This window comes from Eleutherodactylus coqui, chromosome 7, assembly GCF_035609145.1.
Source record: "Eleutherodactylus coqui strain aEleCoq1 chromosome 7, aEleCoq1.hap1, whole genome shotgun sequence".
Lineage (NCBI taxonomy): Eukaryota > Metazoa > Chordata > Amphibia > Anura > Eleutherodactylidae > Eleutherodactylus > Eleutherodactylus coqui.
Genome location: NC_089843.1, coordinates 168,178,850 through 168,318,404, shown reverse-complemented (window position 1 = coordinate 168,318,404; position 139,555 = coordinate 168,178,850). Strand labels below are relative to the sequence as shown.

Genomic DNA, 139,555 nt, shown 5'->3' with positions numbered 1-139,555 from the left:
TGACCTTTTAGTCCCTTCTTCCAGGTCGCGGCTGGCAGGACACGAATGTTTACTATGGACTTGATGTCCGCTGTTTCTACCTCAGTCCTTCGGGTAGATCAGGACAGTCCCTTCTGCCAGGTACGCAGCTGGCAGGACACGTATGTTCACTTATTAGAAGACCTTTTTATGGAGAGAGAGGAGACCACGGCTCACCTCTATACGCGGCTTTTGTAATCTTATAACAAATTACAGCTAGGAAAATGAGTGCGGCAGTCAAAGTACAACAAAAAGCTATCAGTTCAATGCTTGCAGCAGACAGCATGGCAATATACACATGTGGGTTCTTCCGTCTAGCACGGTTACCAAGAACACCGTAAATAACAGGCAGAAGTATCCTATAAACATGCAGCAACAAACTGTTCTGTCGACACGTGACTTTTGAAGACAGGGGAGCTCAGATCTAGGGCGGTAAGTCAAAGGCTTTAGAGATGAGCGAGCGTGCTCGGATAAGCACTACTCACTCGAGTAATTGGCTTTATCCGAGTATCGCTGTGCTCGGGGCTAAAGATTCGGGTGCCGCTGCGGCTGACAGATGAGTCGCAGCGGGGAGCAGGGGAGAGCGGGCGGGAGAGAAGGAGAGAAAGATCTTACCTCCGTTCCTCTCCGCTCTCCCCTGCAGCTCCCCGCTCCGTGCCGGCACCCGAATCTTTAGCCCCGAGCACAGCGATACTCGGATAAAACCAATTACTCGAGCGAGTAGTGCTTATCCGAGTACGCTCGCTCATCTCTAAAAGGCTTACCTTACACCGGTGTTTTGTAGATCTGGGGTCCCGTGGCCTCTGGTCCAGGTGGTCGGCAGGCAGGGTCGTCAGATATCGGCTGCAGTTAAGGAGTTAGATTCTGGCCCCACGTTGGGCGCCAAGTAATGTGGGGGGTCAAACTCAGACCGTTGAGCTGATGCTGTCTGCTTCCAAATTAGTCTTTAGGGGTGAGTACTCAGACGACACAAATGGACAGCCACATGCAAGATGGGATTGCCATGAGTGAAGTGAAAGTTTATTCAAAGTTACAGATGATATAGGAAAGGTTTGCTGACGCATTGATTTGATTACTGCGCATGCCCCAGGCATGCCCAAGGCTACATAACATCTGCAGATTTTAATTGACAATACACATCTTTCAAAGAAGTCTCCTACATGAGCAATACATCAATGTCCGGTGACAACTGTATCAAAACAAAATGTTCCTGGACGCTTCTTACTAGAAGGGAGTGAGCTTTCTCAAGGGAAAGAAGGCATGGGAGAGAGAAAGCTGATAAGACATATGTGAACATATTCAAGGTCATTATTATAATTGGGATCTAACGTCTTTCTAGGTAAAAGGTGAAATTTAATACAGATACATGTATTAAAGCAAAACAAGCAAAGAGATACAAAATGGAGTCGCTGTAGTCTATTATTAAAGCGTCGGCCCTTACACGTATAAGCTTAAACCTTTAGCAGAAGAAGACGCAAATTATAAACACATAAGTATTCTGTGAAATACACTTATCAATTTAAAGGCATAAACGTGAATTAACCCCTCACACTATCTTCCGCTGTAGCACAGCGGAAGATAGCGTGAAAACGCTTCCCTGCCCACCGCCGCCGCGGTGAGCATGTCACATGATGCGGCGGAGGTGGGCGGGGAAGCACCATGCGGGAGCGAGAACGCCAGATCCGCAGGTAAGTATAGGGCAGTGGTGGCGAACCTATGGCATGCGTGCCAGAGGCGGCACGCAGAGCCCTCCCTGCTGGCACGCGTCGCCATCGGCCGCTCACCATCTTAGTGAATGCCTGCAGGGGCCGCGGCTCCCCTGCTAACATTCACTTAGCGCTGCTATCTGTGCTGATCCCGGAGCACACTGTGAGTCAGTGTGCAACCAGGACGCTCCTCCCCCGTCCCCCGACATCTCCTACTTTGGTTTCGCAAGAGCAGGGGGAGTAGGCATCCAACAGAAGCACACTGCCTTCAGTATGCACCTGGGATCAGGCAGGAGAGGAGCGGCGCTCCCCCGAGGAGGAGGGGTAAGTATGTGGGGCAGGGGGCGGGTATTCTGACTGCTGGGAGAATCGACGGCAGGGAGGGGGAGACATTCTGACTGCTGGGAGTATCGCTGTGGGGGGGATGGGAGACATTCTGACTGCTGGGAGTATCGCTGGGGGGGATGGGAGACATTCTGACTGCTGGGAGTATCGCTGGGGGGGATGGGAGGCATTCTGACTGCTGGGAGAATCGCTGGGGGGGATGTGAGACTTTCTGACTGCTGGGAGAATCGCTGGGAGGGATGGGAGACATTCTGACTGGGAGAATCGCTGGGGGGGGGGGATGGGAGACATTCTGACTGCTGGGAGTATCGCTGGGGGGGATGGGAGACATTCTGACTGGGAGAATCACTGCGGGGGATGGGAGACATTCTGACTGCTGGGAGTATCGCTGGGGGGGATGGGAGACATTCTGACTGGGAGAATCGCTGGGAGGTGGATGGGGGGCATTCTGACTGCTGGGAGAATCGCTGGGGGGATGGGAGACATTCTGACTGCTGGGAGAATCGCTGGGGGGGATGGGAGACATTCTGACTGCTGGAAGAATCGCTGGGGGGGGGGGTGGGAGACATTCTGACTGCTGGGAGTATCGCTGGGGGGGATGGGAGACATTCTGACTGCTGGGAGAATCGCTGGGGGGATGGGAGACATTCTGACTGCTGGGAGTATCGCTGCGGGGGATGGGAGACATTCTGACTTCTGGGAGTATCGCTGGGGGGGATGGGAGACATTCTGACTGGGAGAATCGCTGGGGGGGGATGGGAGGCATTCTGACTGCTGGGAGAATCGCTGAGGGGGATGTGAGACATTCTGACTGCTGGGAGAATCGCTGGGGGGATGGGAGACATTCTGACCGCTGGGAGAATTGCTGGGGGGGATGGGAGACATTCTGACTGTTTGGAGAATCGCTGGGGGGGATGGGAGACATTCTGACTGCTGGGAGTATCGCTGGGGGGGATGGGAGACATTATGACTGCTGGGAGTATCGCTGGGGGGGATGGGAGACATTATGACTGCTGGGAGTATCGCTGCGGGGGATGGGAGACATTCTGACTTCTGGGAGTATCGCTGGGGGGGATGGGAGACATTCTGACTGGGAGAATCGCTGGGGGGGGGGATGGGAGGCATTCTGACTGCTGGGAGAATCGCTGAGGGGGATGTGAGACATTCTGACTGCTGGGAGAATCGCTGGGGGGGACGGGAGACATTCTGACTGCTGGGAGTATCGCTGGGGGGGAGGCATTCTGACTGCTGGGAGTATCGCTGGGGGGGGATGGGAGACATTCTGACTGCTGGGAGAATCGCTGGGGGGGATGGGAGACATTCTGACTGCTGGGAGAATCGCTGGGGGGGGATGGGAGACATTCTGACTGCTGGGAGTATCGCTGGGGGAGGATGGGAGACATTCTGACTGCTGGGAGTATCGCTGGGGGGGGATGGGAGACATTCTGACTGCTGGGAGAATCGCTGGCGGGGGAGGGGACGCATGACTGCTGGGAGAATTGTTGGGGGGAGGCATTATGACTGCTGGGAGAATCGCTGGGGGGGGGAAGGGGGGCATGATGACTGCCAAGAAAATTGCTGGGGGGGAAGGGGAGCATGATGACTGCCAGGAAACCGCTGGGGGATGGGGGCCATTATGACTGCAGGGGGGGGGGGCATTATGACTGCTGGGGGAACCGCTTGGGGGGGAGGGGGCATTATTATTGCTGGCGAACAGCTGGGGGTGGCATTGTGACTGCTGGTGGACCACTGGGGGGGTATTATGACTGCTGTGGGAACCGCTGGGGGGGGGAAGCGGGCATTATTACTGCTGGGGGACCGCTGGGGTGTGTCACTCTTATTACTAATGGGGGGGTGTCACTATTACAACTGCTGGGGGACCGCTGGGGGATGTCACTATTATCGTTGGGGGGGTGTCACTATTACCGCTGGGGTATGTTTACATGCGGCAGAAATGGGCAGGGCTCTTTCAAAATAGACAGGGTGCAAATTTTGACTGCTTTTTAGATGCAGAAATGCTGCATAATTTTCCACTGAAATTTCCGCTGAGGACATTCTGCAGTATTTCCGCGTCCAAAAACCAGTCAGAATCCGCACGCTGCCTATTTTGAAGCGGCTCTGTCCTTTTTAGAACGACGGGGGTAAAATCATACGTCGTGATAAGCCCCACCCCCTGATGTGTTGGCACTTTGCGATACATAAGTAGGTTTTGGGTTGTAGTTTGGGCACTCGGTCCCTAAAAGGTTCGCCATCACTGGTATAGGGTCTCCTGGGGGGTGCCGTGACTGGTTCCGCCGCGGACTTTCGCGGCGGAGCCCGTCACGCTCGTGTGCAGCCGGCCTAAGGAACCCCCTCAAATGACCCCATTTTGAAAACTAGACCCCTTTACGAATTCCTCTAGGGGTGTGCTGCATATTTTGACCCCACAGTATTTGAATGAATCTAAGCAAAGCAGAAGGAAAAATTTATGATTTTCGGGTTTTTTTGGCAATTGTGTCAATTAAAAAACAGGGTTTTTTGTACAGTGTACATAGGAATGAAGACGTTTACCCCAAAATGGATATCCTAATTTTTCCCATGTTCAGAAACATACTCATTGTGGCCCTAATCTACTTACAGGAACCATGGTAAGACCTATAATGGAGGGAACACCCGTTGGATTGCAGAGCACGACTGAATAAATCCCAGGCCCCATTGCTCACTTGTATGGCATAAAAATTGGGGGGTATTTTTTGACCTCAGTGGCAGGGATGGGGTGTAAAAGGTGGCGCTCTGTGAGGCTTGGTAAGCTTGTGAAGGTGTGGCGGTCTCACACAGAGGGTGCTCAACAAGCTGCTGCTGGAACTGCAGGAAGGCAAGCATTCCTGGGGCTTCTTCGAAATTATGTATTACAGGTAGCGATCTGAATAACTCCGGGCTCACACAGCTGTATGTGGAATCCACTTGCGGAGGCCTGATGTGGATCCCAGCTATGAGACGAACGTTTTGCTGCATACGGCTGCGTAATGTACTGCGCATAAATGCGTACTCACGCAGGTGGTCATGAGCAGTACACCTTTTTTTGTTTGTATTTTCCACACCGTTGCTTAGCGATGGTGCAGGTAGCTGCAGCCTGTACACAATGTAGTTGCGTATGGGCTGAAGGTATATCCGCGGCCATGGAGCACCACGGGCTCTATGTTGCGGATATCCGTCGTAAAGTAGAACCTGCTGTCTTCTCTTTTCTGCGAGTGGATCACGTAATTCCGACCCGCTAATGTGAGTGGAATTGTGTAATCCAATGCATTTGAATGATTCACATATTACCGCGGATAAGGTGCATGCGGAATCCGTAATTCCAATCCAGTCATATGAGACCGGCCTAAGGTAGATCACTACTAGAGATGAGCGAGCACCAAAATGCTCGGGTGCTCGTTACTCGGGACGAAAATTTTGCGATGCTCGAGGGTTCGTTTCGAATAACGAACCCCATTGAAGTCAATGGGCGACCCGAGCATTTTTGTATATCGCCGATGCTCGCTAAGGTTTCCATTTGTGAAATCTGGGCAATTCAAGAAAGTGATGGGAACGACACAGCAACGGATAGGGCAGGCGAGGGGCTACATGTTGGGCTGCATCTCAAGTTCCCAGGTCCCACTATTAAGCCACAATAGTGGCAAGAGTGGCCCCCCCTCCCAACAATTTTTACTTCTGAAAAGCCCTCATTAGCAATGCATACCTTAGCTAAGCACCACACTACCTCCAACAAAGCACAATCACTGCCTGCATGACACTCCGCTGCCACTTCTCCTGGGTTACATGCTACCCAACCCCCCCCCCCCCCTGCACGACCCAGTGTCCACAGTGCACACCAAATTGTCCCTGTGCAGCCTTCAGCTGCCCTCATGCCACGCCACACTCATGTCTATTTATATGTGCGTCTGCCATGAGGAGGAACCGCAGGCACACACTGCAGAGGGTTGGCACGGCTAGGCAGCGACCCTCTTTAAAAGGCGATAGCCCACAATGCTGTACAGAAGCAATGAGAAATATAATCGTGTGCCACCGCCATCAGGAGCTGCACACGTGGGCATAGCAATGAGGAACCTATGTGCCACACACTATTCATTCTGTCAAGGTGTCTGCATGCCCCAGTCAGACAGCGTTTTTTTATAAATAGTCACAGGCAGGTACAACTGGGAATCCCCAACTCCGCAATGGGAATTCCGTGTGCACCCACAGCATGGGTGGCTCCCTGGAACCAACCGGCTGTACATAAATGTATCCCATTGCAGTGCCCTGGACAGCAGAGCTAACGTCAGATTAAATGCAGGTGGGCTTCGGCCCACACTGCATGCCCCAACCTGACCGGGCATTTTAATTCATAGACACAGGCAGGTACAACTCCCTATTGTGAAGTCCCGGCGGCACATAAATACATCCCATAGCATTGCCCATCACAGCTGAGGTAATGTCATGTTTAATGCAGGTGGGCTTCGGCCCACACTGCATGCCCCAGTCAGACTGGGGTTCTTTAGAAATGGACACATGTAGTTACAACTCCGTGTGGACCGACAGCATGGGTGGGTGCCAGGAACTTCACTCTGAATGTGACTCACAGCACACTTCAGGATTTTTAAGCCAGTACAAAGATGACTATTAAGTCCATGGGATGCACGCCACAATTTCGGGGTCAGAGCCTCCAGAGACCCCAATGTACCTGTGTTCCACTTTCTCACCAAAGGAATGGCAGCATCCAGGGCGTGGTATAATATAATAATTTATTCCTCCAAAGTCCTGCTACGTTTCGACCCTCTTGGGGTCTTTGGAAGCTTAGGAAGCCACCGGCGGTACATAAATAAATCCCATTGCAGTGCCCATCACAGCTGAGGTAATGTCATGTTTAATGCAGGTGGGCTTCGGCCCACACTGCATGCCCCAGTCAGACTGGGGTTCTTTAGAAGTGGACACATGTAGTTACAACTCCCTGTGGACCGACAGCATGGGTGGCTCCCTGGAACCCACCGGCGGTACATAAATATATCCCATTGCAGTGCCCAGCACAGCGGATGTAACGTCCGCTGTAATGCAGGTGGGCAAAAAATTAATTGGATTACACTGTAGGCGATGGCCCCAAAAAATTGGTGTACCAACAGTACTAATGTACCTCAGAAAAATTGCCCATGCCCAACCAAGAGGGCAGGTGAAACCCATTAATCGTTTTGGTTAATGTGGCTTAATTGGTAACTAGGCCTGGAGGCAGCCCAGTTAAAATAAAAATTGGTTCAGGTGCAAGTTTCAACGCTTTAATGAGCATTGAAACGTATAAAAATTGTTTACAAAAATTATATGACTGAGCCTTGTGGGCCTAAGAAAAATTGCCCGTTCGGCGTGATTACGTGAGGTTTCAGGAGGAGGAGCAGGAGGAGGAGGAGGAATATTATACACAGATAGATGAAGCAAAAATGTCCCCGTTTTTGATGGTGATAGAGAACGATGCTTTCATCCGCGGGTGCAGCCTATGTATTGCTTAGGTATTGCTGCTGTCCGCTGGTGGAGAAGAGAAGTCTGGGGAAATCCAGGCTTTGTTCATCTTGATGAGTGTAAGCCTGTCGGCACTGTCGGTTGACAGGCGGATACGCTTATCCGTGATGATTCCCCCAGCCGCACTAAACACTCTCTCTGACAAGACGCTAGCCGCAGGACAAGCAAGCACCTCCAGGGCATACAGAGCGAGTTCAGGCCATGTGTCCAGCTTCGAAACCCAGTAGTTGTAGGGGGCAGAGGCGTCACTGAGGACGTCGTGCGATCGGCTACGTACTCCCTCACCATCCTTTTACAGTGCTCCCGCCAACTCAGCCTTGACTGGGGAGCGGTGACACAGTCTTGCTGGGGAGCCATAAAGCTGGCAAAGGCCTTGGAGAATGTTCCCCTGCCTGCGCTGTACATGCTGCCTGATCTCTGCGCCTCCCCTGCTACCTGGACCTCGGAACTGCGCCTTCGGCCACTACCGCTGTTGGATGGAAATGTTACCATCAGTTTGTCTGCCAGGGTCCTGTGGTATAGCATCACTCTCGAACCCCTTTCCTCTTCGGGTATGAGAGTGGAAAGGTTCTCCTTATACAGTGGGTCGAGCAGTATGTACACCCAGTAATCCGTAGTGGCCAGAATGCATGTAACGCGAGGGTCACGAGAAAGGCATCCTAACATGAAGTCAGCCATGTGTGCCAGGGTACCTGTACGCAACACATGGCTGTCCTCACTAGGAAGATCACTTTCAGGATCCTCCTCCTCCTCCTCCTCCTCCTCCTTCTCCTCCGGCCATACACGCTGAAAGGATGACAGGCAAGCAGCATGGGTACCCTCAGCAGTGGGCCAAGCTGTCTCTTACCCTCCTCCTCATGCTCCTCCCCCTCCTCCTCCTCCTCAACACGCTGAGATATAGACATGAGGGTGCTCTGACTATCCAGCGACATACTGTCTTCCCCCGCTTCCGTTTCCGAGTGCAAAGCGTCTGTCTTTATGCTTTGCAGGGAACTTCGCAAGAGGCATAGCAGAGGAATGGTGACGCTAATGATTGCAGCATCCCCGCTCACCATCTGGGTATACTCCTCAAAGTTTCCAAGGACCTGGCAGATGTCTGCCAACCAGGCCCACTCTTCTGTAAAGAATTGAGGAGGCTGACTCCCAATACGCCGCCCATGTTGGAGTTGGTATTCCACTATAGCTCTACGCTGCTCATAGAGTCTGGCCAACATGTGGAGCGTAGAGTTCCACCGTGTGGGCACGTCACACAGCAGTCGGTGCACTGGCAGATTAAACCGATGTTGCAGTGTCCGCAGGGTGGCAGCGTGCGTGTGGGACTTGCAAAAATGTGCGCAGAGCTGGCGCACCTTTCCGAGCAGGTATGACAAGTGTGGGTAGCTTTTCAGAAAGCGCTGAACCACCAAATTAAAGACATGGGCCAGGCATGGCACGTGCGTGAGGCTGCCGAGCTGCAGAGCCGCCACCAGGTTACGGCCGTTGTCACACACGACCATGCCTGGTTGGAGGCTCAGCGGTGAAAGCCAGCGGTCGGTCTGCTCTGTCAGACCCTGCAGCAGTTCGTGGGCCGTGTGCCTCTTCTCTCCTAAGCTGATTAGTTTGAGCACGGCCTGCTGACGCTTGCCCACCGCTGTGCTGTCACGCCACGCGACCGCGACTGCTGGCGACGTGCTGCTGCTGCTGACACATCTTGATTGCGAGACAGAGGTTGCGTTGGAGGAGGAGGAGGAGGAGGAGGAGGGTGGTTTAGTGGAGGAAGCATACACCGCCGCAGATACCAGCACTGAGCTAGGGCCCGCAATTCTGGGGGTGGGTAGGACGTGAGCGGTCCCAGGCTCTGACTCGGTCCCAGCCTCCACTAAATTCACCCAATGTGCCGTCAGGGAGATATAGTGGCCCTGCCCGCCTGTGCTTGTCCACGTGTCCATTGTTAAGTGGACCTTGGCAGAAACCGCGTTGGTGAGGGCGCGTACAATGTTGCGGGAGACGTGGTCGTGTAGGGCTGGGACGGCACATCGGGAAAAGTAGTGGCAACTGGGAACCGAGTAGCGCGGGGCCGCCGCCGCCATCATGCTTTTGAAAGCCTCCGTTTCCACAACCCTATACGGCAGCATCTCTAGGCTGATCAATTTGGCAATGTGCACGTTTAATGCTTGAGCGTGCGGGTGCGTGGCGGCATACTTGCGCTTGCGCTCAAACAGTGGCGCTAGCGACGTCTGGACGCTGCGCTGAGAGACATTGCTGGATGGGGCCGAGGACAGCGGAGGTGAGGGTGTGGGTGCAGGCCAGGAGACGGTAGTGCCTGTGTCCTCAGAGGGGGGTTGGATCTCAGTGGAAGGTTGGGGCACAGGGGGAGAGGCAGTGGTGCAAACCGGAGGCGGTGAACGGCCTTCGTCCCACCTTGTAGGGTGCTTGGCCATCATATGCCTGCGCATGCTGGTGGTGGTGACTCCCCAGCTGATCTTGGCGTGACAAAGGTTGCACACCACTGTTCGTCGGTCTTCAGGCGTCTCTGTGAAAAACTGCCACACCGTACAGCACCTTGACCTATGCAGGGTGGCATGGCGCGAGGGGATGCTTTGGGAAACAGTTGGTGGATTATTCGGTCTGGCCCTGCCTCTACCCCTGGCCACCGCACTGGCTCGGCCTGTGCCCACACCCTGACTTGGGCCTCGGCGTCCTCGCCCGCGTCCACGTCCTCTAGGCCTACCCCTACCCCTCAGCATGCTGTATTACCAGTAGTGCAGAAACAGAACACTGTAATTAAATGTGCCACTTATTGGCCTGTGGTTGGAGGCTGACTTCGCTTACGGATCGCACAGCAGAGCCAGGAAATAATTTTGCGCAAGCCTGCTGTAACACTTAGCTGGCTGCGTATGAATTAGGAGAACTACCCCCAGCACAGACCCAGTACACTGAGGACGGTCACAGGCAGCCCAAATAGATTTTTTTTCCCAAATGTTTTTGGAAAGGTCCACTGCCTATATACACTGTATATGTCTTCTCTCTCTGCGTCACCACTACTGGCCCTGGAGTATGTAAAATAACTGCAAACTGTTGCACTGTGGACTGGAATACAGCGGTGATGTAACAGCCAACGCAGAGCCAGGAAATAATTTTGCGCAAGCCTGCTGTAACACTTAGCTGGCTGCGTATGAATTAGGGCAAGTACCCCCAGCACAGACCCAGTACACTGAGGACGGTCACAGGCAGCCCAAATAGATTTTTTTTCCCAAATGTTTTTGGAAAGGCCCACTGCCTATATACACTGTATATGTCTTCTCTCTCTGCGTCACCACTACTGGCCCTGGACTATGTAAAATTACTGCAGGATGCAATGCTCTGGACGCAATGCTCTGCACGGCCGATATACAAAAAAAAAAAAAGTGCAACACTGCAAAAAGCAGCCTCAACAGTACTGCACACGGTCAGATATGGCCCTAAGAAGGACCGTTGGGGTTCTTCAAACCTAAAATAACTCCTAACACTCTCCCTATAGCAACTCCAGCAAGACAGCACTTTCCCTGAACAATGTCAGAATGCATCTGTGGCGAGCCGCGGGAGGGGCCGATTTATATACTCGGGTGACACCTGATCTCGCCAGCCACTCACTGCAGGGGGGTGGTATAGGGCTTGAACGTCACAGGGGGAAGTTGTAATGCCTTCCCTGTCTTTCTATTGGCCAGAAAAGCGCGCTAACGTCTCAGAGATGAAAGTGAAAGTAACTCGAACATCGCGTGGTGCTCGTTTCGAATAACGAGCATCTCGAACACGCTAATACTCGAACGAGTATCAAGCTCGGACGAGTACGTTCACTCATCTCTAGTAAAGAAGTGTAAAAAAAAAAGTTTAAAAAGTTTTTTTTTAAAAGTTGCCCGTCACATCACCGCTGTATTCCTGTCCAGAGTGAAACAGTCTGCAGTAATTTTACATAGTCCAGGGCCAGTAGTGGTGAGGCAGGGACAGAAGACATATACAGTCTATATAGGCAGTGGGCTTTTCCAAAATAATTTGGGAAAAAAAATCTATTTGGGCTGCCTGTGACGGTCCTCAGTTTACTGCGTCTCTGCTGGGGGTAGTTGTCCTAATTCATACGCAGCCAGCTAAGTGTTACAGCAGGCTTGCGCAAAATTCTTTCCTGGCTCTGCGTTGCCCGTCACATCACCGCTGTATTCCTGTCCAGAGTAAAACAGTCTGCAGTAATTTTACATAGTCCAGGGCCAGTAGTGGTGAGGCAGGGACAGAAGACATATACAGTCTATATAGGCAGTAGGCTTTTCCAAAAAAATTGGGAAAAAAAATCTATTTGGGCTGCCTGTGACCGTCCTCAGTGTACTGCATCTCTGCTGGGGGTAGTTGTCCTAATTCATACGCAGCCAGCTAAGTGTTACAGCAGGCTTGTGCAAAATTCTTTCCTGGCTCTGCGTTGCCTGTCACATCACCGCTCTATTCCTGTCCAGAGTGAAACAGTCTGCAGTAATTTTACATAGTCCAGGGCCAGTAGTGGTGAGGCAGGGACAGAAGACATATACAGTCTATATAGGCAGTGGGCTTTTCCAAAAAAATTTGGGAAAAAAAATCTATTTTGGCTGCCTGTGACCGTCCTCAGTGTACTGCGTCTCTGCTGGGGGTAGTTGTCCTAATTCATACGCAGCCAGTTAAGTGTTACAGCAGGCTTGCGCAAAATACTTTCCTGGCTCTACTGTGCGTTCCGTAAGCGAAGTCAGCCTCCAACCACAGGCCAATAAGCGGCACATTTAATTACAGCGTTCTATTTCCGCTCTACTCGTAATACCACCAGCATGCGCAGGCATATGATGGCCAAGCACCCCACAAGGTGGGACGAAGGCCGTTCAGCGCCTCCGGTTTGCACCACTGCCTCTCCCCCTGTGCCCCAACCTGCCACCGAAATCCAACCCCCCTCTCAGGACACAGGCACTACCGTCTCCCGGCCTGCACCCACACCCTCACCTCCGCTGTCCTCGGCCCCATCCACCAATGTCTGTCAGCGCACCGTCCAGCCGTCGCTAGCGCAAGTGTTGGAGCGCAAGCGCAAGTACGCCGCCACGCACCCGCACGCTCAAGCGTTAAACGTGCACATAGCCAAATTGATCAGCCTAGAGATGCTGCCGTGTAGGCTTGTGGAAACGGAGGCTACTCGGTTCCCAGGTGCCACTACTTTTCCTGATGTGTCGTCCCAGCCCTTCAGGACCATGTCTCCAGCAACATTGTACGCGCCCTCACCAACGTGGTTACTGCCAAGGTCCACTTAACAACGGACACGTGGACAAGCACAGGCGGGCGGGGCCACTATATCTCCCTGACGGCACATTGGGTGAATTTAGTGGAGGCTGGGACAGAGTCAGAGCTTGGGACCGCTCACGTCCTACCCACCCCCAGAATTGCGGGCCCCAGCTCGGTGCTGGTATCTGCGGCGGTGTATGCTTCCTCCACTAAACCACCCTCCTCCTCCTCCTCCAACGCAACCTCTGTCTCGCAATCAAGATGTGTCAGCAATAGAGATGAGCGAACACCAAAATGTTCGGGTGTTCGTTATCCGGAACGAACTTCCCGCGATGTCCGGGTGTTCGTTTCGAATAACGAATCCCATTGAAGTCAATGGGCGACCCGAACATTTTTGTATTTCGCCGATGCTCGCTAAGGTTTTCATGTGTGAAAATCTGGGCAATTCAAGAAAGTGATGGGAATGACACAGTGACGGATAGGGCAGGCGAGGGGCTACATGGTGGGCTGCATCTCAAGTTCACAGGTCCCACTATTAAGCCACAATAGCGGCAAGAGTGCCCCCCCCCCCCCCACTGTCAGCATAAAGATCGTTCTCCTCTGCCACAGCTGTAACAGCTGTAGCAGAGAAGAACGATGTTTGCCCATTGAATTCAATGGAGCGGCAATACAGCAGGTTCCACTGAATGCAATGGGCTGCCCGCGATCGCAGGATGAATGGTCGGAAAGGGGTTAAATATATAACCCCTTTCCTGCAATTCATCCAGAAATGTGTTACACTAAAAATATATACCGGCGTATAAGGCGACCGGGCGTATAAGACGACCCCCCAACTGTCACCTTATACGCCGGCAATACAGTGGAGCAAAGAATAAAAATCATTACTTACGTTTTTAGATGATCTGCGCCGCTCCTGCAGGCTGTCACTCCCTCCTAATCCACGGCAGACAAGCTTTCTCTATGAAAGGCTTTAAATCCCTGCCTCCAGAAAGACACGTGCCTTCAGCCAATCACAGCCAATGACAATGATGTCATTGAATGGCTGTGATTGGCTGTGTTTCTGGAGGCGGGGATTTCAAGCCTTTCGTGGAGAAAGGAATACTTTGCCGTGGATTAGGAGGGAGTGACAGCCTGCAGGAGCGGCGCAGATCATCTAAAAACGTAAGTAATGATTTTTATTCTTTGCTCCACTGTATTACCGGCGTATAAGGTGACAGTTGGGGGGTCGTCTTATACGCCCGGTCGCCTTATACGCCGGTATATATTTTTAGTGTAACACATTTCTGGATGAATTGCAGGAAAGGGGTTATATATTTAACCCCTTTCCGACCATTCATCCTGCGATCGCCAGCAGCCCATTGCATTCAGTGGAACATGCTGTATTGCCGCTCCATTGAATTCAATGGGCAAACATCGTTCTTCTCTGCTACAGCTGTTACAGCTGTGCCAGAGAAGAAGGATTTGTCTTCTATATGTTCTCAATGGGGTCAGCGCTGCTGCCGCTGGCCCCATTGAGCGCATATAGAATGCATCCATAGCGAACCGCGGGAGGGGCAGACTTTTATATCAGGCGGACACCTTATCTCCCCAGCCACTCACAGCAGGGGGGTGGTATAGGGCTTAAACGTTGCAGGGGGAAGTTGTAATGCCTTCCCTGTCTTTATATTGGCCAAAAAAAAGCGCTAACGTCTCAGGGAAGAAAGTTAAAGTAACCCGGACACCGCATGGTGTTCGTTACGGATAACGAACATACCGAACACCCTAATATTCGCACGAATATCAAGCTCGGACGAACACGTTCGCTCATCTCTAGTCAGCAACAGCACGTCGCCAGCAGTCGGTGTCGCGCGGCGTGGCAGCACAGCGGTGGCCAAGCGTCAGCAGGCCGTGCTGAAACTACTCAGGAGAGAAGAGGCATACGACCCACGAACTGCTGCAGGGTCTGACAGAGCAGACCGACCTCTGGCTTTCGCCGCTGAGCCTCCAACCGGGTATGGTCGTGTGTGACAACGGCCGTAACCTGGTGGCGGCTCTGCAGCTCGGCAGCCTCACGCATGTGCCATGCCTGGCCCATGTCTTTAATTTGGTGGTTCAGCGCTTCCTGAAAAGCTACTCACACTTGTCAGACCTGCTCGGAAAGGTGCGCCGGGTCAGCGCACATTTCCGCAAGTCCAAGACGGACGCTGCCACCCTGCGGACCCTGCAACATCAGTTTAATCTGCCAGTGCACCGACTGCTGTGCGACGTGCTCACAAGGTGGAATTCTACGCTCCACATGTTGGCCAGACTCTATGAGCAGCGTAGAGCTATAGTGGAATACCAACTCCAACATAGGCGGCGTAGTGGGAGTCAGACTCCTCAATTCTTTACAGAAGAGTGGGCCTGGTTGGCAGACATCTGCCAGGTCCTTGGAAAGTTTGAGGAGTCTACCCAGATGGTGAGCGGGGATGCTGCAATCATTAGCGTCACCATTCCTCTGCTATGCCTCTTGAGAAGTTCCCTGCAAAGCATAAAGGCAGACGCTTTGCGCTCGGAAACGGAGGCGGGGGAAGACAGTATGTCGCTGGATAGTCAGAGCACCCTCATGTCTATATCTCAGCGCGTTGGGGAGGAGGAGGAGGAAGGGGAGGAGCACGAGGAGGAGGGGGAAGAGACAGCTTGGCCCACTGCTGAGGGTACCCATGCTGCTTGCCTGTCATCCTTTCAGCGTGTATGGCCGGAGGAGGAGGAGGAGGAGGATCCTGAAAGTGATCTTCCTAGTGAGGACAGCCATGTGTTGCGTAAAGGTACCCTGGCACACATGGCTGACTTCATGTTAGGATGCCTTTCTCGTGACCCTCGCGTTACACGCATTCTGGCCACTACGGATTACTGGGTGTACACACTGCTCGACCCACGGTATAAGGAGAATCTTTTCACTCTCATACCCGAAGAGGAAAGGGGTTCGAGAGTGATGCTATACCACAGGACCCTGGCGGACAAACTGATGGTAACATTCCCATCCGACAGCGCTAGTGGCAGAAGGCGCAGTTCCGAGGGCCAGGTAGCAGGGGAGGCGCGGAGATCAGGCAGCATGTACAGCGCAGGCAGGGGAACACTCTCCAAGGCCTTTGCCAGCTTGATGGCTCCCCAGCAAGACTGTGTCACCGCTCCCCAGTCAAGGCTGAGTCGGCGGGAGCACTGTAAAAGGATGGTGAGGGAGTACATAGCCGATCGCACGACCGTCCTCGGTGACGCCTCTGCCCCCTACAACTACTGGGTGTCGAAGCTGGACACATGGCCTGAACTCGCGCTGTATGCCCTGGAGGTGCTTGCTTGTCCTGCGGCTAGCGTCTTGTCAGAGAGGGTGTTTAGTGCGGCTGGGGGAACCATCACGGATAAGCGTACCCGCCTGTCAACCGACAGTGCCGACAGGCTTACACTCATCAAGATGAACAAAGCCTGGATTTCCCCAGACTTCTCTTCTCCACCAGCGGACAGCAGCGATACCTAAGCAATACGTAGGCTGCACCCGCAGATGGAAGCATCGTTCTCTATCACCATCAAAAACGGGGACCTTTTAGCTTCATCAATCTGTGTATTCTATTCATCCTCCTCCTCCTGCTCCTCCTCCTGAAACCTGACGTAATCACGCCGAACGGGCAATTTTTCTTAGGCCCACAAGGCTCAGTCATATAATTTTTGTAAACAATTTTTATACGTTTCAATGCTCATTAAAGCGTTGAAACTTTCAGCTCAACCAATTTTTATTTTTACTGGGCTGCCTCCAGGCCTAGTTACCAATTAAGCCACATTAACCAAAGCGATTAATGGGTTTCACCTGCCCTCTTGGTTGGGCATGGGCAATTTTTCTCAGGTACATTAGTACTGTTGGTACACCAACTTTTGGGGGCCCTCGCCTAGAGTGTAATCCAATTAATTTTTTGCCCACCTGCATTACAGCTGACGTAACATCAGCTGTGTTGGGCACTGCAATGGGATATATTTATGTACCGCCGGTGGGTTCCAGGGAGCCACCCATGCTGTGGGTCCACAGGGAGTTGTAACTGCATGTGTCCACTTCTAAAGAACCCCAGTCTGACTGTGGCAGGCAGTGTGGGCCGAAGCCCACCTGCATTAAACATGACATTATTACCTCAGCTGTGATGGGCAATGCAATGGGATATATTTATGTACCGCCGGTGGCTTCCTGGCACCCACCCATGCTGTCGGTCCACACGGAGTTGTAACTACATGTGTCCACTTCTAAAGAACCCCAGTCTGACTGGGGCATGCAGTGTGGGCCGAAGCCCACCTGCATTAAACATGACATTCTTACCTCAGCTGTGATGGGCAATGCAATGGGATATATTTATGTACCGCCGGTGGCTTCCTGGCACCCACCCATGCTGTCGGTCCACACGGAGTTGTAACTACATGTGTCCACTTCTAAAGAACCCCAGTCTGACTGGGGCATGCAGTGTGGGCCGAAGCCCACCTGCATTAAACATGACATTATTACCTCAGCTGTGATGGGCAATGCAATGGGATATATTTATGTACCGCCGGTGGCTTCCTGGCACCCACCCATGCTGTGGGTCCACACGGAGTTGTAACTACATGTGTCCACGTCTAAAGAACCCCAGTCTGACTGGATCATGCAGTGTGGGCCGAAGCCCACCTGCATTAAACATGACATTATTACCCCAGCTGTGATGGGCAATGCAATGGGATATATTTATGTACAGCCGGTGGGTTCCAGGGAGCCACCCATGCTGTGGGTGCACACGGAATTCCCATTGCGGAGTTGTACCTGCCTGTGACTATTTATAAAAAACCGCGGTCTGACTGGGGCATGCAGACACCTTGACATAATGAATAGTGTGTGGCACATAGGTTCCCCATTGCTATGCCCACGTGTGCAGCTCCAGATGGAGGTGGCACAGGATTGGATTTCTCATTGCTTCTGTACAGCATTGTGGACTATCGCCCCGCCCCTTTTAAAGAGGGTCGCTGCCTAGACGTGCCAACCCTCTGCAGTGTGTGCCTGCTTTTCCTGTGGCAGACGCACTTATAAATAGACATGAGGGTGGCGTGGCATGAGGGCAGCTGAAGGCTGGGCAGGGACAGTTTAGTGTGCGCTGTGGACACTGGGTCGTGGGGGGGGGTTGGGCAGCATGTAACCCAGGAGAAGTGGCAGCGGAGTGTCATGCAGGCAGTGATTGTGCTTTGTTAGAGGTAGTGTGGTGCTTAGCTAAGGTATGCATTGCTAATGAGGGCTTTTCAGAAGTAAAAGTTGTTGGGGGGGGGCCACTCTTGCCGCTATTGTGGCTTAATAGTGGGACCTGTGAACTTGAGATGCAGCCCAACATGTAGCCCCTCGCCTGCCCTATCCGTTGCTGTGTCGTTCCCATCACTTTCTTGAATTGCCCAGATTTTCACAAGTGGAAACCTTAGCAAGCATCGGCGATATACAAAAATGCTCGGGTCGCCCATTGACTTCAATGGGGTTCGTTACTCGAAACGAACCCTCGAGCATCGCGAAAAGTTCGTCCCGAGTAACGAGCACCCAAGCATTTTGGTGCTCGCTCATCTCTAATAAGAATACAATTTCACATCTACTGTAATTCTTTTTAATTCTTGTGCCAGAAAGTTAGATGTATATAAAACTGAATGCAAGAAGTGAAGAGTCCTGCAAGTAATCATGAGTGAATAATTATACATTTTCATCACACCTTAACCGTAATATGCCAAGAAAGTTGCTCTTCTCAGAAAAGTGTGTTGTACATTAGTTGAAGTGTTGGAATGATTTACAGATACTGGGAGGGGTTTATGCATTTGCCTTGTACTTATAGTCCTGTGTGCTACTGTGCAAATAACAGTTCTCCAGCAACTACCCAACTCTGAGTCGCGATGGATACAACTGGGAAAGTAAGAAAAACTACAATGTATTGTGGCATAATGTGTTAAGGCTGATTTAGACATAATGAATATCGCTCGAAATTTGCTCAAAAGCCATCATTTAAGCGATAATCATTGCATCTATCTTGCGCCCGTCGTGCAGTTTTCATTCGCTCATCGTTGTCTTTCAGTCTGCTTAAAATCCATCGTTCGGCTGTTTGCTTTTCGTTTGGTTAAAATGACATTGTTTACTCGTTCAGCGTTTTTAGGGTAGTTTTCAATGCCCATTACAAAACGATAATTCAACGACTGAAAAGCCTGACATTTTCCAATGATTTTCGTTAGGTTAAAAACGTCCGTCTTTAAAAGCAAAACCATCGCTCACTTTTATCGTTATAACGAATTTCGAGCGATAAGTTATGTGTCTAAATGGGGCTTTAGAGAGTAGATATAGAGGTTCAGAACAGTGTTAAAGGTCATTTGAACAAAGGCAACTTATAGAGAAGTGCTTGTAGACAGATAAAAGTGGAAGAAGCCAGGTGGAATCTGGCATTAGGTTTATTCTGCTCTTTATGGACAGGAGGGAAGGCATTTAGTTTCACAGCAATGTATAAGAATACAATTTCACATCTACTGTAACTTATTTTCATTCTCGTCCAGAAAGTAAGGTGTATATAGAACTGAATGCAAGAACTGAAGAGTCCTGCAAATAATCATGAGTGAATAATTATACATTTTCATGACACCTTAGCTGTAAAATGCCATGAAAGTTGCTCTTCTCAGAAAAGTGTGTTGTACATTAGTTAAAGTATTGGAATGATTTACAGATACTGGGAGGGGTTCTGTGTTTGCCTTGTACTTATAGTCCTGTGTGCTACTGTGAAAATAACAGTTCTCCAGAAACTACCCAACTCTGAGTCGCGATGGATACAACTGGGAAAGTAAGAAATACTACAATGTATTGTGGCATAATGTGTTGGAACGTAGATATAGAGGTTTGGGACACTGTTAAAGGTGATCTTAACAAATGCAACTCATAGAGAAGTGCTTGTAGACAGATAAAAGTAAAAGTAGCCAGATAAATAACAGCTGACAAGTGTAGGAATATAGAGAGCACCGTGTTCTTATTTGTTTAATATGCATCTCTAGTTAATCTGTGTAGCTGCTGTTGTTATCATCATGGGCGTAGCTATAGAGGGTGCAGAGGTAGCAGTCGCTACCAGTCCTTGGAGCCTTAAGGAGACCAAAGTGTGCTCTATCACATAAGAAAACACCAGTATTATAAATACTAAATAGATGGTTGGGGGCCCTTTTACAAATTTTGCATTGAGGCTCCCAACATTTAGCCTCTGCTTAATATTTTGAGATTCTAGCAATGCCCCTGCCTGCTAGTGTTGCATCGAAGAGTTTCTTAAGAGACCCAACGATGCAGAGGAAAGTTGTGGAAGAGCCTCCATGGTGAACTTTTTGCATCCGTGCCCATGAGGCTTTAGCTAAACCTCTGATTATCATTATGAAGAGTAAAAAATGGTTGCTTAAAGGAGCCAGCGACCAAGCAGGAGCTCACACTTCTCTCTGAACACTGTGCGGTCCTTCACTTAGGGCGTATTCACATGCACGTATTTTGTGCGCATATTTCATTCACGCAAAAAATACTTTTCCAGCACGTGTTGAACTAATTAACTTGATTTCCATTTCAATGAATAGGATCATAGTTGCGATTTTCTTGTGCACACAAAACGTACAGTAAAACACACAGTTGCACACACAAACATGCGACACGCATTCTGCAAAAATGTGACACAAATGTTCACGGAGATGCACATATGCTTGAAAAGAATGGGCAAGGCGTTCAGAGAAAATGCCCAAAGATAGGGCATGCCGCAATTATTTCCCGCATCACTCATGTATATGACCCCAATCAAAAGAATGGAGTTCATATTCACGCGGAATTTGTGCGTCTCGCAACGCACAAATCTCAGGAGATTTTCTTGGCTGTGTGAAAGCAGCCTTACATGACCCATTTAAATTACCCCCCAAACCAAACACAATCAGTTACATGTAGAAAATTTGTGTTAACACTACGTTGAATAGGGTGGCACTTTGCAGAATTTCTTGCAGTGCAATCTAAAATCCAGCTTTTGGGGGATAAGCCAGGTGTCAGAAAGTATCCTCAGTGGAGAAATGAAATATACCTTTGTCAAGCTGAAGTTGATCTGTGTAAAGATAATGTTGATTCATGTTACAATTGTATTATTACTGCTTTCACAAGTAAAAGTTAAAATTTTCAGTACAGGAATGTCTGAATTTCAAACAACTCAATACAGACGTCCCTATACCAAAAACCTATTGATCGGCCCACATACCTCAAATGGAACCATTTCCATCCCAAAAACATCAAAAAGTCCATCGTCTACAGCCAGGCCATTAGATACAACTGGAGCTTATCGCTTAATGTAAGGAGCTGCATGACTTGCTCACATGTACTGACCGTGGACAGGGTACAAATTTCCAACACACAGCGGGACTATAAGATCCTGGGGACATTTACATGTTCCACGTCCTATGTTGTGTACCTGATCCTGTGCAGTAAATGGCCTGTTGGGGGATTTTATGTTGGAGAAACAGGACAAAAAGTTAAAGTGAGGATGAGATCCCACCATTAGGGTGTCTACCCACTAGTGATATTTTTTCTTGCACTGAGAGCGAGTGCCTTGCAGCACAGAGAAATCTCTTCGATGTCGCACACTGTACCCAATGGGGCTGCGGCAGCAGGGCTAGTCCAATTAAAATCTTGGAAATACATGGCGGACTTCTGCCACAGCGGTGACAGCTATGGCAAAGGATTCATTCATCCCCGAGGTGACCACAAGGGTGAAGGAATCTTCTGCAGCACAGCTGTCACAGCTGTGGCAGAAGTCCGTGATGCTATCCCATTGCTTTCGATGGGGTCAGCACTGCTGCGGCCCCATTAAAAGCAGTGGGTTGCAGGCAACCCCTGCAGTGATGATTTTTCAGGGAAGGGCTTGAAATATAAGCTGTAAAAAAAAGTTAAAAAAAAACTAAATAAATAAAACTCCCCTAGAAGAGCCGTCCGACTCTTCTCTTAGGCACGGCAGTCTTCTTCTGTGTTCTGGAGGCTGAAAAATCCCCACCCCCAGAAAGCGCTGGTGGCATTGGCTAAGCACTCAGCCAATCACAGGCAGCACTCAGCCATTGAATGACAGCTGAGTGCTGCCTGTGATTGGTCACAGTGCTCAGCCAATCACAGGCAATGCTCAGCCATTCATGAATTCAATGAATGGCTGAGCGCTGCCTGTGATTGGCTGAGTGCTGTGACCAATCACAGGCAGCACTCAGCTGTCATTTAATGGCTGAGTACTATCTGCAATAAGCTGAACGCTCAGCCAATGACACCAGAGCTTACTGTGGGCAGGGATTTTTCAATTCCCAGCCTCCAAAACACAGAAGAAGACGGCCATGCCGGAGAGAAGACGGCTTTTCTAAGTGAGTATAATTTTTTTTTACTTTTTTTTACAGCTAAGGCTGATTTTCAGAGAGGGGCTAATATTTTAAGCCCTTCCCAAAAAAATCATCGCTGAGGGGGTTGCCGCAGCAGTGCTGACTCCATTGAAAGCAATAGGATAGCATCACAGACTTCTACCACAGCTGTGACAGCTGTGGCAGAAGTCTGCAATGTATTCCCTATGTTTTCAATGCTGCCACCAGCCCCATTGAAAGCACTGAGTGATATTGCAGATTTCTTTCTCTGTGCTGTGAGACTTAGAAGAAAAAATCACAATGAGTATGGAACCATTGAAAATCATTGGTGTCATAATCATGTGTTTTCACTTGCTCTCACATCGCAGGAAAAAATATCGCTAGTGGGTAGGCACCTTTAAAGAAAGACAGACTTACCTTACCTGTGGCCAAGCACTTTTCTAGTCACTTATACAACATAGAACATATGAAAGTTACTATATTAAAAGGCACCTTTATTCCTCTACTCATCCAGTTCTGGTATTGTTTTAAGTGCAAATTAATCACATCCTGTCTGTGCTTTTTTATATGTATGTGCATATATATGTATGCTTCTTCGGCTCTATTCCATTAAGCATGAGGAAGAACTCTAACTAGGTTCAAAAGCTCGCTATAACATCATGTAGTTTTATTAGCCATTAAAAGGTGTCATATCCACAAGATTACTTGGTTTCTCTTGCTGAGAACAATCACATTTTTCTCTACTGGCTAACACAGTACCAATTTTTTTTCTTTATTTCAAAATGGAACATATAATTCTATATTGGATACTCAACCAATAAACTATAACTGACAACAGAATCACTTGTGAACTTTAATAAGTTTGATTTTATAGACTATTTCATTGCTTAAAAAAGTTTATGCTGTCTTCAAATTATGATTCAGCATCTGTACCAACAGCACTCCCCTTCTTCCACTTACAGAGAACTGTGGTAATCACAAATCCTCAGAAGAAAATCTTGCTTTCCCTTGGGTCCAACCTTTAGGTGCACTCCTAATTGACATGTGAAATTGGTCAGAAAGAAAAAGGAAGACAATGCATAGGACCAGTGTACAATAGAAACCCAATACATTATTTGCTCTAACGCAGGGGCGTAACTATAGGGGATGTGGCTGCACCCGGGCCCAGGAGCCTTAGGGGGCCCATAAGGCATGTCTTCTCCATATAGGGAGACCAGTACTATGAATAAAGCATTATAGTTGGAGGCCCTGTTACTGGTTTTGCATTGGGGCCCAGAAGCTTCAAGTTACGCCTCTGCTCTAATGTAATAGGTGACATTATTTCAGTAAGTATTAAAAGTTGAGTGAAGAAACTTTAAAGAGTGATTCCCATCTGAGACCGGATATGCCATGAAAGGCTGACAGATGCAGGTACTACCTCTAGGATTCCCATCTTTAGCTAGTTCTAGCCCCCGAATGCCTCTAACCTGGCTGAATATGGTGGCCAGGACTTAAAGAAACAGTTAGGTAGGCTGCGCTACACTGTCTCTATCTGGGAGATAAAAAGCTGTCTCAATAGTGTCAACTTTGCCACATGACAAATAATCTATGCCAAATCGGAATATTTTCTATTATGTCCGTGGTCATGTTGCTAGGTCTGTTAAAGGGCCAAATATTGACTGTAACTTTACACTCTAGAGTAACCCCATGGTGTTTGTAACCCTTTCATCAATGACATACTGGAGTGGTAAGGAATGGAACAGTAAAATATACTGTGCAATGTATAAATATTACTACACAGTAGACTTTGAGAAAATCTTCCATGTCTTTATGGCCAAATTGTTATGTTTACAATTTTTAGGTTATTAAATGCAAAGCTGCTGTGCTGTGGGGGCCACATCAACCACTAAAGATTGAAGAAATTGAAGTTGCGCCACCAAAGGCTCATGAAGTCCGAATAAAGGTAAGAATTTTATTCTTAAATTTCTTTTTTCTAAGAGAATTTTGTTTAAAATTATCAAATGGAAATCCAATGCATTAGATAAATATGTTACCCCTATCTAAAAGGGATTTATATACAGGGAAGATCAGAGCCTGGAAATGAGAATCAGTCTCAGGTTCCATGATTAAAGCTTGACACATGTAGGAGTTTCACCCTCAGTTAACTGCTGCAGTATGTAGAGGTCATTCTGCTGTACATAATCTAACCTAAAGTAGAGTGCAAAGCTCAGTTTTCTGTATCTTATTGGCCTAAGGGCTGGTTCAGTACAGGTTAAGACAGAAACAACCCACTGTCACATGCTAGACATGTCAGAGATCATATTTCCATTGCTGCATCTGAAAAAAACAACAAAGTTATATGTGGACGATAATAGGGATATGCTAAATGTATACCTTACTTATATTCATAACTAGCTGATTACTGATTAAATATGTGTGTGTGTGGGCGTGTATATATATATAGTGTGTGTGTACTGATTTAATATATTACTATATAAGGAGGAGGAGGTCGTCTGTGTAATATATTAGTATTTGAGGAGGAGGAGGTTGTCTGTATAATAGATTAGTGTATGATGAGGAGGAGGTCGTCTGTGTTAGATAAGGCTGTGAAATAAAAACCATCTGCTCAAGTGCAATTCAAAAATTCCCTCTCCCCTCCCCCCCAGGGGTAGTTGGGCTTTGTTCTCCCTCACAAATGTGTCCCCATGGGATGAGTTATATATGTACCAAGTTTGGTTGAAATTGCTCCAGGCGTTCATGAGTTATGGTGGCACATACATACACACATATACATCCTGTTTTAGGGTGCGTTCACACGAGCGCATAAACGGCGTGTTTTTGCGACCAAACGTATATACGTGACCATCTGAGGCAATGGTTTCGAATGTATTCGTTCACATGGGCGATTTTACGGCGCGTAAAAACGGCAACCCGAAAAAAAACCGGAACATATGCGACCGAATTACGCGCCAACGCATATTCGATGGCCGAAAAGATAGTTTGCAAAGTAGGAACAAACGAAAATACACTTTCTAGCTCTGGTCGTGATCGGCGAAAAACTTTCTCTCCGGCGATTATATGTTGTGCTCGTGCGAACGTAAATACGCCTACGCTCGTGTGAACGCACCCTTATACATATAGATTAACGCCTACAAGTTCCTGCATCTGTAACCTTTGCTTCAAAAATGCATCACATTGTTTTAACCTCAGAACTCGATAAGCTCTATATGCAGCAAATGTACCTTCTCCATAATTTGCAATTTTGGTTGTGATACTCTGTTTACATTGACGAAAGTAATAGGGTACAGGGAATAATACACTGTTTAGTGTGAACGCGGTCTTTAGCTTATCTGTCAGAACCTGTACAACTAAAGCATAGATAATCTTGAGTGCTTTACAACATACTTGTGCAGTTTCAGCAGGTTTGCTGCAAAGAGAAGAGGAAGATGCTGGAGCAGGGAACAAGGCGTCCACTCACTTAGTAGCTCACGATCTCCAAAAGAGTCAATCTTGTTAGGAGAGAATTTCTTAGGGACGAAGCCACAAGCAAGGTACTCATTCTATCTCAACTGCTTGGAGAGAAAAGCGACTACACCAAGCAAGGAGGCCTCAGGCCCCAGAAATAATGGCCAATTAGAATCCAGAAAATGCACCACAAGAGTTGGCTAATCCAAGGTATTCACTCTCTTCCACATTAGAACTCTGAGGAACAACACATTCTGAGAGCAGTTCTAGATAAACTGGAAGCAATGAATTGTGAAGTTAAGGAATCTCTGAAGACTTTTGAGACCCACAGATGGCAGTTACTTAAAAAATGCAGAAACTATTTCAGGATGCATTTCCCCAGAACTAATGATGTAAACGAGGAAAGGAAGCTCTTGTTTCTCAAACAGGCTCTTCTCCAACTTGGCATACAGGAAATTATCTAATAGCTGTAGCAACATAGAGCAGATAGGCAGATGATTGGTCTTCACATCCTTGGAATATACGGTTTTTCACTTGTCTCCATTTTTAATGCAAGTTAGCTTGAAGGCTCCCCATAGATCTAATATGGTGAAGCAGCAGTTTCCCTTAATACAACCAGACAGCTGTAAGATAAATGGAAGTGGACTTTGTAATATAAGACCACCGATGCCGGTGGGTCTAGCCCCCACTGGGTTCCCAATCAATATCCCTTACTGATATGGTTGTATAGTCTATTATTCTAGCCTAGTTTTTATTATGAAAGTCCTTCAGGAATTGGCAGATATATGCTATAACCAGTATCCCATGTAATTTATGTGTTTTATAATTTCACAGTAAACTGGGTAGTATGTCTCCAGTACTTTATTATAATGAGAACTGAGAGTGATTATAGATCTGAACGAGATGATGTCTCAATGCTATAGATGTTTTTGATAGAGGTTTTTATGGTATTCAGATCACACTCCTCCCTTGTATCTGTAATTCTATTACTTGGATGATAATTTCTGTAATTTCCGTAAGCTCCAGCTGTGTTCTGCATACCCCGCTCGGAGCACTCAGCTGTATACCAGCTAACAGCTCCGAGAACACAGCAGTTTTCGAAGCACCTAAATGCAGACAACGATTTTCGCTCAAAAGATTGCCCTTGAGCGAGTCTTGAGTGATAATTGTCTAAATGGGCCTATTCTGATCAACCATAGAAAATCCTGGCTTCAGGCATAACAGAGCAATTTACAAAAGTGCTATGTTACCAGCGAATAAAGCATTTGGTGGGCAAATCAGGTTTTAATTATTAGTCATAGAGTAACAAAAATACTACAATGTACTATTATTGACTTAAAAAAATTGAATTGCTATGAGAAATGTATGCTACAGTTAGGTACCATAACCACATATACTATGTTTAAAATGACTCGCTGACAGTGTTATATTTGGCTAATGTCTTTTTCTGAGTAGATAATTGCTACTGGAATATGTCGATCAGATGACCACATAATAGAAGGGTTAATTCAAGACAGCAAGTATCCACTGATTTTAGGTCACGAAGCTGCTGGTATAGTGGAAAGTGTTGGGGATGGAGTAACTACTGTCAAACCTGGTAAGTCTCACAAAATGAAGCATAGGAGAGGCCAACAATATTTAAGTCCAGAAAACACATTTCAGCATTGAATATTTGTCGTCCGTTATAGTTTAACCCCTTAAGGACCAGGCTGTTTTGTACCTTAGGGACAAGACACTTTTTAGGGATTCTACCCATGTGGTGGTTTTAGGCCTCATGTCCATGGGGAAAATTAGGCCCGCTACGGATTCTCCATGGAGAATCCGTAGCAGGTCCCTCCTGCCCCGCGGACATGAGCGCTTAAAATAAGAATTAACTTACCCGCAGCGGACCGGGAAGGTCTTCTCTTCTTCACGGCCGGATCTTCTTTCTTCGGCCGGCGGATGTACTCGGCACGCCGGCTGCGTGCTGCGCGCATGCGCCGGGCACATCCACCCGGCCGAAGAAAGAAGATCCGGCCGTGAAGAAGAGAAGAACTTCCCGGTCCGCTGCGGGTAAGTTATTCTTATTTTAGGCCTCCCGCGGATCTGGACGGCTTCCATAGGCTTCAATAGAAGCCTGCGGGAGCCGTTCCCGCGGGAGACCCGCACGAAAATGGAGCATGTCCATTTTTTTTCATGCTCCATTTTTTTTAAAATTCCCTTTTATTGACCATCCGCGGGTATTTATCTACCCGCGGGTGGTCAATGCATCCCTATGGGATGCGAATCCGCATGCGGGTGATCCGCTGCGAATTTTAAATCCTATTTTGCCCATGGACATGAGGCCTTAGGACCCAATTTTTCATTCTTCAGCTACCAAAATTATTTTGCTGCATTTTTTTGTGACATACAGGGCTATTTTTTAATATCTTTTTTCACAGAATTTTTTTTCCATTTTGTTTTATTTGGGGTAAAAAGATTTTTTTTAAATATTATAGTTGTTTATTTTAAAAATTTGTATATTTACGCTGAAATAAGGCACGATAATGGGTTTCCCATTTTATTTCAGACGTTTTGATGTATAATTTGTATAGTCTTAGACTACAGGGCAGATATAGTGACGGTTTTGGTTGGCATCAACGGTGGGTTGTTTAATATTCCACTGTAGCTGGGACATCCATAGAAGCCCCTGTTACAGGAAAAACATTCCCTGTAGTGACAATAGTCACCAATAGAGCTGATCTAGGTCTGTTAAGACCCTGCATCTCTGCTGTGCACCTGGAAATCTCGTGATCACCAGGTTGAATAGTGGAAGCAGCACTTCCGCAATCTCTATTCACTACATTGCTTTCAATGAGCGCGATGTAGCACACAAAAGAGAAGGCAGAAGCGGTTAGAAAATCCTTCTCCCTTCTCTTTCAGGTCCTCAGTTGTCACTGACATCCGAATACCCAACCTGCTTCTGCTTGATTGCAGTAGCTTTAATCCTGCACCGTACTTTCACTATCGCACGGGATTAAAGCCCATCCGGTTAAAGTAGGGTCATTCACAGATTTTCCTCGTACAATAAAATAGAATGTGTAAGGGCATATTTATTGATTTTTAAACCAGTGTTACAGTCAATGGGATACTTCATGGTCTATTAGAATCTGTTGTAAGACTGATACATCAAAGCATCTGTGAAAACAAAAATCATGATGGTAGTGTGAGCAGAGCCTACGCGGGTTTCTTCCATTTTTAAATCTCTTCATATAGCCTTCATATAAGGACTGTAGGCCTGATGATAAAAGTTCTAAACCATTTTTTCTTATTCTAGGAGACAAAGTAATACCACTGTTTGTTGCTCAGTGTGGAGAATGCAGAGGCTGTGTTGAACCTAAAAGTAACATGTGCTGCAAAGCTCAGTATGTTTTTGTGTATCATTATTATATATAGTACAGTAAACCCTTGAGTAGCATTGCTCTTAAGTAACAATGTTTTCAACTTAAATTGATGTGTCAGGGCAGTGGCGGTTCCTCAAATAAAGTAGCATTCCTCAGATAAGGGCGCCGACCGCTCCATGACCCCGGGTGCCGCTCAATGAGCCGGCGTGCAGCTGATGCCGGCCACTTCCTGCTTCTCCTGCATCAGCGCGCAGTTACTCCTCCCCCTCCCCTCTCTACAGTGCACAGTACCGGCTGAACGTTGCTGTATCTGCCTGCCTCCTGGCACAGTACAGCAGCTGAATCCCCAAAGTGCTGGCTGAACGCTGCCTGCCTCCTGAACCCCCACTGTAATGCAAAATGTAAGTACTGTACAGATGAGTACAGTACAGTAAAGAAATGTTTGCAAATCAATACTGCAATCCTATGTCAAAGCACAGATAACACCGTGATAATCTTTTTATTATAAAAGTAAAAAACATTACAGGGCGTAATAACAAAAATAGCAAAATAGCAGAAAAATTTGCCAAATACAATCGCAAGAAGCATATATATACACACATTTACAAAACAGAAATATTTGTAAAAATAACAGAAATTAACAGAAATATTTGCAAGAAATAATAGCCAAACATATTCATATTTACAAAATTTTACAAAAAACTGTACAGGAGTGAAAATTTACCGGTCTGGCCGCATCCCCAATCTCACACGTCCCATTTACACTACAAAATTGACATAAGAAAACATATCACAACAAAAACTAGACAACCTATTCCATAATCCTGTGGTGATAACAACGTGATAATCTTTTTATTATAAAAGTAAAAAACATTACAGGGCGTAATAACAAAAATAGCAAAATAACAGAAAAATTTGCCAAATACAATCATGAGAAGCATATATACACACACATTTACAAAACAGAAATATTTGCAAAAATAACAGAAATTAACAGAAATATTTGCAAGAAGTAATAGCCAAACATTCATATTTACAAAATTTTACAAAAAAAAAACTGTACAGGAGTGAAAATTTACCGGTCTGGCCGCATCCCCAATCTCACACGTCCCATTTACACTACAAAATTGACCTAAGAAAACATATCACACCAAAAACTAGACAACCTATTCCATAATCCCGTGGTGCTGCATATTCCAACCTACTAAACAGAGAAAAAAAAAACACACATTAGTAAAACAAGAATATATATAAATGTTTTTTTTTTTGTTTTGTTTTTTTTTTTTTTAATTATTTTTTTTTATTTAGTTATTTATTATTATTATTTATTCCCCCCCTCCCCTCTAAACTACACACACATTACCCTTTACCCATCCCCTGGTCTGCTGCCAATACCTGCCAATCATGCTTATGAACATATACACATATATACACACATATACACATACATACCTATATATATACACATATACACATACATATTTTTTTTTTGTATTTTTATTTTTTATTTTTTGTGAATACACAGAACGTAATACTAACCCCCCACAAAAATTCATAATACGACCCATAAAGATACCACCCACGAAAAACCAAACAAACAAACATAATACCACCCACAAACCCATATAATGCATAATAATCCACAGCCTAAATATACAGAAAAATATATAAATAACAAAAATATAACCATCACCCCCAGCCCTGGTTCGGGTCCCGTAAGCCTTTTATTCAACTTTTAACTTAAAACAAAACAAAAAGCTAGGGTGAAAGAATCCAGCCCCCCACCGGGAAACAGTTCTCCAGGCTAGGGAACCCCAAAGCAAAAACCCCTCCAAAGGAAGGCTGCTCGAGGCCTACCCAACCTTTCAAACTCCAGAGAACGCACCTTCACCAGGTCACCGAGAATATTCCTACTTACCTCGTCCTCGAGGAGGATTTTATGCTGCGTCGATACTACACACCGTGCGCTCCACGTGTGATACCTAACCACTAGACTTACTAAAAATAAAGTGCAGCGGTCCCTGCCACCCAGATCTCTGAATGCTCCATAACACCACTCGGCGTAGGTAAGGTCAGCCAGCCGAGGCCAACCGATGGAAGCCCCTACCCTCTTGTATACCTCTATATTGAAGGGACAATGAAGCAGGAAGTGGTCCATGCTCTCCAGAGTGTTGCCACATGCCTCCCGGGGACAGCCTCTGTCCTCGGTGTTCTTGTGCTTCAAGTTGTCCCCCACATATAGCTTACCATGGAAGCAGCGCCAGGTCAAGTCCCAATACTTTGAGGGGATTCTTACCGAATTTAAAAGAAACAAACCCACCCTCAAATCCCCACCTGGGCAGTCTCTGAGGGCCAATGGATTCTGAAAGTGGGTTGCCAAGACCCTCTGGTCCAGCACACGCCTGGCCAGCGTCCTGACTTCCCCCACGGTCAGCCCCCATTGGCGTAAAACCTTCAGAACCGGTGCAACGTAAGCCGGAAGATGTCCGTGCGGTGTACGAAAGTCCTTCACACGCCCTCCTGTCTCCCACTCCTGGAAGAACGGCCGAAACCATCCCTTACAGGAGGATACCCACGGAGGAGCCCTCTCTTTCCAGAGGTTTGCGATATTAGCTTTCAAAAAGGTATTCACGAGGAATACCACTGGGTTGACCATACCCAACCCGCCTAGTCTCCTCGTACGGTAAGTAACCTCCCTCTTGACTGGGTTCAACCTATTCCCCCATAACAGCTGGAAGAACAGGCTGTAGACCCGTGACCAAAGAGGTTCTGGCAAAATGCAGACACTTCCCAGGTACATTAACAAAGGGAGCAGGTAAGTCTTGATCAAGCAAACCCTTTCTCTCAGGGTCAAAGACCACCCTTTCCATTGATCCACCTTTTGAGCGGCATTCCTCAATCTGCCTTCCCAGTTTTTCTCGGGATAATTCCCTTGGTCGAAATCGATGCCTAAAATTTTAGCGGAATCTTGGGGTTCTGGGAGAGCGTCCGGAAGATCAAAAGCAGGATCTCCCCCTCCCAGCCAGAGACTCTCACACTTTTCCCGATTGATCTTTGACCCGGAGACCTCCGAGTAGCGGACAACTTCTGACATCACCCACCCCGCCTCCTCCTGAGAGGAGACAAAGATAGTAACGTCATCAGCGTACGCCACTGTCCTCAAGGCCAGGTCCGGGACCCCCGGGTCCATCCTCACCCCCGCCAACGGTCCCCCATCTACCCTTCTGAGGAAGGGATCGACAGCGAACGCGTAAAGCAAGGGGCTCAGAGGGCATCCCTGACGAACTCCAGACCCGACTACAAAAGGACGGCCAACCCAACCGTTCACGAGCGGGAAACTCTCAGCCCCTGAATACAATGCTTTTAACCATTTTACGAACCCCACCGGCAGACCGTATCTCAAAAGGACAGACCAAAGGTACTCGTGGTTTACGCGATCAAAAGCTTTAGCCTGATCCAGGGAAAGTAAAAACCCCTTCCAGAGACCCGCCCTGCCCCGCTCCACAGCCTCCCGGACACTCAGCACGGCGCTAAACGTGCTTCGACCGGGAACAGAGCAGTGCTGAGCCCCAGAAAGGAGCTGGGGTGCAAATTTCACCAACCTACTGAACAGCACTTTTGCCAGAATCTTTCTGTCCGTATTGAGGAGCGCTATGGGACGCCAATTCTCAATACGGAGCGGATCTTTACCCTTTGACAGAATAATTAGGGCCGACTTCCTCATTGACTCCGGCAGAACGCCCAAGGATAGACATTCATTAAAAACCTCGGTCAAGAGGGGAACTAAAATTTCCTTAAAGGCTTTAAAAAACTCAGCTGTTAAGCCGTCTGGGCCTGGCGACTTTTTGGACCGGAGCCCATCAATCGCCAGTCCGACTTCATCTTCCGTAATTGCTTCTGTCAAAACGCCAAGAGAGGGGTCTACTCCTGGTTCGGGAACGGTTTCTGCCAGGAAAGTCGAGATTCCGTGCCGATTAAGTTCTTTCCCGCCCAAGAGATGTGAGTAGAAGGATCTGACGACCTCCAGGATCCCTGATCTGGACCTTTTCAGGGAGCCTGTACTGTCTAGCAGACCCGTAACCAATTTACAACTCACTGACATCTTACAGTTCTTGTAGGGGTCAGGCGAGCGGTACTTCCCAAAGTCCCTCTCAAGAACCAAAGATGCGTGCCTATCATACTGACATCTCTTGAGCAAGGATTTCACTCTGGAGATCTCCTCGTGGCTACCTCCAGTCGAGACCAAACGCTCGAGTTTCCTCCTCAGGCTCTGATACATACGTTTTCTGTTCAGGCTTCTGAGGTTGGAGATCTGTCGGAAGAACCTTCTTACCCGATGTTTGAACATCTCCCACCACTCTGACTTACTGCTGCATAGGCCCAGTAGCGGTTCCTGGCTCTGAAGAAAATCCTCAAAGGACCGTCTTATTTCCGCTTCTTCCAGGAGCGACGAATTCAACTTCCATAAACCTTTGCCCATCCGAGGGGTCTCTGTGACATTCAGAGAAAAAAGAATCATACAGTGGTCGGAGAACTCCACCTCCACCACCGATAACGGTGAGGAGACGGCTTCCTCCTTTAAATAAAACCTATCTATCCTAGACCTGCAATAACTACCTCTGAACCAAGTGAATCCCGTGCGCCCTGGGGTGTGCCGAACGTGGACATCCACAAGGCGTGCCTCACTAACTACTCTATTTAACGCGACGCTATCATAGCCTGGCTGGTTATTGGAACCTCCCCTATCACAGAGCCTCGTGACATTATTAAAGTCTCCTCCAAAGACCACTTGCCGGCTTGTAAAAAGGAAAGGCTTAATTCTCATAAAGAGGTCTTTGCGCCCCTCCTTTGACTGGGGTCCATAGATGTTAATAAGACGCAACTCTTGACCTCCCATGAGAATATCCAAGATCAGGCACCTCCCCATTTCCAGCTCGATAACCCGTCTGCATTCTACCTGTGCGGTCTTAAAAAGGACCGCCACCCCGCTATACGGCTCGGCCGCAAGAGACCAATAGGAGGCTCCGCACCTCCACTCACGCTTGGCTTTGTTCATGACCGACAAATCTGTCAGCCTGGTCTCTTGCAAAAATAAAATGTCAGCTTCAACTCGGCTGAGAAAATCAAAGGCCGCAAACCTAGCCGCATCTGACTTAATGCTGGCAACATTAATGGATGCCAGCGTCAACAGGGTGAGTGCCGCCATCATTGGTGATCGAGCTGGATGGCTTTCCTCTTACTCTCCCCCTCCTCCCTGTCGGAAGAAGAGGTCTCTCCCTTATTTCTTTTTAATGAAATTGAGACATCCATATCACCACTCTCATCCTTACCTTCACCTTCCGGCTTCAGGGTGGCCCCCTTCCCGGAAGAAACCGGGTCCCCCACAGAATGAGACCCAGTGTCCCCCGGGGTTCCTTCCTCAATTATCTCCGCCACCACCTCCGGTACCTCACCCCCAGCCTCTCCCCCTGGCAGGGAAGAGGAGGTGTTATTGAGAGCTTGGTACCAGTTAGAGAGGTCGACCGTAAGGGAACTGATGGGGCCTTCCTTTGGTATCTGCACCAGAGTGAGTGGGACCGAGTCATCCCACTCTAGAGAGGAAGAACCCCTATTTTTCTTTCTTGTTCTTCCCTTACCCTTTTTTTTCTGCTTTTGCCATTTCTCGCTTTCCTCGTCCGCACTTTCTTCACGGGAGGATCCCGCAGAACTGGCAGCCACCTCCTCTCTCTCCATCCTTCTGGTTTCCTCATCCACATCGCTATCCCTTGGGGCCTCAGCAGCTCGACTCCCCTCCTGCCCTGGCTGGCCAGGAACCCCGCCGAGACCCCGTAGCTCTTCCTCCTCCCTGCTGCCACCAGCTTCGCCCCCGGAGCGACGGGCCCGCTGGCCCTCTGACTGGGCTCGGCCGATGTTGGCACAGGATAAGGGACAACGACTGAATGGGTGCCCTAAAGCACCACACAGGTTACACCGAATGCTGCCACAGGAGGAGGATGGGTGGTCTCTGCCCCCACACAGCGCACACACCAGCACCTTACACTGTGCGCTGAAATGTGTGGGGTCCCCGCACCTGTGGCAGACTTTCGGCTGCCCCTGGTAGAAAACCAGAATCCTGTCCCTTCCCAGGAACGCAGAAGAAGGGATGTGGGTAACGGAATTACCTGCACGTTTCAACTTTACCATGAAAGTCCAGGCCCCTGACCAGATACCGTGTGCGTCCCTGTTTTTCTGGGGAGGATGGAGAATCTCCCCATACCTGCCCATCCAGGTCATGATGTCAACATAAGAGAGAGACTCGTTACTAGTCAGAACGGTCACTCTCTTAGTGTCATTCTGGCGGGTAATTGCTTGAACTGCAAAATCCCGCCACTCGGGCTCCGTCTGAGCCAGCTCGTATTTTGACCAGAAGAGCTCGAGCCCCTCTGGTCTCACGAAGCTAACATCAAACAGGGAGGTCCCAAAGGGGTGGATCAGGGCAAAGATGTCACTCACCCTGAATTCCATCCCGAGGAGAAGCTCCACCACCCTAGCACGGTTAGGGCAGGCTTCACTGCCTCCCCATCGGAGACGAACCACATTCCTTCTGGACCCCCCCTGCCCGGCTGTAGGAAGCGACCATGCCTCTTCTCCCTGCCTTTGCTCTCGGAAGGCCCCTGTGCCAAACCTATCTATCCAAAAGGATAGGTCGCGCTTTTCACCCTCTATAGTGACCGACCTCTCTCCCCTCTTTAAGGCGGATAGGAATAGCTCGTGTGACCTGGGGTCCCTGAAGCCGGGAGGTGAAGGTCCCCCACTTACCCCGGCGGCAACACTAGCGTAGCTTCTAGGAGCAGTCACCGCCGGGGCGGCAGCTGGACCAGGGCCCCCACTCCTCCCCAAACCACCAGACACTCCACCCTCACTTGTGACTTAAATTTACCTGTACCTCCCTCCGATACTCCTCCACCAGCAGACACCCCAACATTTAATCTTGTATTATTTAAATTCCCCACACCCCTGGACTCTCCCTCACGCACACCTCTCACCATGATGTTGCTCCCTTCATCCCTTTCACACACCTCCATGCCTTCCATACTCTCACGCTCATCATTCTCCCTATTCTTTGCGACCAGACCGGTAATGGCTTCTCTCTTGGCCGGAAGAGTAAGGGGCACCTGGCGGCTCGGAGGTTTCCCAGCCGCTCCCCTCTTGCCTGCAGGGGAGCAACCCAGGGTGGGTTTCTTAAATATAGTCCCCTCCGAGCCTCCAGACCCACCCCCCTTAGCACTGGGGGGAAAGGGACTTCCAGCCACGCATTCACGACCTTTGGCTCCGCCTCCTGCCATCATATTTCGTGTAACCCCGGCAAAGGAATTCCGGCATTTTGGGTCTCCACTTTTTTTTGGGTCCACCGCAGGGCCCTTATTGGGGCCACCCGACGCCGGATGGCCCCCCAAACTCCCTGGATGTTTGGGATCACCCGACGCCGGGCAATCCCCTTTTTCCAGGCCCACCGCAGGGCCTTTCTGGGGGCCACCCGACGCCGGATGACCCCCCACCTTCCGTGAACCTATGGGATCACCTGCTGGTGGGTGACCCCCCTTACTTAGGCCCGCCGCAGGGCCTTTCTGGGGGCCAGCCGACGCCGGATGACCCCCCATCTTTTCCTCCACCTTCCCTGAACTCTTGGGATCACCCGGCGCCGGGAGACCCCCCTTATTTAGGCCCGCCGCAGGGCCTTTCTGGTGGCCACCCAACGCCGGGCAACCCCCTTTATCCAGGCCCACCGCAGGGCCCTTCGGGGGGCCAGCCGACGCCGGATGACCCCCCATCTTTTCCTCCACCTTCCCTGAACTCTTGGGATCACCCGACGCCGGGAGACCCCCCTTACTTAGGCCCGCCGCAGGGCCTTTCTGGGGGCCACCTGATGCCGGTGCACCCCCCACCTTCGCAGCCTTTTTTGATATTTTACCTGGATCATCCGACGACGGATGACCCCCACTCTTAGGAATCTCACTGTCAGACACCAGCTTCTGCCCGTCACCCCTCCTTTTATTACGAACCGGGGGGGGTGTTTGGATCAGGATGCCTAGTACTCTCCCCCTTCCTTTGCACTGAACCCACATTAGCAGAGTCCAGGCTGGGTCGGACCTGGGGGCTACCCATGCAGCTACCCCCCTCCCCTGGTTCAGAGGCTTGCCCAGGGAGGCTGACGTACCTGTACTCCACCTGGGTGATCTTTTTGCCACTTTTCTTCTTTTTAGCCTGGGGGTCTCGCTCAGGAAGGTCATTGCCAAAATAGAGACCCTCCAGGCCTCCAGGGGATTCCAGGTGACTTATGTACGCCACTAGTTGCCCCCCCGGGCCGCTGTCCTCGCCCTCTTCCCCAGAGGAGTCTGAGCTTGAAATAATAGTAGCTTGCCCAGCTGGAAGGTCACTGCACAGGGACTGCTGACTATCCGCTGTCTGCAGTTCTCCAGCAGGGGCCTGCTCCATCTTGGACACTAGGCCCTTCATATCCTCACAGACCCCAGCCAGAGCCGGCTGAGACCCTTCAAACCGGTCACCATTCACCAACTTCTCTGCGAACGGACCTGCACCCCTTAAGATGTCCGCCCTCCTCTCAACCAGGGTGAGGATCTCGCTTTTCAATTCCTGGACGGCCTGGTTGTATTGGGCCCTCCTTGACCCACCTGAATTGTTGGCCAGGGACCTGGCTGCCTTTAACTCCTCCTGAAGCCTTCTGATGGTGCCACCGGCCTCACGGTACTCCTGGGTCCTTGAAGCGAGCCTGGCAGCAAAGATGGTTACATCCTCCCTAGGCCGCAGTGTCCCCCAGTGCTCGATGGTAGGACTGGGGTTTCCCCCAGGAGTACCTGGCCTGGCTCCAGGAGGGCCTTTGCTGGAAGTCCCAGCAGCCGAGGTCCCGGAGGGCTGCCGTCCCTCACCCTGGCTAGCCCGACGGCCACCTCGGGTGGTCTCCAGGAGGGGTGCAGGAGACACATCGCTGCGTCTCCTGCTAGATCTCCTCAGCCCCTCCTGGGTAGCCGGTTGTGAAGCATCCCCATCCTCCGCCGGCTGGCTCCGGAGAGTGGGGGTAGTGGTCCTCCCTCTAGCCATAGCCCAGGACCTCACTCCCTCCTGGGTAGGAGAGAGCAAAAGTCCCAGGCCCTGGAGGAGAAAGAGAGAGAGACCTGCAGCTGCAAGCACCTGCTCACTAGTGAACCACACCCTGCAACTGGAAGTGAAGGGGTGTGTCCCTGCAGTGCTATGTCAAAGCACTGTATGCTAAATGTCCAAAAACCTGTTAAATGTTAATTTTTTCTTTACAGTTGTGTTTTATATTCATTTAGTATTGTTATTGTTTTTGGTATTAAAGACCAGAGTCATTCTCTATTAAATGGGGTTTGGTGTGTTTTTTGGAACATCTAGAACCAATTAATTGGATTTACATTAATTCCTATGGAAATAATGTCCTCAACTAACATTGATTTCTACTAAAGTCCATTGCTTCCGGACGGATTAATGACGTTAGTTGAGGTTCTACTGTAGTAGTATTGTACTAGTAGTAGTCGTAGATAAGCAATCCAACTGGCTTGGCTTAATTGTTTTACTGTGCTTCCCTGAAAATAAGGCTTACACTGATTTTTCAGGATTTTTGGGGAAGCCCTACCACGAAAATTTGCCCTAGTTACACTCCATAAAAAAAACAACGTTAAATAGGGCCAGTTCAAGTCCCTCTTGCTGCTCTCAAGAGCCAGTGTGATTCCTGCAGTCCTCAGAGCTCGTACAATATCACTTTCTTGTTATGGGATTCATAAATTCCACCCTCCAAGAAATGATGGCTGTGATTGATTCTTCGACTGCTGCTCAGCCAATCAATGTAGCGTTCGATGAACCAATCGCAGCCATCGCATTGGTTTATCCCGTGCTGCATTGATTGGCTGAGCAGCGGTCAAAGAACCAATCAACAGCCATCACTCAATCAACAGCCATGGCTCAGCCAATTAATGAATCCTGCCTCCACAGCGACCGCTGCTCCACTTCCACAATGACCCTTCCCAGCAGCTGATTGGTTCTTCGATCGCTGCTTAGCCAATAAACAGCCATCGCGTTGTGCAGGCAGAATTTATGAATTAGCTGAGTAGGGCTCAGCTAATTCATAAAACTTGCTTCCAAAACAAGATGGCTGTTGGTTGGTTCTTTGACCAATTACAGCCATTGCTTCCTGGAGGTGGGATTTATGAATCCTGTACCCAGGAAGCGATGTTGCATGAACGGCTAGGACTGTGGGAACTGCATGGACCTCTGGAGACCGGCGGGTGAGACCTGGACCAGCCTGCTAGGTAAGTAAAATGAGACATTACCCGAAAATAAGACCTAGTTCCTCTTTTGGGTGAAAATTAATACAAGAGACAGGGTCTTATTTTTGGGAAAGCACAGTATCAAGGTAAATGTTGAGGCTTTTAAGACCTAGTTTTAATTTGTTCAAATCATCCACTATGAATATTTCTTAATTGTAAGAATGTAGCTTTTTCTGGAAATTCTTTTAAAAAATGGCTTTTTCAAAATGAAAAAAAAAAATCTTTATCAAATTTATTTTTTACAGAGTTGGCCAGCATACTGGGCTGATGTTAGATAACACCAGCAGATTTACCTGTAAAGGAAAATTGATTCATAATTTTATCAGCACCAGCACATTTACTGAGTACACAGTAGTAGATGAAATAAATGTGGTGAAGATACATGATGATGCACCTCTGGATGAAGCGTGCTTGATCGGTTGTGGCTTTTCCACGGGATATGGATCCGCAGTTAATGCAGCTAAGGTAAGTGACCAATTCAAAGAAAGTAAAAAACAAACAAAAACAAATGAATACGGCCAACATTTTAATAACTACTCCTTTGACATTGACAATGCTTTAACTCCTTAAAGGCCAGGGAATTAAGTGTTCAGTAATTTTAACCATGTGGTGGTTTTATGGTCCTAATTTTTTTCCTGGCCTGCCAAAATAATTGTTGCTGCATTTATTTGCCCGTCCTATACAGGGTTAAATTTTAATAACTTTTTTTCACAGATTTTGTATTTTATTTTATTAGGAGTAATAAAAAAAGAAGAAGAAAAAATATTTTTTAAATGTATAGTTCTTTATTTTTTAAATATTATATTTACATTATAATAAAGTATAGGAATGGGTTTCTCATTTTGTTTTGGATGTTTTGATATATAATTTGTATGATATCAGATTACAGAGCAGATATGACGATGGTTTATGTTGGACGGTGGTGGGTCGTTTTCTATATTTTATGCATATGTTAATCTGTAGTTTTTTTTACTTATTTTTGGAACTTTTTTCTTCCTATAAGGTCTCTGGGTATATTCACAGTGTATTTTTTTATTTTACACTTTTTCACTGTAACTGCAGCATCCATAGGAGCTCCAGTTACTGGGGAAAACATCCTTCTAGTGAGACAGTAGTCACTGTCAGATCTGTTCAGGCATCTGCTAAGACCTTGCAGCTCTGACATCCAGAGTCGTTAGTGATCATGTGATCGCCGGGTTCTGTGCAGGAAAAGACAGTGCAACTTCCTGCATTCTCTACATAGCACTCACTGAGCGCTATGTAGCTGGTAAAGGAAACGCAGAAGTGGTTTAAAACTACTTCTATCTTCTTCTCTGGGTTCTCGGTTGTGTCTGACATCTGAGAAGCCAACCTGCTCCTGCTACATTGCAGAAGATTTAGGCCTCTTTCACATGGGCAATAGCGATATCGCTGTGAGAAAATCACAGCAATATTGCACCTGCGTTCTGTGCAATATTGCTGCGTTTTCACGCAGCGATATCACGCTTTTGAGTTCCTACAAAGTTGTGCATGGCGCTACAAAGTCATGCAACTTTGTAGTGATCTTTCCGCATGTACACAGTAGCACAGCAGCATTTCCTTTTCAAACAGCGGTTTTAAGCCAAGGGGATGTCACGCCTCACCTCAGGTTGGATCCAAACCTGCTCCAGAATGTCCAATCAATAATGAAATTAGAGGCAGCATCCACGGCAGTGATATAGCAGTTAAAAGGAACTTTATTCCATCATGGTCCCAGTAAACAGCGACGTTTCGATCCAATAATGGATCTTTATCAAGCCTGTATTCCACACTCACAGACACATCTTATATACACATAGCTCTTAATACAATTAAAATCAATTATTACCAGCTGTGGGAACGTCATCAGCCAGTGTCTGGAGAAGCATGTCATCATCCTGCACCAGGGGAGCAGCCTAAAGGATAACTGTGCATGCACGTCATACACCGGTGATGCTCAGCTACCCCTGTACCTGCCGAGCCAACTATTCACAGTGCGCATGTGTGGTATTACAGAGCTCTCACGGGATCCGTTGCCTAGGCTACAGATACACAGCAAAGCTCTATATTGAGATGCAAAACGAAAGCACCGATCCTCCGGCTACCTGGTTCATGCAACAGTGTCAAGACTCGCTATATATGGAATGCTGAATACATTCCATCACCCACGAATGGGCAAAAGGTATCGTATTAAGAGAAGGCTTGATAAAGATCCATTATTGGATCGAAATGTCACTGTTTACTGGGACCATGATAGAATAAAGTTCCTTTTAACTACTATATAACTGCCGTGGATGCTGCCTCTAATTTTATTATTGATTAGACATTTTGTAGCGATCTTTTGCCAGAATTTTCACTTGGGCTCGAAATATAATCCCTACCCCCAAAATAAGCCCTGGCTGCAATAAGAAAAAAAATACCAAAAAAACTTTATAGTGAAAATAAAAAGGAAAACTTTGGAAGCATTTTCATTTCTTTTAATAATCACATAAAATTATTTCCTACCCTAGTAATTATATTTTCTGTTCCAGGTGGAGCCAGGTTCTACATGTGCAGTATTTGGTTTGGGAGGCATCGGCCTCTCTGTGATTATAGGATGTAAAGTAGCAGGAGCGTCCAGAATCATTGCTGTTGATGTAAACAGCAACAAATTTGCAAAAGCTAAAGAACTTGGGGCCACGGAATGCGTGAACCCAAAGGAGCATGAAAATCCCATTCATGAGGTGATACAGAAGATGACTAATGGCGGAGTCCATTATGCTTTTGAGTGCATTGGAAACACTGATATCATGGTAAATAGATTTTACAGATTCTACACTATGTAGTTGGGATTTCCTAAGTAAATATTCATGTAGTGGACGTCGCTTAAACAGCTCCGCTCTATATTTTTAGAATGGCACATACCGATAAAAGTAGTTAGCAAGTGACAGCAATGTCTGGAACCTGGGTCAGCTATTTAACGCCTTAGTGACCAAGCCTGTTTGCGCCTTAATGAACAGGCCAAATTTTGCAAATCTGACACGTGTCACTTTAACATGGAAAAACACCAGAAAGGATTTGCATATCCAAGCGATTCTGATATTGTTTTTTCTCCACATGTTGTACTTCATTTAGGCGGAAAAAAAGACAGATAGAATTTGTGTTTATTTATTAAAAGCGCCAAAATTGGGAAAATTTTGAAAAAATCGTCATTTTTTCCCATTTCCAACTGCAATATCTCAAATATCTGCAAACATAATATAGAAATTTTTGCTAAGATATATATTTCCATCCATTTACTTTATTTTGGGCGCACATTGGAAAAACTTTCGCTTTTTTTTTAACCATTTAGGAGACGTACAAATTTAACATTACTTTTCAGCATTTTGAGGAACACTTTGTTTTCCTACACCAAGCCAAGATTGGAAAGGCTGATAGGAGTCAAAATGATAGATACCCCCACAAGTGACCCTATTTTAAAAACTGCACCCCTTAGCATATTCACTGAGGGGTGTCATGAGTATTTTAACCCCACAGTTTTTTTTTAGGAGTCAATGCAATTTAGAGGAGAAAAACTAAAATTTCATATTTTTGCAAATATGTCATTTTAAAGACAGGACCTTTTTCTATAGTACACATGAAAATGAGGATTTGCACCCCAGAATGGATACCCCTGTTTGTCCCGTGCTCAGAAACATACCCATTGTGGCCCTAGTATTACGTCTGTATGCACAAGTGGGCCCAAAATGAAAGGAACAACCGGAACAGAAATTTTGCTTGAAGGAGATTTAGGCCCTATTGCACACTTGTAGAGCCATTGAGTGACCAAAACGATGGAGAACGCCCACAAGTGACCCCATTTTGTAAAGTAGACCCCTTAACGAATTTATCTAGGGGCACGATGACTTTTTTGACTTCACAGTTTTTGAATGAATCTAAGCCAAGCAGAAGAAAAAAATTATGATTTTCATTTTTTTGGCAATTTTGTCAATTCAAAAACTGGGTTTTTTTGTACAGCGTACATAGGAATGAAGACCTTCACCCCAAAATGGATACCCTCGTTTGTCCCGTGTTCAGAATCATACCTATTGTGGCCCTAATCTACTTACAGGACACATGGCTAGGCCCATAATGGAGGGAATGCCCGCTGGATTTCAGGGCAGAAATGAATAAATTCCAGGACCCATTGCCCACTTATACGGAAAAAAAATTGATTTCCTAAAAATAGTCCCCCCCCCTCCCCGCCATCCCCATTTTTTGGCATTCCCTAATTATTAGATAAAGGTAATAATATAAACTGAGTTTTATGTCCGAAGACAGGGGTAATTACGGAGGCTGGTTGGGTTGGGCATATAGGGCAAGAAAACCGGGTATTTCCCCTCCTCTCATGCTTTTTGGGGGTATTTCGTGACCTCAGCAGCAGGGATGGGGTGTAAAAAGTGGCGTTCCGAGAGTCTTCGTAAGCTTGATGAGGTGCTGCGGTCTCACAAAGAAGACGCTCAACAAGGTGCTCCTGGGACTGCAGGAAGGTGAGCATTCCCAAGGGCTTCTTGTAAAATACGTATCACAGGTAGCGGTCTGAATAACGCCAGGCTCACGCAGCCGTAAGAGGAATCCGCTTGCGGAGGCCCGCAGCGGATCCCAGCTGTGAGCCCGGCTGTGACCCTGCGTACGGCCACGTAATGTACTGCGCATAACTGCGTACTCACACAGGCGGTCATGCGCAGTACAGCTTTTTTTTGTTTGTATTTCCCGCACCGTCGCTTAGCGGCGACGCGGGTACCCGAAGCCCGTACACAATGTAGTTGCGTATGGGCTGCGGGTATATCCATGACCATGGAGCACAATAGGCTCTATGCGGCGGATAGCCGCGGTAAAATAGAACCTGCTGCGTTCTCTTTTCTGCGAGTGGATTACGCAATTCCAACCCACTAATATGAGCGGAATTGTGTAATCCAATGCGATTGATCTGCGTAATACCGCGGATCAGACGCATGCGGAATCCGTAATTCCTATCCGGTCATGTGAGACCGACCTATCTCAGATCGCTACTTTTTTATCACGTGACCAGGGACCGCTCAACGAGGCCACCCGTCACTGCTCCAGGCTCTCAGCGACCGTTGGTCGCCGAGAGCAAGGAGATTTTAAGTTTCCTGGGCTCCCCGACTCCTGCGCATGTGTCTGGTATTTTGCTGGCGGTCACATGTGCAGAATCCGGGTAAGTTCACGGAGGGGGATCGCGTCGGGGTGCAAATACGGAGGCCTCCGGTAAAAAGTTTCATCTCTAGAGATGAGCGAGCACCAAAATGCTCGGGTGCTCGTTACTCGGAACGAACTTTTCGCGATGCTCAAGGGTTCGTTTCGAATAACGAACCCCATTGAAGTCAATGGGCGACCCGAGCATTTTTGTATTTCGCTGATGCTCGCTAAGGTTTTCATGTGTGAAAATCTGGGCAATTCAAGAAAGTGATGGGAACGACACAGCAACGGATAGGGCAGGCGAGGGGCTACGTGTTGGGCTGCATCTCAAGTTCACAGGTCCCACTATTAAGCCACAATAGCGGCAAGAGTGGGGCCCGCCCCCTCCCAAAAACGTTTACTTCTGAAAAGCCCTCATTAGCATGGCATACCTTTGCTAAGCACCACACTAGCTACAACAAAGCACAATCACTGCCTGGATGACACTCCGCTGCCACTTCTCCTGGGTTACATGCTGACCAACCGCCCCCCCTCCCCCCCACAGCGCACACCAAAGTGTCCCTGCGCAGCCTTCAGCTGCCCTAATGCCACACCACCCTCATGTCTATTTAGAAGTGCGTCTGCCATGAGGAGGAACCGCAGGCACACACTGCAGAGGGGTTGGCACGGCTAGGCAGCGACCCTCTTTAAAAGGGGCGGGGCGATAGCCCACAATGCTGTACAGAAGCAATGAGAAATAGAATCCTGTGCCACCGCCATCAGGAGCTGAACACGTGGGCATAGCAATGGGGAACCTATGTGCCACACACTATTCATTCTGTCAAGGTGTCTGCATGCCCCAGTCAGACTGGTAATATGTACCTTAACAGTAACCGCGTTGGTGGTAATGTGGTGGTGACTGCGGACCTAGTAGCGCGGTTTTATTTTGTTGGTTTTCGGAATGTGGCCAGGATTAAGTGGGCCGTGGCGGGGGGATGGTGGGGGGGCTCTCTTGTAGTGTCGGTAAAGGTGAAATTCTTGGACTGGCACCAGACGAGCCAATGCAAAGGCATTTGCCAAGAATGTTTTCCCTGTTGGAGGAGGAGGGGGATGTTTTTGAGGCACTATGTGTCCTCTCCACGTGTCTGTGGTTATATGCACCTTAACAGTAACCGCGTTGGTGGTAATGTGGTGGTGACTGCGGACCTAGTAGCGCGGTTTTATTTTGTTGGTTTTCGGAATGTGGCCAGGATTAAGTGGGCCGTGGCGGGGGGATGGTGGGGGGGCTCTCTTGTAGTGTCGGTAAAGGTGAAATTCTTGGACTGGCACCAGACGAACCAATGCAAAGGCATTTGCCAAGAATGTTTTCCCTGTTGGAGGAGGAGGGGGATGTTTTTGAGGCACTACGTGTCCTCTCCACGTGTCTGTGGTTATATGCACCTTAACAGTAACCGCGTTGGTGGTAATGTGGTGGTGACTGCGGACCTAGTAGCGCGGTTTTATTTTGTTGGTTTTCGGAATGTGGCCAGGATTAAGTGGGCCGTGGCGGGGGGATGGTGGGGGGGCTCTCTTGTAGTGTCGGTAAAGGTGAAATTCTTGGACTGGCACCAGACGAACCAATGCAAAGGCATTTGCCAAGAATGTTTTCCCTGTTGGAGGAGGAGGGGGATGTTTTTGAGGCACTACGTGTCCTCTCCACGTGTCCGTGGTTATATGCAGCTTAACAGTAACCGCGTTGGTGGGAAATGGCCTCGCCGCCATCATGTCTTTGGGAAGCCTCTGTTTCCACACCCTAGAGACATACCATTAGCAGCGGTATAGGCAGAGCCCAGAATTCGTAACATTTCAGCCGTAGCATTAGGACAGGCCCCACTAACATATCACTAGCAGCATTATAGCGGGAGCGCAGTCTTCGTTCCATGTCAGCAATAGTAGCACTCAAGACAGGCCCCAGTAACAATTCCGAAGCAGCAGTATAGAGGGAGCGCAGTTTTCGTTCCATGTCAGCAATAGTAGCACTCAAGACAGGCCCCAGTAACAATTCCGAAGCAGCAGTATAGCGGGAGCGCAGTCTTCGTTCCATGTCAGCAATAGTAGCACTCAAGACAGGCCCCAGTAACAATTCCGAAGCAGCAGTATAGCGGGAGCGCAGTCTTCGTTCCATGTCAGTAATAGTAGCACTCAAGACAGGCCCCAGTAACAATTCCGAAGCAGCAGTATAGCGGGAGCGCAGTCTTCGTTCCATGTCAGTAATAGTAGCACTCAAGACAGGCCCCAGTAACAATTCCGAAGCAGCAGTATAGTGGGAGCGCAGTCTTAGTTCCATTTCAGTAGCTGCAGTATAGCCAAGGCCCAAGTTACATTTATGTAGCTAAAGTGTAGGCCAACCCCACACACACTTCTGTACCATGAGTGCAGGCGAAGAACATACAAATTGCTATGATTATACTGTAGGTGAGGGCCCAAAAAAATTGGTGTACCAACAGTACTAATGTACCTCAGCAAAAATTGGCCATGCCCAACCAAGATGGCAGGTGAAACCCATTAATCGCTTTGGTTAATGTGGCTTAAGTGGTAACTAGGCCTGGAGGCAGCCCAGTTTAACGAAAAATTGGTTCAAGTTAAAGTTTCAACGCTTTTAAGAGCATTGAAACATATAAAAATTGTTTAGAAAAATTATGAGTGAGCCTTGTGGCCCTAAGAAAAATTGCCCGTTCAGCGTGATTACGTGAGGTTTCAGGAGGAGGAGCAGGAGGAGGAGGAGGAATATTAGACACAGATTGATGAAGCAGAAATGTCCCCGTTTTGGATGGTGAGAGAGAACGTAGCTTCCATCCGCGGGTGCAGCCTACGTATTGCTTAGGTATCGCTGCTGTCCGCTGGTGGAGAAGAGAAGTCTGGGGAAATCCAGGCTTTGTTCATCTTGATGAGTGTTAGCAAGCACCTCCAGGGCATACAGCGCTAGTTCAGGCCACGTGTCCAGCTTCGACACCCAGTAGTTGTAGGGGGCAGAGGCGTCACCGAGGACGGTCGTGCGATCGGCTACGTACTCACTCACCATCCTTTTACAGTGCTCCCGCCGACTCAGCCTTGACTGGGGAGCGGTGACACAGTCTTGCTGGGGAGCCATAAAGCTGGCCAGACCCTTAAAGACTGTTGCATTGCCTGGGCTGTACATGCTGCTCGAACTACGCACCTCCCCTGCTACCTGGCCCTCGGAACTGCGCCTTCTGCCACTACCGCTATCGGATGGGAATTTTACCATCAGCTTGTCCGCAAGGGTCCTGTGGTATAGCAACACTCTCGAACCCCTTTCCTCTTCGGGAATGAGAGTGGGAAGGTTCTCCTTATAGCGTGGGTCGAGCAGTGTGTACACCCAGTAATCCGTAGTGGCCAGAATGCGTTGAATGCAAGGGTCACGAGAAAGGCATCCTAACATGAAGTCAGCCATGTGTGCCAGGGTACCTGTACGCAACACATGGCTGTCTTCACTAGGAAGATCACTTCCAGGATCCTCCTCCTCCTCCTCCTCCTCAGGCCATACACGCTGAAATGATGACAGGCAAGCAGCATGGGTACCGTCAGCAGTGGGCCAAGCTGTCTCTTCCCCCTCCTCCTCATCCTCCTCATGCTCCTCCTCCTCCTTCTGAACGCGCTGAGATATAGACAGGAGGGTGCTCTGACTATCCAGCGACATACTGTCTTCCCCCGGCTCGGTTTCCGAGCGCAAAGCGGCTGCCTTTATGGTTTGCAGGGAACTTCTCAAGATGCATAGCAGAGGAATGGTGACGCTAATGATTGCAGCATCCCCGCTCACCACCTGGGTAGACTGCTCAAAGTTTCGAAGGACCTGGCAGATGTCTGCCAACCAGGCCCACTCTTCTGAAAAGATTTGAGGAGGCTGACTCCCACTGCGCCGCCCATGTTGGAGTTGGTATTCCACTATAGCTCTACGCTGCTCATAGAGCCTAGCCAACATGTGGAGCGTAGAGTTCCACCGTGTGGGCACGTCGCACAGCAGTCGGTGCACTGGCAGATTAAAGCGATGTTGTAGGGTGCGCAGGGTGGCAGCGTCCGTGTGGGACTTGCGGAAATGTGCGCAGAGCCGGCGCACCTTTACGAGCAGGTCTGACAAGCGTGGGTAGCTTTTCAGAAAGCGCTGAACCACCAAATTAAAGACTTGGGCCAGGCATGGCACGTGCGTGAGGCTGCCGAGCTGCAGAGCCGCCACCAGGTTACGGCCGTTGTCACACACGACCATGCCCGGTTGGAGGCTCAGCGGCGCAAGCCAACGGTCGGTCTGCTCTGTCAGACCCTGCAGCAGTTCGTGGGCCGTGTGCCTCCTATCTCCTAAGCTGAGTAGTTTCAGCACGGCCTGCTGACGCTTGCCCACCGCTGTGCTGCCACGCCGCGCGACACCGACTGCTGGCGACGTCCTGCTGCTGCTGACACATCTAGATTGCGAGACAGAGGTTGAGGAGGAGGAGGAGGAGGAGGGTGCTTTAGTGGAAGAAGCATACACCGCCGCAGATACCACCACCGAGCTGGGGCCCGCAATTCTGGGGGTGGGTAGGACATGAGCGGTCCCAGGCTCTGACTCTGTCCCAGCCTCCACTAAATTCACCCAATGTGCCGTCAGGGAGATGTAGTGGCCCTGCCCGCCTGTGCTTGTCCACGTGTCCGTAGTTAAGTGGACCTTGGCAGTAACAGCATTGGTGAGGGCGCGTACAATGTTGCGGGAGACGTGGTCGTGCAGGGCTGGGACGGCACATCGGGAAAAGTAGTGGCGACTGGGAACTGAGTAGCGCGGGGCCGCCGCCGCCATCATAGCTTTGAAGGACTCCGTTTCCACAACCCTATACGGCAGCATCTCAAGGCTGATAAATTTGGCTATGTGGACGGTTAACGATTGAGCGTGCGGGTGCGTGGCGGCGTACTTGCGCTTGCGCTCCAACAGTTGCGCTAGCGACGGCTGGACTGTGCGGTGCGAGACATTGCTGGATGGGGCCGAGGACAGCGGAGGTGAGGGTGTGGGTGCAGGCCATGAGACGGTCGTGCCTGTGTCCTGAGAGGGGGGTTGGATCTCAGTGGCAGGTTGGGGCACACGGGAGAGGCAGCGGTGCAAACCGGAGGCGGTGAACGGCCTTCGTCCCACCTTGTGGGGTGCTTGGCCATCATATGTCTGCGCATGCTGGTGGTGGTCAGGCTGTTGGTGGTGGCTCCCCGGCTGATCTTGGCGCGACAAAGGTTGCACACCACTGTTCGTCGGTCGTCAGGCGTCTCTGTGAAAAACTGCCAGACCTTAGAGCACCTCGGCCTCTGCAGGGTGGCATGGCGCGAGGGGGCGCTTTGGGAAACACTTGGTGGATTATTCGGTCTGGCCCTGCCTCTACCCCTGGCCACCGCACTGCCTCTTGCAACCTGCCCTGCTGCTGCCCGTGCCTCCCCCTCTGAAGACCTGTCCTGTGTAGGCGTTGCACACCAGGTGGGGTCAGTCACCTCATCGTCCTGCTGCTCTTCCTCCGAATCCTCTGTGCGCTGCTCCCTTGGACTTACTGCCCTTACTACTACCTCACTGCAAGACAACTGTGTCTCATCGTCATCGTCCTCCTCACCCACAGAAAGTTCTTGAGACAGTTGGCGGAAGTCCCCAGCCTCATCCCCCGGACCCCGGGAACTTTCCAATGGTTGGGCATCAGTGACGATAAACTCCTCTGGTGGGAGAGGAACCACTGCTGCCCAATCTGAGCAGGGGCCCGAGAACAGTTCCTGGGAGTGTTCCCGCTCCTGAGCATGTGTCATTGTAGTGGAGTGAGGAGGCTGGGAGGAAGGAGGAGCAGCAGACAGAGGATTCGGATTTGCAGCAGTGGACGGCGCAGAACTGAGGCTGGACGATAGGTTGCTCGAAGCACTTTCTGCCATCCAGGACAGGACCTGCTCACACTGCTCATTTTGTAATAAACGTCTCCCGCGTGGACCCATTAATTGGGCGATGAATGTGGGGACGCCAGAAACGTGCCTCTCTCCTAATCGCGCAGCAGTCGGCTGCGACACACCTGGATCAGGAGCTCGGCCTGTGCCCACACCCTCACTTGGCCCTCCGCGTCCTCGGCCGCGTCCACGTCCTCTAGGCCTACCCCTACCCCTCAGCATGCTGTATTACCAGTGATTTGATTTCCCAGGCAGGAAATAAATTGGTGCAAGCCTGCAGGCCAAATATAATTTTTTCGCTTTTTTGCAAAGGGAAGCCCCCACTGCGTATATTCAATGAACAATACGTTTAATAACTGTGGTGTGGCCCTGAAAAAGTGTCACACAACTTTAGTGTAGCAGAGTTATTAACTCTGGCAGAGCAGGTATTTGCCAGTCAGGAAAGACAATGGCGCAAGCCTGCAGTAAACCGTAGCTGGTTGCGTCTGATTTTTGTACGTTCTCCACGCAGCACACACGTACACAGAGACCTTAGGACTGACACAGGCAGGCCAAATATAATTTTTTCGCTTTTTTGCAAAGGGAAGGCCCCACTGCGTATATTCAATGAACAATACGTTTAATAACTGTGGTGTGGCCCTGAAAAAGTGTCACACAACTTTAGTGTAGCAGAGTTATTAACTCTGGCAGAGCAGGTATTTGCCAGTCAGGAAAGACAATGGCGCAAGCCTGCAGTAAACCGTAGCTGGTTGCGTCTGATTTTTGTACGTTCTCCACGCAGCACACACGTACACGGAGACCTTAGGACTGACACAGGCAGGCCAAATATAATTTTTTCGCTTTTTTGCAAAGGGAAGGCCCCACTGCGTATATTCAATGAACAATACGTTTAATAACTGTGGTGTGGCCCTGAAAAAGTGTCACACAACTTTAGTGTAGCAGAGTTATTAACTCTAGCAGAGCAGGTATTTGCCAGTCAGGAAAGACAATGGCGCAAGCCTGCAGTAAACCGTAGCTGGTTGCGTCTGATTTTTGTACGTTCTCCACGCAGCACACACGTACACGGAGACCTTAGGACTGACACAGGCAGGCCAAATATAATTTTTTCGCTTTTTTGCAAAGGGAAGGCCCCACTGCGTATATTCAATGAACAATAACTTTTAGAACTGTGGTGTGGCCCTGAAAAAGTGTCACACAACTTTAGTGTAGCAGAGTTATTAACTCTAGCAGAGCAGGTATTTGCCAGTCAGGAAAGACAATGGCGCAAGCCTGCAGTAAACCGTAGCTGGTTGCGTCTGATTTTTGTACGTTCTCCACGCAGCACACACGTACACGGAGACCTTAGGACTGACACAGGCAGGCCAAATATAATTTTTTCGCTTTTTTGCAAGGCATGTGTGGCGAGCCGCGGGAGGGGCCGACTTTTATACTCGGGTGACATCTGATCTTCCCAGCCACTCACTGCAGGGGGGTGGTATAGGGATTGAACGTCACAGGGGGAAGTTGTAATGCCTTCCCTGTCTTTCAATTGGCCAGAAAAGTGCGCTAACGTCTCAGAGAGGAAACTGAAATTAACCAGAACAACGCGTGGTGCTCGTTACGAGTAACGAGCATCCCGAACACCCTAATATTCGCACGAATATCAAGCTCGGACGAGTACGTTCGCTCATCTCTATTCATCTCCTCTCACCGATCGCATCGGTGAGGGGAGATAAAACTAACTTTTTAAAAAAACTTTTACGTGATAGCCATTATCCATTGGATGACGGCGAACACGTGATCAGGAACCGCTCACCGCGGCCCCCCGTGAAATTTCCAGGCTCTTGGCTAAGTTTTGTAGCCAAGAGCAGGGAGATTTTAAGTTATCCTGGCAATCCAGGGCTTTTGCGCATGCGTCTGCCGCTTTGGCGACGGCCACATGCGCAGAAGCTGTGGTAAGTTCCGCGGATAAATCCGGGGGCCTTAGGTACGTAATTTCATCCTCCCTCACGGATATGATCCGTTAGGGGAGATGAAATGTAAGCGTTTTAAACTTTTTTTTTTACTTTTTAAACTTTTTTTTTTACTTTTTACACTTTTTTTAAATTACTTTTTTACACTTTTTTTTACTTTAAATGATCACTGCTATCCATTTGATAACAGTGATCATCTTTGCAGTGACATCCCTCTGCTCCTGGCTGCCATGTGTAGGGATTTTAAATTTCCCGGGTCCTGAGCCCCTCTGTGCACGCGCCCAATGTCAATCATCGGGCGCGCATGCGCAGAAGGGGACTCAGGTCCTGGAAGACCGGGACACCGCTGAGGACCGGGGGTGAGTATTTTCACCTCCCCTCATGGATCCGATCCATGAGGGGAGGTAAAATTAACCTTATTTTTACTTTTTTAAAAACTTTTTTGCAATCGCCGCTATCCACTGGATAGCGGCGATCGCAGGCCTGGGAACCGCTTGCCGCGGTCCCCGGGGACACCCCCTGGTTCCCGGCGACCTTCAGGAGCCGGGAGCCAGGAGATTTTAAACTCCCCGGGGTTCCCATTCTTCTGCACATGCGCGTGACGTCATTCGTCTGGCGCGCATGCGCAGAAGAGCCGCGCCGGGTCCTGGAGGACCCATTCTCCGCGGCCGACATCGGGGAAGCCGGGTGAGTAATTTCAGCTGCCCTGATGGATCTGATCCATCAGGGCAGCTGAATCTTTAACTTTTTTTTTTACTTTATTGCGATCGGCGCCAATCGCAATGCCGGGGGGGGGGGACTGCCCACAGCCCAGGATGACAGCTCCATGCTGCGGGCACCGACAGCATGGAGCTGTCACATCCATAGCCCACGGGGCTTTATTCTCTGCAGGACACGTTTTTACGTCCTCAGAGAATAAAGCCCACTTGGGCAGGACGTAAAAAGACTATGGTCCGGTCGTTAAGGGGTTAATATTCTGCAGACAGGCAGTGATTACACATCTTTGTATGCTATTAAAATTGTATGTCATTAATATCTGTATATAGAAAGCACTTCTCAGAATGGGCAAATAACAATTAATATGTCCTGATGTGTTAATATCATTCAGCTTGAAGCAGGTGGTGGTGTTATATCATGGTGCGGCGTGACTGATTAACTTTTACATCATCATAAAATGGTAGAGTTGGAAGAGACCTCCAGATGTCTGGGAATCCTGCACTGAGCAGGGGGTTTGACCCAATGACCCTGGAGGTTCTCTTAAGTAACAATAGCCGTATTGCAACCTAAAATACATCTTTCATCCCTAAGTGTCTCTCGCCACCATATACATTACATATTACCATATAAGGGGATCATTTCAAAGGGACAATACACTTCAAACTCCTTTCATTACACATTCCCTTAGTCCTTGCAAACTCAACGCACCTTTGGTGCAAATATACATCTCCTGAACGGTCTCATCTCACGTAATCTTAAACTGATGTATAACGCCACTACAGAAACTAGCACCAAGCACCACTGATTAAAATGTCCTGTCTCCTGTTACAATACAATTTGCAATATGAATCATCACATTGCTCACTAAGTGTACTACAGCCAACTTCCCTCACTGACTGACAGGTAACTGGTAACCATTAACACCATATTGCAACCCGTACATCACAGTCTGTTCAGGAACGTACTTCCCCAGTCCAAACACATCCGTCAATGTCATTGTCCATAGTGTGGACACTATATAGTCTTGTTGGACCGGTCTCATATATCTTGCAGTGCTGTTCTGAGCTTCTGGGTCTACAGCGTCATCATCTGCTTTAGGAGCAAGTCACTACTGGAAGGGATTCTCCCTCTCCTTCCACACTACCTGTGATTCTTGGCCATTGGATCATCAGGCTTTCTTGCTGGCATCACTACACAGGAGCAGGGTCCTTCCCACACAGTGCTTGGAGCCCCCTCACATTGTCACTTCTTGAGTCACTGCTCTCCCGGCCTCAGATCGGTAGGGGTCAGGGCTAACTACTGTGGCTGTCAGCCATCTGTCACAATGGCAGAGCCACTGCTATGTCTAAAGGAGAGCATGGGAATCTTACCTCCTTATAAACCATCAGTAGCTTTAAGTAATTACATGTGTTAACTGTGCTGACATATTCCAGTGTTTCCAGGATAATAATAATAAATCTTTATTTATGTAGCACCAAATATATTCCGCAGTGCTGACAAAAACAGGGAGATACAGAAAGACAAACGTACAAAAACCACGGTTACAGAGTAATCAGTTGATGGAAACAGTAGGGGTGAGGGTCCTGCTCCAACGAGCTTAAAGGGGTTGTCCCGCGGCAGCAAGTGGGTCTATACACTTCTGTATGGCCATATTAATGCACTTTGTAATGTACATTGTGCATTAATTATGAGCCATACAGAAGTTATAAAAAGTTTTTTACTTACCTGCTCCGTTGCTAGCGTCCTCGTCTCCATGGTGCCGACTAATTTTCGCCCTCCGATGGCCAAATTAGCCGCGCTTGCGCAGTCCGGGTCTTCTGCTGTCTTCAATGGAGCCGCTCGTGCAGAATGCAGGCTCCGTGTAGCTCCGCCCCGTCACGTGCCGATTCCAGCCAATCAGGAGGCTGGAATCGGCAATGGACCGCACAGAAGAGCTGCGGTCCACGGAGGGAGCAGACACTGGCGGCCATCTTCAGCAGGTAAGTATGAAGACGCCGGACCGCCGGGATTCAGGTAAGCGCTGAGCGGTTTGTTTTTTTAACCCCTGCATCGGGGTTGTCTCGCGCCGAACGGGGGGGGGGGGGGGGGGTTAAAAAAAAAAAAAAAAAACGTTTCGGCGCGGGACAACCCCTTTAAATACTACAAATAATGGGGTGATACTGAAGGTAAAGGGTCTGGAGATGTGCACAGTATGGTGGGGTGGAGAGCAACGAATGCTATACACATAAACAATGATCAGACATTAAGCCCTGTGGTGGCTTAATTGGTGTGACTGCAGGGGGCGGTTGATGGCGGCTAGCGGGGGTTGCAGTCACTAGGACAGGGGGCACGTTGTCAGGTGGAGTACAGAGGGGTTTGGTTTGGGAGATATGGTATGCCTCCCTGAAGCGATGCATTTTTAGAGCACGCCTGAAGTTCCGTGAATCAGGGATTACGTGGATAGTTTTGGGTAGCGCATTCCAGAGGACTGGTGCTGCTCTGGAGAAGTCTTGGAGCCAAGAATGAGAGGTTCGAATTAATGTGGCACTCAGTCTGATTTCGTTAGCAGAGCATAGGGCCCGGGCTGGGTGGTGGATTGAGATGAGGGAGGCAATGTAGGGCAGCACAGTGCTATGGAGAGCTTTATCGGTGAAGGTAGTGGGTTTAAATTGAATTCTGTATTTGATGGGCAGCCAGTGCAGTGATTGGCACAGGGCAGAGGCATCCGAGTAGCGGCTGGACAGGAAGATGAGTCTAAACTTTAAAAACGTTTCCTGATTTCATTACTAGGCCATGTTAAAACTTGGGTTTCTTGTATCTTTATTCTCATAATATTGATTTCCTTCATCCTATTTCTCTTCTTGGGATCTGTTTTCAATTATTTAAACTGCAAGTGAACAGTTATGTAAGAGCCTGGAGTAACAGCATGCTTATCCGAACATCAATCACTTCATAGGCATCTGCAGATGGATATCAGTTGTAATGAATCCAGAGATGTGTCTAATATGCATTTTTTGGGTCTATTCCTTTACCTCACCAGTTTCCTATAAACGTTAAGAGGGGTTGTCCAGGACCCACATGTGTAATTAATTAAACTAATACACTCAGCAGTAACATTTTTCTAATATACTTACCATTAAATAGATGCCCCATTCCGCCAATTCCAGCAGCAGTATTGCTGTCAAAAATTATGTACTTCTACTGACATCATGTACACTACCCAGGAGCCTCCGTGGCTTGGTGTGTATGTATACAGGGATTGCAAACTTAAACCTCCCCAACTCAGAGGTCTCTAGAGGGTGTTCTGCTACTCCAAATGAGACAAAATTCAGGCAGCGGCTACTTCCAACAATGCCCTCACCATTTATGAAAAAAAATTGTAAATAAAGCGCCAATAGATTGCACCATAGCAATGCAAATCACACTACAATTGTTCAATTGGTCTTTCTTGGTTTTCAACACTGCTCATTCTCAAAACCATGTTTTCCAACGCTGAATGCAGTGAGTCAGCTTTAATAGCTAAACATGCCAAGGAATGCTGTCCTTCAGATCTGACACTTATGCAGGTCTATCACAGTGGTCCTGGTCCGCTACCACGCTTCTTAACGTCAACTTTTTTACTAAAATCTTTTTTCCATAAAATGGCGATCATATCATCTGAAGTAGCCATTGTCTGAATTTGAATTAGGAAATTAAATTTAAAATAAATCTAGTTATTTGTATAGTGTCAACTTATTCCACAGCGCTTGCAGGTCATTTATTTATTACCCCCCAGCAAGCTGGGTACTCATTTTACGGACCTGGAAAGGATGGAAGGCTGAATCAACCTTAGGCCTTCCCTTGTATATTCTAGCAGCTGTATATCCTGGCGGTGAACCGTGAATGCGCATGCACCTGGGAAGAACGTCAGTGTGTGTGCAGTTCACTAGGTTATACCCTGAGCTGCGTAGGCTCTTGGGTTGTGTATGTGATGTTAGTGAAAGTTTGCACCAACATGGAAATCAGTGGAATGGGTCATCTTTTTAAAGGTATGTTAGAAATAGGTTAGTGGTCAGTCTATTAGTTTAATTAACTGCACATGTGGGTCTTGGACAACCCCTTTAAATTTCTCTCTCCATACTTGCTAAGTTGACAACCCTTTGTGAGATTTTCAATGTCTCCCGTTGATACTAACCTTCCCTTACATGCTCTTGGAGGGAGATACCGCTGCTGCACCCCCTCTTCTCTATCCTCTTTCACTCGTATTTTCTATTTTTTACTAGATGGACTTTTGGTAATTGAGGATTTTTATGAACATGTAGATAGAGCCTAGAGACAGGACATGGAGAATTATCGGCTGCCGCAAGTTGAGCAAGATGCCGCATTCAATAATAAAAAATATTACAAAGTTTATATTCATATATACCGCCGATTAATAATTAAAAACGATTACTATGTAACGAATCATCCACTTTAAGGCTACACTTACAACAAAGTCCTAACAAATGCAATTGAAGTTTTTCTATCTTGATAAAAAACACATTTTTGTAGCTTAGAAATAATATATAATTAAACAAAAGCTTGTTTTGCATCCGAGGCCTAATCAAGGTCGCATAAAAACACGTAGCTTGAGAGAATAATTAAAGATTGGCGTTCGTACAAAAAGTAAGATAAAAATGTTATGGAAATGATTTATTCCCAGCTGTGTCTATTTTACATGCAAAACTTGGAATAGTAAACTCCTCCAGAACAATGATGGCCAGGATGTTGTTACTAGAAACTGTTGCCGGGTCACTTAGGGACATTGCCATTCGGTGACTTTTGAAAAACTTTGGTTCTATTTAAAAATATAAAATCAGGAGAACTTACAGTGTTACGCTTTCCATATAATTACTCTTCCTGTCCTGAGATATTGCAGACAGATTATATAGGGTTCATGCTGTTTGCTGTTCAGAGTCGCAACTTGGATAGAGTCTCTCTATCTGAGTCCAAAGTATTAAATAATAATGATCTTTATTTGTATAGCGGCAACTTATTCCACAGCACTTTCAAGCATGGGAGAAAGCAGACAACAATTACATGTGATATACAATCAATTTGAAATAGACGGGGTGGGGGTGGTACAGGGGGTACAAGGAGGAGGGAGGGGGGAGAACACAGGCAGTAGGGGAATTAAATGTGGAAATCAGTTATTAGAGAGCAAATGGGGTGGGGAGGTAAGGAGTTGAAGGAGTAGAGGTCAAATTCGATAAGGAGGGTGGAAGGTGTGGGGAGCCATAGGGAAGGGAAAGAAAATTTGGTATGCCTCCCTGAAGAGGTGAGGTTTTTAAGGTGCACCTGAGGTTTCGTACATCGGGAATCGTCTGGATGCCTTGGGGTAGGGCATTCCAGAGAATGGGTGCTGCTCTGGAGAAGTCCTGGAGGCGAGCATGTTCCAAATGTTGTAGTTTCTGGTGTTGAATTTAATGATGTCCTACCTAGAGACATCAATGAGATTCCATCTTGATAACTTGCCTCACTTTAATATATTATAGACAGTGTGTGTCAAAGTTGAAAATGACTTCTACTTATTGGAGAAAACATGAACAACAAACTGATCACATTGTGTTCTCATGTGGAGACCAGCAGTGATACGATGTAATCACTTTGCGGGAACCCAGCAGCAAATGTTTAATTCCTCTGCAATACCACCACAGAGGAACTTGCGCGGCATTTTGAAAGAAGACCAAAAAATGGATAGGAAATACGATTATCAAAAGGAAACCATTTCTTACGCAGCAGCACCGGGCTCGGTGAAAGCAATGGGAGAAACTCTGCGATCTGCAAGAAATCTGCCACATGTGATTTATGTGAATATCCCTTTAGATGTCTTCTTCAATGCTCTCCATATGTTTCTACATAGGTTTCTGCACTACTGTCCAGCCACTTCAGTTGCGGCACCGCTGTGATGGTAGGAGTGGCTCCTTCAGATTCAACACTCTCGTTTTCACCACTCTTGCTTCTTACTGGACGAACCGTGAAAGGAGCAATTTTTGGAGGTAACAAACGCATATAGTTAGGATACAAAAATGCTATTTTATTATATTGTAGAAAGCTACCAATCATCTTTTTCTGTTTAGGCTTTAAAAGCAAGGACTGCGTTCCTGAACTAGTATCAGATCTGATTGCTAAGAAGTTCAAAGTGGATGGGTTGGTGACTCACAAATTGCCGTTTCATGAAATTAATAAAGGTTTTGATCTGTTGCGTAAAGGTGAAAGGTATGTTTCAATTGCTCCTCAGATAAATATAGAATAATTTACCTACCATGTTTTTAAATAGTCACTGACATTTAAAACAACTTGTGCTTATGTGATAGCCAATATGATAACTAGCAAATGTGAATATGATTTATTAGTGATACAATATGATAACCTATAATAACATAATTAGTGATGCAATATGATAACTAGCAAGTGTGAAAATCCCTTTATTTACTTAGAATGGCATTTTTGTCCTGAAACATCACTCTAAAGTACTGGCCACCAGGGCTAGCCCTTCCCCCTAATTTGCTGTCCACTACCTGTTGTCCAATGATGCCTGTATCTAGTAACAGGGATAAGACCAAGAACAGTAAGTAGAGGAGGGTGATTACTCATACTGCCCATAAAAGTCTATAGGGAACTCAAACTCTTACACCCCATATATGCCACGTTCTTACACCCAGGACATACTACGTCATGCATACCACTACAACTTGAGATCTTCCATGCTTTACTACATTTTCTTACTGTCCAGGAAACTTGCCGTCATGTTACACTCTACATACATCATTAAGCAACAATTTCAATACTTTATCTATACATTACGCCACTGGCCACAAAGGGTTAAGCATCATCACTTTACAACATTCATTGTTAACTAAATAATCCTCCACCAGTTGCAGGATTCAGAATCAGTTTGCAAACACTCTATAAGCATTGTACATAAACGTTTAGGCTTAATTCCAATTAGTGTTCCAAAGTGCTGTCAGTGGTTTGAGCCTCAATTAAGGGTGGCTTCTATTAGAAACAATGCATTCCCTATGATGTGCTCACACGTCCATGTTGTACAGGTGCGCGCCTGTAAAGATAGGACATGCGTGCACCATATGGAATGCACGCATTGTCTTCAATAGAGCCGCGGCTGCTGCTGGCGGCTCCATTTTAGACAGTGGTCTGCCGGCACCCCTGAATAGTTTTTCAGGGAAGAGCTTTACATATAAGCTCTTCCCTGAAAAACAAAAACTTTAGTGTAAAAACAAAAAAAAAAAAAGAAAAAAATATACTTACCTGTCCACCGCTGCCGTGTCCCTGCAGGGATGAAGAACCCCCCGCAAGGAAAAAGAATTCCCTGCTGCACCTGCCACATTCGTGCAGGACAAGAGCCAGCTGGACTGCTGGCTGAGCGCCAGCAGCTGAAGAAAGGTGAGTATGTTTTTTTAAAAATTTTTATCACCTTTTTTTCATGTTTTTCAGGAAAAGGCTTATATTTAAAGCCCTTCCCTGAAAAACAATTACAGGATGCTGGCAGCTGGATCCCCTACCGCAGCTGTCATCTGTGACAGCTGTGGCAAGGAATTCTTTATTCCCTGCAGGGATGAAGAATTCCTTTGCTGCATCTGTCACAGATGTGGTAGGTGCAGCAGGGAATTCTTTTTCCTCATGAGGATGAAGGAAACATACGCTGCATGCAGCAGATGTGTTCTTTATCCCCGCAGGGACATGGCAGCGGCGGACAGGTAAGCTTTTTTTCAGTTTTGTTTTTTTTTACACAAACATTTTTGTTTTTCAGGGAAGAGCTTATATGTAAAGCTCTTCCCTGAAAAACAATTCAGGGGTGCCGGCAGACCATTGCCTTCAATGAAGCGGCCCGCAGCAGCTGCGGCTCCATTGAAGGCAATGCACGGACCGGTATTCACGCGTGTTTTTGCATGTACATGGGTGCGCACTTATGTACACACCTATGTACGCACAAAAACACGCTCATGTGAAGCCACCCTAACTCAGTGCTATCCAAATAACTAATGTCCGTATCCTAGCTAAGCTTCACAGCAGTCCTGCTGATTAACTATTATCCCTTTCATGGTGTGCATGCCGATTTTTCATAAGGCTGGCCTCAGTTGCAAAATCATGGTGGGAGGTTCGACCTCAACCACTGCTCTTCATCACAGTCCCATTCTGGTTGCCACTTCAGGTTGGGACCACTGCACTTCTGCTCTCTCTCAGACACCATCTTTGGCCTGCAATCATCAGGGTGCCTTTGGTCCTCCTGCATTGCTCTCCTACTGCTGGTCCCTCTTAGCTTCTCTTCTCTGTCTGCTGCTGTGTCACTCCGAGCTGTGATGCAGCCTTATAAGACTTTATAGTGCTCCAAGGTGCCTCAACCTTTCCCCAGACTTCAGAGAGAGGGTAGACTTAGCCACTAAGCACAGTCCCTGCTATTGGCTTTTTTTTCACAGCACGGATGTGCTAGCGCTGCATCAATAAGGGAGCAGAGTCTACCCTGAAAATAATGCTTGTAGAGCTGTATCACTGGCGCTTCTGTCTTCCGTGCTCCCTACTTCTGCTCTGTGGCAGGGCTCCCAACTGGCACTCTGATTGCCTTCACTGCTTCCCCTTCTGCCCATCTGAGTCTTGGAACGAAGGGATCAATACAAGGGAAATCCATCACCTCAGGTCACACATATAGGAAGTTTCCAAAGAAAATCATGCTTATATAAACCTACAATAGGCGATACCAATCTTAATGTCATGCATATGAGAAAGTGTTACCACGTAACCGAGGATCTGGAAATTCCTGCGCCCGATGCGTATGTTTCACCCTTAGCTTCGTCCATAGTCCCCCAGATTTCTAGATCCTCGGTTACGTGGTAAGACTTTATTATATCGGTCTGCTGAGATCCTTCTGCCTTAGAACATGCTGCTTGCAAATAGGACAGCATTATCAATGTGACAAGCTCCCTTTAAAGCAATACTCCATGTAAAAGCTGAACCTATACCTACTGTCAGATCTGGAAGTGTACATCTCTGCCACAATAGCCTTTCTCACATGGTCCCAAGGAGAACTATAGGTGTTTTTCTGCCAAATCATTCCTGCAGCCTGACTGCATGCTTAGATTCCAAACAGTGGGCTTTTCTAAAACCTTTCTGCTCCACTAGTAAAATATATTTAATATTTTTCCCTAAAGGTCTAAATTAGATATGGTGACAGGGGTTTCATATTCATTTCCTAGTAATATCATATTCTATCATGGTAGCAGAGAGTTTTTTGTTGCCCGATACAAAGGATTACCTCTTCAGCACAAAAGTGATGAGGTTTGTTTGAGTCGATCCTTTATTTATTCATGCCAAGCCTGCATCGGGTATGTTTACCATCTGTTGTACCTGTGAAATATGGGTAGTGATTGTAGGGAACTCCCATTATTTAGTCCTTTTTCATATGCAGTATTATACTAAATATTTTCGGCTGGTAGTGGTGATCACATGCCTGGTGTGGGGTACGAATGAAGTTGGTTAACTACTGTATATTGAAATGTTTTGACTCATCAGAATAACTTTTTGCATGCAGACGTAGTCAAGCTTAACTTCACTCTTAACACGTTAGAATAACTTTCTGTGCCAAAGTTTATTTGCCCTTCCAATTGAGTTTCAATTAGTAGTAGTATTCAAAGTATACTTGATAGTTCATCAATAGTTGATCGTCTGCTCAGGACTCGGGTGCCCACTGTCAGTACTGTAATACACAGGGTCGGAGCAGAAGCAGTTGGCTGTGCTCCCTGTTTACTGGCTGGTGCTGGTAATGGCAAGCTAGGGTCTCATTATCCTGATGACTGATCATCAATAGTATTTGCCTGTAGAACCTCTTTACGAAAACAATAACCTTTAAATGGCTTAAAGGGGTTGTCCCGCGCCGAAACAGGTTTTTTTTTTTTTCAACCCCCCCCCCCCCCCCCCGTTCGGCGCGAGACAACCCCGATGCAGGGACCTAAAGAAAGCTTACCGGAGCGCTTACCTGAATCCCCGCGCTCCGGTGACTTCTATACTTACCGGTGAAGATGGCCGCCGGGACCCTTTTCCTCCGTGGACCGCAGCTCTTCTGTGCGGTCCATTGCCGATTCCAGCCTCCTGATTGGCTGGAATCGGCACATGACGGGGCGGAGCTACACGGAGCCGGCATTCTGCACGAGCTGCTCCATTGAAAAGAGCAGAAGACCCGGACTGCGCAAGCGCGGCTAATTTGACCATCGGAGGGCGAAAATTAGTCGGCTCCATGGGAACGAGGACGCTAGCAACGGAGCAGGTAAGTAAAAAACTTTTTATAACTTCTGTATGGCTCATAATTAATGCACAATGTATATTACAAAGTGCATTAATATGGCCATACAGAAGTGTATAGACCCACTTGCTGCCGCGGGACAACCCCTTTAAGATAATTTGTTGCAGGAAGGTATCAGTTAGGTTAAACTTGGTTACATCTGTTTTTGAATCAATCTATAATATTATAGCAACTATATGGAGCCTCCTTCTGTGCTGTGTACAGGCCATCCCCTCCAGAGTGACTCTTAGTCTCCTATTTCCCGATCATTGTAACAAGGCTTGTATAAAAAGTCTGACTTTGGCTTAAAGGAATGTTGTATTTCAATAGGTGGCACTGTGGAGGATTTATTCCATCTCCCTTATTTGCATCTCAGTCTCCTGTAGAGGGAGACATAAGCTTTCCTAGAGGAAACTCATACATGGACTGACCTTTCTGTTCCAGTAACAAGCCATAAGTTTTCCAGCACTTATCTTGAAAAAGATTTTAAAACAGCAAATTTGTTTGCTACGTGTTGAAAATTGCAAGTCTACACCCTGGAAACACATATTCTTTTCAACATATGTGATGATATACATGTGATATGTATGTGATCAGTTGCAATTAATGCCAAGAACAATATGTGAGATGCACTAGCATAAAGCTCAGAAAAAAAGAATTAGTGAACAAATCATCGGCTGCATGTGATCGGGTTGGATTCCGAATGCATACTTCTCTTTTTTCGTCCTCTCTTCTATACTGCAGATAGTCCATACAACGAGCTGTTGCCTATGGGAGGACATATTTTTTTCTTTAAAATCCTACTTTTCTGCGCCGTCGCTAGGCGGTGACGTGGAATCTGCGACCTTTCTGCAATGTTTATTGCAGAAGGGACTTCGGTCAAACCACTTCCATTGACTTCAATGGAAGTCGTCTGCGCAGAATTTTTTGCTGTTAGCGGAAAATTGCAGCCCCTGTCCGCTCACGTGAGTGGACATGCGGATGCACTATTGGTTTGAATTGGTGTGGAATATCGCAGATTGTCCGTGCGGGAGATGATCGTTGATTCCGCAATTCAAACCCCGCCATGTGGAGGCGGCCTAACATCAGAAACCCGACCACCAAAAATATTTCAGGAGTCTCTAAACATTGTTTATATTCCCATGCTGCCAAAATTGATACCCAAAAGGTAACTGCAATCTAAGGGACCTTTAACACGGGATGGAATTAGTCCACATAGACATTTGCGCTTTGCAATGTTATCCCTATGGCGCTTGAATTCCGAACCTGTTAAAATCTGCACGCCTTTACTTCAAAACCGCAAGATTTAAATTCTCAACAAGATAGCTTTTTGCTGCAGAATTAACGACGTCTTGCAGAATTGTTATTGTGGATTTCTAACCTACAGGAGATTTAATTCCACGATTAAAGTCTGTAGAAAAAAATGCAAGAAATTCTGCAAGACGTTCCATAGTTCAAAACTCAACAAATCCGCTCTAATTGATACAATCTGCATCTATGCTGAGTCCTGCGGACATTTCCGTCCCCTTTGAAAGGTCCCAGAAGAGTTAAAAGACCCATGCATGGCAGAGAGAGGAAACATATACTATAGGAAAGCCGTTTAGATCCCTAATTCGGATACTAGATATTCCGAAGGTCTAAATGACGGGACAGACTTAATGTACACTTATAAGGTTTTATTTTGCTTTGCTTCAATTTTATTTAACCAGCTAATTAATTAAATGCACAGTGTGTGTATGTAAGCCATTAACCCTTGTGATGCAAGACAGAACTATGAGTAAGAAGAACAATCCAAACGCAGCGAATGGAGTAGTTATTTTTTTAAAACCTTTTTCAAGATGAATCCTAGAAAAACCTTTGCTCATTACTGGAGCTTGCAGCCCTGTTACTGACACGGAGTTAAATCCCCACATATTGTCAGCTTATAATGGAGATTTGTACAAGGATTTGAACCCACAGCGTGTTGAGCGTCACAACTCCTGTCATGCAGTGTTTCCTGATCTTTCAGCTGCCCACACCGGCAGCAGTCCTCGATGTGCAGAATATGACGGCTAAACTACAGTTAAGGCTAACAATGAGCGGTTAGATGAATGTCACTTCTGACGCATCCATCAGCTTTATAATGAAAGTTCAACACAATACAATTTTTAGCAAATTATAATGGAACTTTATTTAGGTGGTTTTAAAGAAGGTTTTTTTTTTCGATCCATAATGTGTGGTTTCATAAAATAGTTCTTGTAAAAATACCACTTTTCTAGCATTTTAACACAGTGGCAAAAAAATCTTGCATCCATATATTTGCTGTAGGTTAATAGTGAAATATGTAATGTTCACAAACATTGTATTTTTTGTAGTGCAGTTTTTTCACATTTACGGCAATTTTTTGTGTTTTGGTGTTTTTTTTGCTTTTTTTCTACAAGCATTTCTATAGGGAAAAAATAGACAAAAGGAAAAACGTACATGTGACTAAAAAAACACCACCAATAAAACTCTGAAAAAAAATTTGATTTTTCTGGCATTTTTTTTAAACTCTAAAACCCTCCCAGAATAATAAAACTACGCTACAGCACATCAATTTCAACAGACCACCCAAACTGTCGATTTTTTTGGAAATAAATGAAGTTAGTTTGTGATGAATATGGATTTATTTACGCGGATCACTTCTGGGATGACTGCTGATACTGTAGATGCCTTGAGGAGAAAAATGTCAAGAAATCACGGCTCAACTCATTTGTAAACATAAGAACAAAGCGAGTTTATTAGCATTTTGGGGAGTATAGAAATGTATGAGCTGCACTGTATGTCTGAAGGAAGCCTAAGTAATGGGATTGTTTTTTTAATTCAAAGACAGAAGTGGCTTTTAAAGGAATAGAAAATAGAAGGCTGGATTCACACAAGCGTATGCGTATTCATGCACGCATTTTTGCTGCGTTTTTGCGGAATGGGTGTTGCATATTTGCGCGTAGCTGCATTTTTACTGTACGTTTTGCTTGCACAAATCATGCACATTTGCACATGCAAAAAAACTTGCAGCCCTTGAAATGGCTAATTAGCCTGATTAGTTTCACGTGTTCTTTTCCCTGCGCTAATAACTAGGAAAATAGAACATTTTGCAAATTGTTTTGCATGACAAAATAGCGCATGCAAAATACACGCGTGTGAACTAACCTATTAAAGTCAGTGGGTTCTACTCACTTCCTATCGTGCGCGCAAATATAGCCATTTGAATCCGGCCTAAAATAAGGACTTGAATCCGTTACAAAAACTGTGCTTTTTCCCAAATAACAATGTGCGTATTACGCGCGCAAAAGTTACCGACACATTACGCAGTGAATAGAGCCCATTGACTTATGTGTGAAGTTGGCCTTAAAGTATGTTAAAATCTTTGCACTGATTTTTGTTTATTATTCATTTGTTCTTTTGTAACTGTGAAATGAAGTAACTTCCCAAATAGACTAAAATTATCTGTCCTATAAAATAACAAGCAATTAACCCTTTCCAATCCCATTTGTATCCTGGTTTTCTTAGGGGGCTTACTATTTTTCTGCTGTTATACAACGGCACTATCTGCTGGCTAAAGCCAGTACAGCATGAGGTGACATGTTGTATAGGCTCCGACAGCAGAGAGGCTGGCAATATACAGTAAGAGAACCCCGACGGGCGTCTTCCAACATCGGAGCTGTACAGCCTTAAATCATAATGTCTTCTGACGTCAGACAGTGGATTGGAAAGGGTTAATACAGTAAATATATTGGAAACTTATATTTAAATTATTATTATATAATACAAAGAAGAACATTAATCAACTAAAACCGCAAAGAATTCCAGGGCAGTTTTTGCGGCGGTTATTTGAACCAAACACAGGAGGACCTATCTTCCTGCTTCTTTTTCTTTACCCACATGCAAAACCACAAAATGTGAGCTGTCAAAACCACAACGGATTTTTACAGGTTTACGCACTAATACGCTCCATAGTGGCGAGCGCACCTATGCATTCACCCGTCTAAGCTCTGAGGCCCAATGTCCATGGGTGGATTTGATTTGTGGAGATCCCCACATTAAGCCGCCCATAAGAATGCATTAGCATGCGCAAAACAATTTAAAGCATGCAAATGTGATTTTTTTTCCACGGCGCGTGGATCGCACACATGGGAAGAAATCACAGCATGCTCCATTTTTCTGCAGATTCTGCGGGACGGCTTCCATTGAAGTCAATGGAAGCCGACCGGTCCACGGCACACCCACAGTTGTCACTGTGAAAGCAGGAGATTTTAAAAAATGCGTCCAGCATAGAGGAGATCCGCACTGGATCTGGACAGGTAAGAAAGTGTATTTTTCTGTCCATGTCTGCAGGCACGACAGGATTCTGCAGCAGGATTCAGCAGATGGAATCCGTGCGTGGCTGTGGACATTGGGTCTAAAGCCTCATGTCCACTAGCAAGATTGAATTGTGGATTCCGCTGTGGATTTCCGCTGCGGAATCCACATTCAATTTCGCCCTTAGGGAATAATTGGCCATCCGCAGTCAATTAATTTTGCACCCGCGGATGGCATTTTAACCCCTTCCCGCTCCAGGACGTACATTTATGTCTTGGAGCCTCGGGGTATATATGCAGAGAGGTCGCGGGGTGACCTCTCTGCATACAGTGCGGGCGTCAGCTGTTTACTACAGCTGACACCCGCAGGCAATAGCCGCAATCGGCCGTTCGGCTGATCACGGCTATAAACCCTTTAAATGCCCCAAAAACACTGTGCGGGGGTCCCGCACGCCCCCCCACCCTGCAGTGAGATCGGGGGAGCCGTGCAGGTGTCATGGTGTGTATACTATAACCATACGCATGTCTAGTGTTACTGCTCTTAGTCATGGCATCCTAGCAATGAAAATCCAAAACATTTAAAGCAATCTCAACCAATCATAAACTGGGAAAACAAGTATGTGACATTACTGCTATATTAGCATTAACCATGAACTATTTCTCATACCCAATTATTAATATATTAACCCCTTAGTGACCACCCTATTGTGTTTTTACGTCCTGCCATTACAGGACGTGTATGGAGAGAGATAGCGCTGCTCTCTCCCTCCATACATCACAGGTGTCAAATCTGACAGCGGCATTCAAATCCCTCGAACGATGTTCGGGGGTCCCGTATGGCCCCCCAGCGGTGAGATCGGGGGAGGCGTGTGGGTGTCATGGCAGCTGGGGGCCTTTTGAAACGCCCCAGGGCTGTCTTAGCAGACTGCCTATCAAGCCATCCCCGTGGGGTGGCTTGATAGACTGCCTGTCAAATGGCAGTATGTCGTAATGCTATAGCCTTACGCCATACTGCAGGAGCGATCAAAGTATCGCATATTGTAGTCCCCCAGGGGGACTTTAAAATAAAGTTAAAAAAAAATATCAATAAAGTTTTTTCAATTGTAAAAAAAAAAAAGTTATAAAAGTTTGAATCACCCCCCTTTTGCCATATCGATTATTAAAAAAATCGAAATCATAAAATAAAAATATATGTTTGGTATCGCCGCGTACGTAAAAGTCCGATCTATCAAAGTAGCACATTATTTTTCCCACAAGGTGAACGTCATCCGAAAAAAAAAAAAGAAAGCCAGAAATGCACTTTTTCAGTCACCCTGTCTCTCAGAAAAAAAAACAATAAAAAGCTATTAAAAAGTCGTATATATTCCAAATTGGTACTATCGGAAACTACAGGACATCCCGAAAGAAATGAACCCTTGCTCAACTACATCGACGGAAAAATAAAAAAAAGTTATTGCGCGCACAAGATGACTGCAGAAAGTAATTGAAAAAAATTAAATGTCTTTGAAAAAAAAAAGTGTAGTATAGTAAAAAAAAAAACTATACAAGTTTGGTATTGTAGAAATCGTACTGACCTGTTATCATGTTATCATGTCGCTTTTGTTTTAGTTTGTGTGCCGTAAAAACAAGACGCACTGAAAGATGCCGAAATGTCGTTTGTTTGTTTTTTTCATTTTAGTCCACTTAGAATTTTTTAAAAGTTTTTCAGTACATTATATGGTACATTAAATAGCACCATTAAAAACTACAACTCGTCCTGCAAAAAAACAAGCCTTCATACAGCGACGTCCATGGATAAATAAAGGAGTTATGATTTTTTTTTAAAGGGGGGAGGAAAAAACGAAAATGGAAAAAAAAGGGCCGCGTCATGAAGGGTTTAATAGATTTGCATTTTTCACGCGTGGGAGAAAAAATGCGGCATGCTCCATTTTACCGCGCGGATCGGCCACAGTGCTATCACATTGCTAGCAATGGGTGCGGATATCCGCATGAAAAAAATACCATTTAAAGCAAATCCGCGCGGAATCTGCTGCGGATTTCCGCAGCAGATTCTGTGCGGATTGTATTTTTCTAGTGGACATGAGGCCTAAGGGCTTAAACACATAACTGTGATTTTGTCCCATTTTGCAGGTGTGAAAATCACGCCCGCAAAACATGATGAAACGAAACCATCTATTTTAATTGTTTCATATACACTAGAGGATTATATCCCTTTATTACTATGTTCAAGAAAACATAAGCCTTGTCCTATCTTTCTCGCACATATTTTTTATATGTGCGAGAAAAGATAGGGAAGGGCCTATCTTTCTACTTTTTCTTTTTTCTTTGGGGGGTGGGGGGGGGGATACGTAATAGCACAGAGTTTAAAATGTAAACAAATGAACTTTTCATGTGCAAATACGCTCCGTAGTGATGGGTGTATTTGTGCATATGCCAATGTGAAGAAGCCCTCATGCTGCAAAAATTACACACATAGAATTTTGGAATTTAACCCAATGTGTAGATTTTAAACTCCACAGCATGTAAATTTTTTATCACATCATGGGGAAATGGAAAGTTTATCAACAGCTTTATGCTAGCTCTTTGGTATTAAAAAGGAGAACTTTTCAGGTACTCTGTATTTGCACCAAAATCTTCCACTTCTCGCCTTTTGATAAGTGCTGAGAGAAGTGGATAGGATTAGCTGAAGGGGTGTTGTCAGCAAGTTTCCGACAGGCCTATTGGTAGCAAAGACAGAAGTTGTCACAGTTGTGCAAATCTAAACAGCTCATAGCAGATGGAGATTTCATTTTCCGTCTTTAGAACAGCCTAAGAGGCAACAAGTTATTAGACAAAAATATGCCAGATGTGTTAAGAGGGACAAACCTCTTATAAAGTACGGTTCAACACTAGTGCATGAAAAGCCAGTCTTAATAAATCTCCCTAATTTGTTAAAGATTTTCCCCGTTGACTTCAATGTAATCCCTGAGCAATGCATTGTTGAGATTTGAGGATCCGTTGTAGAATTCTTGCAATTAGGTGCCGATTTCACTTGCAGATTTCCCTTATGGTATTCTGCAGATAACAGGAATTTAAGTAGCAAACCTGACCTATAGATCTAATCATGAAGGTAGGCTTGAAGCAATATCTATGATGTATTCATTGTCCTGCAGAGTATGGCTGCATAGGAGATTATTAGTCCCTGGTGTGTCCTACCTTTCTTACTAAACCAAATACAGTTACTCTAACTTCATTGGAAACCTTTATGTCTTACCCTTATGAGTATGACACCAGGAAAATGAAGCGTTGTCTAGGACCAAGGGATATGTAGCCTATCTATGGGTGTATCACAGAAGCTCATAAATGTCTAGCACACCTTATTAGAGATGAGCGAGCACCAAAATGCTCGGGTGCTCGTTACTCGGGACGAAATTTTCGCGATGCTCGAGGGTTCGTTTCGAGTAACGAACCCCATTGAAGTCAATGGGCGACCCGAGCATTTTTGTATATCGCCGATGCTTGCTAAGGTTTTCATTTGTGAAAATCGGGGCAATTCAAGAAAGTGATGGGAACGACACAGCAACGGATAGGTCAGGCGAGGGGCTACAGGTTGGGCTGCATCTCAAGTTCACAGGTCCCACTATTAAGCCACAGTAGCGGCAAGAGTGGGCCTCCCCCCGCACTGTCAGCATAAAGATCGTTCTCCTCTGCCACAGCTGTAACAGCTGTGGCAGAGAAGAACGATGTTAGCCCATTGAATTCAATGGAGCCGGCAATACAGCAGGTTCCACTGAAAGCAATGGGCTGCCGGCGTGCGTGGGATGCATTGTCGGGAAGGGCTTAAATATATAAGCCCTTCCCTGCAATTCATCCAGAAATGTGTTACAATAAAAATATATACCGTATATACCGGCGTATAAGGCGACGGGGCGTATAAGACGACCCCCCAACTGTCACCTTATACGCCGGGAATACAGCGGAGCAAAGAATAAAATTCATTACTCACTTTCCCTGGCGTTCTGCGGTGCTGCTGCAGGCTGTCGCTCCCTCCTGGTCCCCGGCAGAGCATTGCTTTCTGGACGCAGGGCTTGAAATCCCCGCCTCCAGAAAACACACATGCCTTCAGCCAATCACAGCCAATGACAATGATGTCATTGAATGGCTGTGATTGGCTCAAGGCACGTGTGTTTTCTGGAGGCGGGGATTTAAAGCCCTGCGTCCAGAAAGCAATGCTCTGCCGGGGGCCAGGAGGGAGCGACAGCCTGCAGCAGCACATAGGTGCGATCTGCGATTTCTATGGTCTAAGAAGGACCATTGGGGTTCTTGAAGCCTAAAATCACTCCTAACACTCTCCCTATAGCAGCTCCGGCATCAACAGCACTTTCCCTGAACTATGTCAGAATGCATCTGTGGCGAGCCGCGGGCGGGCAGATTTTAATACTCGGGTGACACCTGATCTCGCCAGCCACTCACTGCAGGGGGGTGGTATAGGGCTTAAACGTCGCAGGGGGAAGTTGTAATGCCTTCCCTGTCTTTCTATTGGCCAGAAAAGCACGCAAATTTCTCAGGGAAGAAAATGAAAGTGACTCGAACATCGCGTGGTACTCGTGTCGAGTAACGAGCATCTCGAACACCCTAATACTCGAACGAGTATCAAGCTCGGACGAGTATGCTCGCTCATCTCTACACCTTATTAATTACACAATAATACTTCTACTCTGTCGTTTGTTGTAAAATGTGTCTGGTCATGTTCACAAATAGGGACCAAAGGTTCAATAACTCTCTTATTGTAGATTAATGTTAATAATTAAGTTTATATTTTTGGGATACTAAAACAATAGTTTAAAATATAAGATACCTCAATACAGTCTGTCACTGGTTAAAAGATATGCATATGGCCACTTGCCCACTGAAAAGAACCACATATGAAAACCTATGTATGTCCTATTTTGTTTTCTTTTTCTGCGTGCACCATATCCTTTCATTGAAATCAGCAACAGAGCCCATCATTAATATAGATTGGGATTTTAGTTGTTGAACCCATTATATCTATTCGGGACGTTCTAAGAGTCGATTATATAAAAAAAACCTTTACCAATCATGGTGTATTCAATTATGATGCAAGGTAATACACAGCTCGGCTTTCCTACTCGCAGGTCCAAAGGTCAGCTTCACAGTTTCTCAGCATCTCCAGCATGTCCTCTTTAAGCCTTTAGAACTCCTTGGCACTGTATGTGTTAAATACTACTCCTAAGTGTATTTTTTGAACTGACTTTAAAATGTGCAGACATGCCCAGTGTAAAGACTGAAGAAGTGACAGCTTCAACGTGTAAAGTACAATATGCTACACAACAGAGTTGGCAGAGGTCCTTCAAGTTACAATATTGATTTGTTACGGCACAAATGTTGAAACTCGAAGCTGGAACTCTATAGAGCATTAGTATTTGGTCAAGGTTCCGTACATTACACACAGTGTACAGTGAAAATTAAAAGGAGCCACACTTTTCTATTGGAAATTACATTATTCTGCATAGCAAACAAATTATTGCAAAAAAGTCTATGTAGTGTTTGTAAATTGAAGGCTTATTCTTAGGCTAGACCATGAATGTTAGATAGGTGGGGTTCTAGCTCCTAACAGTCTTGGCAATCATCTGTTTGCAGGGACCATGGCACTCGGGTGAGCAGTGCATTCTGTTCATTGTTCACATTACTTTGCAATTTTATATAGTTTTTTATTTTTTATTTTAAACCTCTAAAAATAATCCCTATAAAAAAATAGCTTTTTTGCCATATTCTGAGAGCCATAGCTTTGCTGTTTTTCTGCTGATGGGGCTGTGTGTGGATTTATCTTTGGCAGAGTAAACTCTAGCTTTTATTGGTACCATTTTTGGCTCACACGACTTTTTGCTTTGTTTTTATTCATTTTTTTGGACTGTGAGATGCTCAAAAAAATGCAAATTACGACATTATGTTTTTATGATGTTCATTGTGCAGGATAATGTGATATTTCCATAGTTCGGACTTTTACACATAAACCAGTTATGTGTTGTTTTTTTTTGCTTAGTAAATAGTAAGTTATAAAGTTTCATGCAATTTGAATTCATGTACTACTGATTTATGCCAAAAAATAATAGATACACCTTCAAATTCAGTATATCAAATCATCAATAGCAGATCATTAAGGGCTTATTTACACAAGCAATTTTAACTTCTGAGTTCTGTCCAAGTTTGAAACTGACAGAACTTGGACCCATTAAAGTCAATGTGTGTATTCACATGTGCAATTTTTTTTCATGCACCAGTGGTACATATAACAAATCGCAGCATGCTCCATTCTGGCATGATTCTCAGACCAGAATTGGCCATTCAAGTCAATGTGGGAGTTAAAAAAAATGGAAAACACTTGCCTGACCAGCATGCACACTCTTTTTTTCAGGCATTTCAATAAATGACATCAATTGGGCCACCTTCAATTTTTTTTGACAAGTATGAAAAAGGATGGCACTCAAGTATTTAAAATGCAAAAACTGCTGTTACAAATACTTGGTCAGATTTATGAAGCGGTCTAAAAGAAAAACTGTATTTGTTACCCATAGTGAGTGACCAATCACAGCACAGCTTTCATTTTTCAAGAGCATTTTTGGAAATGACAGCTACTCTGTAATTGGTTGCTATTAGCAACAAAGATTTTTATTTTTTTTTGCTTTAAACAGTTTATAAATCTCCCCCACAATCTTTAGAGTATTGTTTTACGGCAGCAGTTGATTCTAGGAATTCTTTGCACATCGCTAGTAGAAATAAGAGACTCTTCCACCTTTAAGAAGTTAAATTTTCATCATACGCTCTTTAATTACACCAGACAACCACTGCCAACACAGCCAACTGTTTGTTATTCTGGACCAGAAATGACTCACTAGAAAATACTCTAGTTTAAACTTGATCACAAAGCCGATTACCTTAAATGACTTCTCAACTTTCCAGCATAGAGCATGGAGATGAAACATATATGAGGAGCGGTAACAGGGTAATTGGGGGAAGGGTATCAAGTTACCATGCATCATTCAGTTCGTAACACATGTGTTATATGTAAAATTGTATACTTATATAACTTATTATATAAATAGTTGAAACAAACCATATGCATGAAGTCATTTCTGGAAGCTTCACTAGCTTGATAGAATGCTACATGTGTAAACTAGCTCCGGTTACATAAGTCACTTCTTCTTTGAGCTTTCCATTGAAGGTGGATCTTAGGAATACATCCTCATGAAGATTCTGATGTATGCAATTGTATAGGCATGAACAGGCATGTGTAACCCATAGGGCCCCATTGTAAAACTACAACAAAAAAATCTATGCCACATGGTGTATGCTTTTGGGTGCCTCTCTATTGAATAACATAGTCGACTATGATATTCTGTATAGTAAAAGAAAAAAGTATACTGACATATAACAGTCTGGCAGATGCCAAAGGCTGTCAGATCAATAGAGTCCTATGGATATGTTGGGCATAGGCCCTGGGAATACAGCCTAGCAGAAGAAGGATATAAGTTTAGTACAGAATTATATAATATTATCTTTTGAATCATATACTGTAGGTTAGCATTTCACTTTTTTATTTTTTTCTACTATGCATTATAAATAACATTACCTTTAGGGGTCATTTTTTCTGTTTAATTACATATGTTCAAATAATTTAATGAGGAAAATATATTGTTCTCTCTTGTTTACTTGATGAAATATAAATACAAGTATGACCACCACTCCAATCGATCCGGAAAATCGGGACCCCCGTTCTCATGATCAGTGGGGGTGTTCCAGCAGTCGGACACTTTTCTTATCTTGTGGCAATCCCTTTAATACACTCATTGTCCAAAAAAAAAATTCAAGCACCTAGATAGAATTGTCAAAATGGAATGAAACGGAGGTGGGGGGGTGGGGGTATGGAGGCTCTAGTACCATGTTGTACCGCCTCTAGCTTGGATACAAGCTGTTACATTAGCAGGCATGGAGGCTCTAGTTTCCTGTTGTACCGCCTCTAGCTTGGATGCAAGATGTGATACGGGTGGGCATGGAGGCTGTAGTACCCTGTTGGGCCACCTCTAGCTTGGATGTAAAATGTAATATGAACTGACATGGAAACATGCTGGTTCTATATGGTATCGGTCCACATTTGCTGTAACTGAGCTAGTGCCAATAAATCTGGCGACTGGGCAAGCCATGGTAGTGTGGCAATGTTGTGGAGGCATTCTTTTGACACCATAGCTGTGTGTGGTCTAGCATTATCCTTCTGAGGGCAGTATTGAGGTGTCCACCCCTGGGAATCCAGGCAAGAACAAGGCACTCATCAGTGCCCAAATAAACCTTGGTTTGTTGCTGGAAACAACCCAGTTCCACTCTGTAGCAGTCCAGTTTTATCATTGATGACAACACTGTGAAAGGAGGCCATGATAGGTGTCAAAGGCAGTAGACATAATGGGTACCACAAGACCAAATGTCCTTCACTAAGTGCCTGGAAATGGTTCCGCAGGGGCCTGTAACAATGATGCCACCTATCTCTGGATGGCGGACACCAAAGTAGTTGGAGCTGCTTATGCTTATAGGACAATCAGACAATCCTCTCTATTGGTAGTTTGTTGAGGGTGTCCTGAGCCCGGTTGTCTTGTGTGAATGTCCTCACGAATCCACTGGTCCAAACACTTCCTAACTGTCTGGTCAGAACAGCCTAGGTGACAGACAATTTGTTGCTATGACCATCCAGCTTCTTACATTCCAATAATGTGCCTCCTCTCAAACTCTGTTAACAGGGTGATATCTCTTTGATTGATCTGTCAAGGTGTATATTACTCAACAAGCTCTATACAAGCAGAAAAAGAGGTCCACTACACACAAGTAGCCTCTTAATATTTTTTTTTACAAAGAGTGTATCAAAATGGGCCTATAATATTTCAAAAGGCAAAATACTTCTATTATTATCATCTATTATATGAAAGTGCTTTTAGCTATTTGGCACCTTTTCAGCAGCTGAACCATATGAATGAAATAGAGACTACACTACTTTGAATACTATTTGTTCCAAATGCAAAACTAATTGAAGATAATCAAACCATCAAAACCATTTCTGGTTCACCTTCAAATCTTTTTAACCCCCTATGTCACAGGGAGTTTGGGCAGCAAGTTTGGGTTCTTTTCATCCCCAGATATCAAGAGCTATAACTTTTTTATTTTTCCATTAACATAGCCATATTGGACTTCTTTGTGGAACAAGTTGATTTTTTCAATTACGTAGTGTATCACATATTGCATTGAGAAAACAGTTGTTTTTTATGGCGTAATAAATTAGAACGATTGTTGGGTCTCATTTTCATGACAAACATGGCTTAATACGAATACTATATGGCATACCTAGGGCCTTCATTAGGTCCCTTGCTACCATAACAAGCCATTGGCATCCCACCACATCACTGGTGGGCTGATGAAGTGATGGAGGTAGCCCTGCTTCTAACCACCTAGATGCGTCGCAATCAGTATTAACTAAGGCATCTAAGGGATTAAACAGCAGCTTTCTGAATTAACTTCAGAAAGCTACAGAGGCCATGAGCAGAAAGAGCGATACAGGTGAGTATAATCTTTTAGATTCCACTAGTGGCGGATTATCAATAAGGCTAATTTGGAAAGCTGTGGTAACCCCTTGAGCTTTGGGCCCGTGGAGGCCATCCCGTATTATATTCTGCCATTGACTGTAGCTCTATGTGGGCACTATTGGGGCAAATATTGCTATATGGGGCACTATTTGGTCCATTATTACTATATAGGGACCATATAGAGGCTAGTATAACTGTATGAGGGCTCTGTGGGTGACACTTATACTTTAGGTGGGCACTATGGGTACAAATATTGCTGTACAGAGGCACTATTAGCCTGTAATCAGAGCGCTGGCAGGGTGAATGAAGAGGTGGCACTGCAAATGTGGGGTGCCCGGACAGGTGAGTATAGTCTCTTTTATTTTTCCACATGGCCAGCATTAAAAAAATAATTTGGAAAATCCCTTTAATTTAGGGGCCCCACACTACCTTATAACTGCAAGAAACACTTACCTAGGATCCAAAGAGATATGGATAGAATATCCAATCACTGTGTGATCAGTGGTATCCAATTGTTGAGATTCCCACCAATCTCTATAATGAACAGTCTGCAGTAGAGTTCTGTAAACTGCTAAGGGCAGCAAGGCCAGGCATAAATGACGTAGAAACATAATTTCTATTTGATTACTTTTTCACCCTTGTAGTCAATGGAACAGCATCTCGTCTTATTTAATTTAGTGGGAAAATGAATGCAAATATGAATGCCATCTTTGTTCCTATTGATTTGAATGTTAAATTCGTATTAGAGGACAGATACATGCAGTGTTTTCCAATTCCAGGCAGCTGCCATGGAAGGTCAAAAACTGGTGGCTTTTTAGGAGTGAGCAGATATTTAACCCCTTAGTGATCTTTAATGCACACTGGTAGGCAAGCTACTAAGGAGTTAACATTGAAGGCTGAATGTCTTACAGTAACTTTAAAAAGTGGTAAAATAGTGTTGGTGGTATCTATATCTGGCACCAGATTGTGATCTGTTATTTATGTAGCCATGGATGTAGCCAGAGGAGTAACTTGAAGCTTCTGGGACCCAATGCAAAATCTGTAACAGGGCCCCCAACTATAATGCTTTATTTATAGTACTTGGCTCACTATATGGAGAAGAGAGGCCTTATGGGCCCCCTAAGGCTCCTGGGCCCGGGTGCAACCGCATCCCCTATAGTTACGCAAGTGGATGTAGCTATAGGGGAGTAGAGAAAGCAGTTGCAAGTGGTCACAAAAGCCGCTTTGCCACATTAGAAGTTGTATAAATGACACGTGGTACAATTTTGCATTAGCGCCCAGGAGCTTCAAGTTACACTTTTGTCTTCGGCTAATGAAATAACATTGTTTAATCATTGCTTTATGTCAGGCAGATACATTGTTGGCTTGTTCAAACGAGAAGTCATTCACATTCAGTGTATAAGTGAATGAGAACGACTAATCGATCAGTATTTAAACTGAAGAATTAGTCAACGATTATTTTTATGCCTGCATAAAATGAACGATGAAGGAAAAGCAAACAATGACCGTTCGTCATTTGATCACTGGCTGCTTTTACACGATTATTGTTTATTTACACTCATTTGAAAAATTTTTGAACAATACTCATCCTGTGTAAAAGGGTCTGTAGAATCTGAGATAAGTTTGCTGCATTTGTAACTTACTGATAACTAATATTATACTGAGTTGTAATAATCACAAGGTATATTTCTGAATGTTTTTACTTTCACCGTTAGCACTAATAGTGTTTTTCTCACTCTCTTTATCTACAGCATTCGTACAGTACTGGAGTTCTGAGATCTCCAATGTTCAGCAGAAAGACACATTGTTCATCCAAGAAGAAGGCATTGTTCATTGGATTATTTGAAAAATTTTACTCATCCCTTCCCAGTCTCAGAAGTAAAATGGTGCAACTGCATAATGCTGCGTGAAAACAAACAATTCTTTTAATTAGTTACTAGATTTATTAGTAGGGAAGTAGTGCTAAAGACACATACAGTATATAAATGTGTATTTGTTGCACTGTTTAGAAATTTAAAAATATAATAAAAATCATTGAAACAAAAAAGACTCTTACGGTACATAAAACTTTTGTCAAAAATCTGGATTTCTAAAAGATGCACCCATGTGTCACATTTATAAATGTTTGACAAATACCATGTATTTAAGGCACAGCCTATGGCAGGTGGGTACATTTCAGATGCAATGAACTTATTTCTGTTGCAACATGACCAAGTTAAAAAGTCTGGTACCTACACAAAATTTACATACATCATATATGCAGAGAATCTGGAGCAAATTCTGAGCCAATATTATTGACAAACACTGTTAGCAGAAGGACATTTATTATTTTCTCCATTACGTATTGCTTAGAGATGAGCGAGCACACTCGTCCGAGTTTGATGACCAACAAGTCATCAATAGCTGGTGGTCGGGGCCTCACCGTGCAGATCCCTGCCGATCAGCTGATTCCCATAGTTGCTGTTACTGCAGTTAGTACAGGAATCAGAAATACTGACCACAGCGCAGGAGCCGGGGAGCTGCTCCTGCAATACCAACCAGGGCTGCTGCACTATGATCAGCACTTTCTGCTTCCTGCACTGGGAATTAGTTAATTGGGGGGGCCTCCACCGATAACCTGTCAGTCATTAAAAGAAAATAAATTCCCAGAAAACACCCCTTTAAATATATTTTTGCATACTTGAAATACAATATATATCAATTTTCTGCAATGATGTATCACCACCATCCGCGGTATCCTTTCCTTTTATTAAAATAAACAACTTCACTGAAACTCCTGTGATGCAGTAAAAAAAATAGCTAGTAAAATATATTGCCTTTTTACAGCCATAATCAGAAATAACCTGTCAATCTGCTTACTGATATAATTGTGCATATAAACTTTTTATGGACAAAATCTTTAAATTCATTACGCAACCGGTTTGTGTAACACTTCCACCCATCATGATAACATCCATTTGTTGAAAGAAATTAAAAAGAATAAATTAGCAAGTGGTATCATTGTAAATTCAGCAATATTTATGATGTGTCCAATTTGAGATGTTGAATTAGTTGTTTAAACAGCTTTAATATTCAAACTACGAGTTTTATTACTTGACTTGTATTACATTCTAGTCTAACAGTCATCCTATTTTCAGTGATATTTTAACAATCTCAAAGGAAATTAGCTCCAGGGATTACCAGCTCCTTGGCTTAGACAGATTCACACACCAATACGCTCACTCCAAAGCAGAAGATTCTTGTTCAAACTGGCTCCAACCTGCTTCATTGTTGCTTAGCAGACAAAAACATTTCACTTTAACATTTCAAATAAATCCTAGGCAGTCCGGCCACTATGTATACATCATAGCTTCCCTAGATGAAAGTCCTACTACACCTCAACACAATACCCTTGTCCATCATAGTCTCATGACTCTTGCAAGCAAGCATCACTTGTTCTTCCTCAGGCTTGAAGCCCTGTGAGAGTAAATCCCAACTTCTGATTAGATAGCCCAAACCTTTGACTGTCCTGAATTTCAAGTAGAAGAAAAAGAACTTCAGCAGCATTGAAGGTGCAAAATTGGAGGTGTTTTTTATTCCTCCATCACACACAGAAAGACAAGCGACGTTTCGGCCATCTTGGGCTTTCTCAAGCTTGAGAAAGGCCAAGATGGGCAAAACGTCGCTTGTCTTTCTGTGTGTGATGGAGGAATAAAAACCACCTACAATTTTGCACCTTCAATGCTGCTGAAGTTCTTTTTCTTCTACTTGAAATTCTGCCTAAGGAGTGAGATCCGGCCTCCTATTTACCTCAGCGATTGCATTTTTTTCACTCAACCCCTAGTGGGAGTAGAATTTGGTGCTGCTCACGGACATTTCTTGTTTAAATTTGACTGTCCTGAAGATGGAGTGGAACTTTCTCTACTCCTTCCACTTTAACAACCCACCCCTTTTCTCGGTTTTCCACACAATAAATGTAAAGAAATGTCAGTTCTCTAGGAAAAATATTTCCTAACACACTATGTGACAAAATCCTGCTCTACTACTTCAATATGTAAAAAAATGTAGTATCTAGAAGCAAGGATGATGGCTAATTATTTGCTATAATTAGCTGTAACCTTTGTGTGTTAATTCAAAATTACCTTCAGTCTTTATAGTCTGCATATTCCGATATGCGCAATAATAGTGCAAAGCTCGCAATGCATTTATATGTGACTTGTCCCTGTTCTGCACTGCTGTAAAGTATGCCCTAAGAATAATTTCCTTGGATGGGCCCATGTAGACAAACACTGTAAATATAGGCATACTGGGGGGCTTAGGTTGGACTGGTTTACCTAAGTATCAGAGGATTTTCAGTGAGCCTAGGTTCTGATAAAATAATTGGCCCCAGAGGTTAAAAAAGAGACAAAATCAGCCCCTTTTGGAGCTGATTTTTGACTTAATCACTTGCACTAGACTATATTTCTTATGAGTTGACTCACAAATTACCTCCTTTAGCTTATTTATGATATGTATGTAATGTGTAGGGATAGCAATTAATTTTAATACATAGTATGTTAAGTCAAAAAAATACATATATCCATCTAGTTCAGCCCTATTGCCCCCCAAATGCTGATCCAGAAAAAGGCAAAAAAACACCAATGCGGTAGAAGCCAGTTTTCCTCATTTAAGGGTAAAAAGACCTTCCTGACTTAAATCTGGCAATCAGAATATTTCCTAGATACGTAACTAAAATCTCATATACATGTATAAATGGAGGGGGGGCCCTCAGAATAATTTCTTAAAGGAAACCTGTAACACTGAAAACACAGTCCAATCATAGACATCATATTATAGAGCAGAAGGAGCTGAGCAGATTGATTTATATATTTTTTTTTGTGTAAATATATTCAGTATAACTTGTATTTTATTGATATAAAACTGCTAATTTTAGGGTTTAGGTGTCCAGTGGGTGGTTCCAATTAGTAACTAACAGCTGGCTTTGAGTGCAAACTGATACTGTATGTTGAATGTTGTCAATGACTGAACAGCACTGCCCTCTGGTCTTTTAATTTGCAATCATATATAAAAAGTGACAAGTGATATAGAAACATTTCCCACAAAACTTTAAAAAGTTCCCCAATTCCTCCTGCTCTCTACCATGTTACCTGCAGACTGGACAGCATGTCCAATGAGGGAGGTTTCCTTTAAGGCGGACCCTAATCCAACACAGCTGTGGGTAACAGTAAATGTTTGCGTGTATGCTGTGATGTGTATAGACCTGATTTACCTGATGTTTTTAGACTATTTATTATTGTGTATTTATATTACACTAAAGATTAGATATGCACAAGGGCGATTAAAAAGCTTGAGCTTCTCAGCACAGCTCGCATCAGACAGCACTCTGATATCCCATCTGTGTGCTGTCAAACATGCTGAATGCAGCACATTGATATGTACTATTCTCATCCCAATACATACTGTATTGGACAAGAATAGGACATGCTGGGATTTTTTTCACTTGGACTATCAGTCTGAGTTTTAAAAAAAGCCTGTGGGAATACATTAATTTAAATGAATGGGTGATATTTTCACTGAAACACTTCTGTAATGGGATATATCTGCAGCTATTTTTTTCATTATTTGTAAATGAGGTTTTGAAAACCTCATTCATATACGTCTTACTGTTTATTTTTTTCATAGATTTTTGGTGAGGCCTTTATAGCTACCTTCCAATATGAGTATGCTGGTAATCAACTGATTATTCAAGGGAGCACTGGACGGTTGTGTGCCGTCAATGTAGGCAAACCTCGCGACTGCTTTGGGACCAGTGGGACAGGGTCACCTGGGGCTGAATGCCCCGATCCCATGTCCCACTGGTGATTCGTCTTCCTACTTCTAGAGACAGCACAGCTGCATCCATAGTGCCTAAAATGTAAGTGAAACATGCTGCTCTACATTCAAGGGAAGATGGGATTCCAGAGTTATAGGAGAAGGAACACCCCAGAGCTATGGGGGCCACAGAAGGGGGACTCCAGAGCTATGGGGGGTCCACATAGAGGACACCAATGCTATGGAGAGCTACAGAAGGGCTACCATTACTATTGGGGGACACACAGGGAAGACTAGTACTAAGGTGAGCCACAGAAGGGACATTAGTATTATGGGGGGTTACTAAGAGGTCCATTGGGGGTGGTGACAGGATAGTAAGAGTGTGCAAAAAGGTGTCGTGGCTGGAGGAAATCTTCATGGTTATGTAGGCACAGATAAAGAACAAAAATAAAAATGGATGTCACCAATCAAAAGACACCACTTGTGATTACTGGAGGTAATTGTACTGTAATCACTATCATTGTGTAGAACTGGTATCTATTATATGGTGACTACATTATTTAGGGGTATCATAGAGCTGAGCTGCTGTATCTAAACCTGCCACATTATAGATATGTTGCCTCTAATATATCTATTTTTTATGGGAGGGCCCAATTCTAAGTTTTGCTATGGGACTCCATAATTTCTATGTATGCCCCTGGTACTGGTCCAATAAAGGCAGTGGCAACTTTGCCTAAAACGTGTTACTTTCTAACTGTTAAAAATATAGTGGCTTTATTTCATTGGAATACAGAACATCAGTACTAGATAGTGCGACTACAATTCAATAGTGTTATGTCTATTCACCCAAAATCTGGCTTTATAGATAACTGTGACAAATCTTTTCATTATTTCAAACCAAAAGTTTAAGCCAAGGACTTTAATAGGCTGACACGCTGTTTACATTCTTGTCATCCACTGATTTTCAGATGTTTTTCCTTTATCCAGACGTTTCAAATTAAGAAAAGATTCTAATACAAATGAAAATGTTCATCAACCAGAAGAGTTCATAAGGTTCATGGAAATATTAGTCCTTCAAAGCAGTATGATACAAACAACACACAACCTTGGCCTTTATTCTGGTTTCAGCAAATACATATAAATCTTTGTATGATGAAAAGTTATACAATTTGCAGTATAGCTTCTGTATCATTCCCTCATGGTTTCCAATTAGAGATGAGCGAGCATACTCGTCCGAGCTTGATGCTCGTTCGAGTATTAGGGTGCTCGAGATGCTCGTTACTCGAGACGAGCACCACGCGGTACTCGTCTCGATTAAACGAGCACAGACCATTGAATTCAATGGAGCCGGCAATACAGCCGGCTCCATTGAAAGCAATGGGCTGCCAGCGATCGCTGGATGAATTGTTGGGAAGGGCTTAAATATATAAGCCCTTCCCTGCAATTCATCCAGAAATGTGTAAAAATAATATATATATATATACTCACCTGGTCCCGGCAGACGGAGTTCAGCGCGGCTGGCCTGCAGTGGGTGTGAAGGGGGTGTGAGTCAGACATGCCCCTGATTGGCTCAGCGCTGAGCCAATCAGAGGCAAATCTCACTCACACCCATTCATGAATTCATGAATGGGTGAGTGAGTGTTGCCTCTGATTGGCTCAGCGCAGCTCTCAGCTGAATGACAGCAGTTCAGCACCACAGTGCAGGGGACAGCAGGAGAACAAGCGGCTGTGCCCCAGCAGCTGAAGGGAGGTTAGTATCTATTTTTTTTGTTTTTTAAATCACTTTTAATTCATTTCGAGGGAATGGCTTATATGTAAAGTCCTTCCCTGAAAAAGAATTCAGGTGTGCCAGCGGACCATTGTCTTCAATGGAGTCGCCAGCAGCAGCAGCGGCTCCATTGAAGAGAATGCCTGCATTTTTATTCTTTTTTACACTAAAATCTTTCTTTTTCAGGTAAGGGCTTATGTTTTTAAGCCCTTCCCGAAAATTCATCCCGCGCTCGCCGGCAGCCCATTGCTTTCAATGGAGCCGGCTGTATTGCCGGCTCCATTGAATTCAATGGGCTAACATCGTTCTTCTCTGCCACAGCTGTTACAGCTGTGGCAGAGGAGAACGATCTTAATGCTGACATAATTTTTATTTTTACACATTTTAGGATGATTTTCAGGTAAGGGCTTATATTTTTAAGCCCTTCCCGAAAATTCATCCCGGCAGCCCATTGCTTTCAATGGAGCCGGCTGTATTGCCGGCTCCATTGAATTCAATGGGCTAACATCGTTCTTCACTGCCTCAGCTGTTACAGCTGTGGCAGAGGAGAACGATCATTATGCTGACAGTGGGGGGGAGGGGGTCTCACTCTTGCCACTATTATGGCTTAATAGTGAGACCTCGGAGCCCGAAATGCAGTCCTGCATGTTGCTCCTCACCTGCCCTATCCATTTCTGTGTTTTTTACATGACTTTGGTGATTTGCTAAGATTTTCACAAATGAAAACCTTAGCGGAGCACCAGTCATATACAAAAATGCTCGAGTCGCCCATTAACTTCAATGGGGTTCGTTACTCGAAACGAACTCTCGAGCATCACTGAAAGTTCAACTCGAGTAACGAGCACCCGAGCATTTTGGTGCTCGCTCATCTCTATTTCCAATATCTCCGCTTGCTGTCATTCCATAGAAGCTTTCATGGTTTACTTCCAGATGATAAATATCTGTTCTGGTCAAGAGATGATCACACAGTGGTAGCAATGATTGTAGTTACAGTTTATGTATCACAGCTCTCTCTTGTCATATGCTAAGCATCTGTCTGTCCATCCCATGACTGAAGAACCTTTTACACGGCCAATAATCATTCGGATTTCTGCTATCTAGGCCAAAATTTAATAATATTGCAGTTATTTGATATTGCTAGATAGTCCTATAATATGTAACTTCACATTACTGTCATTGTTTTCACAGAGAGGTCACAGTAAGCTCAATGCCAGGTTTTTTTAACGTGTTCTATTAGACCAGGACTACACAACCTTTTCTGTTTCCAGGGCCACATTCCCTTGATGAAATACTCCTAAGGGCTGCAATACAAATAAAGGGGCATCATCATTACAAGAATATTACTTCCATAAATATCATCTATCTGGAAACTGGGGGTACCCTTCTCCCACATTTGGCGCTTCAGAGAGCAGGAGACTTTGCATGCATGTGGCTTTGTTCACTGTAGATCAGTGTGGAGGTAAATGGAATCTGTCAACTAGTTTTAGCCCTATAAACTAAGCTAATGGGCTGAAAATAGGTGACCTATGGAGTCCAGGATAGAAGTTTCATACTTACCTCCCTTGTCATTTCCCCAGTTTCAGCGCTGAGAGCTGATGCTGCAAGCATTGATTGGTCTATTCTAGAATTAGTACAGCCATTCTAGAATTAGAATGGTCGGACTACTCAGCAGTGCCGATCAATGGTTTCAGAGGCGTGTTTCAGCACTGACACTGAGGAAACGTCTGGGAAGATAAGTATAAAACTTACATCCCCAAACTCAGTGGGTCACCTACTTTCAGGCCATTCGCTTAGAATATAGGACTAAAAGTAGGTGACAGATGCCCTTTAAACTGAACTGGAAAGAACCACATGCATAGACGCCTACTCTTTTAACTCATATATTCCTTTCTGGGGTACCAAACAGGGTTGAACGGACCCCATGCTCTTGATATATAGGGTTCCCTGTCACAATTAATGCTTGTCCATTCATGAGCTGTATGTCACTCCTCACTAACATGGAAACTGCATGTGAGTAACCAGATGCAAATAAATATTTCTGTGCCCAGATGGTTGGGGGCTGCACAGAATAGCACCCCAGTCCACATGTGGCCCCAGGGCTGCAGGTCACATGTCCCTGCAATACACCATATCATGAGAAGAAATCATCTAAAATATGGTTACAAATATAACTGCTTCCTGATTGCCTGCTCTTGGCTTTCTTCTATTTCAAAGTATATTAAGTTATACGCTTGAATTAGAGATTGCTATATTTTAGCATCCTTAGATCACATCTAATCTGGCACTGTACAGCATTATTTTATGAGAACATAACAAACTAAAAGTGTTATGAGCTCTACCGAGGAGCAGCGAAGTGGTCAGACATGAGCTGTAAAAAGTAAGCTACATATAAACCTTATTTTCCTTGACATGTAGGCATTTCCAACCTACATTATTGGACATAATGCTGTTGTAACATTATTTGACTAATTGTTTTAAGGGTAAAACATTAAGAAACTAATCACCAAACCAGATTATACAAGTTAGCTTTTCTTACTGCAATGTGTATACTGAAAAAATGTATTGAGAAATGGCACAAGCTCTAATATAATAATAATAATAATAACAATCTTTATTTGTATAGCGCCAACTTCTTCCGCAACGCTTTATATTGTTCCAATTGTTCCCATAAGAAGAAAACAATTTCTTCAAACCATCACCCACTGGCTCAACGCCCTTATCTGAATAAAGTCATTGTCAAAAAAAATCCCTCCTCTAGAGGGAGTTGCCGGAATGGAATGAAACTTTCTCTGTTTGATATCAGAGCAAAAGGATAATTTACTGCAGAAAACTGACCCCTTGAAGGGAGGCTCTAGTACCCTGTTGTTTCACCTCTAGCTTGTATACAAGATGTGATACAGGCGGGCATGGAGGCTCTAGTACCCTGTTGTTCCACCTCTAGCTTGTATACAAGATGTGATACAGGCAGGCATGGAGGCTTTAGTACCCTGTTGTACCACCTCTAGCTTGGATACACGATGTGATATGGGCGGGCATGGGGGCTCTAGTACCCTGTTGTACCTCCTCTAGCTTGGATACAAGATGTGATATTGGTGGGCATGGAGCTTCTAGTACCCTGTTGCACCACCTCTAGATTGGATACAAGATGTGAAATGGAGGGCATGGAGGCTCTAGTATCCTGTTGTACTGTTTCTAGCTTGGGTACAAGATGTAATACGGAGAGGCATGGAAGGCTCTAGTACCTTGTTGTACCACCTCTAGCTTGGATACAAGATATGATACAGGTTGGCATGGAGGCTCTAGTACCCCATTGTACTGCCTCTAACATGGATGCAAGATGTTACGTCCGGGCATGGAGGCATACAGAGTCCGTATGTAATTATCAATTATCCTCACTAGATCTAAGGGTGCCCATACACATTACAGCCAATCCACGGTAACTCCATATGGATTACATAATTGATGGGCTGCATTTGGCCTTGTCATTGTTCCAAATGGCAAGACAGTTGCAGCCCTGTAATTTCAATAACACCACTATACTGGAACTCAATAACACCACTATACCAGGACTAGATAGTATCCTTATATCGGGACTGGATAACACCATCATATTGTGACTGGATAACATCACCACACAGTGACTAAATAATACCACCATATTGTTTCTGAATAAAAATACCAGAATTTCCACCATACTCTACTTGAATATTAGTACCACTAAAGTGGTGATATAGTGGTCAGACACCACACAGGTGATATGTGGAGTATTACTACCCATCTTTTCCATCTGGCCCAGACCACCATGAGAATTTCTTCAAGCTATGATTCCTGCCTCTGCATAGTTTGATATGCCATTTCCTCAGGTCAGCATAACTGCGGTCAGACCAGACATATTAGTAATAGTGCCCCTCTCAGTGAAACCTAAGCAGGCAGTATGTCCATTCCTTCCTCTTCCAGATGTTTTGCTAGTAAGTCTTGCAGGGGAAGATGGCGGGGCTAGTGAAAAGAAAACTCAAGTGGCCTGGCGCAATGGCAGCCATGTGAAAGGTGCCGCACTAGGCACTGGACCTCCAATTTTGAGGGATCATAGATCTATGTTATATGTCATATATATTATACCCATGCTGTGTTATATATTGTAGTTTTACATTTGCAATGTTGTATACAAATTTGCTTGTTTCATCTTGGTTTATTTGCATACAATGTTTATATAACATGCATGTTTTTGCATTTATATTTTTATTTTATAATAACTTCAGAATATTAAAGAGTAACTGCACTTTGTCAGAGCGACATGTCAAAAGTATTGATTAGTGGGGGTCATGTTACTGAAACCCCCATTGATCGTTAGCATGAGGGAGCTGCAGTGCTCACCCGAGTGGTTGTGCCCCTTCGGCTGTCTTCGCATCTGTTCGTCACCCTTCAGCAGTTCTATAAAACTCTATGAGGCAGTCTTCACTCCTGAGAGAAGCCAAAAAGCAGTGAAGAAAACCGAAGGGACACAACCAGTCTGACATGTTTAAAGTTTGACAAAAGTGCAGTTACTCTTTAAACATATATAATATATATTTTACCGTATGATATTAGAAGGAAAACCAGGTCACTTGTTTCAGGTTTTTGCTTGATGCTTTGATGCATGACAGTTCTAACAATATTGACTTAGGTTACAGCAAATACTTTCATGGGTGTTTTCTTAGTTACAATAGTACTGAGACAAATGCAAAAGGCTTAGCGAGCAGCAGACATTGGCTGCAAGAGACAGGCTTGTGGATATACTGTTCTGTGGATATAATTTATAAAACATGCAGTGACAAGGGGCTCTTGATTAATCACTTTAGCATTAGGCATGATGACTATGCAGTTTTGCACAAATTTAATAGAGTTGTCCAGGATGTGCGGAAATTAAGCTAAGGGCTCCTTCACACAACCATGTAGTTACAGAGTCTTCCGTGCACGGTTTTGCGTGGAATACCATAGGCTCCCATGCTGCGCGACTGTCACATGCGAGCAGCATGCAGCGAATTACGCTTGTGTGCAGCCTGCCTAACTGGAGGAAATAGGATAAAAAAAACCATACCCTCCTGATAAATTCCCTACTGCTACAGTGATCTGCTACATATCCATGTTACCACTATAGCCAATCACTAGCCTCAGCAGTACATGAGCCTTTAGACATGGAGGCTGCTACCGTTGCTAGTACCCAGAGCTGCAACATACAGGGAAAGTGCAGCATACATACAGTATGCGGCTTAGCCTGCACTATGATGAACATATACTGTACAATGTTTAATACATGTTTTGGAAGAATCTGCCTTCATGTTACCACAAGCTGAGTAGCTGGGAATATGAGAGAATATGAGCAGACTTAAAGGGGATGTCCCACTTCTAACTATTTTGCTGCAGGAAGCAGACAGCTCCATACATTGCACAGTGGTCCTGGTTGGTACTACAGGCTGTGTCCCATTCACTTCAATAGAACACAGCCTGTAGTACCAATCTGGGCCACTGTTCAATGTACGGAGCTGTCTGCTTCCGGTAGCAAAACAGCTGGAAGTGGGACAACCTCTTTAAGGCCCCTTTACATAGATCATCATGAACAAGTGTTCGACAGAACATTCGTTCATGCAATCATTGCTCCATGTAAAGAGAGCAGTAATCGGCTGATGAAGGAAACATTTGTTTGTCAGTTAATTGAATCTTTTGTGCAACCAGATAAACAATTGTGTGAATGATCATTTTTCCCAACTGTAGAGTCTGTATCGTCCAGACAAACTACTGCCGGTCTCAATGGTTGGTGCTCGTCATACACCAAAGTCAGCCTTAGGCCAGTGTCACACAGGTGTCTTTGCACATGCAATACTCAAAGAATAGAACCCATTGATTTTAATCGGTTTGTTCAAATGCACACATTTTCTCGTATATTTCGGTCACGCAAAACAAAAATGCAGCATGCTCTATTGTACTGCACATTTGCCCAGTAAAACTCCACATAGAAGTCAATGGGGATGCGCAAATGCGCGGTAAATGTGCGCTAAATATGCATGTGAAACACTGCATGATTTCAGAGGAAAAAGAACACATATGGAACTCATTAGACTAATTAGCCATTTCAATTGGCGAGTTTTTTTTCCTCGTGCTAATGAATATGCCTTTGCATGTGACAAGCATAGTAAAATACGCCGACTCATACGCTAATAAGTATAGCTTATTCTGCAAAAATGCTACGCTTATGTGTATGAAAGAGGCTTTTTTGCGCACAAATTGACACATATTACTTTACTATTTCATCCCACAAGCCATGTTTTTTTATGTGCAGGACACAAAGACCCACCGCTTGAAATGGCTAACTCGTCTAATTAGTTCCAGATGTGTTATTTTCTCCGTGGAATTACGCCGTGTTTCATGCATCTCCTTGTGTATTCCTATGGGGACTTTTGGTGTGCAAATGCACAGAAAGCTAAAATATGGAAAAAATGTGTACGAACCCATTAAAATCAATGGGTTCTATTCTCTGCATATTGCAAGCATACATTTTCTGTGCACAAAGACGTCTGTGTAAAGCCAGCCTTAGGCTGCATTCACACGAACGTATATCAGCTCGGTTTACATGCCGAGCCGATATACGTCGTCCTCATCTGCAGGGGGGAGAGGATGGAAGAGCCAGGAGCAGGAACTGAGCTCCCGCCCCCTCTCTGCCTCCTCTCCACCCCCTCTCCGCCCCTCTGCACTATTTGCAATGGGGAGAGGTGGGATGGGGGTGGGGCTAAGTTTCAAGAATTAGCCCCACCCCTGTCCCGCCTCTCCTCATTGCAAATAGTGCAGTGGGGTGGAAAGGAGGCAGAGAGGGGGCGGGGGCTCAGTTCCTGCTCCTGGCTCTTCCACCCCCCCCCCCCTGCAGATGAGGACAACGCATATCGGCTCGGCATGAAAACCGAGCCGATATACATTTTTTGTGAATGCAGCCCCCAGGTCCTTTTGAGATGGCTCAATTTGAGCTTTGTAATAAGTGCAGGTCAACAGGAATGGCGCTCAAGTAAAAGGCCTTTGTGCATACCAAAGCGCTTTGCATTGTGGATGAATGATCAGTAATGCTATTGTTTGACCCCAATACAGTATTATTATCGTCGACAGCACTTTCCCTATTCACACGGGGACATGTGCTGCGGTAAAGATCTTTTTTTCGGCTGAACAAAACATGCAGTCAGCAGAGGAATGAGCGTATTTTGATTCATTGGCTGATCATGTGCAGCTTCATATCGCCCCATAATTAGGCAGTTGCATGTTCCTACAAGCCTTCCCAATCATTGGCTCATGTTGTAGTGGGTGTTTTTACTGTTATAATCTCTGGCTGATGTTGGTGTGATCAGTAATTAGATAAAAAGTTGGGCTGACATAAAGAAAAATCTGCCCTGAGACCCACGGTTGCCTCTATACATACCTGTGCGATTCTTATCAAACTAATTCATTGCAAGCCCCTATAGCTGAGATAAACTGCTGTAATCCTTTGTAACTTCTGGGCACAGAAGCAACAGAGACATTGACTGATTAGAGTATGTCCATGAATAGAAGAAATGCTGTGGATTTTCCTGAGTCAAATTGGCTGTGGAAACTCTGCATCATTTTATAGCACTGTCGATGGGATTTCAAGAAATCTCACCTACATGATGTGAAAAAATCTACAGCATCTACTGACCTGCGGTGCAGATTTTAAATTTGCGGCATGTCAATTTATGTTGCAGATTTTCAAAGTTCATTGCATTTCTTCAAATGAGAAGGTAAAATCTGCATCAAAATCTGCTTGTAACATGAATTTGGATGCAGATTTCAATGTGGATTTTGACACAAATCAATATCCAGAGAGGCTTTTCTGATGCGGAAAGTCCGCTACGTGTGAAAGTTTTTTGCAGGATAAGCCCTAATTTTCAATGCCACAATTTTGAGGTACATATAACTTATAAACTTTGGAATGTTAAAAAATGGTAATTCCACCACTATGTTTTTGGCTGCATTCAGAGGAACGTATATCGGCTCGGTTTTCACGACGAGCCGATATACGTTGTCCTCGTGTGCAGGGGGGGGGGGGGAGGATGGAAGAGCCAAGAGCAGGAACTGAGCTCCCGCCCCCTCTCTGCCTCCTCTCCGCCCCTCTGCACTATTTGCAATGGGGAGAGGCAGGCCGGGGGCGGGGCTAAGTTACAAGAATTAGCCCCGCCCCATCCCACCTCTCCCCATTGCAAATAGTGCAGAGGGGTGGAGAAGAGGCATAGAGGGGGCGGAAGCTCAGAGCACTGCTCCTGGCTCTTCCACCCTCCCCCCCTGCACACGAGGACAACGTATATCGGCTCGGCGTGAAAACCGAGACGATATACGTTCGTCTGAATGCAGCCTTTACATGTTAAACTTTGCACTGTTTATCATGTGGCTTAAATTATTAATTACCTTTACAATGCTGTGCTGTAAAATTATGGCAATGCTAAATTTTTAGATTTTTAGATTTTTTAATGTTTGTACAAAAAAACATATTTCGAGATCTATAACATTTTTTGCCATATGACGGCTTCTTTTTGACAAACTGTAGTTTTCATGGGTTCCAATTTGGGGCAGATAGGACATTTTAATAAATTTTTACCTCCTCTTATTGTCAGGCAAGACAAACAAACAGCAATTCAGAAATCACAGAGACCAGCCATACTTACGGCTATACAAAGCACAAGGGCAGTTATAGATGCCACATCCCACAGCTTGCAGACCGGCAAATAGCAATAGGAGGAGCACAAGTGCATTATACTGATCAACAAGCACTCACATACCTACCGCATATTGTGGGGAGAGACTGCTTAGTATTATACTTGCACAAAAATACAAGTGCAAGTATAATACATATAAAGGGTGCCAGCTCTACTAATACATGTACTGCGCCATGCAGGCTTATAGTGAGCTCCCCCAGCATTTAAAGGCAGACTGCTTTCTGCAAAAATAATGATAAATACCAGTAAAAATGAGGTATTTGTTAATATTTTGGCCAAAATATACAAACTCACAACCCCGTGTTAAGGGTCCTCGTCATCTTGCGAGTCCATACGCTGGCATTACAAACAAATCACAAAAAAAGGACAAATAAAATCAACATAGCATCTCTTGCATTTATTTTATTCTATGACTATATATATATATATATATATATATATATATATATATATATATAGAGAGAGAGAGAGAGAGAGAGAGAGAGAGAGAGAGAGAGAGAGAGAGAGAGAGAGAGAGAGAGAGAGTTGTATATATTGTGAATGTGATTCTATGTAATCACTATTTATTTAGACCGACGTGGTTTGGTAATATGGAATCTAAATACTGACTACACCCACTATGGTAGCTTATTTTTAACCCTTAAACTAGATAAAATCTTTATACAAAATAGGATAATGTATGCTAACAGGGTTTAAAGCATGAATGACCCTCCAAGCATGTTGGCACTTGATACAATGTACGGCAGTGAGCAGCATATTGAGATGTTGATATTAAATAATCCAGCCTTAATTTCTCTTGATTCATGTACCGTCTTGTATGCCAATCTAAACATTCCTGCAGCTCACATAGCACTGAGCACTGGAAAAGCTCCTTTAGCTATGCTTTCTACATCCAGGTTTTAGAAGCACGGAGAGCATTCAACAACGATTTAGTTGAATGTGAAGTGGACTACTATTCAAAAGAAATAGAAACTTTTGCATTTCCCGTAGTTTCCGCTTGTAAATATTTTGGAGGGAAGGGAAACTTACAGAACATTACCAAAAGCTGCAACAGCACTGGATACAAAGTGCAAAAGAACTAGTCTCAAAATTACTAAGGTCCTATACCCTCAATTTGACTAGTACTGTATGTTTCTCTTTATAGTTCATGAGCTGCAGCACACAACTAACTACACTGCAACAGGATAACAAACCCTTTAAGGGAGAAAATGGGTAATTAATCCAATTTTGGTCCAACATCAGCAAATCACACTTTTTTAATTCATGGAGATAGCTCCCATTCTCAACTATTTACCCTCTGTAGTAAAAGCGGATCAGATACAATGTATCATGTTTTGAAAGCATTCTCCAAAAAAAAAAACAACAACAATATAAAATTTGAAGTAGTTAGACCACAAAAAATATTGATAATAGTCAAATACAATAATGATCAACAACATTTTTGTATTTACAATGTTATTTAGAAGACCTTGCTTTATATTCTCTCGTAGTTACACACTGCGTACACACTACCCATACAAACTAGACTTTACTTATCAGCACCCACTAATTTTGGCACAACCAGGTAAGCAGTGAATATATATGGGGGCCTCTCAATTTTCCTTTGATGGGTAATGTGGGGGAAATGAGGATAGGGTGTGGTGAATTGCAGATCCTTTAGTTCTCCCTGGAGATAAGCTACCACCAAAGTTGTCTGGCTGCGGCTTTGTCCACAAAAGACATGAATGCTGGCAGAACCAAGTGTTAATGTGTTTGGAGAAGGCGGAAGGAATAACTGTCAGGGGAAGGAATAGGTGTGCTCTGTTGCACCCAGAAATATCATGCACAAAGAACATTGGAAGCACATGGATGTGATCTGTACGCTGTCTAGTATTTACAGATGTGCAACACTACCTGCGCCATTCTCATCCATGAAACGAAATAGAATAGGATGTGTTGTGATTTTTTCACATGGCTTTTATGGTCTGTGGGACTGACTTTTGAACATACAGACAGTACACATACATGAATTACACCCATGTGAATAGCATCTTAGTGTGGTTTTAGAGAAAATGTACATGCCTAGACTGGATTTTCACTCGAGACCTCAGTTTCACTGCTATAGAAGCCAGGACTTGCATGATACATACAGTTTTAGTGTGCCGGGCAGAGGGTTTTTGAGTGCTCAGATCTACAATCTGCCCATGTGCCCAAAAAAATGAAACTCCACCAGTCTTTGGTGCATGTCACATTGCACACATGACCTATATGATTAGATCTGATTGGTCAGTAGTCCCTATATAGATGCAGTAAAATCCACGAACATACACAATCCTGATGAAGCTGTGGCACAATGCATGTTGGGACACGTCTGCACACTGCGGTCAAGCACTCTTTGATTACTTGTTTTCCATAGTTGGATTGAGCGTATTATTATGTACTATTGTCACTTGACTCACCCACTTCTACTTAGTACCAAACATACAAATGGGCTTTGTAACAATATTTAAGCAGGTGCGTTCTGCCTTTTGTAGCTGCTTATAATTTCTATAGAATTTTCTATGATCTAGTGCTCTTCAATCTTTTGTTTTTAAGTATGAAATAAAAATGTAAAGCTGTTAATATACTCTGCAGGCTATTTCTAGATAGGTTTAATGCCCAGAGCACTTTTGGACGAGCTCTGTTCATTCTGCAGGAAAAGGACATTGCAGTTTACAATGAATAGAGCTCATTCTTATGTTAATATCAGGGCTACCAGCGTGGTTTTGGTGTCATTTTAGAGCTGAGATTCCTAAAATGACACCTAAAACATGTGTGTAGCCCTTGCAGAACTCGGAGTTACAGCTATTTAAAGTGGAGTTGGAAATATCAAATTTAGAGCTGTCATTTTTTAGTGTGAGTGTATACAGAAGAAAGGAGGGGGGGGGGGGCGACCAGTGGCAGCAGAGATTTGTGATCCTCCTTTCTCTCCTTCTATCCCAGAGTAGGGGGGATTTGAATTTTTGTTCATGTTATCACATCCCGATCAATCAGGAAACATATTTGCTCTCTGATTATCACATATTGGGTTTTTGCTAGAAAAGGAGTAAAATGAGGAGGACTTGAACATCTAATAACTCCTCTACACTGCAGTCATTGCTGACCATGGCATCCAAAAGTTTTTACAGAAAAACACATGGCTTTAAATATTGAAAAAATAAAAAAAAAACCCTATACATAATTGGTAGAACAACTGTACTATAAAATATTTTATTATTTATCAAGCATAGGAAACGTAATTAAAAAAATAGCCTTTTTCTGATCATCTTGGTTCCTCTAAAGAGGAATAAAAAAATTAATTTAAAAAAATGTGTAAACTGTATAATGGTACCAATAAAAACTCCAGAATGAATGCAAAAGACTCCAACATTTCCTTAAAAATGTTACTTTTATTTCTTAATTAGAGATGAGCGAACGTACTCGTCCGAGCTTGATATTCGTGCGAATATTAGGGTGTTCGGGATGCTCGTTACTCGTAACGAGTACCACGCGGTGTTCCGGTTACTTTCAGTTTCCTCTCTGAGACGTTAGCGCGCTTTTCTGGCCAATTGAAAGACAGGGAAGGCATTACAACTTCCCCCTGTGACGTTCAAGCCCTATACCACCCCCCTGCTGTGAGTGGCTGGAAAGATCAGATGTCACCCGAGTATAAAAATCGGCCCCTCCCGCGGCTCGCCACACATGCCTTGTGACTTAGCTGAGGGAAAGTACTATCGTGCTGGAGCTGCTGTAGGGAGAGCGTTAGGAGTTAGTGTAGGCTTCAAGAACCCCAACGGCCCTTCTTAGGGCCACATCTACTAGTGTGCAGTACTGTGTTAGCACAGTAATTTTTTTTTTTTCCAAAATTGGATCTGCAGAGCATTGCGCCCTGCAATAGGGACAGAAGTGGGGGTTAGGCAGGGAGAGTGTTAGGAGTTAGTGTAGGCTTCAAGAACCCCCACGGTCCTTTCTAGGGCCACATCTATCTGTGTGCAGTACTGTCCAGGCTGCTGTTAGCAGTGTTGCATATTTATTTTTTTTCTCAAAACCGGCTGTGCAGAGCATTGCACCCGGCATTAATACTACAGGGATATAATTGAGTAGGCAGGGCCAGAAGACATACATTATTCATTGAATACACGCAGTGTGGGTGTTCCTTGTAAAAAGCAGGGAAAAAATTCTATTTGGCCTGCCTCTGACAGTACTCAGGGCTCTGTGTACGTGTGTGCTGTGCGCTGAACGTTCAGAAAAAATCAGACGCAGTCAGCAACGTTTTACCGCAGGCGTGCGGCAATTTTTTTCCTGCATGGGAAATCCCTGATCTGCTGTAGGTAGCGAATTACTTTGCATCACTGCAGTTCTGGGACAAATTGGCAGGGCCACAACACAGTTATTAAACTTAGTATTCATTGAATACACGCAGTGTGGGTGTTCCTTGTAAAAAGCAGGGAAAAAATTCTATTTGGCCTGCCTCTGACAGTACTCAGGGCTCTGTGTACGTGTGTGCTGTGCGCTGAACGTTCAGAAAAAATCAGACGCAACCAGCTACGGTTGAGTGCAGCCTTGCGCCAATTTCTTTCCTGCCTGGGAAATACCTGCTCTGCCACAGTGAGTAACTCTGCAACAGTAAAGTTCTGTGACAGTTTTGCAGGGCCGCAACACAGTTATTAAAATTATTATTCAGTGAATAGACGCAGTGGGCCTATCCTTTTAAACAAAAGGGAAAAAAGTATATTTGCCCTGCCTCTGACAGCCGTCAGGGCTCTGGGTACGTGTGTGCTGCGTGGGGAACGTAAAAAAATCAGACGCAACCAGCTACGGTTGAGTGCAGCCTTGCGCCACTTTCTTTCCTGCCTGGGAAATCAAATCACTGGTAATACACCATGCTGAGGGGTAGGGGTTGGCCTATAGGACGTGGACGCGGGCGAGGACGCGGAGGCCCAAGTCAGGGTGTGGGCACAGGCCGAGCCAGTGTGGTGGCCAGGGGTAGAGGCAGGGCCAGACCGAATAATCCACCAACTGTTTCCCAAAGCGCCCCCTCGTGCCATGCCACCCTGCACAGGTCAAGGTGCTCTACGGTGTGGCAGTTTTTCACAGAGACGCCTGACGACCGACGAACTGTGGTGTGCAACCTTTGTCGCGCCAAGATCAGCTGGGGAGGCACCACCAACAGCATGCGCAGGCATATGATGGCCAAGCACCCCACAAGGTGGGACGATGCCCGTTCACCGCCTCCGGTTTGCACCACTGCCTCTCCCCCTGTGCCCCAACCTGCCACTGAGATCCAACCCCCCTCTGAGGACACAGGCACTACCGTCTCCTGGCCTGCACCCACACCCTCACCTCCGCTGTCCTCGGCCCCATCCAGCAATGTCTCTCAGCGTAGCGTCCAGACGTCGCTAGCGCCACAGTTTGAGCGCAAGCGCAAGTACGACGCCACGCACCCGCACGCTCAAGCGTTAAACGTGCACATTGCAAAATTGATCAGCCTAGAGATGCTGCTGTATAGGCTTGTGGAAACGGAGGCTTTCAAAAGCATGATGGCGGCGGCGGCGGCCCCGCGCTACTCGGTTCCCAGTCGCCACTACTTTTCCCGATGTCCCGTCCCAGGCCTGCACGACCACGTCTCCCGCAACATTGTATGTGCCCTCACCAACGCGGTTAATGCCGAGGTCCACTTAACAACAGACACGTGGACAAGCACAGGCGGGCAGGGCCACTATATCTCCCTGACGGCACATTGGGTGAATTTAGTGGAGGCTGGGACAGAGTCAGAGCCTGGGACCGCTCACGTCCTACCCACCCCCAGAATTGCGGGCCACAGCTCGGTGGTGGTATCTGCGGCGGTGTATGCTTCCTCCACTAAAGCACCTTCCTCCTCCTCCTCCTCCAACGCAACCTCTGTCTCGCAATCAAGATGTGTCAGCAGCACGTCGCCAGCAGTCGGTGTAACGCGGCGTGGCAGCACAGCGGTGGGCAAGCGTCAGCAGGCCGTGCTGAAACTACTCAGCTTAGGAGAGAAGAGGCACACGGCCCACGAACTGCTGCAGGGTCTGACAGAGCAGACCGACCACTGGCTTGCGCCGCTGAGCCTCCAACCGGGCATGGTCGTGTGTGACAACGGCCGTAAGCTGGTGGCGGCTCTGCAGCTCGGCAGCCTCACGCACGTGCCATGCCTGGCCCATGTGTTTAATTTGGTGGTTCAGCGCTTTCTGAAAAGCTACCCCCACTTGTCATACCTGCTCGGAAAGGTGCGCCAGCTCTGCGCACATTTCCGCAAGTCCCACACGCATGCTGCCACCCTGCGGACACTGCAACATCGGTTTAATCTGCCAGTGCACCGACTGCTGTGCGACGTGCCCACACAGTGGAACTCTACGCTCCACATGTTGGCCAGACTCTATGAGCAGCGTAGAGCTATAGTGGAATACCAACTCCAACTTGCGCGGCGCAGTGTGAGTCAGCCTCCTCAATTATTTACAGAAGAGTGGCCCTGGTTGGCAGCCATCTGCCAGGTCCTTGGAAAATTTGAGGAGTCTACCCAGGTGGTGAGCGGCGATGCTGCAATCATTATCGTCACCATTCCTCTGCTATGCATCTTGAGAAGTTCCCTGCAAAGCATAAAGGCAGACGCTTTGCGCTCGGAAACAGAGCCGGGGGAAGACAGTGTGTCGCTGGATAGTCAGAGCACCCTCCTGTCTATATCTCAGCGCGTTCAGGAGGAGGAGGAGGAGCATGAGGAGGATGAGGAGGAGGGGGAAGAGACAGCTTGGCCCACTGCTGACGGTACCCATGCTGCTTGCCTGTCATCATTTCAGCGTGTATGGCCTGAGGAGGAGGAGGAGGAGGAGGATCCTGAAAGTGATCTTCCTAGTGAGGACAGCCATGTGTTGCGTACAGGTACCCTGGCACACATGGCTGACTTCATGTTAGGATGCCTTTCTCGTGACCCTCGCGTTACACGCATTCTGGCCACTACGGATTACTGGGTGTACACACTGCTCGACCCACGGTATAAGGAGAGCCTTTGCACTCTCATTCCCGAAGAGGAAAGGGGTTCGAGAATGATGCTATACCACAGGGCGCTGGTGGACATACTGATGGTAAACTTCCCATCCGACAGCGCTAGTGGCAGAAGGCGCAGTTCCGAGGGCCAGGTAGCAGGGGAGGCGCAGAGATCAGGCAGCATGTACAGCGCAGGCAGAGGAACATTCTCCAAGGCCTTTGCCAGCTTTATGGCTCCCCAGCAAGACTGTGTCACCGCTCCCCAGTCACGGCTGAGTCGGCGGGAGCACTGTAAAAGGATGGTGAGGGAGTACGTAGCCGATCGCACGACCGTCCTCGGTGTCGCCTCTGCCACCTACAACTACTGGGTGTCGAAGCTGGACACGTGGCCTGAACTCGCGCTGTATGCCCTGGAGGTGCTTGCTTGTCCTGCGGCTAGCGTCTTGTCAGAGAGTGTGTTTAGTGTGGCTGGGGGAATCATCACGGATAAGCGTACCCACCTGTCAACCGACAGTGCCGACAGGCTTACACTCATCAAGATGAACAAAGCCTGGATTTCCCCAGACTTCTCTTCTGCACCAGTGGACAGCAGCGATACCTAAGCAATACGTAGGCTGCATCCGCGGATGGAAGCATCGTTCTCTCTCACCATCCAAAACGGGGACATTTCTGCTTCATCAATCTGTGTATAATATTCCTCCTCTTCCTCCTCCTGCTCCTCCTCCTGAAACCTCACGTAATCACGCCGAACGGGCAATTTTTCTTAGGGCCACAAGGCTCACTCATATAATTTTTCTAAACAATTTTTATACGTTTCAATGCTCTTAAAAGCGTTGAAAGTTTAACTTGAACCAATTTTTCGTTAAACTGGGCTGCCTCCAGGCCTAGTTACCACTTAAGCCACATTAACCAAAGCGATTAATAGGTTTCACCTGCCATCTTGGTTGGGCATGGGCAATTTTTCTGAGGTACATTAGTACTGTTGGTACACCAATTTTTGTGGGCCCTCGCCTACAGTGTAATCCAATTAATTTTTTGCCCACCTGCATTACAGCTGACGTTACATCAGCTGTGTTGGGCACTGCAATGGGATATATTTATGTACCGCCGGTGGGTTCCAGGGAGCCACCCATGCCGTGGGTCCACACGGAGTTGTAACTACATGTGTCCACTTCTAAAGAGCCCCAGTCTGACTGGGGCATGCAGTGTGGGCCGAAGCCCACTTGCATTAAACATGACATTACCTCAGCTGTGATGGGCAATGCAATGGGATATATTTATGTACCGCCGGTGGCTTCCTGGCACCCACCCATGCTGTGGGTCCACAGGGAATTATAAATGCATCTGTTTCCACTTGTAAAGAACCCCAGTCTGACTGGGGCATGCAGTGTGGGCCGAAGCCCACCTGCAATAAGCACAATATTACTACCTCAGCTGTGTTGGGCACTGCAATGGGATATTTCTATGTACCGCCGGTGGCTTCCTGGCACCCACCCATGCTGTGGGTTCACAGGGAATTATAAATGTATCTGTTTCCACTTGTAAAGAACCCCAGTCTGACTGGGGCATGCAGTGTGGGCCGAAGCCCACCTGCATTAAGCACGACATTACTACCTCAGCTGTGTTGGGCAATGCAATGGGATATTTTTGTGTATCGCCGGTGGGTTCCAGGGAGCCACCCATGCTGTCGGTCGACAGGGACTTCACAATTGGGAGTTGTACCTGCCTGTGTCTATGAATTAAAAAGCCCGGTCTGACTGGGGCATGCAGAGACACCTTGACAGAATGAATAGTGTGTGGCACATAGGTTCCCCATTGCTATGCCCACGTGTGCAGCTCCTGATGGCGGTGGCACAGGATTCTATTTCTCATTGCTTCTGTACAGCATTGTGGGCTATCGCCCCGCCCCTTTTAAAGAGGGTCGCTGCCTAGCCGTGCCAACCTCTGCAGTGTGTGCCTGCGGTTCCTCCTCATGGCAGACGCACTTCTAAATAGACATGAGGGTGGTGTGGCATTAGGGCAGCTGAAGGCTGCGCAGGGACAGTTTGGTGTGCGCTGTGGACGCAGGGTCGTGCAGGGGGGGGGGGGTTGGGCAGCATGTAACCCAGGAGAAGTGGCAGTGTAGTGTCATGCAGGCAGTGATTGTGCTTTGTTGGAGGTAGTGTGGTGCTTAGCTAAGGTATGCCATGCTAATGAGGGCTTTTCAGAAGTAAAAGTTTTTGGGAGGGGGGGGGGGGCACTCTTGCCGCTATTGTGGCTTAAGAGTGGGACCTGTGAACTTGAGATGCAGCCCAACATGTAGCCCCTCGCCTGCCCCATCCGTTGCTGTGTCGTTCCCATCACTTTCTTGAATTGCCCAGATTTTCACACAAGGAAACCTTAGCGAGCATCTGCGAAATACAAAAATGCTCGGGTCACCCATTGACTTCAATGGGGTTCGTTACTCGAAACGAACCCTCGAGCATCGCGAAAAGTTCGTCCCGAGTAACGAGCACCCGAGCATTTTGGTGCTTGCTCATCTCTATTCTTAATCCATAAAAGAGAAGCAGAGTTGCAGACAGCACAACCTTAACCCAATAAGGGATGAACTGGTAACTTGCAATCGCCACAAGGAAATTGATCCAAATAATTTCCAAAGTAATCCAAGTATGTAGAGAAAAGTATGGCAGCAAACCAGGTGCAGATAAATGATGCAGAGCTTTATTCCTCCTCAAGTCACAGATACATGACGTTTCGACACAAAGTCTTTTTCAAATGCAATGAAAGCAATGGTACAACAGGGTATATATGCAGTCAAACAGCAATCAGTTGTTAATTGCAAATTAGTGCCTCATGTGGAGGGTTTAGAATCAATGCATGGATACTTGTGGGCACTTCTGGCATCAGGCGTCGTCATGGAGAAAGTCATGTGATAGAACGTCATGATGTCACGACGTACCACGCATAGGGGCCTCATACAGCGTGTCTACACTGTCACGTGAACACACGTCATTGAACGTGCCACATGTGCGCATCACAATAAGCGCTTCCAAATAGGGCGCATAAATTAATCGCAAGCTTGCGAAAAAAGGCCTGCGACTTACATCCTTTATTTGCAAACACATTTTGTACATATGCATATACAGCGGTTTCTGCTGCGTTTTTGTAGCGATTTGTACATTATGCATCTTTTTCCTTGGTGCTACTAATCCCAGCTGTTATATTTGTTATGTTTCTATACATTGCGATATTTGGATGTTTGCTCTGTGTTTTGCCCCTGTTCCTCCTGTATTGTATGAATTATTTTTTGTATTTGACTAATTAATGCATGGACTTTTGTTGACACTTTGGGCTTTTTTTGACCTTTTTTCGCATTGAATACGTAGTATTTATGCGCCCCGCTTTGGAACGCACATTTTGACACGCAGGCCTTTTTTCGCAAGCTTGCGATTAATTTATGCGCCCTATTTGGAAGCGCTTATTGTGATGCGCACATGTGGCACATTCAATGACGTGTGTTCACGTGACAGTGTAGACACGCTGTATGAGGCCCCTATGCGTGGTACGTCGTGACATCATGACGTTCTATCACATGACTTTCTCCATGACGACGCCTGATGCCAGAAGTGCCCACAAGTATCCATGCATTGATTCTAAACCCTCCACATGAGGCACTAATTTGCAATTAACAACTGATTGCTGTTTGACTGCATATATACCCTGTTGTACCATTGCTTTCATTGCATTTGAAAAAGACTTTGTGTCGAAACGTCATGTATCTGTGACTTGAGGAGGAATAAAGCTCTGCATCATTTATCTGCACCTGGTTTGCTGCCATACTTTTCTCTACATACTTATTCTTAATCCATAAAGACAGCTTCCATGGTGTGTATACCAAAACCATATGTATGTCTAGTGTTACCGCTCTTAGTCATGACATTCTGGTAATAAAAATAAAAAACATTTAAAGCAATCTCAACCAAACAGAAACTGGGAAAACAATTATGTGACATTACTGCTATATTAGCATTAACCATGAACTATTTCTTATACCCAACTATTAATATATTAATATATGTATGTAGCAAATTGTTAAATTGATTATAATTTAATCCAAACAGATAAGACAATCTCAATTTAAAGATCCAGAAGACTTCACGGTATATTAGCCGTTTTCGGTTATCTCCTCCCCTCATAGAGTTAATGACCCTTTCACTGCCATGGTATCTAAACGAGGTCAGATTGCAGTTGAGTGCATTCAAAAAGTGTTTTGCTGCTCCAGATATATTCCTATCTCCCAAACTATTTATGTTCTGAAATGCTATGTTTTAACTTTCTTGTTGTACATCCAACATATGTTAGATTGCACGCAACACATTCAAATCAGTGTACTAAAAATGTATGGGAGTCCCAATAGTGAAAATAAAACCATTGAAATCAATGGTTTAGTTTCATCCCTTTATGCGTCCGTGAAAATAACGGGACTAAAACACACCCATCTGCTTAAGCCCTTAAGATGTAACCATTAGAGATGAGCGAGCACCCAAATGCTCGGGTCCGCGCTATTCGAGTCGAGCTTTTCGTAAAATTCAAGAGCTCTACTCGAGTAATGAACCTCATTGACTACAATGGGAGACTGGAGCTTTTTTGTATGCGGGACGCCGGGTCCCGAGCTTTTTTTTTTTTCTTGGTTTTCTCTCTCTCTCCCCCTTCCTGCCAGACAAAAATTTTTCCAATGACGCGTGGCGGGGAGGGGCCAAAACAGGCACGTGACAGTGGGGAGGAGCCAAAAGCTGGGGCGGGGTCGAACACGATTTGATGCTCGTTCGAGTAACGAGCACCATCAAGTACTCGAACGAGCATCAAGCTCGGCAGAGTATGTTCGCTCAACTCTAGTAACCATGTTTCACTCATTGCTGTACTTGTAAATGCACTCAGTAACAAATCATCTCCCAAAGTCCTGTCGCTTTTAGTTACAAATCGATATCCATTGTTTGTAATCTTAGCCAATAATGTCATCTTTATATAATATCGTAATATTTTGTTTTAAGCAATCCAACAATTTCCTTGTATTCATTACTGTATTGTATAGAAAAAGTAATCGCACAATGATTCTAACTGTCTGCAATGGTATAATCTTGGGTGTATCCTCTGTCTTCATATGCTTTGTCATGTTGAACATAGCATTTAACGTGCCAAACATCCCACACTGTGTGGAAATCGCCTTTAGTTATTTAACCAGTTGCCTGCCAAATACGCCTCTGATAAATTGTTTACTAAATTTTTATCTGAATATACATTACCGTAACTTGGTTTAGCGGCTGGCTGATTAATACTGATAATGATGACAGGGCAAATATTATATTTATATTTAAAGCAAAATACGTGTATATATATATATATATATATATATATATATATATATATATATATATATATATATATATATATACTTGATAACTTATACTTGGCACTACTTTCTACATGTTAGTAGTTTCATTAAGAGCAATTCCAGCATAGTAGATACTTTTATATTTAAAAGAACACATTTTATGTCCTCTGCTATACTGTACCGCTACTTCAACATCTGTTGGCCTCACTAATGCAGGAATCAGTTTGTATAGATTAATGTCAGTCCAATGATAAGAACTAGGTCAAGGTTGGGAATTGTGATACTACTATAAACTTTGTCTAACTTTGTCTACTGTAAACTTTGTTTGTCTATGTTCCTCCTCTGACATACATGTTTACTGTATTATCCACCGATGGGTGCAGTTTAAAAGTCAAAGCCGTTTCACTGGATTCTCAGGAGTTTCAAATTATGGAGGGATAGATTTAGCATGCTGCGGTACTTCGTTTGGGACTTTTGTGGATATCAGTAATGGAGGTTCCTATTCACTTCAGTCTACTCACCAGCCGGGCCACTGTGCAAAATTTGGAACTGTCTGCTCCTGTAGATAGACAGCGCTGCATACACAAAAACTGGCCCTGGGAAAACAAGCAGGTGGACCCTTACCAATATCCTATTGATGACTTATCTTGAGCATAAGTCATCAATAGTTACAAGTAGGAGAACCAATTGAACTTATAATATGCTTTACATGAAACTAGACACCCCTGCTAAGTGAATAAAGAAAATCTGATGACTATATTGTGCAAAGTTATGCAACTTTTCTAATGTTCTTTGCATTTCAATTCCTCACTATTTCCAAGATCTCTGCTTGCTCCCATTAAATGCAACCACTGCTGTTTAATAGTTCTCATAAAGCAGGGGTGTCAAACTCATTTTCACTGAGGGCCACATCGGGCCTATGGTGACCTTCAAAGGGCCGATTGTAAGACAGTACAGTAAGGGCCTGTTCACACAAGCGTATTTGCGTAGATAATATGCAGTGAATAGAAGCCATTGATGTCAATGAGTTCATTCACATGATGTATATTTTCACACAGCATGACCTATTTTGTTGCGTCCTGAATACGCAGGAAACCTATGTATTCATTGCACGTTTGCGCACCATCTCAGTGGGCAAATGCCCATCTGCGTTCTTTTCTGCGTGCCCAAATATGCAGGCATAAGCGATTTTCGATTGCGCAAATACGTAGCGTATTTGTGCGACCGGAATGCAATTATGCCCATGTGAACGAGCGCTAATAGGGACCCTGATAGTGGTCGCAGTAGTAATAGTGACCCCTATAGTGGTCGTAGTAATAATAGTGACTCTCATAGTGGCCCCAGTAAAAATATTGACCCCCCACAGTGGGCAAATTAGTAATAGCAATCCCCACAGTGGCTCCAGTAGTAACAGGGTACCCCACAGTGGCTTCAGTAGTAACAGGGTACTCCACAGTGGCCCCAGAAGTAATAGCGACCCCCACAGCAATATTAACCCCCCCACCCAGCAGCAATATAACCCCCCCACCCAGCAACAATATTAACCCCCTCCCAGCAACAATATTAACCCCCACCCACCCAGCAGCAATATTAACCCCCACGAGCAATATTACCACCCCCCCCAGCAATATTAACCCTCTCCCAGCAACAGTATTAACCCCCACCCACCCAGCAGCAATATTTATTACCACCCCACCCCCACAGCAATATTAACCCGCCCCAGCAGCAATATTAACCCCCCCTCCCCAACCCACCAGCAATATTAACCCCCCCCAGCAATCAGCAATATTAACCTCCTCCCAGCAACAACAATATTAACCCCCCACCCCCAGCAGCAATATTAACTTCCCCCTTCCCCAGCCATATACATACTTACCTCCTCCTTGCTGTCAGCGCCGCTCCTCCGATCGTGCTGAACCCGGGTGGCATATTAACTTTTTCCACAAGACTTCTGCACTATTGAGCAATTCCAGCAACCTGATTGGTTGTTTGGTGAATCAGCGAACCCAAACAACCAATCACTGTGAATCAGCCAACCCAGACAACCAATCAGGTTGCTGGAATTGCTGAATAGTGCAGAAGTCTTGTAGAAAAAGTTCATATGCGCTCGGGTGCCCACTGACGTCAGTGTGCAGCACGGCACGCTTCCTCCCTGAGTGCTCTCCTGTGGAACTGAAGAGCAGGGGACTCAGGGGAGAAGGATTCCGGCTGCACATTGAGTGTGCGCCGGGATCAGCATCGTCAGTGTGATTACCAGCGGGGACCTGCGGCACCCCAGCTGGTAATCGCTACAGTGGTGAGCGGGCGTCGGCACGCCGCGGGCCACATAACATGAGGCAGCGGGCCGGATTCGGCCTGCGGACCTTGTGTTTGACACATGTGTCATAAAGGGACCAGTCTGGTGAACAGGAAAGGGATTTTGCTAAAGGGGTTGTCTCGCGAAAGCAAGTGGGTCTATACACTTCTGTATGGCCATATTAATGCACTTTGTAATATACATCGTGCATTAAATATGAGCCATACAGAAGTTATTCACTTACCTGCTCCGTTGCTAGCGTCCCCGTTGCCATGGTTCCGTCTAACTTCGGTGTCTTCTTGCTTTTTTAGACGCGCTTGCGCAGATGCATCTTCTCCCTTCGGCTGGTCTTGGAAGCATCGGCGTTTTGGCTCCGCCCCCTTTTCGCGTCATCACGTAGCTCCGCCCCCGTCATGTGCCGATTCCAGCCAATCAAGAGGCTGGAACCGGCACACGTCATGGGGCGGAGCTACGCGATGATGCGTACAAGGGGGCGGAGCCAAAACGCCGATGCTTCCAAGACCAGCCGAAGGGAGAAGATGCATCTGCGCAAGCGCGTCTAAAAAAGCAAGAAGACACCGAAGTTAGACGGAACCATGGCAACGGGGACGCTAGCAACGGAGCAGGTAAGTGAATAACTTCTGTATGGCTCATATTTAATGCACGATGTACATTACAAAGTGCATTAATATGGCCATACAGAAGTGTATAACCCCACTTGCTGCCGCGAGACAACCCCTTTAATGAAGTTTGCTCTTACTTCACAGAGGATTGCTTATTTTCAAATCCTAACAGTATGCAGAAAAAATGCTAATACAGTGGTAATGTGGAGATGTTGGAGTGCCTCTTGCCTCTTTTCTGTACATTCTGAAAAGTATCCTTCTAAGAAAGCATATTACAGATAGTCCCCGACTTGCGAACGTTCGAGTTACGAACTTCGCAAGTTACAAACAATCTGTCCTGCACAGTATGATGCAATGCTATGGCATTACATCATACTGTGCAGGGACCGGACAGGCTTCTATCAAGCCTGTCCGGTCATATCGTAGGACACTGTGCGCTTGATAGGCGCTCTGCATAGGCAGCCCTGGGGCCTTTCAGAAGGCCCCTGGCCGCCTAGCAACCGCACAGTGTCCCGCGATAAGATCACGGGACACTGTACAGGGCCCCTGAACTTGGGTGCAGGCTGTTCTTACAGCCGGCACCTGGGGGCACCAATTCGTGCCGTTCTTTGGAGCTGTTAACGCTTTAAATACAGCTGCAGACAGCGGTATTTAAAGCGTTAACAGTTCCGATGAGCGGCGCGGCGTCGGAACTGGTGCCGCCGGGTGCCTGCTGTAAAAACAGCTTGCACACGACGTTGTATAGAGAGGGATCCACCCGCGATCCTGCACCATACAGGCATTTGTTCGGAACTAAACCTGTTCGCAAGTAGGGGACTATCTGTACTGCTGAAGGCTTATTGATAACCTTGTCCTTGCACATAGAGGTCATGTTAGTACAGGAATGCAAGATAATTAATGAGATAATACAACTTCAGAGAAATGGATAATTAGGGGTGGGACCTTATAAATCATGTTTATAGTCTGTAACCCTCATCCATTTGTCATTCCTCATTATTTCTGTTTGCCTGCCAATATTTCAATACCAAGAAGCAGCTTGGAAAAAACGTCATAATTGATTGTTTGTGTAGGTAACGCCTATGTAGACCAATGCGTCTCTATGGTTGGAGGCTACAAACCTTGCGTGTAGTCAGAAAATATAATCATGTGTTCAAACCTTCCATCTCTCTCCCATTCTACGACCTTCTGTACTTCTCTCTCCCATTCTACTACTTTCTGTGGGTTAGTAGTATAGTTTACTAAAAGGCCCATTTAGAGGCAACAATTATTGCTCAAAATTTGCTCAAAAGCTATCTTTTAAGCGATAACCATTGCATCTAAACGCGCGTCCATCATGCATTTTTTGTGCACTGTTTGTTCATCGCTCATTTCTAGCAATTGACTTCGATGGAAGCTGTCCATGTGAAGTCTGCACAAAAATAAAACATGCTGCGATTTTATTTCCACTTGTAGAACCTGTAATCGCTGTCTGCTCATCTAAGTGGACATGCAAATGTTCTATTCTTTCAATGGATGTGGAATACCACAGATTGTCAGTGCTGGTGACGATGGTGAATACCGCAATTCAAATCCGACCATGTGCCACCGGCTTTATACTCTAGGTGAGTAGATTTAAAAAGAAGTCTGAATTCAGTGGGGCAGATTTATTAAATACTACAGTGCAAACAGACAGTCATAAAAGGTGCCAGATGTATTACAATGACTCATGCTAGATGACAATGCTGGTGCATCTTTAGATGGTACAATTTGTAATGCATGATGCTGCACTTAGGCCACACCCTTTCCAGTAAAGTCATGCCTCCTTCCCGCAAAGCCACACCTTTTTCAACTAAGCAAAAAAAGTGTGTAAAAGTATCTAAAAAAAATCATAAATTTGGTGCAAAGCATGTAAGACATTTTGTAGCACAATATGCACCAGAAAACTGGTGCCCTTTCAATTGTAAATCTGCCCAATGTGCAAATACACAAACTTCAAGATAAGAGGTTATCAAAGATAATTAAATGAAAGCAAAGAGAAATCGTCATAAATGGAAGCTCAGCTGTACTTCCATTTCTTTATTTTAAAGGGGTATTCCCAAGATCACATTGGCTTAGTGTATTCAATATCTAAAATCATTGACCCCTTTCTGTCAAACATATGGCTACATATGTCTTAACTACACATAACTTATGCAGTTACGATGTCTATAGCCATCCACAGCGTATGCTGTGCGTAGGGCGGGCTTAGGAAGAGAATCTGCTCCATACAGGGCAGGTATCAGCTGTCTTTGACAGCCAATACTCGCATGCTGCAGCTGTGATCAGAGATAGCGCTGATAGCAGCCGTTTCCCATTTAAATACCACTATGAGTTTTGACAGAGGCATTTAAATGTCCTGAACGGCTCCTCCACAATAACATTTCATGGGAGCTATCTGGGTGTTAGTAAAATGAATATAACACCATTTTCCCTATCTATTTTATAGTATGCTCCTTCCATTTTGTATGATATAGTCTGTGTCAATGTTTTGTACTTTTCCTTTAACAAGATTTACTAAAATGTATAGAGCAATAAAAAGGGACCTAGGTAATTACAACATTTCAAGGTCCTAGATTGAATGGCTCGGATCTTAGCGCCTAGTTCTCTCATTTTCTACCAATGGTCATAATCGAATTATAATAAATTTGAATTATTGCAATTGAGGCATGCACCTCTATGAAAACTGCTGCCTGTCAATAAAAGATAGATAACTTTTGATCACATCTAGTCGTGTTTGTGGTTTATCAGTTATTTCTAGAGATGAGCGAACGTACTCGTCCGAGCTTGATGCTCGGGCGAATATTAGCGTGTTCGGGATGCTCGTTACTCGTAACGAGCACCACCCGGTGTTCGGGTTACTTTCAGTTTCATCTCTGAGGCTTTTCTGGCCAATTGAAAGACAGGGAAGGCATTACAACTTCCTCCTGTGTTGTTCCAGCCCTATACCACCCCCCTGCTGTGAGTAGCTGGGGAGATCAGATGTCACCCGAGTATAAAAATCGGCCCCTCCCGCGGCTCGCCTCAGATGCCGTGTGAGTTAGCTGAGGGAAAGTGCTGTTCTATTGGAGTTGCTGTAGGGAGAGTGTTTGTAGTGAGTGTAGGCTTCAAGAACCCCAACGGTCCTTCTTAGGGCCACATCTACGTGTGTGCAGGCTGCTGTTAGCAGTGGAGAAATTTTTTTCTTCTTCTCAAAATCGGCAGTGCAGAGCATTGCACCCGGCATTAGGGACAGAAGTGGTGCTTAGGCAGGGAGAGTGTTAGGAGTGAGTGTAGCCTTCAAGAACCTCAACGGTCCTTTCTAGGGCCACATTTAACCGTGTGCAGTACTGTGCTGGCTGCTGTTAGCTGTGTTGCTTTTTTTTTTTTTTCTCAAAATCGGCGGTGCAGAGCATTGCACCCTGCATTGATACTACAGGCACAGAATTGTGTAGGCAGGGCCACAGCACAGTTATTAGTCATTGAATAGGCACAGTGGGCCTTTCCTTTTAAACAAAAGGGAAAAAAGTATATTTGCCCTGCCTCTGTCAGTCCTAAGGGCTCTGGGTACGTGTGTGCTGCGTGGAGAACGTAAAAAAATCAGACGCAACCAGCTACGGTTGAGTGCAGGCTTGCGCCAATTTCTTTAATGCCTGGGAAATACCTGCTCTGCCACAGTTAATAACTCTGCAACAGTAAAGTTCTGTGACACTTTTGCAGGGCCGCAACACAGTTATATTAGTCATTGAATAGGCACAGTGGGCCTTTCCTTTTAAACAAAAGGGAAAAAAGTATATTTGCCCTGCCTCTGACAGCCGTCAGGGCTCTGGGTACGTGTGTGCTGCGTGGAGAACGTAAAAAAATCAGACGCAACCAGCTACGGTTGAGTGCAGGCTTGCGCCAATTTCTTTCCTGCCTGGGAAATACCTGCTCTGCCACAGTTATTAACTCTGCAACAGTAAAGTTCTGTGACACTTTTGCAGGGCCGCAACACAGTTATATTAGTCATTGAATAGGCACAGTGGGCCTTTCCTTTTAAACAAAAGGGAAAAAAGTATATTTGCCCTGCCTCTGACAGCCGTCAGGGCTCTGGGTACGTGTGTGCTGTGTGGAGAATGTAAAAAAATCAGACGCAACCAGCTACGGTTGAGTGCAGGCTTGCGCTAATTTCTTTCATGCCTGGGAAATACCTGCTCTGCCACAGTTAATAACTCTGCAACAGTAAAGTTCTGTGACACTTTTGCAGGGCCGCAACACAGTTATTAAACTTATTATTCATTCACTAGAGGCAGTGGGCCTTTCCTTTTTAAAAAAAGTTAAAAAATTATATTTGGCCTGCAGGCTTGCGCCAATTTATTTCCTGCCTGTGAAATCAAATAACTGGTAATACAGCATGCTGAGGGGTAGGGGTAGGCCTAGAGGACATGGACGTGGCCGAGGACGCGGAGGGCCAAGAGAGGGTGTGGGCACAGGCCGAGCTCCTGATCCAGGTGTGTCGCAGCCGACTGCTGCGCGATTAGGAGAGAGGCACGTTTCTGGCGTCCCCACATTCATCGCCCAATTAATGGGTCCACGTGGGAGACCTTTATTAGAAAATGAGCAGTGTGAGCAGGTCCTGTCCTGGATGGCAAAAAGTGCTTCGAGCAACCTATCGTCCAGCCACAGTTCTGCGCCGTCCACTGCTGCAAATCCGAATCCTCTGTCTGCTGCTCCTCCTTCCTCCCAGCCTCCTCACTCCACTACAATGACACATGCTCAGGAGCGGGAAGACTCCCAGGAACTGTTCTCGGGCCCCTGCTCAGATTGGGCAGCAGTGGTTCCTCTCCCACCAGAGGAGTTTATCGTCACTGATGCACAACCATTGCAAAGTTCCCGGGGTCCGGGGGATGAGGCTGGGGACTTCCGCCAACTGTCTCAAGAACTTTCTGTGGGTGAGGAGGACGATGACGATGAGACACAGTTGTCTTGCAGTGAGGTAGTAGTAAGGGCAGTAAGTCTGAGGGAGGAGCGCACAGAGGATTCGGAGGAAGAGCAGCAGGACGATGAGGTGACTGACCCCACCTGGTGTGCAACGCCTACACAGGACAGGTCTTCAGAGGGGGAGGCACGGGCAGCAGCAGAGCAGGTTGCAAGAGGCAGTGCGGTGGCCAGGGGTAGAGACAGGGCCAGACCGAATAATCCACCAAGTGTTTCCCAAAGCGCACCCCCGCGCCATGCCACCCTGCAGAGGCCGAGGTGCTCTAAGGTCTGGCAGTTTTTCACAGAGACGCCTGACGACCGACGAACAGTGGTGTGCAACCTTTGTCGCGCCAAGATCAGCCGGGGAGCCACCACCAACAGCCTCACCACCACCAGCATGCGCAGACATATGATGGCCAAGCACCCCACAAGGTGGGACGAAGGCCGTTCACCGCCTCCAGTTTCCACCGCTGCCTCTCCCCCTGTGCCCCAACCTGCCACTGAGATACAACCCCCCTCTCAGGACACAGGCACTACCGTCTCATGGCCTGCACCCACACCCTCACCTCCGCTGTCCTCGGCCCCATCCACCAGTGTAGTTCAGCGCACCGTCCAGCCGTCGCTAGCGCAACTGTTGGAGCGCAAGCGCAAGTACGCCGCCACGCACCCGCACGCTCAATCGTTAACCGTCCACATAGCCAAATTTATCAGCCTTGAGATGCTGCCGTATAGGGTTGTGGAAACGGAGGCTTTCAAAGCTATGATGGCGGCGGCGGCCCCGCGCTACTCAGTTCCCAGTCGCCACTACTTTTCCCGATGTGCCGTCCCAGCCCTGCACGACCACGTCTCCCGCAACATTGTACGCGCCCTCACCAATGCGGTTAGTGGCAAGGTCCACTTAACTATGGACACGTGGACAAGCACAGGCGGGCAGGGCCACTACATCTCCCTGACGGCACATTGGGTGAATTTAGTGGAGGCTGGGACAGAGTCAGAGCCTGGGACCGCTCACGTCCTACCCACCCCCAGAATTGCGGGCCCCAGTTCGGTGGTGGTATGTTCGGCGGTGTATGCTTCTTCCACTAAAGCACCCTCCTCCTCCTCCTCCTCCTCCTCAACCTCTGTCTCGCAATCTAGATGTGTCAGCAGCAGCAGGACGTCGCCAGCAGTCGGTGTCGCGCGGCGTGGCAGCACAGCGGTGGGCAAGCGTCAGCAGGCCGTGCTGAAACTACTCAGCTTAGGAGATAGGAGGCACACGGCCCACGAACTGCTGCAGGGTCTGACAGAGCAGACCGACCGTTGGCTTGCGCCGCTGAGCCTCCAACCGGGCATGGTTGTGTGTGACAACGGCCGTAACCTGGTGGCGGCTCTGCAGCTCGGCAGCCTCACGCACGTGCCATGCCTGGCCCACGTCTTTAATTTGGTGGTTCAGCGCTTTCTGAAAAGATACCCACGCTTGTCAGACCTGCTCGTAAAGGTGCGCCGGCTCTGCGCACATTTCCGCAAGTCCCACACGGACGCTGCCACCCTGCGCACCCTGCAACATCGGTTTAATCTGCCAGTGCACCGACTGCTTTGCGACGTGCCCACACGGTGGAACTCTACGCTCCACATGTTGGCTAGGCTCTATGAGCAGCGTAGAGCTATAGTGGAATACCAACTCCAACATGGGCGGCGCAGTGGGAGTCAGCCTCCTCAATTCTTTTCAGAAGAGTGGGCCTGGTTGGCAGACATCTGCCAGGTCCTTCGAAACTTTGAGCAGTCTACCCAGGTGCTGAGCGGCGATGCTGCAATCATTAGCGTCACCATTCCTCTGCTATGCATCTTGAGAAGTTCCCTGCAAACCATAAAGGCAGCCGCTTTGCGCTCGGAAACAGAGCCGGGGGAAGACAGTATGTCGCTGGATAGTCAGAGCACCCTCCTGTCTATATCTCAGTGCGTTCAGGAGGAGGAGCATGAGGAGGATGAGGAGGAGGGGGAAGAGACAGCTTGGCCCACTGCTGACGGTACCCATGCTGCTTGCCTGTCATCATTTCAGCGTGTATGGCCTGAGGAGGAGGAGGAGGAGGAGGATCCTGAAAGTGATCTTCCTAGTGCGGACAGCCATGTGTTGCGTACAGGTACCCTGGCACACATGGCTGACTTCATGTTAGGATGCCTTTCTCGTGACCCTCGCGTTACACGCATTCTGGCCACTACGGATTACTGGGTGTACACACTGCTCGACCCACGCTATAAGGAGAACCTTCCCACTCTCATTCCCGAAGAGGAAAGGGGTTCGAGAGTGTTGCTATACCACAGGACCCTGGCGGACAAGCTGATGGTAAAATTCCCATCCGACAGCGCTAGTGGCAGAAGACGCAGTTCCGAGGGCCAGGTAGCAGGGGAGGTGCGGAGATCGGGCAGCATGTACAGCCCAGGCAGTGCAACAGTCTTTAAGGGCCTGGACAGCTTTATGGCTCCCCACCAAGACTGTGTCACCTCTCCCCAGTCAAGGCTGAGTCGGCGGGTGCACTGTTAAAGGATGGTGAGGGAGTACGTAGCCGATCGCACGACCGTCCTCCGTGACGCCTCTGCCACCTACAACTACTGGGTGTCGAAGCTGGACACGTGGCCTGAACTAGCGCTGTATGCCCTGGAGGTGCTTGCTTGTCCTGCGGCTAGCGTCTTGTCGGAGAGGGTGTTTAGTGCGGCTGGGGGAATCATCACAGATAAGCGTACCCGCCTGTCAACCGACAGTGCCGACAGGCTAACACTCATCAAGATGAACAAAGCCTGGATTTCCCCAGACTTCTCTTCTCCACCAGTGGACAGCAGTGATACGTAAGCAATACGTAGGCTGCACCCGCGGATGGAAGCTACGTTCTCTCTCACCATCCAAAACGGGGACATTTCTGCTTCATCAATCTGTGTCTAATATTCCTCCTCCTCCTCCTGCTCCTCCTCCTGAAACCTCACGTAATCACGCTGAACGGGCAATTTTTCTTAGGGCCACAAGGCTCACTCATCTAATTTTTCTAAGCAATTTTTATATGTTTCAATGCTCTTAAAAGCGTTGAAACTTTAACTTGAACCAATTTTTCGTTAAACTGGGCTGCCTCCAGGCCTAGTTACCACTTAAGCCACATTAACCAAAGCGATTAATGGGTTTCACCTGCCATCTTGGTTGGGCATGGCCAATTTTTACTGAGGTACATTAGTACTGTTGGTACACCAATTTTTTTGGGCCCTCACCTACAGTGTAATCATAGCAATTTGTATGTTCTTCGCCTGCACTCATGGTACAGAAGTGTGTGTGGGGTTGGCCTACACTTTAGCTACATAAATGTAACTTGGGCCTTGGCTATACTGCAGCTACTGAAATGGAACTAAGACTGCGCTCCCACTGAACTGCTGCTTCGGAATTGTTCCTGGGGCCTGTGTAGGCTGCTACAATGACTTAAATGGAACTAAGACTACTCTCCTCCTATACTGCTGCTTCGGAATTGTTCCTGGGGCCTGTGTAGGCTGCTACTATTACTGAAATGGAACGAAGACTGCGCTCCCACTATACTGCTGCTTCGGAATTGTTACTGGGGCCTGTGTAGGCTGCTACTATTACTGAAATGGAACTAAGACTGTGCTCCTCCTATACTGCTGCTTCGGAATTGTTACTGGGGCCTGTGTAGGCTGCTACTATTACTGAAATGGAACTAAGACTGTGCTCCCCCTATAATGCTGCTAGTGATATGTTAGTGGGGCCTGTCGCTAATGCTACGGCTGAAATGTTACTAATTATGGGCTCTGCCTATACCGCTGCTAATGGTATGTCTCTGGGGTGTGGAAACAGAGGCTTCCCAAAGACATGATGGCGGCGAGGCCATTTCCCACCAACGCGGTTACTGTTAAGGTACATATTACCAGTCAGACTGGGGCATGCAGTGTTGGCCGAAGCCCACCTGCATTAAGCACGACATTACTACCTCAGCTGTGTTGGGCAATGCAATGGGATATTTCTATGTACCGCCGGTGGGTTCCAGGGAGCCACCCATGCTGTAGGTGCACACGGAGTTTAACCTACATGTGTCCACTTGTAAAGAGCCCCAGTCTGACTGGGGCATGCAGTGTGGGCCGAAGCCCACCTGCATTAAGCACGACATTACTACCTCAGCTGTGTTGGGCAATGCAATGGGATATTTTTGTGTATCGCCGGTGGGTTCCAGGGAGCCACCCATGCTGTAGGTGCACACGGAGTTTAACCTACATGTGTCCACTTGTAAAGAACCCCAGTCTGACTGGGGCATGCAGTGTGGGCCGAAGCCCACCTGCATTAAGCACGACATTACTACCTCAGCTGTGTTGGGCAATGCAATGGGATATTTTTGTGTATCGCCGGTGGGTTCCAGGGAGCCACCCATGCTGTAGGTGCACACGGAGTTTAACCTACATGTGTCCACTTGTAAAGAACCCCAGTCTGACTGGGGCATGCAGTGTGGGCCGAAGCCCACCTGCATTAAGCACGACATTACTACCTCAGCTGTGTTGGGCACTGCAATGAGATATTTTTATGTACCGCCGGTGGGTTCCAGGGAGCCACCCATGCTGTCGGTCGACAGGGACTTCACAATAGGGAGTTGTACCTGCCTGTGTCTATGAATTAAAAAGCCCGGTCTGACTGGGGCATGCAGAGACACCTTGACAGAATGAATAGTGTGTGGCACATAGGTTCCCCATTGCTATGCCCACATGTGCAGCTCCTGATGGCGGTGGCACAGGATTCTATTTCTCATTGCTTCTGTACAGCATTGTGGGCTATCGCCCCGCCACTTTTAAAGAGGGTCGCTGCCTAGCCGTTCCAACCTCTGCAGTGTGTGCCTGCAGTTCCTCGTCATGGCAGACGCACTTCTAAATAGACATGAGGGTGGTGTGGCATTAGGGCAGCTGAAGGCTGCGCAGGGACACTTTGGTGTGCGCTGTGGGGGGGAGGGGGGGCGGTTGGGCAGCATGTAACCCAGGAGAAGTGGCAGTGGAGTGTCATGCAGGCAGTGATTGTGCTTTGTTGGAGGTAGTGTGGTGCTTAGCTAAGGTATGCCATGCTAATGAGGGCTTTTCAGAAGTAAAAGTTTTTGGGAGGAGGGGGGGCCCCACTCTTGCTGCTATTGTGGCTTAATAGGGGGACCTGTGAACTTGAGATGCAGCCCAACATGTAGCCCCTCGCCTGCCCTATCCGTTGCTGTGTCGTTCCCATCACTTTCTTGAATTGCCCAGATTTTCACACAAGGAAACCTTAGCGAGCATCGGCGAAATACAAAAATGCTCGGGTCGCTCATTGACTTCAATGGGGTTCGTTACTCGAAACGAACCCTCGAGCATCGCGAAAAGTTCGTCCCGAGTAACGAGCACCCGAGCATTTTGGTGCTCGCTCATCTCTAGTTATTTCCAAGCTCGGCTTATATGAACGAACTAATTTGAAACCCAATGACATACTTTGAAAAGCAAACTTTAAGCCTTCTGGAGGCCCCTAGGGCAACAATGATCATTTTCCTATTAGGGACCATGCCCGTGGCATGTCTTTAATAGGCAGTCTGTTAAAATACAGCATAATACAATGCTATGGTATTGTGTTATACTGTATAAGCGATCAAATAATCACAAGTTCAAGTCCCCCCCAGAGGTCTACTTCGGCCTAACCTCAAAGGAATGTGGGCCATCACTCTTAAACACTTTGAGCCATGAGTGCTTTTTTTGTTTTGTTGGTATTTATTGAAATTTTTATTTTCAAAATTAGTTGTCATTTTGTAGCACATCGAATGTCAAAAATCCAAACTGCCTATATTTGCTAACATAATTGTGAACACAATGGCTACCGGACATCCATGCTTTCCAAACATTTTGGAGTGTAAGCTTTCATGCAAGCACACACATCACATAATATATATATATATATATATATATATATATATATATATATATATATATATGGATAGATAGATGGATGGATGGATAAATAGATAGATAGATAGATAGATAGATAGATAGATAGATAGATAGATAGATAGATAGATAGATAGATAGATAGATAGATAGATAGATAGATAGATAGATAGATAGATAGATAAAAATATATATACATATAGCCTGGATGTCCAGTAATATTCAATAGTGAATAGGTAGAAAATTTCAGGAGGGGGGGGGCATTCAGGGTTTTTGCCCGGTTTAGGAAGGGTAACTATTAAAGCTTGTTGCTTTTCTCCGTAACTGCCAACTGGAAAGCTTTACAGATATATGGAAATAGATTATTATCTCCAAAGGCTTTGCAGTAAACATTTGTCAGCCCATCTGGGCCTGGTGATTTACCAGTTGATAGGGAGTTGCTAGTGTTGAGTACTTCTGCTACTGTTATTGGAGAACCAAGGACTTACCTCTGGGATTCCGAAAGAGTAGGTAAAATTCATAGAATCATAGAATGGTAGAGTTGGATGGGACCACCAGGGCCATCTGGTCCAACCTCCTGCTCAGTGCAGGATTCACTAAATCATCCCAGAGAGATAGCTGTCCAGCTTTTGTTTGAACACTTCCATTGAAGGAGAACTCACCACCTCTTGTGGCAACCTGTTTCACTCATTGATCACCCTCACTGCCAGAAAGTTTTTTTTCTAATATCTTATTTGTGTCTCCTCTGTTTCAGTTAAAAAAAAACTGTTTCAGAAGGTTTGATGTTCACAATACCCTTGACTAAGAATCTAGGCCTCAGTGAGAGCTGAACTCATAACCCCTGGTTTACAAGATCAGTGCTCCAACCCCTGAGCTATAAAGCCTGCTAAATTATAAATAATTTGCTATATCAATGGGATTAGTTAGTTTTCCTTTATTATTCTGATCTAGCAGGATTTGGGATTTAAGATGTTGGATTTTAAGGCAAGAGGCCAATAATTTTCCAGTTTATTATTTTGTAAATAATTTGGGGCTTTAACTCCTTTTAAATTTCCTCTCATAATTAAGTAAGTAGCTTCAGAGTTTCTACCTACATTGAAAAAGCTTCTCTGTCTGTTGTTTTGTTTGTGTTGACTTGTTTTGTGCTTCAAGGGTCTTAATTCTTTCAGCTCATTTAAAATGTAGTTTTTTCTTTTCTCACATAGTGCCCATATCAAATAAATGAGCCACTTAATGCCGTGGGATGCATTAAGATTGAAATATTCCTTTAAATCTCTCTTCAACTTACTACTATGTCCCAGATAGGATAACAAAAAAAAAGAAAGCATTGCTGCTCCATAAATTGGAGCTTGGTTATATTGTTCTGCTAAGGTCAGGGAGATCGTAGTATGTTCAGGCCAGGTGATTGTCTCGATTGTCAACTCGAAAGTAACAATAGATTTCTATTGAGTATAAACAAATCAATCTGTCAATAACTATCATGTACATTTTAATAAAAGGAGTAGTCTTTCTCGAAACTGTGTATTGCTCACCATACATCAAAGAGTTCCTCTTTCCACCATATGTCGCCTAAACATTGAACATGTCTACGTAAACTGAAGGTTGTATCTATGCTAGCATCTGAGAATGCATTAAAATCTTCACATAGTTTACCTTGCTTACATTAAGAAAGAATGCATAAAATATTATGAGTAAAAGTCCTTTGTAGAGATGAGCGAGTATACTCGCTAAAGGCAATTGCTCGAGCGAGCATTGCCTTTAGCGAGTATCTTTCCGCTCGAGATGGAAGGTTCGGGGGCCGGCGTGGGGAGCGGTGAGTGGCGGCAGTCAGCAGGAGGGAGCGGGGGGGGGGGGGGGGGGGGAGAGGGAGGGAGAGATCTCCCCTCCGTTCCACCCCGCTCTCCCCCGCAGCTCCCTGCCCGCTGCCGGCACCCGAACCTTCCATCTCGAGCGGGGAGATACTCGCTAAAGGCAATGCTCGCTCGAGCAATTGCCTTTAGCGAGTATACTCGCTCATCTCTAGTCCTTTGTTTTTTGTTTGGGGCATATATTGAAGCTAATGTAAAGATTGTATTATTTATAGAATAGGCTATTATTACATACCCTGTGTATCTGTTTTCTCCTGGATAAGTTGAAATACTATAAAATGTATTTTTCCGTGGATTTAGATGTGAAATGGGATTGAAATATTGTGGGGTTGGTTGAATGTTTTATGCGAACAGCATCCTTTGAAACTATGTGTGTCTCCTGCACGCAAAAAATATCTGGAGATAATGATTTTACATTTGTCCACATAAATGCCTGTTATTGAGGACTGTTTAACTATTTATTATTTAATGAGCCTACTTCAATCACAATAATTGACAACAGCTAATTGGAGCATATTTACGTAGCTTCTCATGCAATCAAAGTTGTGCGGAGCTGCAATCATAGGAGCATCTTCTATATGCCAAATAGGCCAAGAGAGAAATCTGGTATATGGCAAGAAAAAATATAATAATAACAACAAACAGTCCTACACATAACTGAAAAAAAAACGGAACCTAACAGCTCATCTAGAGCTTACTATCATGTTTAGGGGTATAAGCTCTCAGGTGTTTCCGTATTTTAGTATTCCAGTCATACACACCAGCAGGGCAGGATTGTCATTCAGCAATAAATTTGCCATATGATGTATGACAGCTTACCATTTTTCAGCTTTATTTAAAAGTGTACTCAACTGTGCTTTTTATGATGGCAGAATCTTGCAACGAAACATGCTGCAAAGTCAGGTATATAATAGGATATTTCAAAGATTCAAGTTCAATGCACACAGGAAATTACTTCAATGTTTGTACCAGGTATTACCCAAAAATGATGTGTGTCCAAAGCCTTATTTAATAAAATTCGTTTTGCCACAGCTAGGAGGAACTCACTACACATGGATTTATTATAGGGCTCAAATAGCCCTACAACAGCTTTATGCAGCCAAATTGCCCCTACACAGTGAGCTCCCTCTAGTGGGGACTGCAAGTAAATGTAGATTTTTCTATAATTTCTTTAAAACAATGTTGCCTATTTAAATTAAGTTATAAAGTGGTATATTTTTCTGCTCTAAATCATCTACATTAACCCCTTTAACATCCCAAACCACCAGAAATAAAGTAATAATAAAAACATCTAAGCACAATTAAGTTTTGAATAGTAATTAGAAGCATATAGCTCAACCTTCTTACATACCACACTACATCTACAAAATGATCGGTGCACTAACAAAATCAACACTACAATTATCTCTAGGATGTATTTCAATCTTAGTGTTTGTAGTACTGGACTTGGGTTTTCCACAGGCAGGGTGACAGTGAGCACGCTAAGGGTATTTCCCAGTCTTGTTGCAGTGAGGATATCCCTCCAAAAGGGGGTTTCCCCGGGGCTTTCTTTCACCTCCCTCTCCTCACTGCAGAGGAACTCCTTCTCTCCCCCCAACTTACAGTGGGCTATCTAAAATGTGCTTCTGTGTTTAGTGGTGCATCTGCACTACCCCCCCCCCCCTATCTCCCTTCATCTCCCATTCTGACTGTTTAGAAGTTTACTCCCCTATTGTTATCCAGCTTCCATAGGAGTCTATGGAACCTTATGTGCTTTGCACACCAAAGATAGGTCATGTCTTATCTTTTCACACAGCAGGGAATTTCAGGTCTGGCATTTCAGTCGCGCATGTTCTATTATTTTAGGTGCCATTTTTTTCCCTGTTTATAATCCTTTCATCTGAACGTTTCCATAGGAATGCATTGCTTCTATTAGCTGTAATTGTTTTGCATGTAAAAGAGCCCTCAAGTAGGCCATTACAGAGGTTGTCCAGGATTAGAAAAGAATGGTTGCTTTCTTCCAAGCATTGTTCCACCTCTGTCCTACGGGTTATGTGTCATACAGCAGCTCAGCTCCATTGCAGTGAATGGGAGTTGAGCTGCAATACCAGACACAACCCACAGAGAAGCGTGGTCCTGTTTTGGGAAGAAATAAGCCATATTTTTCTACCCTGAACAACTCTTTTAAAGTCAATTGGCCCACGTAAATATACAGTGAATACTCATGGTATGGGGAAAAATGCAATGCTCACGCATACAAAGAAAAAAGCAACATGCATGGAATGCACACTGTTGCAGCCCGTAAATACGCTGCGTAAAGTGTTTCATAGTGTGCCGCATAAAAGGTTGATATATAAAATGAGAATGCTTGGTCTGGGCGAGAATGTGTGTAAGTGGGTAAGTAACTGATCAGTGATTGAAAGCATAGGGTGGTTATTAATGGTACACATTCTGATTGGTCACCATTACTAGTGGGGTACCACAGGGGGCAGTATTGGATGCTATTCTTTTTACATATATTTATTAATGACCTGCTAGAAGAATTGCGTAGTAAAATATAAATATTTATATTTACACAAAACTATGTAAAGTAATTGACAAAAGAGAGGATGCAAGGTAGTTACAAGACGATCTAGATAAGTTGGGGACAGAAAAGTGGCAAATGAGGTTTAAGGCTTCTTTCCCACGAGCTTATATCAGCCATCCGGCTGATATACACTGTGATCTGATGCATTTGATTCCAATGCATCATATCACATGGCCGTATTCCTGAAACATAAAAGAGCCCGGCCAACCCAAAATAGCACTGGGCGTTTTTACGTATGGCCCAAAAGATAGTCCTAGAACTATCTTTTGGGCTGGTATACGTCGGCCGCTGCATGAGCTTCTATGGGAGCCCATGGCAGCGGCTGCATATGGGAGGGAGTTTAGCAGCATGGCTGCTAAACACCCTCCGTCTGCTCTCCTCCCCCCATTGCAGGGTCACCTGTCCTTTCCCCCCTGCTGGCTCTCTGCAATGGGAGGCGGTGGGGCAGAGCTAAGCGCCGTCCCGCCTCCTGTCACTGCTGGCTGCGGATAAGGGGCAGGATGTGGGTGGAGCCAAGCTCCCACCCTCTCCCCGCCCCTTGTCCATAGCCATCAATTGGAGGAGGTGGGGTGGTGCTAAGTTCCGCCCCCAGCCACCCCCTCCCATTGCAAAGAATGAACTGGGAGGAGAAGAGAGGTGAGCCTGCGATAGGGGGAGGGGGAAGGGGCAGCGGCATGATAGTCTCGACGCATATGCACTGCGGCCCATGCCGTCTAAACGGGCACAGAAACGTTTGATTTGTGTGCCCGTTCACCAATTTTATCTCCCCCAACATAGCATATATTGACTGGCCGTAAAAAAAAAACAGCCAGCCGATATACGCTCGTGGGAAAGAAGCCTAACAGTGATAAATGTAAGGTTCTGCACATGGGCAGGGAAATACATGTCACCATTACACACTAAATGGGAAACCACTGGGAAACACTGACATGGAAAAGGACTTGAGAGTTTTAGTTAACTTTATGCTTAACTGGAGCAACCAGTGTCAGGCAGCTGCTGCCAAGGCAAATAGGATCATGGGGTGCATCAAAAGAGGTCTGGGGGATATGGCAAATATAGTGCTATATTTTGATAAAAATTAATAAAATTATTTGAAACAAAAAAAAAATCCCCCTGCACGGGGTATATTTTTGGCAAATATAGTGCTACATTTTAATGAAAATTAATAAAATTATTTGAAACTGGGGGCAGATGACAAGAACATTGTTCTTCCTCTTCACAAGTCACTGGTTAGAACACACATGAAATATTGTGGACAGTTTTGGGCACCGGTACTTAAGAAGGACATATCAGAAATTGAGGCGGTTCAAAGGCAGGCAGCTAAAGTAATGAATAGAATAAACAGACTACAATACTCAGAGAGGTTGTCAAAATTGGGGCTATTTAGTAAAAAAGACGGCTGAGGGGCGACCTAATATTTATATAAATATACTAGGGGACAATACAGGGATCTCTCCCTTGATCTATTTGTACCCAGGACTGTAACTGTAACAAGGGGACATCCTCTATGTCTAGAGGAAGGAAGGTTTCTACACCGACATAGAAGGGGGTTCTTTACTGTAAGAGCAGGGAGATTAGGCAGCTCTCTGACTAAGAAAATGGTGATGGCAAATTCAATAAAAGAGTTTAAGAGGGGCCTGGATGCATTTCTTGAGTGTTACAATATTACATATTATAGTCACTGATTACTTCGAGTCGAGAAGGATTTCTTTTTTCCTTAAATGAGGAAAATTGGCTTCTACCTCATTGAGATTATTTTGCCTTCCTCTCCTGGGGTCTATGGGACTTGTAATGTTAAAATCGCGATCGCGCAAAATCGCAATTTACCGCGAAATCGAGATTTTGCGCGATCGCGATTTTAACATTACAAGTCCCATAGACCCCTGCAGAGAAAAAAATGCTGCGAATTTCGCAGGGAAAAAAATCGCTAGTGGGTGGGCGCCCTTAGGCCTCCTTTCCACTGGCGATAGCGATAATCACTGCCGACAAATCGCAATGTTAAAATCGCATCGCATCGCTGCAAAATCACAAGTTTTTGCGTTGCGTTGCGCTGCGATGCGAGAATCTGTTTTGCCATTACACTGTATGTGCGAGAGAAAAACGCAAAACGCTGAAACAATCCCCCTGCTGCGATTTTTAATCCTCGCATCGCAGCTTGCCCTTAAACATCGCTCATGGAAAGGTTGTCATAGAACAACATGTGCAGGACTTTCCTGCGAGAGCTCACACAATCACATCGCACTAAAAACGCACAATTATCTCGCCAGTGGAAAGGAGCCCTTAGCCTAACAAACTGCGTTTCCAAAATCTGCATATGCCCATGTGAATGAGCCCTACGTTAGTAATAGGGAGAGTCGTGAAACAGGAATAAATAGCGCAGAACCCTTCAGCCGATAGCATCCTCTCACACTCCCACCCTACATGGGTCCTCTGTGAGGATATCTGACAGCCTGCGGGGGGCACAGTACCCCACAAAAAACAATGCATTTCTGAATAGGCATATTTCTTCCTCGGAGAATCAGCTTTCCAAACGACTGTCCTTACATAAGTACTCCGCAGCACCAGTGGGTCTCTCCCCTTCTCCAATATCTCCCAATCCTTCCTTAGATAATGATTTAATATTTCAGTAAGGGCAATAGATTACTATATATATATATATGAACATTAAAGATGAGCGAACACCAAAATGTTCGGGTTCGCGTTATTCGAAACGAACTTCCCGCGATGTTCGGGTGTTCGTTTCGAATAACGAACCCCATTGAAGTCAATGGGCGACCGGAACATTTTTGTATTTCGCTGATGCTCGCTAAGGTTTTCATGTGTGAAAATCTTGGCAATTCAAGAAAATGATGGGAACGACACAGCAAGTTCTCCTCTGCCACAGCTGTAACAGCTGTGGCAGAGAAGAACGATGTTAGCCCATTGAATTCAATGGAGCCGTCAATACAGCCGACTCCACTGAATGCAATGGGCTGCCGGCGATCGCGGGATGAATTGTCGGAAAGGGGTTAAATATATAAGCCCTTTCCTGCAATTCATCCAGAAATGTGTAAAAATAAAAAATATATATATACTCACCTGGTGCCGACAGACGGAGTTCAGCGCGGCAGGCTGCAGTTCTCCTGAACTGCTCTGAACAGCTGTGAGTAGTATTCAGCAGCCGGGGATTTAAAATCCCCGCCTGCTGAATAAGATGCCTCTGAATGGTCACAGCCTGACCAATCAGAGGCCAGCCCTCACACCCATTCATGAATTCATGAATGGGTGAGTGAGGGCTGCCTCTGATTGGCTCAGGAGCAGGAGAGCTGCCCCTGAGCCAATCAGAGGCAACCCTCACTCACCCATTCATGAATTCATGAATGGGTGTGAGTGAGGGCTGGCCTCTGATTGGTCAGGCTGTGACCATTCAGAGGCATCTTATTCAGCAGGCGGGGATTTTAAATCCCCGGCTGCTGAATACTACTCACAGCTGTTCAGAGCAGTTCAGGAGAACTGCAGCCTGCCGCGCTGAACTCCGTCTGTCGGCACCAGGTGAGTATATATATATTTTTTATTTTTACACATTTCTGGATGAATTGCAGGAAAGGGCTTATATATTTAACCCCTTTCCGACAATTCATCCCGCGATCGCCGGCAGCCCATTGCATTCAGTGGAGTCGGCTGTATTGCCGGTTCCATTGAATTCAATGGGCAAACATCGTTCTTCTCTGTCACAGCTGTTACAGCTGTGGCAGAGAAGAAGGATTTGTCTTCTATATGTTCTCAATGGGGTTGGCGCTGCTGCCGCCGGCCCCATTGAGCGCATATAGAAATGATTTCTCAGGGAAGAAAGTTAAAGTAACCCGAACATCCGAACATCGTGTGGTGTTCGTTACGAATAACGAACATCCCGAACACCCTAATATTCGCCCGAGCATCAAGCTCGGACGAGTACGTTCGCTCATCTCTAATGAACATGTATTATACTGATGGAGAGCAGGTTCTTAGATTAAGTTTCCCTGGGAAAAAGGGGGCGTAAGAAAATACTGTCTGACACTATGCACATCTGTAGACACACTGCATGTATTTATGTAGCATCATTACATGTGTTTTTGCATATGTGACATTCATATGTTGTTATACATTCTTTGGGAAGCCATTTTGAAATGCTGAGCTGCAAAAGGAACTGCACTTTCTAATCAGCCAAGGACACACCTTACCCTTAGGCTGTGACAAATTTTAACACTGCAAACTGTGCTTGTGTAACTTGCAGATCATGATGGACATTGGCCAAGTATTTCACCCTTTGCATTGCAAAAGCTGCAAAAATCTGCCAAAAAATGCCACATATCAGAGCCACAGAGAGCAGAGGTCCCCTGTGCAAGAACAGTATGTGAGCCCTTCATTTCTAACTAGCTGATATACCCGGCTTCGCCCGAGTTAATTTGGTACTGGTGTTTATCTGGTGTTCACACGGGAAATCTTATGAAGTCATGCTTACTTTAGAGATACCGGAAAAACATATGTTCACCATTTTGCATAATTCTCTGCGTTACCCAGGAAACACCACGTGGAGGTAACCATGTGACATTTACTTTATATAAAATGACATCAGGAAGTGAGAGAATTAGATTACGTACATAAAATTTGGACACTAATTCTTTTGCGCATAGAATTGAATAATCAAGTTGAGACCCATTAACTTTTCCTATTTATGACATAATCAATGCTCGTGCCAAATTTCACGTTTCTATGACACCGGGAAGTGAGAAAATTAGATTCCGTACGTAAAACTTTGGACGCTAATTCTTCTGGGCATAGAATTGAATAATCGAGTTGGGACACATTAACTTTTCCTATTTATGACATAATCAATGCCCGTGCCAAATTTCATGTTTCTATTACATTGGGAAGTGAGAGATTTAGATTATGTACGTAAAATTTGGACGCTAATTCTTTTGCGCATAGAATTGAATAATGGAGTTGGGACCCATTAGCGTTTCCTATTTATGACATAATCAATGCTCGTGCCAAATTTCCTGTTTCTATGACATCGGGAAGTGAGAAAATTAGATTCTGTACGTAAAATTTGGACGCTAATTCTTTTGCGCATAGAATTGAATAATGGAGTTGGGACCCATTAGCGTTTCCTATTTATGACATAATCAATGCTCCTGTCAAATTTCCCGTTTCTATGACACCGGAAAGTGAAAAAATTACATGCCGCACGTAAAATTTCGACGCCAATTCTTTTGCGCTAGAATTGAATAATGGAGTTGGGACCTATTAGCTTTTCCTCTTTATGAAATAATCAATGCTTCTGCCAAATTTCACGGTTCTATGACAAAGGAAAGTGAGAAAATTAGATTCTGTACGTAAAATTTCGACGCCAATTCTTTTGCGCTTAGAATTGAATAATCAAGTTGGGACCCATTAGCTTTTCCTATTTATGACATAATCAATGCTCGTGCCAAATTTCACGTTTGTATGACACCGGAAAGTGAAGAAATTACATTCCGTACGTAAAATTTGGACGCTAATTGTTTTGCGCATAGAATTGAAAAATGGAGTTGGGACACATTAGCTTTTCCTATTTATGACATAATCAATGCTCGTGCCAAATCTCCCGTTTCTATGACACCGGAAAGTGAAAAAATTACATTCCGTACGTAAAATTTGGACGATAATTCTTTTGCACATAGAATTAAATAATCGAGTTGGGACCCATTAGCTTTTCCTATTTATGACATAATCAATGCTCCTGCCAAATTTCCTGTTTCTATGACATCGGGAAGTGAGAAAATTAGATTCCGTACGTAAAATTTGGACGCTAATTCTTTGGCGCATAGAATTGAATAATGGAGTTGGGACCCATTAGCGTTTCCTATTTATGACATAATCAATGCTCGTGCCAAATTTCACGTTTCTATGACACCGGAAAGTGAGATAATTAGATTCCGTACGTAAAATTTGGACGCTAATTCTTTTGCACATAGAATTGAATAATCGAGTTGGGACCCATTAACTTTTCCTATTTATGACATAATCAATGCTCCTGCCAAATGTCAAGTTTCTATAACACCGGGAAGTGAGAGAATTAGATTCTGTACGTAAAATTTGGACGCTAATTCTTTTGCGCATAGAATTGAATAATCGTTTTGGGACACATTAGCTTTTCTTATTTATGACATAATCATTGCTCGGGACAAATTTTAAGTTTCTATGACATTGGAAAGTGACAGATTTAGATTACGTACGTAAAATTTCGACGCCAATTCTTTTGCGCTAGAATTGAATAATCGAGTTGGGACCCAATTACTTTTCCTATTTTGGAGATAATCTATGCGTGTGCCAAATTTCATGTTTCTACGACATCGGGAAGTTGGAGAACTTTTGGCGAGTCAGTCAGTCAGTCAGTGAGTGAGTCACTGAGTCAGTGAGGGCTTTCGTCTTTATATATATAGATAGAGCATCTCCCTCATGTTTCTATAAGAGACCTTTCACACAGGTTTAAATTAGCCAACAGGACGCACCACACGCCACAGTAAATTCCACACCAAAATCCGCAGGCTGCATGTTATAGTCTCTAATTACTTCAGAAGGGTCGTGATCCAGGATTACCAGTATTCTGATTCCCAGAGTTGGAGTCGGAAAGGAAGCTTTTGCCTTTAAGGGCTCGTTTGCATGGACGTCAAAAGCATGCAGAAGCTAGCTGTGTAGCAAAATCGCAGATAGCGCTGCAGAAAATCATGTGAACAGGTGATTTGCGTGATACAGTACCAGATGCCAGACTCATTTTATCACCCATTCTCACAGCCGGGAGCAACCGAAAAGTTGCGCTGCTGTATAGAGAAACGAAGGGATGCCCCGGACTTCCCCTCATCTCCCCGAGGTTCCCTTTATCTCCCTTGGGGTTCCCTTCATCCCAGGGCTTCCATTTTCTCCCCAGGGGTTCCTATCATCATGGGGATTAAAGGGGTTGTCTCGAGGAAGCAGTGAATTTTTTTTTTTCGCCCAGTCCCCCTAATTAAGCATACATTACTAAGCCCCCCTGTAAATGACTTTTCTAGCTGGTTTGTACTTACAGTTCCAGCGTTTCAGCAACTTATAAAAAGTTTCCCCAAGATGGCCGCCGGCTCTTTTCCCGTCACTTGCTGTAGCCCGATGTGCGCGCTCCCGAGACGCTACCAGCTGTGTCTCCCTGACAACCAGACGCCCCGCAGCCGCCGACCGGACCCCGGGATTGAACGCGGCCGACCAGTCACCCACCGCCAGGCAGCAGGTAACCGGCGCTAGGCCCCGGCTCCCCCGCGCTAGCCCCCGCCTCCCCCGTGCTAGCCCCGGCTTCCCCGCACTAGCCCCGGCTTCCCCACGCTAGCCCCGGCTCCCCAGCGCTACGCCCCGGCTTCCCCGCGCTAGCCCCGGCTCCCCAGCGCTACGCCCCAGCTCCCCAGCGCTATGCCCCGGCTCCCCAGCGCTACGCCCCGGCTCCCCAGCGGTAGGCCCCGGGGCCCAGCGGTAGGCTTCGGGGCCACAGCAGTAGTCAGTCACGCGTCACCCCCGTCAGTCCGTCACCCATCACTTACCTGGGCGGCTGGGCTGGGCTGGGCGGCTCTGCTGGGCGGCTGGGCGGCTTCTCGGCATGGCTGGGCGGCTCTGCACCTTCCTCTAAGAGAGGATGGTAGCAGAATGGCCGCTCCAGCGCGCTCCCGAGAAGATAGAGCTCGTCTGCGCATGCGCAGAAGAGCTGTAGCGGCGAGCACACTGAAGCGGCTCGTGCTCAGAAGACCGGACTGCGCAAGCGCGTCTAAAAAAGCAAGCCGCCAGCGAATTTAGGAACCATGGAGACGAGGACACTAGCAACGGAGCAGGTAAGTGAATAACTTCTGTATGGCTCATAATTAATGCACGATGTATATTACAAAGTGCATTAATATGGCCATACAGAAGTGTATAACCCCACTTGATTTCGCGAGACAACCCCTTTAAGGGAACCCCCAGGAAGATGAAGGGAACCCCCGGGGAGATGAAGGGAACCCTGGGGAAATGAAGGAAAGCCCCTCAGCGGAGATAAAGGGAGTCCCCTGCTGCAGTTTGTCCCTTCCTCCCCGCAGAGACGCAGTGCTTCTAGGTTTAGCGGCATGGAAGAACTCACTCCCCCTCCCGTTTTTTACAGGGCCCATAGGAGTCTATGGACACTCCTGCGCTTTGCACACCAAAAATAGGCTAAGATATATATTTTTGCGCAGCAGGGTATTTCAATTGCTGAATTTCAGTCGCTGATGTCCTATCTTTTTAGGTGCAATTTTTTTTTTGCGCGCCTAAAATTTTTTCATCTGAACATCTACATAGGAAACCATTGGTTCTATTAGTTTTACTGCACATGTAAATTAGCTGCACAAATTCCCTCGTGTGAATGAGCCCTAAAGGAGTAATACTGGCTCAAAACATGCCTACAATTCCACATCAAAATCCGCAGTTAGACCTTTGGATTTTGGTGTGGAATTCTATAGCTGTGAATAAGAGTACGTCCTGCTGGCTAATATCACACCGTGTGAAAGGTTCCTAAGAATCCAACAGTAATTATGAACCATTCACCCTCCTTGACTTTGGTGCTGCTACACAGGTTGCATATATGATACATTCATCCCTGCCACATATAAAGCATTTCTGAGCGTTCTGTAATATGCAGGTTGGATGTTCCTTTTGCAGACAGCATGTTAATATGTCTATTAACTATTGACATCCACGCTCTCTGTTGGAGGAGTTCATCTTTCATTGGCTCTGTCATTGCAAGGAAAGCCAGATTCACAATCACTCTACTGAAATTACATACCCATGGAACATTCTGTGTGTGCATATGTGGGAGTAGTTCCCAAAGTGAACAGTTAATCTACCTGCATATATTTGTTTTATTCAGCAAGATTAGCAGACAGGTTGGCAATTGTTAAGCAGGCGCTGCCAACATTTATATATGCTGAATAGAGATGAGCGACCACCAAAATTCTCAGGTGCTCGTTGCTTGAGTCGAACTTTCCGCGATGCTCGAGAGTTCGTTTCGAGTAACGAACCCTATTGAAGTCAATGGGCAACTCGAGCATTTTCGTATATGGCAGGCCAGGGGCAACATGCAGCGCTGCATCTAAGGCTCCCAGGTCTCACTATTAAGCCATAATAGCGGTAAGAGTGTGCCCCCCCCCCCCCTTAACAATTTTTACTTCGGACAAACCCTCATTAGCAAGGCACACCTTAGCTAAGCATCACACTACCTCCAACCAAGTACAATCACTGCCTTCTCCTGGGTTACATGCTGCGCAACCCACCGCACGACCCTGCGTCCGCAGCGCACACAAAAGTGTCCCCGCGCAGCCTTCAGCTGCCCTCATGCCACACACTCGCTTCATAGCCACACCACCCTCATGTCTATTTATAAGTGTGTCTGCCATGAGGAGGAACCGGAGGCGCACACTGCAGAGGGTTGGCAGGGCCAGGTAGCGACCCTCTTTAAAGGACGGGGGGGGGGGGCGATAGCCCACAATGCTGTTGAGAATCAATGAGAAATTGACGCTCGATCTTCATTCCAATCCTGTGCCACCTCCGTCGGAAGCTGAAAACGTGGTCATAAAGGGGACTTAGGTGCCAGCCCAGCACTTTTACACATCTCCACAATGCAGCAATACTCTGTTTGGGAAGTATGTGAGTGGGCCCTGGGTCTGCCTCTGTCCCAGCAAACACCTTGTGTGGCCCAAGGTGCTACGAGTGACATAGCAATAGGGAATCTATGTGTCCACACACTACTCATTCTGTTTGGGTGTCGGATACCTCATCGACAACGCAAGGGGTAAACCATCTGCACTCTGCACCCTACCCAAGTCTGTCAGTGTTTTGGGGACAGACAGGTAAAGCATCTCTATGAGAAGTCTGTGTGCACCCACAGCATGGGTGGGTCCAAGGAACTTAAAGACAGTACGCATAAAGAAAATCAGAGTGCCCAAACATGGCAGACTTTCTCTGCGCCGAGGACATAGGCCTCTGCACAAACCCTCAGCAATCGCGGGCATAGAGCGGACTCTGATGCTAGCGTAGCTGTTACCATACAGTGCGGCATGGGGTCCCGCGGTCGGCGCGCGTCGCTCCGGCGTCGGCTCCAGCAGCCTGGAGCCCTGTGTCGAGGTCATCCCAGCAGCTTGGGTTGGCCAGTGGGCGGCGGCGTGGGCGTGCCCGCCCGTAGGGTGCCGCCCGCACTCCTCTGTGCTTCTTATACAGCAGTGGGTGGAGTTGCCTCCTCCCACTCTCCGCCCCTGGGCGGAACCTTGTGGTTAAAAGACTGGCAGTGAACTGAGCTCATTGCCAGTTATTGGTTCTGCATGCACCTAGCCAGTCTGTCTGCGGTTCTCCTCAGCCAGTCCCTAGTTGTCGGTCAGCTCCCTCTGGTCCCCTATTACTCTGTCTGTTTGTGTTGGCTCTGTTTGCCTCTAATCTAGTCTGGCCCAGTCAGCACTAGTTGCTATCCAGCACCCTGCCAGTTTGCCTGTGAGTCCCATCTCCAGCCTTGCAAGTTTTGTTGGTCTGATTCATCTGCCTCCTCTGTCGGCACTCTGTTTCCCCCATTAGGTAGTTTCCTGCTTGTCAGTCGCCAGGTCCCTAGCCAGGGCAGGGACCGCCGTCCAGTTGTCCGCCTGGGGTTAGCCAGGGCTGAGGCAAGTAGGCAGGGACAGTGGGGGTGCGGGAGTTCAGGGCACCCCAACTGGCGCTCGGGGGGCAGAGTGCCGTAACATAATAACTGGCCTTTAAAATATTGTTTTTCTTTTCATGGCGGCGATCAGCGCCCTTGCAAACCAGCTGCAAGACCTGGTGCCGGTGATCCAAGATTTGTCAGCTCGCATGGTGGCCCAGGAGCAGTGGGCGTTGTCGCAGGAGCAGAACGCCTCTACCTGTCCCGAACCCAAGTGCCCTCTTCCCGAGGTGTTCTCTGGGGAGAGGAACAAGTTTTTCGTTTTCCAACAGGCGTGTCGCCTGTTTTTTCGGATGCGTCCCCGTTCTTCCGGCTCGGAGGTCCAGAGGGTCGGGCTTATAATGTCCCTGCTGCGGGGCTCTGCCCAGACTTGGGCCTTTTCCATTCCCGAGGGTTCCCCCTCCCTGCAGTCGGTGGACTCCTTTTTTCAGGAACTCGGGGGTATCTTCGATGAACCGGACCGAGTGGGGTTGGCGGTTGCGCGGTTGCTGGCGCTGCATCAGGGGTCGCTTTGTGTGGAGGATTATTGCTCAAATTTCAGACGCTATGCGGGTGATACTGCATGGAACGATAGTGCCCTGAAAGACGTTTTTATGCAAGGTCTCTCAGACGCGGTCAAAGAACTGTTGATCTCCCATCCCGTTCCCGGGTCCTTAAAGGAGGCTATGGAGTTAGCAGTGAAGGCAGATAGGAGGCTCAGGGCTGGGAAGCAAGATAGACCGACACATAGAGTCAGGGAGGTCATTTGTCCTGTTCCCTCCCCGTCCGTACCAGTCTCTGTTCCCGAACCTATGGAACTGGACCCGCTGGACCCCAAGGAGCGACGCCGGATTCGGTTATTACATAATCTCTGTCTCTACTGCGGGAAAGCTGGACATCGGGTGATAACTTGCCCCTGGAGGCCTCAGCGTCCACAGTCTGAATCGGCAGAAAGACTTCCAGTCCTAGGCGACTGCAGGGAGAGTCGCCTAGGACCTCAGGTACGTCCTAGACTTCTGATACCCTGCCAGGTTAGATTCCGGAACTTCTCCCGCCTAGGGCAGGCGTTTATTGATTCCGGAGCAGCTGCTAACCTGATAAGCATGCGTCTCGTTGAGCCCCTGAGGGCTGAATTTGTGGCGCTGAAGACGCCAATTCGTTTTGCTAGCATTGATGCTACTCCTCTTGTTTCGGGCTTGGTACGGTGGAGGACCCCAGTGTTACAACTCATGGTGGGGGGTCGCCATTCGGAAGGTCTATCATTCCTGGTGATGGAGAAAATGTCGGTAGACATGGTACTAGGGATGCTGTGGCTGGCGTTGCACAACCCCCAATTCGATTGGTCCACTGGGGAGCTAACCCAGTGGGGGCCGTCCTGCCATAGCCATCGTGCTCCCCCTCCCCCCTGCTCAGTCGAACTGAAGGGGTACCGGTCCTCTGGAAATCACAAAAGGAGGGGTCGCACGGGGTGCCATAAGTCTTTGTCGAAACCTGTTGTCTCTTCGGTGATGCCCACCTCCGGTCCCCCGCCGCCCACCCTGGTCTGTGATGAAGTTGAACACAAGGCCCAGGAGGTCCTGGATTCTTGCCGGGGTCCAGGAACCGTACATTATTTGGGGGCCCGGAAGAGTTTTTTGGAGTATGATAGCTCAGATGACAGTGGCGAATGGTTGGACATTGACTCGGAAGACGACCTGAAACATGACGAAATGTCAACGGTTGGCCCTGAAGGAAATGGGGCAGCCACAGACTACCGAAGTCATGGACCTGAGGATCAGTCCATGGTGTCCGCTCAGGAGGGTCACATTCTCGGGTTGGTACAGCGTTTTCACAGCCTTTGCCTGGATAAGCCTGGTCGAGTTTCCGGGGGCCCGGAGGTCCCCCGTCAGAGGGGGGGTAATGTTACCATACAGTGCGGCATGGGGTCCCGCGGTCGGCGCGCGTCGCTCCGGCGTCGGCTCCAGCAGCCTGGAGCCCTGTGTCGAGGTCATCCCAGCAGCTTGGGTTGGCCAGTGGGCGGCGGCGTGGGCGTGCCCGCCCGTAGGGTGCCGCCCGCACTCCTCTGTGCTTCTTATACAGCAGTGGGTGGAGTTGCCTCCTCCCACTCTCCGCCCCTGGGCGGAACCTTGTGGTTAAAAGACTGGCAGTGAACTGAGCTCATTGCCAGTTATTGGTTCTGCATGCACCTAGCCAGTCTGTCTGCGGTTCTCCTCAGCCAGTCCCTAGTTGTCGGTCAGCTCCCTCTGGTCCCCTATTACTCTGTCTGTTTGTGTTGGCTCTGTTTGCCTCTAATCTAGTCTGGCCCAGTCAGCACTAGTTGCTATCCAGCACCCTGCCAGTTTGCCTGTGAGTCCCATCTCCAGCCTTGCAAGTTTTGTTGGTCTGATTCATCTGCCTCCTCTGTCGGCACTCTGTTTCCCCCATTAGGTAGTTTCCTGCTTGTCAGTCGCCAGGTCCCTAGCCAGGGCAGGGACCGCCGTCCAGTTGTCCGCCTGGGGTTAGCCAGGGCTGAGGCAAGTAGGCAGGGACAGTGGGGGTGCGGGAGTTCAGGGCACCCCAACTGGCGCTCGGGGGGCAGAGTGCCGTAACAGTAGCTGTGAATGTCTCATTAGCGCTGTATCACTCCTCTTGTTTGTCCCAATGCAGTGCCCCGGATAGCTGTGGTAACGTGAGAGAAAATACATGTTGGCTTTGGCCCACACTCCATGCCCTAGTCAGTCTGTTTTTTTTGTGCCAGGCAGGTACAAAAGCACCATGGGAAGTCTGTGTTCACCCACAGCATGGGTGGGTCCCAGGAACCCACAGACGGTACATAAAGAAATCCCATTGCAGTGCCCCAGATAGCTGTGGTAACGTGAGAGAAAATACATGTTGGCCTCGGCCCACAATCCATGCCCTAGTCAGTCTGGGTTTTTTTTTGGGCCAGATAGGTAGAACACCGCGATGGGAAGACTTAGTGCACCCATAGTATACACAGACCCCAGTAATATTCCTGTAGCAAAGGTATAAGCTGACCCAACAGTTATGTTGCAGAAGTGTAAGGGAGACCCCAGTAACATTTCTGTAGTGACAGTATAGACAGACCCCAGTAATATTTCATTAGCAGAAGTATAGGCAGACCCCTGTAACATTTCTGTAGCAGAAGTATAGGCAGACCCCTGTAACATTTACGTGGCAGAAGTATAGGCAGAACCCAGTAAAATTTTAGTAGCAGAAGTATACGCAGACCCCGTAGTAGCATTTATGTAGCAGCAGTATTGGCAGACCCCTGTAACATTTCTGTAGCAGTAATATTGGCAGACCCCAGTAACATTTATGTAGCAGCAGTATAGGCAGATGCCAGTAACATTTCCGTAGCAGCAGTATAAGCAGACCCCTGTAACATTTATGTAGAAGCATAGGCAGACCCCAGTACCATTTTGTAGCAGCAGTATAGGCAGACCCCAGTACCATTTCTGTAGAAGTAAAGGCAGACCCCAGTAACATGTCTGTCGCAGCAGTATAAGCAGACCCCTGTAACATTTATGTGGCAGAAACATAGGCAGACCCCAGTACCATTTTTGTAGCAGAAGTATACGCAGACCTCTGTAACCTTTCTGTAGTAACAGTATAGACAGATCCCAGTAATATTTCTGTAGCAGAAGTATAGACAGACCCCAGTAACATCCTTGTGGCAGCAGTATAGGCAGATCCCTGTAACATTTATGTGGCAGAAGTATAGGCAGACCCCTGTAACATTTAAGTGGCAGCAGTATAAGCAGACCCCAGTAACATTCTTGTGGCAGCAGTATAAGCAGACCCCTCTAAAATTTACGTGGCAGCAGTATAGGCAGACCCCTGTAACATTTACGTGGCAGAAGTATAGGCAGACCCCTGTAACATTTTAGTGGCAGCAATATAAGCAGACCCCAGTAACCTCCTTGTGGCAGCAGTATAGGCAGACCCCCTGTAACATTTAAGTGGTAGCAGTATAGGCAGACCCCTGTAACTTTCTTGTAGCAGAAGTATAGGCAGGCAGACCCCAGTAAAATTTCTGTAGTAATAGTATAGGCCAACCTCTGAAACATTGGGGTACCATGAGCAGAGGCGAAGGCCGATAAGAGTGTAGGCATGGGCCCGAAAAATAAGTGTACCAAGAGTACGAGTGTACCTCTGAAAAATTTAATCAACCGAGAGTGCAGGTGAAACCCATAAATATTTTTTGAAAGATATAGCTCACTGTTGCTTAATTTGTAACAGAGCCTGTAGGCAGCCCTGTTGAAAAAATTGGTTCATGTTAAAGTATCAATACTTTTGAAACTTTGAAAAATTGTAAAAACATTGCTAGATGCGCCTTTTGGGCAGCAGAAAAATTGGCCGTTCAGCGCGATGACATGTTGTTTCTGGAGGAGGAGTAGCAGGAGCAGAACTAATGTCAGAGACAGATTGACAAAGATAAATGCCCCGGTGATACAGAAGAGTGCTTTTATCTGCGGTTGAAGCGGAAAAAATTTAAAGGTTCTGCTGCTCTGCGCCGGTGGAGAAGAGAAGTCTGGGGAAATCCAGCCTTTGTTCAACTTTATGAGTGTAAGCATGTCGGCACTGGCAGTTGACAGGCGGGTACGCTTGTCCGTGA

At 46.1% G+C, this 139,555-nt stretch overlaps 1 protein-coding gene across 1 annotated transcript; it reads left to right on the top strand.

The window, feature by feature from the left end:
• The first annotated feature begins 18,696 nt into the window (after positions 1-18,696).
• On the top strand, positions 18,697-79,337 carry LOC136572950 (alcohol dehydrogenase 1-like). The gene is made up of 9 exons (XM_066573994.1): positions 18,697-18,746; positions 24,058-24,159; positions 27,117-27,258; positions 28,957-29,044; positions 39,612-39,831; positions 41,895-42,155; positions 58,981-59,116; positions 59,198-59,336; positions 79,102-79,337. Exons 1-9 carry the CDS (start codon positions 18,729-18,731, stop codon positions 79,124-79,126), a joined length of 1,131 nt encoding a protein of 376 aa, XP_066430091.1. The 5' UTR covers positions 18,697-18,728; the 3' UTR covers positions 79,127-79,337.
• Positions 79,338-139,555: the final 60,218 nt, after the last annotated feature.

Coding starts and splice junctions, on each gene's coding strand:
- LOC136572950 (XM_066573994.1), top strand. Junction 42,156..58,980: donor TTGGAAACACTGATATCATG/GTAAATAGATTT, acceptor GTTTCTACATAG/GTTTCTGCACTACTGTCCAG. Junction 59,337..79,101: donor CTGTTGCGTAAAGGTGAAAG/GTATGTTTCAAT, acceptor CTTTATCTACAG/CATTCGTACAGTACTGGAGT.